Source organism: Archocentrus centrarchus, chromosome 7 (genome assembly GCF_007364275.1).
Source record: "Archocentrus centrarchus isolate MPI-CPG fArcCen1 chromosome 7, fArcCen1, whole genome shotgun sequence".
In the NCBI taxonomy this organism is placed as follows: domain Eukaryota; kingdom Metazoa; phylum Chordata; class Actinopteri; order Cichliformes; family Cichlidae; genus Archocentrus; species Archocentrus centrarchus.
Window position 1 is genome coordinate 23,472,317 of NC_044352.1, and position 121,896 is coordinate 23,594,212.

Sequence of the window (121,896 nt, forward strand, 5' to 3'; positions counted from 1 at the left end):
ACAGAGGGAAATGAGTTTCTTCAAGTATGGCATCAGGATTGTTTGCTTCTGTCCTGCGCACTTTACCTGTAAACATCAACGAAAGATTCCAGCGTCAACGCTGGGATCTGATGTCCGTTCTGCTCACACGCATGGGAATATGAGACTGACCAGAACTTCTGTTTCAGTGAAGAACTGTAACATCATCTCAAATATAATGTACATTTCTAGTTCCTTTTAAAAGAGTAGAAGAAGTATAATCTAATATGCAGGACTAAGGTATTCAGTTATCAAAAAGCAGATGTTTTAACAGTCTAGTAAATTGGAGCTAAGCATTACACACAGGGACGGCTTATGAGTAACAAGCCATCCCTGGCATAGGGTGTTTTTGACACCATCATGCAATACATTTTACAATGTGCAGTTTGCATGTGTCCATGAAGCATTATAAATTTAATGTAATAAATGCAGTTATACGTGACTCCTTTTTTTCCCCTGCTGTGACCCAGAAACTGCACTTTTTCCGGTAGTGTTTGAAAAGTGCAAAGAAACACTAATGCATTCACCTCTATTTAAATTGTGGTGTGTGTGCGCATATTTGTGTGTGTGTGTGTGTGTGTGCGCGTTAGGCTATAGCACACAATTACGGTACCTTTTGTGCTGGCCATACATTTTCCTGAGCTCATGCCTGTTTTAGTTGGCATCCTTTTGTTCTTCTGTATGATTGGATTGTGACAAACAATAGAAACAGCTTAGTCCACAATAACAAGTAAACAGCAAGTTAGTGTATCGCCCTTTTCCCACAACACCCTGCCCTGAAAACACTGAAAAGAGCTTTTTAAATGGTGTGCGTTATTTGATGAATTTTAAAGAGAATACATGAATATTTTTTAGGTAGAACCAAAAATAATGGTTATAAATATTAGTTATATAACCCCCCCCCCCTTTTTTTTTTTTTACATTTTTCTTTTTCTTTCTTGGAAAATGTGACCAGTTTTCACATTAAATATACAGTATAGGCTGTTTAATCACAGCTAAATGCATTAGTCACTGTGTTGGCCTGAGGCATTTGGGGTGCATTCACAGCACATCATTTGCTGTGATATCTAAAGCTTCAATATCCCTTTAAGCTAGTTTAACTGTCTGTACTTCTTGTTGCTGTTAAATGCATATTTAACAGACTTTCTAGTATCTTCTACATAGTTATTCATATCAAGCTTTTTCAGAGATAAGCCAGTCTCAGAGCACGGTTTGAAAAACTCACCCCCCCCCCCCCCCCCCCCCCCCCCCCACACACACACACACACACACACACACACCATCACCACCACCACCACCACCATCCCCCAGACAAGAGTTAAAAAGTAGAACAAAAAAGAAGAAGCTCCAATCTTGTCAAAACTATACCCATCCTGTATCAGCATGACAATCAGGCTATATTGCAAACCTTGGTGTGACTTCAGCTCACCACATGAGTCATCTGGGATTGTGAGTCATATTCCACCTTAGTACAAGAAGAACCTGAGCTTTACCACACACCTACAGACAGGAAAACTTTTCACAGTAGTTACCACAGCAGCATGCCTGTGACTGTTGACGACACTAAAACTGGGGCAATAGCTTTTTTATGTGGCACGGCCTAAATTTTCAACAGAAATGATTAGATCCAGTTGAAACTGATGTTAGAAGGTAAACATCCCCTTAGCTATGAAAACAATGATGACTGATGTGTAGCATTTGACCTTTCAAATCTCATTCTGAATATATATATATATATATATATATATATATATATATATATATATATATATATATATATATTAAATGCCAGATGTGCAAAATCCTAAAAGTTGATAGGCTTTTGAGATAGTCGCAGACATACTTAGAAATAGAGTGAATGACCTAAATTTAATCATTGTTACAAGTTGCATGAAAATTCATAAAACCAAAATAGTTGCGTGTGAAATCTCAAACAGTCAAATGTAAACATGCAGGAACAAAAGCCCTCCACTCGGGCTTAATCAGGCAAACTTCATCAGAAGTTGCAACCTCTCTTTGAAATGGATGCATCTGTGCCATTATATGGATATAATTGTGGCCACTTTCATCCTGAGCGCAATTAGTATCTCTTCTGTGAAGTTATCAGTCAGATAAAGCACAAGAGCAGACAGAACCTTTATCACTTTAATCATTCCTCTGTCCCCCCCCCCCCCCCCCCCACCACCAATCCCACCCCTCCCATGCTGGAGTGGACTGAATTTCCTGCAGCTGAATGTCAACAACTCAACATGTCCTTCAGGCCTATTTCACATCATTAGTGCTCTTCTTTCAGTTGAGACTGCGACGCTATCAACCTGTGCTGTATGTTAGTGCATTTAGAAGAAGGATGTAGTATGTCTGTTTTATTTCCCCAAACAGCAGTTGCATAAAATGCTTTAAGATCATTGTGCAGTGTCTGATCACCATAAAAACACACCGTTTCTGAAGTAATCTTTGTACAGTTACCAGGATCAGAATTAGTGATGCATGGAATGATAGGATAATATACAGCGCTGTGTAAAAGTCTTGAGCCACCCCTCAGTTCTTTACTGTACATTTTGCTAGGAAATGAGGAATAGGTGGAGTGATTTATTGAAACCTGCAAACATCCAGGTATATGGCAGTGTGTCAGATGCTTTCCAGATGGTATTGCAACACCACCGGCTGAAATGCAGCCCCAAACCATGACAGAGCCGCCACCGTGTTTTACAGATGGCTGCAGACACACACGGTTGTACCTCTCTCCTGTCCTCCTCAGTACATATTGATGATGATTTGAACCAAGTAATTCCTCATTTGGATTCATCACTCCTTAAGACCTGCTGCTACTGATTTTCAGTCATGTGTATTTTGGCATTACTCAGTCTTTTCTCCCTGTTTCCCTTCCTTTAGAGTTACTTCTTGACAGCCACCATTTCATTGAGACCATTTCTGATGAGGCTTTGGCAAACAGGCCTGCCACTTCTTCTTTTGTCCTCCACTTGTCTAGTTTTCTCAGATTTTTTTAAAGACACACTGCACACCATGCTGAGATATTCCAACTTTTCAGCTAGTAGCTCTTTGGGGATCACCTTGTTACTTGAATGATTCATTCGTCAAAATGGCCAGGTGGACTGAAAATGAGTGAAAAAGCAGCCATTATCCAAAGAGACACTTTGAAAGACCTTCAGAAAGCCCAGAGAACTATTGCTCAAAACCACTTGAGAAAAAAGAAAGAGAGAGAGAGATTCTGGATTCTTGGAAGAAAAATATGGATTAATGAGGGGTGGCTCAAGACTTTTGCATGCTACTTCAGAAAGTATTTTGAAAAGTGTCTTATAATAATAACATAACTTTACTCACTGATAAAACTCTTATGTAAATATAAATGTCATGCATATACTGTATTTAATGACCACTAAACATCAGTTGTATTTTAATTTTAATTTCCTTTTCTTGTTCTTGCTCATTACCAATTCATGCTCTAATACCCCAAATGTTCAAGGTAGCTACATTAATTGATTCGTTTAAAAAAAAAAAAATCCAGACCAGCAGCAACACTAAATGCTGCTTTATTGTTAAGGCATCAGTAACAATAATAGAATGTAATATGCAGAAAGAGTATGCTCAACATTAAGAGTACTTTTGCTTTTAAAAACATTGTGCAAATAGTACTGTGATGCTGGAATAAAAATTACACATAATCATAGTTCTGCCTTTTAAGCAGTTCATATGAATATTTCCAACACCGCTCACTCATTTCGCAGTCTTTGCCCTGCTGCAATCACGCATAAAGCAACTTTTTGTGCTGCTGCGGAGCAGCTGGAGCTGCACTGAAGCTGAGTGAATTAAAGCTACAGTTTGACTCCCCACCCCCGTATACCTCTTAATAAAACTGATTTGCTTTGGCATGTATTGTTTTGAAAAATAAATCAGTCGACTCTTTCCACTTCATGCGCTCGTGACATCATTTGTTTCCCCTCTTAACTCAATTATTGTCACTTAGTTCATCTGTAGGCCAACAATGACCTGTAGCTACAGTACACAGGGCCCTTTCTGCTCTCTGTAGCATGACACAGACAACTAGGTAATAGTTAATGCCTTGAGCCTGTAAGTTTGTCAAAGTTAAACACAACAGGGAGTATTACTCGCCTTATTTTTCTGTCACCCAATCCTCTTTTGCCCGCCTTGAAAATAAGCTTTAAGGTAATTGTGTCATTGTGTCATAAGGCACAGGAAAAATGGTAATCCATTAAATTGTGTTCTGTGTTCTTTGCTCCTTTTGTAGTGCAGAGCGACACCACCGGATTTTGGAAAGGTGAATTATGAATAATTACCTTTGATCTACAAAGCCTGACGAGTAATAACATTTAATACTATAGCCAATCAATGAAACTAAGGCTTTGAGCTTTTCTTTTTCTTTTTGTCAGTTTTGCAGAAGGTGCCAGTATGCTTCTTATCACGTTTATTTATCGCATTTAAAACATCAGCTATGCTGCTACAGTGTTCACTCTGGTTTACTTCAGTTTAACCTTTTAACCTCTGCTGCCTGACACTTCCATCAGTAGCTGAAATGTTGAGTTGTTACTAGTTTGGATGCCAAACACTGAATGCTAAGGCTGGTAAATAATTCAGCCGTAAACATGAGAAGGACCAGATGTTATTGAACACACACATTTGAAAAGGTCTTTGTTGTTTCAATTAGTTGATTAAGTATCATCTATTCCCCTGCAGTGGGGAAACTTGATCTGTTTTTAAATGGATTCATATTACAGGGGCAGTAGAGAGCAAGAGAAAGGCAGCATTTTCAATTACATGTCACCTTATTTGACTGACAGTGAGCCACCATTTGATCAGGCTTTTACTTTAATTGCTTGCATTTCACTGAGCAAAAGCATTTATAGTAGAATTTAATCAGTGAGGATTCAGCTGCACGCTCAGAAAAAAGTCAAAAAGAAAAAATTAAAGTGGCAAGCAGCTATAGTCGGGCCCTTTTACCTTCGTATGTGTCAAGGTGCTAGGCTGGAGGGGGGGGGGGGGGGGGGGTGTTAATTATGAGCACGTAGATGTCTTCAGGTCTGGGCTTTTATCAGATATTACACAGAGTATATATATATATTTTTTTTTTGGGGGGGGGGGGGGGGGGGGGTGCCTAGTAGCTCAACTGATGCGGATCAGGGCTGAGGCCTTACTTGGCCAAGATTCAACTGTGGGCTGGTCCTTTCAGGCATGTCATCCACACTCTCTCACCTGCCTTTCCTGTCTCTACCTGCTCTGTATCCAATAGGAGCAGAAATCGGATGGCTTCCTGTTGACTGTAGGCCACGCCATGACAGTGACTCAGTAATGATGTGTGTAGGCTGAAACTCATCAAGCGCGGGCAATCTGAGCAATGTACTCTATATTGCAACCATATGATGTTTAATGGTGCATGTTCCTGGTTTTGAGACTTTGTAGACCCTAAACATAATTTTCCTGTTTCATGGTTAAAAACTCTGAATCTTCCTCGAGAGCTCGAAAAGAAGACCAAGAGACTTCTTCAGTTCTAGAACAACTGTTGGAGAGTCCCAGGTAATAAACCACTAGTAGGGGAAGTGGGGGATGTCCCCTTGGAGGTGGTCCTGAGGGTCGTCAAACCACTGTTGATCATGTGAGTTGTCCCATGAGCCAAGATGTGAAAAAAAGCGTGGGTCATTCCTGTCACCGGGGCCGACAGGTGAAACCTCTGTGAGACGTTGCTCCGCCCCACCATCATGTGAGCTACTGAGGTCACCTAGGCCAGGTGTGAATGGGAGTTAAAACGCCTGGGAAGGTTTTTCAGGACTGCGTTGTAGACGGTTAGTAAGTGGTGTTGTAAGCCACCGCCTCTGTTCAGTGATGGTCGTTCACAGTGGGCGTGGATGGTCTCCCTTTTTTTCTCTGTTTCACATGGATGCAGTGAACAGTCGCTCAGGCAACATCAGAGTTTACATCAAGTATTTTCCTGTAACCAGTGGGCGACACTATGGCTGTAACTGAATATTAGCATTACAAGAGAAATATCGTAACCATGCAGCTAGGGACACATGGCTTAACAAGAACTGAGAAGCGTCACAATTTAGCATCAGAAAGGTCTTTACATTTGAATCACTGCATTTGATTTTGATGGTGCTGATTAAACTGTTGGAGTTTGTTAGAGTGCAACGCTTGTGAATGGCGATATCTGTGGCAGACTGCACAGTACATTAAAAGCGACCACGTGCTTCCTGTTTAGGGTAAGGTTCCTCAGAGGATATTTTTGTAGGTCAAGAGGAGGTTACGAATGCCTACTGAATTTTACACGTGGAGCAGAAAGAGTGCGAGGGATAATTTGTTGAAACTTGGAGGGGGAAGCTAATTAATCATTTTCCCACACTTGTACAAGACATAAAACATGTAAACATTTGAGGATGAATACTTAAAAGAATGTATTTTTTTTTCTTCAAGTAACAGCAACTATCGCTGCTTCAACATGGGCTGAAAAACAAACAGCAGAATATGTTCAGTTTAGCTATGTGAAGTTTTAGCTAGCCTCATGAGCAGGATTGATTTTGGTTTAGAGCTCTTAATTTAACATTTTAAAATTTCTGTATACATGCCAAAGCCATCAGCCAAAGAAGTAGGCAAATTATGAAATAAATATTCTTCAGCACCAAAATACTAAATTATCCTGTTAATATCATTTATTAACAATGAAAACTTAAGCACTGAAAATGATCAACATGGTTCATACCAATCACATTTAAACATTCAAAGAAAACTCAAAGTCCTCTCAGAGAACTGAAACCCTTTGTGTTTTGTTTGTTTTTTGTTTTTTTTTTGTTTTTTTTAATGTTCCTTCCCACACAAAATCCTGACTTCCCACACAAAATCTCTTGGATGCCTACAGTAGATGTGATCATATGCAGAACAGAAGACAACACTGGTACAGAACAAGGACACACACAAGTGAGCTGTATGTGGAGGGTGAGTGAAAAACAGAGATGGAAAAGAAGCCCTGATCCAAGCCTTATGATGGTTGCCTCAGCCCAGCAGGAAGTCTTTATCCTCCTAAATATTTTGTAAGCACCTGATTCTCAGCTGATAGTCCAGACCTGGCCATATTAGGTCAGGAGCATCACAAGACTGATGCTCCACCAGCTGCCAGAAGGACACACTTCAACAGCTCGTCTCGTTTTCTGTCAGCTTCTCAGTTTCACCTGCAAGGAGGAGATTTTATTTTTAATTTTTTTCTGCAGACATCCAGCTTATCCCCGAAACTGATGGAACATGTGTCACCTGTAGATTTGTTTAAAAAAAAGATTCCTTGGTTTGCTGATCAAGCATTTTTTTTTTTAATCCAAAATAGTACCGATGATAACTGCTCCGCAGAAGTTCTGTCACTCTGACATAACAGTGAGCACGCAGTGGCTAAAAAGGGGCAGTTATGTGACAGATGTTAATTGGATTTTCAAAGGTCAGGTCTCCAGAGTTGCATGAAAAACACTTACTTCAAGTGGTAATCAGGTTTTGAGATTTTTGACTGAGATTCAAGCAACATGTGGTGCAGTTTTGATATGAGCCTCTTTTTTTCCCCCAAAGAAGCAGTACGTGCTGAGTGCACTCTGTGAATTATTCAACATTGCCGTGACAGGTCCTTTGCTGTTGAATTTTTACAATGCAATGTTTTAAAGACACTGGAAACATCAATTCAATTAGCCCACCTCTACACTGGAAACTGGGGCTCTTTCCTGAATGCGGCTAATCAGGCCGAGTAACTGCAGATGTGCACTGTGATAGAGTCGTGTCTCTTCCCGAGAAGGAAAATCAAATGACCAAAAACAGAAAGAAGAGAGAAAGAAAAACAATAAACTAATGGAAAACAAAAAGGTGATAAATACAAACATAGTTTAACAATGGAGTGAGCTGGGCAGCCAGCCAGAAATGCAGCGTGATAGCTAGATTCATTATATCTGGCAGCAAAGCAAAGCTTAACATCACAAAACACAAGGCCATGAGTTTCAGAAACAGCCACCAAGAATGTTACCAAGCATGCAGTCAAAGTGAGCTCATGAAACGACAACTAAAAGTTATTAACCAACTGCCTGAGGTGCAGCCGACCTTGATAGAAACTCTTCAGCTTTGAAGTAACGCATCTAACTTTTTATCACTTCTACCTGTAAGTTAGCCAGTTTGGTATCAATTGATTTTTTTTAAGATAACTTTCTACCATATGACTGGGTTAGAGGCTTATATCTGAAAATTTCATAATCATTCACTGCTTATTTTTGTTTTCAAACATTGTCTGGTTACGTTTGTGCAATAAAACATCATAGGTTTAGGGAAGCATCAAGTAAAGGCAGTTTTGGTTAAAATGCAGCTTTTTACAGTGTTAAACACATGTTAGAAATCTCAGTTTTCTAGGTTACCAGAGTAAAAATTGCATTTTAAATGCAGTGATTCACACAACCACTACAGGCCATTTAATTTTGAAATACAAATCCTTTATGTATCAAGGTAAAAGTCTCATTGAGATCTCTTTTCAAGAGAGACCAGGCAAAAAGAGAATTTATTAAAGTAACAATATGTTTTAATAAGCTTGTTGGTCATATTAGCTTTTTTGTTTTGCTTTTTGAGGACCTTCATTTTCAAAGGGTTGAAAGCAGGCCAGAGGATTCAAGAACTGAGGAGGAGAATAATTCCAGTTTTAACCCAATTAAGACAGAAACATTTTTATTTTTCAAACAATTTAATTTTGGTAGCCCTGACAGTAGGCTGCCAGTTCATTTTTGGACTATTAAAGCAGAACAATTGTACTTAAAAGATATAGACTGCAAATAAAACGTGAATCTGGGGAAGTCTTGTTAAGTCTATTAAGTACTATGGGAAGCAATTCCCCAATGTAAGTGTTACAAAACTAAGATGGATCTTGTTTTTAACATTATTTTTATATCTTGGGCTTGACAAATACTTAAATAAAATTTAAGACTTTTTTTTCTCTTGAGCACGATGCTGCAAGTTTACTAATATGGAAGGTAAGGTAAGAAAAAAATAACTATTTACACATTAAACTTAACTACTACTAATAATAATAATAATACACTCACACTGACACCATAATGCAGTGAATAATTACCTTTTCAAAATTTCTTTTCTTCTTCAGTTACACAGATATCATGATGTGACTGCCTTTGAGTGTATCGAGTCTCACAGCATAGCAGAATCTCTGTATTGTGATACCATCATTGTGGCGTGCTGTGTATAGTAACAGTACTGCCTTGTGAGTTACTGTGTGATTCCCACTGCCACTGATATCATGGGCTGTTCTTGTTTATGTGGTGTGGCCAGTTAGTTACATTTGTGGCTACTACTACGTTATTTTTAATATCTTTTCAAAAATGTGTGAGAGCTGTTGATCATAAGAGGAAGGGTGCCCACAGAAACTAGTTATAAATAGGGTCCAGAGTGTTGTGGTATACCTCTGCTCAGCCTCATAAGGCCATTAGTAGACACTGGTCAGACTAGTGGCAGCCCTCTCATTTATTAGGCACCTGTGTTCTCATCTCATGGGGGGACTCCACTAAAACAAGGTAAGGTCATCATCAACAAATTTCTGGTAGATTTCTTTTCAGTGTCAAAACAATCGTTCTACTCTGCCTTGCAGAGTGACTATATTAACAATATATCTCAGCTGACTTGTATTCATCACCACAAAATCCACTACGAAGTGTTGGTTTCACTATCAGGATCATGCTGAAGTTTGCTCACTTTTAGACACTGCGTCATCTCAGTGTAAATCTATCCAGCTATCACCAAAATGCCACAAATGAATAGAAATAGATGGTTTAAAAAAAATGCAGGAGGCAGGTGTAAACAAAACCTTCTTTCTGCCTGCCTCCTCGGACTTTGTTTTTAAGGAAGAAATTGGGGGGAAATGCATTGGTTTCATTCATCCTATATGCATGAGGCCTTGCGTGGGTGTTCACTTAGCAGATGTACATCATGATCTAAATCATAATCAGTTTATCCAGTGAGAAGAGGAGCTGTTCATCACTGATGGACATGCAATTTGCATAAAAAGTGCATACTACCTTCAAAAACCCCCCATCGCCCGTGACATATGCTTTCAGTTCATGTTTTTGGAAAGCACAACACCAAAGGGACACAAGACAAGACAACAGGCAGCTAAAAAAAAAAAAAAAAAAAAAAGGAGAAAATAATTCACAAGTGTTGTAAGGAAGCAGTTCACTTCTCTTGTGCCATTTGCTTTTTCATAAATACCACATCTCTGAGTGCTGTTAATACTTTGTGAATCACTTTGTTCTTGTTTGCCAGACAGTGTTCAGAAACAGCCTCTGGGGCTTGTCTACAGTCAAACAGGCTTTTCTTCCTCTTTCTCTGTTTTCTGTCATTTTTAAGTGATTGTAGACAAGGGTGAAAAATGTCAGCAACAAGCAGCCGTACAGAAGTGTGTCATGTGTTGATGCTGGTCTGTTCTGGCACATGTGAGAACTGTCACTTTTCTTTTCAATCACAACATCTTAAAAGTCTCAAAACATGCAAGCGGGAGCAAAAAATTTTTCATCTTTGACCAGAGTATTCAGAAATCTCTGCAAAATATTATTTCAAAACTGAACAAAAGAAATTACAAAGTTGATGCCAGCGCCTGTTATTATTCATTAAAAACAGGCATCGCAAAATGAAAATGAAAAGAAGAAATCATGTTGTTTTTATTTTCTTAGTTTCCCGTGCTTGCTCTTTTGTATCATAATGGTGGTATTTTCACAATGTTCCCCACCATCTGTGGGAATGTGATACCTTTCTATAGCTGAGTGAAAGAAGGGTGGGGGGAGGAAGTGGTGTTCTCTAATCCCAGAATCCCTCACATCGAATCATGCAAATTTGGTGCACTTTGAAGCGAATCCAGCTCCTACCATATGCAGAGTGAAAACAACAATCTATTATGCATGCATTGCACCAAGCTTATGGTAATGTTATTTCACTGCTATTCCTATAAAGTCAAATTTGCAGATGCACCACATATCTAAAGTTTCTTTTAAAATAATATTTGTCTCATTGTGGTGTGTATTTGTGAATAACAAGTGTTTGGAGGTAGCTGCTGAGATCTGCTCGCGTCTTGCTATAGAAGTGATGTTGGAAATTGGATGGGTGATACTTTCTTCTTCCAGCCGGTGTGTGAGAGATGGTGTGTTTTTCCTATGTTCACGCAGGAGTGTATTCAAGTTCTGCTCTTCAGATACAATAGCTCAATTAAAAACTTCTTGCAATACAATGCTATTTGTTTTTCAAGGTTGTTGTTTCTTCCGAGCACCAGGGAGCTCAGCATTCATTATATCTTTGTCATGCTGATCATCAGACCATGTTACCCTATCAGAAAAAAATAAAGTTAGAAATCTGCATCAACCACATATACAATTTTAATGACAAGGTATGTATTTAAGCTCTCAGGCTGCTCATCACAACATGCTGCTCTCGGCACTCTTACATTTTTATTCTGCAAGCCAAAAAGCTGTCAGAGTGCTTTGTTGCTCTCTGTCTACGGTTGGATTGAGAACACAACATCAGTGATATTTCCATTTGTTCAATGGATAATTAGGGCCCACGACATGCCAAAAATCATTTTCCATCTTGGCTCATCCTAATTTGGGGGAGGAATCATGCAAAGTGTAATTGGCAAGACGAGATGTGACTGGTGTCTCCCATGCGGATCCATGCTTTGTTACAACATGCAGTTCCTAATGAAGAGACCATCAACTTTCTTAATTATGTTGTGTTGTAGAAAATCATATGCATTTGCTTTCTTGTGCATCTACACTACATTAAACCTTTTTCTTTCTATCTATCTATCTATCTATCTATCTATCTATCTATCTATCTATCTATCTATCTATCTATCTATCTATCTATCTATCTATCTATCTATCTATCTATCTATCTATCTATCTATCTATCTATCTATCTATCTATCTATCTATCTATCTATCTATCTATCTATCTATCTATCTGGATTTAGGTCGCATTTCATCTTTCTCTCTCTCTGAGCTTATCTAACTTTACTAAAAGCACCGTCAGCAGGTTTGAGACTGCCTGGGTCAGTGTGGGTGGTTGCTTAAGAAAGGATTGCATACCATTGAAAGGACACACACACATATAGGCAGACAAGCGCACTTTGCGGTGTACCTGTGGCAGTGCTGTTATGAAAAATGACAGGGTGTCAAACAGTTTCTTGTTGATTATGAAACCTTTTCAAAAACTGAAACAATACTATCCTGCAGTGCTGCATGTGCCCAAACTTTGTACATACACAGTGAGTGTTGAATGTCAGTGTCTACATGTTGCTCTGCTAAAATGATTCATACTGATTTGGTTCGAAATGTTTTTTCTCCCAGTTTTGGGGATATTTTTTTTTTTAAATCAGTTTTTTTCTTTTTATTATGTTTTGCATAAGAGTGGAAGATTCCTTCATATTTGAAACTGTCTGCATCGGCACTGGCTTGTTTCAGCTCTTTATTCAGAATATTTGAACTTTAGAGTAAAAAATACTGTTAAGCAAAAAAATCTTAAAGTTTTTTTTTTTTTTTAATGGCTGCATTGTTTCACCAGATTAAACTTTTTGTGCATCATTTGTACAATTTTCTTTTAATCAGCATGACTTATTTGGCATGCTAATGAAAGCAATAACATATTTTTGCATTATGATAAAACATTTTTTTAATCTATAGTAGAATTAAAAAAAAAAACAACTCTCTGGCTTTGAACAAAGTACAGCTGCACAGCATGGCTTTGTAATGACTGGGCCACCAACAGGTCAAAGTGATTTACATGTTAGAGGTTGCATACGGCTCGGGTGTGTTGAAAGCACATAAGAAAACACTGATATACACAAACAGCCACACTCACACACCCATTATGCACTCAAAGCCTCATGGCGTAAGCGTACACCTTATAAATCCACAGGATTTGGGGAATAAAATTGTTAACCTACTGTTGAGAGTGAGTGTAGCTCTGCAGGGGCAGCTGCATATCATGCAGGATGAGAGACGGGACGTGGGGTGGCTTTATCACTCAAACTGGCCTCATGGAGCCCAGTACTCTCTGCCAGCCAGGCTCCAAGTTATTCTATGCCAGTGGAGCATTGATTTTCCACACTGTTAGCTCACATTATTCCCCCTTTCCTCAGAGGAAAATTGCTGGGAAGAAAAAAAAAAAAGGACTCCCTGTGATCGATTGGTCCACTGCACTACTGTATTCAGGTTACAAACTGAGGGAGATGAGGGAGGAGGGAGAGCAGGGTGGAAGGGATGAAGGGAGGATAAAGATGGTGTGAGGAGGGAGGTTTGCATATTAGTCTTACTGAAGTAAATATGGGCTATAAAACTAGGACTTAAGAAAGATTAAAATACCACAGTGTATAAGATATATACTGATTTTACACCCCTTTGACATTTATTATTATGTATTTTTATAAATAGTATTACATATTATTACTGAATAAAAATCACATCTGTTCTGCACATTTGTATGGAAAGATCAATGTGTTATTAAGTCTTCGCCATAAACCTTACAATGGCTGTTTGAATATTGCCACCCTCTTAAACTAATGGCCTCAGTCATTTTTTTAACAAAATTTTTTATTTTTGCCTAAATCATCATGTTTTCAATATTTGGTTCAGTTTTTTGTGTTTTCTGAAAAACCTGAAAAGAAAAAGACTTTTATTTTAAGAGGGTGGTGATAAGCATACAGTTACAGTTGGAGCCTCCTGTATCTGGTCTCTTTTAAATACCATTACATTTAAAAAAAAAAAAATGTTTCAACTTGAATTTGTCTAACAAATTCATGTAGGCTTGATACTCACTGATCTTAAAATATCTGTTGGTGTAATCTTCATTGAAAAGACCTCATTTTTGGCCACAGACATGTTACATGAATTATCCAAAAATACTGGCTATTGAGCTGACAACTCCAACAAGCAATAGAGCTGAAGAAAAACATGGCAACAAAGACCATCAGCTATGCAGGCATGGTATTAAAATAGCTCATGCCATCAACAGCCAGTCATTCAGGCATTTATTAATAATAAATAATGCTCTGTCTTCCACTTAGCCATTGCCTCCACTAGTTTTAAATGGTATACATTTTCATTAATGTCAGTGGCTCCTTCTTTATTGTGCCATCTTGCATGTTAGGTGAGCCATTCTCCCAGCCTTTTAAGAACATTATGTTAGCAGCAATGCACATGAACTCATTTTCTCATGATGGATGTGAAGGATGAGGAGAGGTACAACGGCCCGTGCAGCAGTTCAGCTCTGAGTGTCACAACAGGAGCTTCTTGTGGTTTTACCATTAAACATAACGTCGTGTTTGACAGTCGGCCATTTGGTGCATCACTTTGGTTGAGACTGAGTCTCAGAGAGGCTGCATCTCAATATCTGCTAGATACAAATGTGGATATGCTGGAATGTCTTTTTACAGGCATTCATGATCTCCACAGGACAAACTTGCAGCGTGTGTCTCCTTCTTTTTATCTTTTGCATTTTTTTTTTTTCGGGGGGGTATATTCATCTGTCTCACATTTCAACCATGCAACTGATGTGAGTGGACTCTAGCTTGTGGTGGTCTCAGCTTAAAAATGTAAAACCAAGTACTACACTGTGAGCAGGTTAAAAAAATGCATTTTCAAAAAATACACATTAAAGGACGTCATTTAACCAGCCCAGGACAACAGGAGTAAATATTCTGCAAAGAGATGCTATTGCTGTGGCGGCAGAACTGTGAATGAATCTTCTGACAAAGATAGGTATATCCACAAGGGGTCTTGAGTAGGTCAGCCGGCAGACGGTAGCCTTGCTCCCACAAGGGAAACCCATATCTAAAGTTTACACTTTCATACAAGATAAAATGTATTTTAATAAAAATGTTTCCACCATATTTCTTACTTGGATACAGTCTTCAGTTGCATGCGCACAGAAATTCTGGCCATAGTGTTGTGCTCAGGGTGTTGCATGGGTTATAACCAAGCACCAATCTCAAGGGGTGAATAATATCCATCCATCCATCCATCCATCCATCCATCCATCCATCCACAGCTTATTCTTTTCAGGGTCACAGGGGGTGCTGGAGTCTATCCCAGCTGCCATAGGGCGAGAGGCAGGGTACACCCTATACAGGTCACCTGTCACAGGGCCAAAAGTGCCAAAATATGAGATTCCTTGAATGGGCACTTAAGACTGGCTCCAAAAAACAGTCTAAAAAGATGGACTACCCTGACATCACCCGCTGGTTTCTGAAGTCCCATTTGAAGCCTTGACACGAGCATTTACACTGTCTCCATCTTGGTTGCAAAAAAATAGATGCGATGAGCAGTTTTGGATGTGACGCATTCAGTAACATAGTAACATAGTAAAGTAATGCATTACTGTACCAAATACTTTACAAATGTTCTTCAGCTATCTGCATACCAGGTGATGAGTAATATGTAATACATTACTTTTTTTGAGTAACCCCAACACTTCTGATGGGGAGGAGTGGTTCTGATTGTGGGTTTCACATCACAGATAATTCTCCATTATGAAACATGGCGTGAACAAGACTTACAAAATAGACTTAATTTTTTTATTCAGTATTTCTGGGGACCATCAGATAGAATGCAGGTTTTTAGGCACTTCCACATTGCCCTCGTTTTTCTGACCCGGGAGCTACGTCCATGTCTTGTACTGTCTGTGCTCCAGAAGCAAGTAATTATCCATTTTGAAATGCCCAGCTTTACTATATTACTTATCACTAAAGAGCAGGTATCTCTGTGTGTGTGTTGCACCCATACTTTCTACGTATGAGCTTGTTAACCAACCCTTTTAACCAAGTCAGCCCTAGCTAATAACTTAGCAGGCCATACTCTGGTCCAAATATGGTCACACCTGCTGCCGATGACCAAGAAGCTAAACGTGAAGCCTTAGAAGAGGACTCAGACTAACAGAAAAGTCACTGAGTCTACAGCCACCTTTTACATTCAGCCCATGGTTCAGAATTAATAAACATTTGATGTTTTTTGATTGAAATTTCCTGTTGCAATGAATAAATCAAATCACACAATTTCTGTCAGTGATGAGGAGGCACCTTAATATTTGACTGAGCAAGATGTCATAATGGTTACACTTTAAACATTAAATATTGCTTGCATTGAGTTCCTGGCAGAAAATACACATAGTTTTCTAAAAGCCACAAGATAAAGGCCCAAGGAAATTTGTAAAATTTGGTCCAAGATCACAACCAAAGTGTAATATTTAGCAGTGCTGAAGATCCCCAGAAGGTATTAATATTTCAGGTCTGAATGTTAAAGTCAACTAGAACAGCTGTCAATCATGTGCAAGTGACAGCAGCAGCTCCAATGTGGTGTTGTCTTTAAACTGCAAAATGTACCTTTGAGAATAAGATTGTTATGGTCCACATAAAGTTAAACTTAGTTTCTTATAATTAGTTGATCCAAATAAGTTATCTTTATGGTTCATAAGAACATTGCTAGCTTTATCTCTAAGTAACCTTGTTAAAACGCAGATTGTTAGTGTATGCAAATATTCATTAACGTTCACACTATTCCAGTTATCTTCAGACATAACAAAAGTTAAGTTTAATCTCAACTTGATCTAAAAGGCCAACAATGATTGTTTTTATATTTATCTAAACAGGGCAGTTAGTGCTGTTTGGGGGCCAGGATGGGTGATAAGCATTGTCACTTTAATTACATCAAAGTAAATATTTCATATTGGCCAAATCAGATCTTGTGGCTGAAACATTCTTGTAAATGGAATTTTATCTGTAGCTCGGGACCATTAGTGGCACTGAGTTCTGAGGCAGCCTAGAGGATGGTAATTAAGTCCACTCAGCCGTGACTAAACATTTTTGACATTTTTCCTAGTCTGGAATGAACTGTCAGTGTGCAGAGAGAGTAACCATCTTGTCACTTTGTGTTTGTATAAGAATAGCAGAAAGCTGGGTGCTGTGCTGCGAGTCCAGAGCTTCATATCCGACATTTTTCATTATCCGAAAAAAAAAAAGGAATGAAATGCAGAAAAAGGAAAAATTGCAGTGCCTTAAACATGGAGGCTTTTTCTGTCTTTTTCTGTGTGTGTGTGTATGCACGTGTATGTGCACGCATACATGTGTGCGTGCATGCGTACGTGTGTGTGTGTGTGTGTGTGTGTGTGTGTGTGTGTGTGTGTGTGTGTGTGTGTGTGTGTGTGTGTGTGTGACTGAGATAGAGTGAGAAGAAGAGAGGCAGACTGTAACCCATTTCTAATTCTAACTTACTTCATTTCAAAACAGTACTGAGGGAGGAGCAGCCTAAAATACTGTATGTGTAAAAAATCTGGAAAAAAATGTTTTGAGCTCAGTCAATGCAAAGAAAAGTAGGGCACATTTGACTTTGCTTTGCATCATGGTTTGCTGATGGATCAAAGCTGTCAGTATAGCCCAGTTTCTCATGGGTGCTTTTGTTAGATTTTCTCTGTATTCATTTGGACCTTCAAGGTGTGAGTAAGTCTGTGTATATATGTCTGTGTGTGTTTATGCCTGAGTACATTCATTAACTGAAACTAAGGTTGATTTGAACAAAGTTATTGCATATTGTGGCACATTTTGCATCTCATTTCAGAAAGGTACCGGGGTACTAATACATTTCTCTTCTTGTGCGTGCAGATATAATGAGTTACAGTGGTATCGAAGACAAAATCCAGAGATAACAAGGTGACTTTGAACTTGCCTCTGAAGATATTCCACTGGCATCCTTAAGAAGAAGAAGAAAACAAGCAATGCCTTAATAGCCAATACAAGCATTCCATCAACTTTGGTATGCTTGAGTAAATTGAATACCCCTGCTTTGCCTTTTGTTCTAGAAAATGCATCAAATTGATTGAAAGAAGCAATTACGGTTCCAGGGAGCAGTATTGATTTTATAAAAGTGTGCAATTACTTTAATTGGAATAACCGTGTCTCGATTAGATGTTTGTAGTAGACTATGTTAAAAAAAATGTCTGCATTGTATATAGTTGTTTTGATTTTGAGCAAATTTCATTTCCAGTGCAACCCAACCTTTGTACCTGATTAGCCCGCTCATTTTTATGTGTATGCATTTTCCTTGAGATTCACAAGACATTCAGTCAACACGAGTTCAATGTAATGAAAGACAGTGGGAACATTAGTGAAAATTATTTTCACTGTCATATATGCACAATCCTGGATATGATTTTTTGCATCACAGCAGAAGCACACAGTGTCGTGAAAGTCCCGTATGAGCAAATGAGAACTGTGTTTTATCCCTCAGTGTGTTGGTTGCCAGGTACGATTGCAATGCATCTTCTGTTCCAGCAATGCTAAGTTAGAAGCAGTAAAAAACGGGGGAAATGAACAGTGAAGTCAAGCCTTAAATCTGGCTGCATACCATGTGACCTGACATGGAGGAACTAAATGAAAGAGAGAGAGTGAGAGAAAGAGAAAGAAAAGTGAGGGAGGGAGAGAGAGAGAGAGAGAGAGGAGGGAGAGAGCAGAACCCCCATAAAACCATCACTGCTTTCAGTTCAAATAGGTCCTATCATCTCCATGACAACAGTCGTAATGGTAACATGGAAATATATTAATGTAAAACCATGGCAACGTTCTCCAATTGAATTAAGCAGCACCTGTGCACATTACAGAAGAAGATAAAAGACAAAAGGAGCCAGTTCCTGCTTGCCAAGCAGCTGTGGCTTTCAGACCTTAAAAACCCATCTACATTTCCTGAACACATTTGTTTTCCAGTGTTTCTCTGCAGCAAATTACCGTAGCGTTGAGCAGTTTTTAAAGCTTTTCTGCCCTATTTGTGCAAACAGATGAGAAACTGGATAATTGTGTTTCTTTCTTTTTCTTTTTTTTTTTTAACCATAGAGTATAAGCCCAGCTCCTCTGTCAGAGTGCTGTAGCGGGATTAAGAGTATATGTTTGGGTTTTTTTTTTTTTTTTCCACCATTAAATCACATAATAGTGGGGCAATCATTCGGATAGGTACGAGGGCACAGTGTTTGTTCACAAAGAGACATGTTAGATGCACAAACTCGGTACACTGTGCTCCCTTTCATTCAAAACACAGAGTGTGAGAGAGTGAAAGTGCTTGTGTTCTGCCTTCTTTTCTGTGAGCTGAGCTAAAAAGAGAAAACATTATCTACATCACCATGCCATCAAATCTGATGGATTTTATCCCATCCCATCCCACCCCCCACCCCACCCTCCCTCCCTCTTTCTTCCCCCTCCTCCTAGCCTCTCTGTTCACTGATAATGGCCATGTAGCATTCTCTCACCCTTGAAAATATGAGTCTCTGTGTTTGTTTGTGTCTGTAAAAAAGGAATAAAGAAGGGGGTGAGGCTGGTGAGGGTACACAGCCTAAGTGAAATTACTCTTAAAAGGATATTGTTGTTCCCTGAGTGTTGAACAGCGTGTTCAATGGCCATATTTTATTCATGCGAGCAGTCATGTCCAACAGAGAGACCCATACAGGACATGTACTTTGACTCAACTCTGTCTGTGTGTGGAAGAAAATCTTTATCCTGTAGCGTTGATAAAACTCTAATCTCCCATCTCTCAAGGGATCCACCGACAAACTATGTTCTCCATTCTGCTTTCTACTGTGCAGCAATGCCACTCCTACCAGGCTGACAGAGCTCCATACTGTCATTACTAAGTGTGCTTAGACATGATAAGGCACTCAGGCCTCCCTGCAGGCACCTTCACTACAATAGGTCAAAATTGCATAACAGATTCTTTCAAATCACCCAGGTGTTTAATGCCAGCCAAAAGGTACGGTAGGGTTTAATAAGACATCAGCACTGAGAGAGAACACCCAGTCTTGATTGGCTTGCTAGCATGCACAAAGCACATCATTGTGTGTCTGTTGTAATAGAACCTTGGTTTGACTTAAAGCATTGTAAAATGATGCTGATGTGTACTTCATGCATAATTGAAATTTTTTATTTTGATACATTAGAGGCATGAGTTTGAGCAGTAGCCTTTTAGGACTTGACCATGAGGCACTTTTTTTTACTGCACATCTTTTAATCACAGTTATTTCTCTCCACGTGGATCCACTTGTAGTGCGGGATTAAAATATTATTGTCCCTTTATAAAGCTGATGTCAGAAGGCATTAGGAACACAGCCTTGAACTGTGAGCTAAATTGACAAACAATTTTGCCTGTTGGGTAGAATATTAATTTTAGCGGCTTTCATTCATTTTTCTGGTAAAATATAGCTGTGGATTTTAATGTTTACTTTTGACCAAAACAAACAAACAAAAACAGAAACATTCAGGATGTTGAGTTTTTGATAGTGAAGGAAAGTTTTACCTGAAAATTACAGGTTCTGTATCAATTACTAACCATCAAGAGCCATGGTCCAAGCAATTTTGTAGTGAGATTGTTTTATGGGCACTTGTAGCATTGTTTTAATCACTAGAAACACTTTAACTCCTGCTAAAAAAAAAAAAAAAAAAATTATTCCACTTGTACACCTTGATCTATGCTAATGCAATCCTCCCACTCTAGTCTTTAAGTCTGCAGAACCAACAAAGACATAATGTACTTGGTTTACCAATAAATTTATAATGGCTACCATATTTAGAAAGCTCTATTCAGGGTTATATATTTTATATACCCCCCCCCCCCCCTTTTTTTTTTTAATCATTTGCAATAAATGCATGAAATATTTCCTCATCAGCATGTTGGCATGGTGGTTAGCTGCCTCAGAGCAAGAAGGTCCTGGGTTCGAATCCAGCATGCCTCATTCACCCGTTCACACACGCACTTTCTACATCTAACTGCTTTCTATCTAACATTCACATACACACACATTCACACTCTGATGAATGCAAGGGGAGCAATTCAGAGTTCAGTATCTTGCCCAAGGATACTTTGGCATGAAGACTGGAGAAGCCAGGGATGGAACCACCAACCTTCTGATTAGCAGCTGACCTGTTCTACTTCCTGAGCCACAGCCACCCTTGGGTGGCTCAAAGCTCATTAATTTAAAATATATTTTGGTCAAAATTGTCATTTTTATTTTTGTTTTTATTGTAAGCACTTCAGTTTTAAATGTGCCATATAACTACAATTTGCTGACTTGCTTACAATAAATAAACAAATGAATGAATTCAATTAAAAACTGGAACCATTTCAGTGTGTCCTATAAATTTATGGTGTTCTTCTTATTTCAAAGCCTACAGGACCTGGATAAGGCCAGTGCAGGCATCATACTTCAAGCCAGATAAAGATCAAGTATGCTTCATTTAATCAGTGGCTGGAACATGAAAACAAAAGAACTCTTTCACTAACGTGCATGACAGCGATTACCTAGAATCTGGATTAAAAAATGATTTCGTTATTTATTCCTTTACTTACTTGTACAGAAACTGATGCTTGCATGATATTTACTGATCTGAATAAATAAAGGATTTTAGTGTCTGTTTACAATATTAACAGCTCCTGAAAAAAACTATGATACAAATGTAACATGTTAACACACTCTGTGACCAAATAAATTCCAAAAAGTGCATTCACTGAAAAATACAATGTATTTATCAGTTATTATTGCTGCATGAAAAGATGCATGAATTCAAATTAGCCTATTTTTTCCCCTCATTTTTTTTCTCTCCCACTTGATAAAAACATATGTAATTTGAGCTGCTCAAAAAGAGTCCTAATTGCTCATCTGAAAGGGACCATGATTGGATGCTTGAATTTCTTTATATAGGAATGACTCACAATATCTCTGCCTGAACGACAAACAATTTTCACTGGCAAATGATCCCATGTACCACAGTGATTAGAAATAAGAATAGGTCCTGTTTTCCTGCATGTGCCCAAAACATGCACTCAGCCAGATGTATGAGATACAATATGTCCATAAGGAAAAAAAAAAAAAAAAAGAAGAAAATCTTGAGCAAATGTTACTGACTTGTTGCGGCCATGCATACCAAACACAGGCAAAAAATAACACACTCTTTGTTTTTATTCACACATCATTGGCACTTTAAATGATATGAGAAAACAGTGAAGTAAGCTCGTGCAGACTACAGTATGTTCTTACCCCAAATGAGAGCTGAAATGCTATAGGCAATTAGAAAACTCTTGAATTTCCTTGAAATTAAGTGCTAAATGAAACGTGGTCAGACTGACAAGTCTGCTCTCCTTCTCACTGAGCTGCTCTGTCTTCCTGCAGCCATTCATGCAGAGGGGAAAAAGGTATACATGTCTCTTTTACCAAATCAAGAGTCAATGCATGTGAGCCCTTTGGTGATTTTCCTTAATTATGCTTCAGGCTGATTTGCAAGGTGGATGACACAATGAGGACATGATGTCAGTCAAGTAATATCTCAGCATTTTCCTCGCTGCTAGTTTAGATTTACAGAAGTACTGCACTGTGTCTGTTATTGAGTGAGCATTTTCCTTGTATGAACTAAGTCAAGAAAAACCACACATGGACATAATCTTTTAGTGGTTCAGATTTTAAAGGCTTAAAGTCCAGCAACAGAGTGTGGGAGCTGACCGCTGGGAAACTAGGTCATGACCCTTTTGTGTGCAGAGCTGCACCGAGGACAATATACCACTGCATCTAACCCAATAGAAATCTGGATCTGTTCAGTTTCATAATGCATGGCTGAAGTTATATTCAAGACAGATGGAAAATTACTCATCATTCTTCTGTAAATGAATTATTAACATATTACCGTAACTAATGTTTGTGCCCTTGGATCAGGTTGTTGACACACTCGGGACACTGCTGGTTCCCATGCCCTACTATAATAATCCAGGTCAGTGAAACCTGGCAAAGGGGTCAAAGGTCAGCACCCTTGGACAGTCTGCTTCCCCTTAGTTTTCCTCAGGTGACTGAGAGATGCAAATAATATTTTAGCTTCCGGCACCAGCAGTAAGTTATGGTTTATATTCCTACTGCTTCCTCTTAAAAGAACAGTAATGAAATGGGTCCATTAACATTTTATGAAATGATTTTCAATAAATTAATATAGATTCTTAGTAAACTAACAACCTTTCAAAAAGTATCCCTTAGCCCTGCAATGAATTAAACTGGACATGTCCTGCAGGCAGTCATAAATTTGCTGTTATTTATTATGGAGTGATGGCAAAGCAAGTATAGGAATAAGTGATGTGTGGATTGGCAGGTTAATCCTTCCCGGTTAATGTGGAGGAAACTGTTTTAAGAATAAAAGAAAGATACATATCTTAACAAATATGCCACTGAGCATATAGTTTTCATGAGCAGAACATGGTAATTAGTAAAAGTAAAACATGCCCTGCACTTCTCTGGAAGTGTCAAATCTACACCAGTTGATATGACAGCACAAGCAGAATTTTAGACAATTTTTCTTAACAAAAATGGTACGCAATTTGTTCCTTGTTATTTAAATCTAGCAACACAACTCAAAATTACATTTAAATTTTTTTAATAACAAATCTGAAATAATTGTGTCATGGGCTATAATTCATTCAGCTGCATGCAAATGAATATTTACTGTTCATATGCTAATAAAATATGCTAATAATTTAGACTCCACTGTAAAATATGTGTAATCGCACGTCCAAAATGCTAATGTGCTACTTTATATAAAATGAGGTGAATTGTTACCTACTAAGACTGATGTGAGTTTATATCATGTGAGATTTGTTTTCAATTCATTGCAAAATTGTCACTGGAAAAAAACACACAATTCTTTTACAGCACCTTCATTTACCCACGCAAAACATTCTGTTAGATATAAATATTATGCAATTTTCTTCTTTAGTGCAGTGCCTTATGTAGCAAGTCTCAATGTGAAAAAAAAATAATAATTTGAGATTATAGCATCTCATACTAGAGGTTTGGTTAAAAGTCAGTTTGTTTGTTTGTTTGTTTGGTTTTTTTGCACCTTCACCTCTGACTCAGTTACAGTACTTACTAACTACTGTACTGTCTGTTTCTTTACATATTGTTATTTAGTGTTCAGTACATATCGGAAGTATTTATGGTGCTCCTGACATATAGCTTCAAGCCACAGTATGTAGCAGACTAATTTTGAAACTCATTTATGATGCATGAACCCTGAAAGATGTTTCAAACGGATATGATACCTTCAAAACTGTGAAACGTCTGCAGCTGATACAGAAGTAAGTGTGTGTGTGTGTGTGTGTGTGGGGGGGGGGGGGGTCAGCAACTCCTCAAACTGAGCCGAATGCAGGAGAGCAGAATCTCACATTTGAAGTTATCTTGTCCCAAGTTCAAAACTTGCCATAGTCTCCTTGAGAATAAACTGATATTGGGCATAGCAACATATACTGTCACAGCCACTATAAATATTACACAGGTTCACTTTCCCCCTGCCCATCCTGCCCAAGTCTGCAGTTTGTTCTTTAGTAAAGAAGAAACTCAGAAAGGTGTAACACAGCCACAGAGTGACTTTGCAAAGACACTGTTCTTTTTTCATAATGGCAAATTTGTAAGTCATATTTTAATGTCTTTAAGTATTGGAGGCTTGCCTGAATATTTTCTACAGTAACTTGGAAACAGGTTTTCAGCATCCACATTTTTTGGCTATTTAGCTGTCCAAGGTCACTGAAATATCACACGCTGAATCTGTTTTGAGATGATTTTTCGGTTTAAATTAGCACGGTCCTCAGCAGTTCTTTTGTTGTTTCACGCTTTACCCAAATCAGGCATCATTTCTGCAGAACGAACCGAAAGCCAAATTATCTTATCTACCTTTCATCTTCCAAATTTTTTCATCTGCATCACATTTTATTTGAGATTAAAGTAGGGCTGTGTCTTTGTGCAACACTAATTGCCATAGAGCTTCGGTAATTAAAGGACAATAAAGCCTTAGTAGTAATTAGTTTCTCTTGTTTGGTTGCTAGCCCATCAATTGTGCTTCAATAATACTGATCATTAGCATGCGCCTGGGCAGTGAGGGATGCTGGGAAAGGAGCCCTGCACACACAGCACTCCACATTCCATTCCCATGAAGCCATGGCACAGAGCCACGCGGTTAACCCTTTGTGAGCCGGGCCGTGGCAGGACGTACCTACCAGCGCAGGGCGCGCACTGTTAAATAAAGAGGTTTCACTGCAACATAATAGACCTGCTGAAATAACGACCAGCTTTTTTGAATTTCAGAAGGTTGGGAACACAAGAACTGCAGCAGTGGGCAGATGCTGCTGTCACGGTTTGTGTGAAAACAATTACACCCTTCCTCTGTGTTACATGCGCCCTTATTCACATGCAGGTTCACCTAATGAAAGCCTGTCTGCAACACTATAAAGAGTGATGAAGAGTCCAGATTAGTACTGTTTTAATGCAGATGCATCCCAAAACGGATCAAATTAGGTATCTTTAAAGTGAACAGCATCAGGAGCACTGAAGAACATTTCTGTGCAGGCTCGGTGTATGGATTGTGCTGTAAACTGTGGCATAGTAATAACGCCAGGCAGCAGAAAATGTGCTCTGTTCTGTACTTTGCCTTGACATGATTGAAAGACAATGGTCCCATGGATAGGCCATTTCAACATCAAATGTGCATGCACATCACAGGGCAAGGGTGTGCTATCCATCACATTCAGTGAGCTGTCAGATACAGCTCTCACAAGCCTAGCTAGTCTCCATACACATTTGCAACTGTGTGGCAATACAAGATTAAACCTCCCTGTACAAATTCCACTCTCAGCACACCGTATTGTATCCACTTACAAGCCAGCATCTTTGCATTGCTCTTTACTATTAAATGTTTGAGAATATTTTTGCACTTCTTTTAATAACAGTAAAAAAAAAAATTATATAGATACTTTAAAGTCACATCTTAAACCTAACACTAACAACTCTATAAAACTTTGGGCTTAATAAAACTTAAAATAGTCACTTTCTCTGATTTACTGGGTAACATGGGGAATCAGGGGAGGTCCATCCAGGTACATTAGTGCTGCATTGGACGGTGAAGTGTTTTCTATAGGCTGTAATCGGGTGATCTCGACACAAACACACACACAACACATTTTTCTTTCAATATATAGCCCAATATCACAAATTACAAAGTTGCTCAGGGAGCTTTACAATGTCTAAAGCAAATGAAAAATAAAAAATACACAGAAAACATGATCGAACTACAGAAAGACTGTGCAATCTCCTCCCATCCGCCTTGGCACAATAACCCAAATGGAAGCCTTTATGAAGCTCTGATGGAAGCAGAGTGCGCTTTATAATGCACGTTCGTGCACACTACTACATTTCCAGCTAATCAGAAGCGCGCAGTTGCAGAAAGGAGAGCGGTTGCCAAGGCAGCCACCAATCTCCCCTCCCCCTTCTCCCTCCGTTCCTCTTTCCCGTTTATTATCGGCAGAGGTCGCATGGCAGAGGGAAGTCCGACCACTTCTGTACTGGAACCAATGCAAGAATATGCACCTCCATAACAAAGCCTGTATGGAGTCCTGAGAGCAGTGGGACAACACGGGCTGCAGGTTTATGGGCTGCTGTTCAGCTTTTTAAAAAATATCCAGTGAGACAGGATCTGAGTTGGATGTTTGCATTGTTTTGCCAGCACGTGCGTTACCAGTGAATTTGTACTGTCGCTTTTGAGTGAGTGAGTGTTTCGCATCCCGGCGCGGGCTCTGAGGAGGACTGCGCATCACTTAGAGTTGGTGCCGAAGTTCGGCCGCGAACGGATGTGAGGGAAGAGTGTGCCGAGTAAAACTCCCTCACTTGTTTTCGTCTCTCCCGCTTTGGCGTTTGTCTTTGCCAGGACACTAGTGAGTCAAAGACGCTGAAAGTGATTTCATGCCTTCAGTCTCGCACAGTCTGAGATGGACGTGAGATTTTATCCTGCGCCCCCGGCAAATGTGGGTTCATGCTCCCTACCGACTGATCCAAGTTGCCTGAGCTCGTTGGACTATTATCACACGAACAAGGTAAAGAACAATTTGTGTAGCCTCGTGCACTGAAATGATGTCTCACCTGTTTGTCTATACGACCACAACCTGCACGTTCACACAATACAAACGCGTGTTTTGGAGGCGTTTTATACAGAGGCGCCCACTTGCTCCAAAACGCACCTGGGTTAGGGTGCGCTGGTTTTAATCTAGTCCGGAGCAAGACTGTCTGTTTATATTACTTTAGAGTGAAACCTGTAATGTTGTTGTTTCTCTGCTTTAAAACAAAAAACAAAGTGCAGTACAACTTTTTCTTTTGCAAGCATGCTTATTATGTTGTTTTTCCCGGTGAAACTGTGCAGTTGAATTATGCGCAAAGCTAACATTAAGTGTCCCACCCGATGTGGAATACCAGAGGCTGTATAGAATCCATACTGCCCCGCTCTGCTCTCTGAATCCAACATTATCTTCCCTCTCAATCATTTCTTATGGCTTACATGGTTTTCCGCTGGGAGTTCAGCGATTAAATGGATCCGTGCCAGTAATGTACTGTTAATTACTTTGCAACGAGAAACCACAGTCTGGCGTGTACAAGTATCACTCTTCTTTCCTTCAGTTTTGACACCAGCGCCTTTTGGCTTGTGAAGGCGCAGGTGGCATTTAAAACAACATGATGAATATTTTGTAGTTTGACATTTTCCAAAAACAAATAAGCAGATAAATAAATCAGCCCATGAAAGGAAAATCGAGCAGTGCTCAGTCTGTTGTAAAAAACAAAACAAAACAAAACAAAAAAGCGGAAGATGGAGAAACACTAGAAGTCCAAATGTATTCAACTGAAAAGCTGCCACAAAAGATAAAGACACCACAAAGGAAGATGAGATCACAGGTGAAGTACTAATAAGCACCGCAAAGTGAACATATGGCCTGTGGAAATACTAGGAAAACAAATTTTAAACTACCTAATTTACAGCTTTCGCTAGTGTTAACAGCATCTCAGCCATCTGCAATCCCTGAATAAGAGTTTGTTGTTTTCACTCACCTTGCTTGGAATATTACAAATCATCAGGCTCAGGATGCTGACCTGCTGCTCTATACTTCTTATAAGACAAAGGTGCTTTGGAGCGCTTTGGCTTTCTCAAATTAAAAAAAAAAACAGCTTCCAGGTATGACAATGAGGGGAATAATAGAAAAGACAGTTGGGGATGTTTTACTTTCACTGTGTGGGCAATGGAAAATCTTTGTAACTGACAGGGACATTCCAGTAATCAAATGAAAACACATCAAGTTTAGATATACGGCTATATATATGTGTGTGTGTGTGTGTATCTATGAAACTACCACAGTGATCGGTGTTAAGGTTTGGTCGCGCAAAGCTCAAGACAGATAAAACAGTCTGGTCACAGTTTTCTTTAGCGCCTTCGGTTTGATCACAAATAAGGTCCATATAAAGCATTTACCGATGAGGCAGGCTTACACCTGTGACACACAAATGGGCCCATATAACTGTCTCCTCTGCACAGGCTATCTTTTTTGTAGGTCAAATGAATTGGGATCATCCACCATGCGGATAATCCTAAGAATATGCTGATATCCAGGCACTGCATGAATCCCGGAAACAAAGCCACTAGATATTAAACGATATAAAGAGCTTTCACAGAGGAGAAACCAACTACTGTCACTGATACAAAAGTGTGGCGGCCCTCAAAATTACAAGTGTTCATTTGAATCATTGAAATCCCCCTACTGCCTTTACTTAGGTTTCCTTTCCACCAGGGGAGGAATAATTTGCTATCATCACATGTGTAACACTAACTACCTTCACTAGCAATGCAAATGATGCAGGCCCCAGCAGGGATCATTTGGTGTCCCGTTGACAAAGTGCACAAGGTCAAGTTCCTTTTCTGAAGCACTTGTCAAAGTGACTGCGGCATAAAACAGACATCTGACTTGTTATATAGGTACTTTATCTACAGATCACATCTGCCTGCTGCTAATCATCTCTGACAAGCCTTGGTTGGCCAATTTTAAAATCCCATCCCATGTCTCTTTCTTAAGCTACACACAGAGCCAAAAAAGGCTAATCATAGCATTGAGGTCAATTGTTTCGAAGGGCTTACTTTGCATATTAATGCGGGTATTTTGGTTTGTAGTTGAGTTTGTTGGTGGATTTGCTGGCTTCCAGTTTAGCTCAAGTATATTCAGTTGGGATAATATTATTGGAAAAGACTCAAAATAATTTGAATAAAAAGAAACACCAGATGCGATTTAGCATCATTATTCTTCTACGGCTGCTTTAAAAAAAAAGCAATTTACAGTCTGAGAAAACATTTCTCCTTTTATCGCTGTGAAATTAATGGTGTTAATCCGAGTCACACACAAGTTTAATTGGATAAAAATGAGCATGTGTTTGTATTTTAGCTTTAGTCTGTTTATTTGCAAACCTTTTTGTGCGTGTGTGTGTGTGTGTGAGTGTGTGTGTGCTGCTGCTGCTGCTGCTGACTTAATTTGGATATTGTGTACGGACACAAGCTGAGTTTGAGTAATTAGCAAGTTTGTGTGACTTCCAGGGCACACGTGCGCCTGTCAAGCTTTCAGCCTTGGTGATGCTGCTCATTTGGAGCCGTGGCTTTTTTCGTTTATAACTCTTCCTGTGCTTGTTCGATGTCTAGTGCTTCTGAGTTGAGTCTTTCTGTAACCTCCTTCAATGTGACACTGCACAAATATGTTTGGCAGTGTTGTCACTGACCAGCAAAAGCATCTTGCAGGCACGGAATGTAAAAGTTTTTCTGAGGTCTTGAAGTGGTTGTTTTTCATTACTTTATCCATTAAATACCACGAATCATCTGCTGGTCATATCAGTTTGCGGTAAGGCTGTATTTACTGATCCATTTTTCACTGGAAAAAAGGTATAAATGCAAGAAAAAGAAATCTGCAGAGAAGGTACTTGAAGTGCAGATTGAGGTGATTCAGAAAGATCTATAAATAACCTTGAAGATGTCTACTTCAGTACTTTCAATAGTCCCTTTATTTCACCGTGAGAATCTGTGTTATTACTGCGGTGAACTCCCACAGCCAGGGAGAAATCACACAAAATAATACCATTACAACAGCTTTGTGCTCTGACGGGGATATGAAACTGTACCATGTTTTAATGCCGTCTGCCACCTGACAGACTACATGGCACAGACATTACTCATATATGCTGTGCAAATGCTGCACAAATTTGCAGTGTAGTAAGCACCGAAAGTAAACAGATACATCTTGTTGTATACAGCATGTCCAACTGTAATTGTACTGTGGCCATTCGTTTGTCCAGCACTTTCGGTTTACTCTGTGAAATGGGAACACAGTGTCTGCGCCTTTATTTGAATACCTTAATCAAACATTGCTGACTGCTGCTGCTGCTGCTGCTGCTGCTGATGGGGTGAGGTGCTGCCTACAGTATAGCAATTGCATGGAGTGCAGAGAGAGTAAGGCCTGTGTTTATACACTCAGGCCCCACCCAGCTCATATATCCTCCCAACAACTGATATCTGGTTAGATAGAGCATAACTGAAGAACAGGCTTTGTTAGTTGGTGGTCTCCCCTGCCTCAGATAAGCTGGGGAATGATGTGCTCCATTTGAATTCCTTATCTCAGTTTTATTTTTTTATTATAGGGCTGCCTTTTCTATGCTGTGCAAAGGTTTGATTGCTTTGCATTAACATATTCAGTGAGTTTCCATCAATAGATCATCCTCAATTGAAATAAGCTCTCGAATAAAGACTCTTCATGATTTTACTATTCCTTTTACCTAAATCTACAGGGGTACTTTTTATTAACTTAAGTACTTAAACATGGCTGACAAATTAGTCAGTGCCAGTAACGCTGGCTGCAGTGTATGCTCATGTTGAGCAGTATTTTCACTGTTATAATAAACTCTGTGGTATGTGACAGAGAGGCAGAAAGGGAGAATCAAAGGATGAGTGTGAGTCTAATGGGTTGAAGTAATCAGTGGCCCAGTGTGGGGACACTGTGAGTGTGTGCGTGTGTGTGCCTGTGCATGCTAACTCGGGGCCATTCAAGCGTTTTGCTGACTACGGAATCACAATCACAATTGCTTTCATAGCCCTGTGCAGAGGAAGGCCATGCATACCACAGTAAGGGCCGGTGACACACAGCGAACAGGGCCAGAGCGAAAACAGCTACTAAATCATATTCTCCCTGCCCCGACACACAGAGGAGTTTTTAATAGGGATTCCAACCATCTGAAATCATTTCAATAAAACTGGAATTGGCTCTGACAGTGGCTGAGTCACAGGGCCAGTGCATGGCACAGATATTTCTTGCCATATGATCTTTTTTGTTTCGCAAGTGACTTTTACTGGACAAGTCCTCTTCCCAAACAAATGCAAGATGCCTGCATGAGTTGTGTCATTCTTGTGTCAGTTATGTTTTAGATGGATTTTGACAGATTAAGGAAATGAGACGCTTGATGCTATATGGCTTTATCACCATTTAAATACCCTGTGTTTCTTGGTTTGGCTCTTAAAATTTTGTCATTGTGTTTGGTGCAAGTTATGGGTGGGGGGGTGGGGGTGGGGTTCCCATGTGCTAATTATTGGCAATGGCAGTACTAAGCTACTTTCTCGTTGGTGGGTACCAGTGCATCCCCCTCAGCGTCTGTTACAATAATTAAGACCAGCCGCCCTGCTGCAGTGTGCTTACATTTGTCTGCCCGAGCCTTCCCATGGGGCAATGCGATGGCATTCTTATTCTTATGGCAGAAGAAGGAGAAAGAAAAAGAAACAGAGCCAGCACCTGCTCCAGAGTAGGCCCTTGGGTGTTTAGTTAAATGTTGATTATGTTTGTTAATGGTTGAAAACACATTTAGAAGATGTGTAGGGTGGTCCATACATCTATGTGTTTTTGGGCAAGACATTTAAACCTTTATTGCTCCTGATGGTCTCGCCAATTACGATAGATTTTATATAGATATAAAATCTATCGTAATTGGCTGAAATAATGAAATAATATCCTGATTAATCATGATTGTGTGTTTTTATTTAGTCACTTTATGTATGCGCACATGTATATACTCTGCACATGTACTGTGCGTATGTAATGTACAGATCTAGAGTCTGTATCCACATACAGTTAATATGTATGATCATATAAACAAAATGTACATTATGTGATTTATGTATGCTCTGTGCTATATGTGCTGCGTGTATGTGCTCTGTGTATGTATGCATAGAGGAGGCTGAAAGCTGGACAAACACTCTCAGTTGTCTCAGCTTCCTGAGGTATGTCCTGTGCAAACAGCATGGGCCATGATATAAGTGCCTTGCCAGGGGTTTAAGACTCTTTCCCTCCCTTGTTTTGACTCAGTATCCTTTACAAATATTACCAGCCTGGTGTCAGTACCATGATTAAATTGTGGTCTGAAGGGAGAGTCCCCAAACTCAGATTAACACGATCATTGTAAATGCAGACTGAAATGATCAGAAACCTTCGAAAGTAAAGCTTGAATTTTGAGATATTTTGACCTCTCTGCAGGGCTCATCTGTGTGGATTAATCTCATTCATGGGAAGAAAAACCATCTGTAGGAGTGTTTGTTCTTCCAGGGTCGCAGATCTTTGGCTTACATAATTTGAGTGTGAATTAGAGGTTTCCACTCGAGGAAGACTCGAGTAAACCCATATGATCATGATTTTACTTTCTTTCCTCTTTTCCCAAGCTGTGACTACTTCTCCTTGTCCCTTGTCTGTCAGGAGCATGTGTTTATTATGTGTGACATATTTAGCAGGCAGATATAATTGACTGTGCAAGGCTGTAATCGTCTGTGTCCAATTCAGTAAGCAGGCTGCGGGAGCCCACAGAGCCACCGAGGTAATCAAACTGTGGCTCGTTCTTCCTCTTTGAGAGCTAATGATGAGCCCCATGATTGTTTACAATGGACAGAAAGTGAAGTGTAACAGAAAGTACAGAGCTAATAGAATTTTTAGTTAGTTTTTTTTTTTTCAGTGCTTTGCCTTAAGTAATGGGATTTTCCTAAAACAGAGGAAAGGGGAAAAGTTGCTATAGAGTTATGGAAAAAGAAATGGCTAGAGATAGATGTTTAAGAAATAAGAGGGTAGGCAGATCAGAGGAGGCTTGTGGATTGTGAAAAGGGAGGGAAGGCTAAAGAAAGAGGCCCTGTCTTTGTGTTGTCGACCTATTTAGTCTCAAGCTGGCCGTGAGCCATGCCAATGAGTGATGTCGCTAAGAAAAACAAACAGGGGATAGAAAAGTAGGATTTTGGAAATTATGACATACGATCAGTGGTATTACACTATTAAGAACTGTCTGCATGTTGACTAGGCTTTAGCAACCTCATAGCAGCTCAGCAAAGTTGTTAACACACAGGAAAGGGAAATTTGAGCAGATCTTTTTATAGAATTGTTAATAACACAGTAGACAGTAGTGAAAAACCATAGCCTAAAGCAGCACTTACTGGCACAACCCACGTGAACCACGCAAGAATATGTGCATGCATATGCTTGCATGCTTTTATGTGTATATTGCTGGTACCTTGGAAGATGCATTCAAGTTTTTCACATAAATAAAGAATTCAGCATTTTACAGTAGTAATAAACCTTCTAAACTTAAGCTCATTATTTATTGAATACGGGTCTGTCATTATCATTGTTATCAGATTGTCACTAATGACATGTTAGCAGGGGCAGCACAGTGGTAAAGTGGTTAGCACTGTTGCATCTAAGCATGAAGGCGCTGGGTTTGAATGCGCTGACCTGCTGCGGCCTTTCTGTTTGCATGTGCTCCTTGTACCTGCACGGGTTCTCTCCAGGTGCTCCGGCCTCCTCCCACAGTCCAAAGACATGCACGTTTGGTTAATTATTCTAAATTGGCCGTAGGTGTGAATGCGAGTGGGAATGGTTGGCTTTCTGTGTTAGCCCTGCAATAGACTGGTGACCTGTCCAGGGTGAACCCCGCCTCTCACCCTATGACAGCTGGGATAGGGATTTAAGTGTTGCTGGCTGAAGGGGTGCTAATTTTAACTCCTTTATATATTCTTGGCCAGTTTGATGCTGAACAGTGTATAATTTTTTTTAACTCATAAAGCCACTTCCTGTAAAGTTTAAAAAAAAAAAAAGCCAGTTCACTTCTTTGAAACTGAGTGGAAAGGTCTATAAGGCATGGTGTAATAGCTTTACAAAAGAACAGACAGAGTCTTAATAATAGTTTAGTCTTAATGAAATGTTTTTCCTAATTATTTTTAATATAATTTTTTGTAAGTACTATATTTTTTTTATGTTTCCTCTGACACAGTAATTAAATCTTTTTATTTGGAAGAGCGAACCCTTTAATTCTATTCTCTAGTTTTGTCACCCTGGGCTATCACGTGCCTGGTTGGGCTTTTGAACTGTATTATATATTTGTTGCTGCACTTAAACAGCAACAAGTGCAGTGCGGTCAGTAACTTAGCAAATGTCACAACCAGAAACAAGTGTTTGCGGCAGCAGGGCAGAGAAAGCAAGTGAAACTGAGAGATGGTCATGTTTTATTAAGCCTGATAATGCAGCCTAATCTGTGGCTTGGGTTACACATTGCTTTGTGGGTAATTAGAGATCATGTCGAATGCCTGGCCTACTGAATAATTGCACTCCGCCCTAATCCCCTCCTATCCACCTCGCCGCTTCTCTCCCTTCATTCTCTCCCTCACTCTCTAAAATCCTACATGCTTCCAAAAGAGCTGCCGTCCCGCCGAGGAAATGCACAAACAAGCAAGCATAGCACCCACATTTCAGGTAGCTAGTCATCTAAAAGTTACCTTGCTGTAACAGACTTGAAAATGTGTTTATGTGCCTCGAATTCAATAGGTGGAAGTCAACAGTCGAGCACTTTGTGGTTTACTTTGTGGAACTTGTTAGATGAATGACTAATGCCTCCTGGCAAGTGCCCCAGGTTTACTATTACCAAAACAATGGCACTTGATACTGAGCACCGTAGCCTTGGTTTTAATGCAGACAGGAGCTGCTGTTTTCTTTTGAACCCTAAATGCTGAATGCCCATTCATGCAGCATCCCTTGAACACAGAGATGCACACCAAGGAAAGGTGACTTGCCCACAAGTTTCTTTTCCCACATTGTGCCCAGTTTTCCTATTGTTAAAAAACTCAAAAGTGTTTCTTTTTACCAGTTTCTAGATTTATTTATAGTCATTTGTAGAAGTGTAACGATGTTTTGACATGTGCACAGTTAAATAATTACTGGTCTTACACAGAGCTTGACAGACGCGTCGTTAAATGCTGCACATACTTCAGGTAGAAGGTGGTGCATTCTGTTATTGTTATAGATCAAAAGCATCTGCTGCCCCCACTATAGACGCAACAAACTGTACTGGGGTAAGGACAGGAAGAAAAGCAGCTTTAAACTGTAAACTCTGAGCTGAATTCATGCAGTGTTTCCCCTGCAATTTTTTTTTCACCCCTTGTGGTTTGAGCCCAAAATCCCCATTACATGTAAGAGTACATGAAAGTAAAAAAATAAAACCCACTGTATAGAAACTACATGCATTTATCACCTCTGTATCTCTGACACTTCATAAAACCTCATCCTACAGTATGCACTCAATGAATCACTCAAGAAAGTGTGTTAAAGACTTGTTGAATCTTTTCACCATGAGTTGACATAACAGTATCGTCAGTATCCTCACCCTCAAATAATGTACAGTACTTAGTAATGTGTGGTTATCCACACATATTGCACTCAAGTTATTAATATGCACAGCCACAATAAGAGGTCTCACTAATAATTATTTATCCAGGTCATGCCAGTCCATTCGCACACACACACACACACACACGCACACGCACACACACACACACACACACACACCAGGGTGTCAAATACTGCTTTCTGCATCTCACAGATATGCACAAAGTGTTCTTTGTTTTAGTGCTGTGATGCACCAGGTTATTTCCAACTTTTAAGGAACCCGGGCATTACATTTAAGGTACTCAAGGCACTGTTTAGGCTTAAGCTTAAATTTTCAAAGTGCAGGGTTAACATTGTGAAGGAGCATATTTGAACTGAAACCACAGTCTTTTCGCAAAATCCAAATAAGTAGTTTTAGTGCCTAAACCTAACCAGGGAGTGAAAGCAAAAGAAGAAGAAAAAAAAAAAACTGATGGAAAAAAAAAAAATCAAAACACAAACGTTGGTCTCCTGGCTGAAAAGCTAGCAGCTTGCACCACCACTATTCCTCCTGCTGCCTTGCACAGACTTTGTCACACTTTAAAACAGGACCATAATCTCTCTGCAATCTCATATGGCCACAGCCGGCGTGTGAAGGCATCAGCACCAAAGAACACCTCATGTATCTCTGCAGCAGCATCTGGCAGAACAGCGGTATTTGGCGCCCTGTGATGAGAAGAGTTTCCATGTGAGGGTGATGGGTGATGAATTTAACTGTGAAGTTGTTGAGCATGAGATAATCTAGAATCTAGACTTTTGAAGCCAAAGGTCAACCCGAATCACGTTCGGGACTGAGGAGACTTTTGACTTTATGCTCAGTGGTAGGATCATTTAAATATTCTTATTACTGCGCAAAGGCATCAGTTTTAATTTGATTTAATTTTGAAACCTGCGCTACAGGTTGTATTAGTTCTCGCTCTCGCTGGACTTTTAACATCAATATACCCCGTGTTACTGGTAATTCTGCATTTAATAAGGTTTGGGTGAAACTGTTCACAAAGGTTGCCAATATGGGCAGTGATTAGAAATAGACAACAAAAGAAAAAGAACATTCCTCAAGTTCCTCAATTAAGACACTTAAGGCAAAGTTTACACCAGGACCACACACATAGATGCAGAGGGTCAGATAGACCCATAAATGCTCACTTTTACACTTCTGAAGCCGCACCATTTACACACACATGCCCACGTGCATGAGGATGTGTGTGTGCGTGCACACACACACGCACACATTTCCCACATAGCTTCAAGGCATTTCATTTCCTTTCCTCCTGAGACAACATCACAATATAATGGGACATGGTGTCACATGACAAGAGCAAGTACATGTAGCGATCAAATCGCTCTTTCAGTCCCACTCTAGCTTGAAGGGCAGAACGGTCAGTCGTTACATAAACTAGGTTGGTTCAATTACAGAAAAATGTGCTTTGTGTCCTTGTCATACGCAGAGTGATGAAGCACATAAAAAAGTTTATTGTCCATGTTCCTTCATGGTTTTGGTAAAATACCTCACTTTCTTGTACTCACATCCATAAAATCATATAGTAGCGAGGCATATGCACTTCATTCAGGTTTGATTGCAGTACTGCAGAGTCTATGTAGAAATGCACCTGTGCTCGTACCTTAAAGAGTCTGACCAGTTGACATTCAGTATATATGGAATATGTGGACAAATGGTAACTCCCCTTAGTGAGTACAGCTCTCCATCTAGAGGAAACGACAAACTAATATTCAAGAGTGAAATACCAAATGTCCTATATAAGGAAATGAGTGCCTTGAGAAATATAAACTCACTGACATTTGACCTTTTTCCTCTCTTATGAGGCATCCTAAGAAATAATCAGACTATCAGGGTTGCACATATTTCACATAGTTTGTAATTTTTCGGTGCTAAACTTACGTCATATTAAAATAAAAGTTTCAAGTTATACCAAAAACAAAAAAGCACAGTGTCTCTATCACTTACACCTCTCTTGGATGATTTAAATTTTTTTCCCTTCTTTATTCTCAGGTGTATATAACTATTTCCAAAAGTTAATTTGTCACGTGTTGAACCTTGTTGTGGCTGACAGTTGCTCCAGGTATTCACTGTGTGCTACCATCACACCGTTTTCAGATGTACCGGTAATTAAGTCATCTCCAAGCCTTGAGAGTGCGACTATGGCGTACTGAGCTGAGACCAATCTGCCACTAATTGTCCCGAGTTTTAATTTCTAATGGAATAAAGGCCAGAGGGAATGACGCTTAACGAGATGCAGTTAACTGGGCTGTGTGTGTGTGCGTGCGCGTGTGCACTCTGTTTACTGTAACTGCTATTGCTCCAGTAAATAGATGAACAAGAGTGAGAAAAGCAAGATGTTTCCTTATGATTTAGTTGCCTCATTTTTTTGTTTATTCTACATCGCCCTCAGGATATCTCTGCCAGTTTGTTTAGCTTACACGTGACGAGAACTACATGTAACATCATTGAGTGTACATTGACAGCAGAGGCTAAGATAGCTGCACAAATTGAGGAGTGCCCGTCTTAGTAAGCACCCCCCCCCCCCCCCCCCCCCCCCCCAAAAAAAAAAAGTGAGAAGTGAGAAGTGCTTTTGCCTTGGCATTTAAGTTTTTGCTCAGAAAGCATGGATGTACATTGGAACTGGAAAGGTTGTTTACATAGCCTTGGGAGTGTTTGTGTCATGATTTAGATTCCAGGCATTTCAACATCCAAATAAATCAGTTTAGCCTTCTTAGGACAAGTAAACCCTCAAAAGAAGAAGTGGGCCAGCTGTGTTTAAAACCTGTTAGATAGGTTTATCTCTACAGCTTGAGCCATTTTCCTTTCAGTTATTACAGGTGAAGGAAGAGCCAGTGCTCACAATGCATTTGGTCTAGTGCACTGATGATAAAGATTGTTTTTATCTTTTATTTAAAATATAAGACTGCTTTTACCACATTTGTATATTTGTTGTATTTTAAATATTCCTCATGTGGATGATTATCCATTAGATCCGTGATTCCGATGACAGCCCATGCATCCGAGCACAAATCGGCCATCGTGTCTTCAGAGGTCTCACACAAGTGAAACGTCTGTCACCAACAACATTAAAAAATATACATCAGCTCTCGTCTGACGATGCGTGGCTACATGATTATTTAGTTTTCACATACTTTGGTGACTTCACTGTAATTTTTCTACCTTATCGCTTTTTAGTGGAGTGCTTTTGCAACGGACTCAAGGCCCTTCCTCTTATTGTTTCAATATGTCTGAGCATTGTTTGAATGAGGTCAAGCATTACCGATCTGGCCCGGGGCCAGCTTGACTTCAGCTGATTTAATTGAATCTACGACATGAGTCAAACTCAAACAAGCAGAGACTGCTTTGCCATGACAGCCTCATTACTCCACATTAAGAAGTCATTTCACAATGCATTGTGACTTTGGGCTTGACAAATGGTGAAAAGGGATGAAATCAAATAAGTGAGTACATTTTGGAGGACTACTCTTGAAATGCTCTGGCTGGAAATGCGCCAGTACTGTACATATATTAGGAGAGAGCCCCCCCACCAAAAAAAAAAGTCTTTCTGCTGTTTTGTATAAGTTAATGTGAATGCCTTCTGGGTTAAAGTGTTCCCATGTTTGCCATCTGCAGTAATGGAATGACATTCAATGCCATTTTCCCTCTTAAATGGAATTTTTGTCAAAGCGTTATGAATTCAACCTGCCTTGTCACTCAAGCCACAGACATTGCTGAGAGGGGAGAAAATATGCGAATGAAACCTTTCACTGCAGATTTTACTGTTAGCTGTGAGCAGACCAAATAATGACGCCTTTATCACATCTACGGCACAACAAACAAAGAAAGCTTTCTTGTGACATACCAGAAGATATGATATCAGGCAGTATAATGACATACATTATGTATATAACACATATACAGCATTCATAGCCTCTCTGCAGTGTACTAGTTGCATTTCTGCATTTCATCAGCTCGAACCTCGACTGAATTTCTCAATTAATCACACATTCTTTGAGAGCAATTGGCAGCTTGGCCAAAGCTTGGGGGGGGGGGGGGGGGGGGGGGGGGGGGGGGGGGGTTGGGGGACACGAAGAGCAAGCTCAACATGCCAGGGCCTCCCTTCACAATAGGGAAGGAAATGTTGAGACTGCAAGGGCTGTGGAGTGGAGATATGGCAGTGTTTGCTTAGGGCTAGGTATCGGGCACAAAAACAAACATGGCTGCCCTTAATGAGTCTGTTTGCCTGCCAAAGGTAAAGACAGCTGTTGTCTCTTGCTACAATGGAACAGACCTCAGTCCCATGGAGCACAGAGGAACACGCCGCGTCCCCATAGTAACACTCACCTTATGTTTACTCAAAAGGGAACTTATTAAGTCTTCTTTACAGATAAATAGTGAGTAAAATGTAAATGATGAGTCCATACAGCACGTTCATGAGGTCTGGCTGTGAAATGAAATGGTCTATTAAGTCATTAGGGCGGTAAAAGTGAATTTGCTTGTGGGAGTGTGAAACGGCTGCGCGGAGAGTTTAGACTCATTACAGCGCACAGTAGTAACGAGTGAGAGTTGGGAAACTGTGACTTTCATTGTTTAAAAAAGAAGAGCACATGTTATTGGACTGTTGAAAAGAGCCCATACTTACTTTAAAATTTTTTTTTTTTTTTTTTTTTTTTTTTGGTGTCTGTCTTTCAGGACCAGAGAAAATCTCTCAAAAATCTCTTCTGGTGTCAAGTGGCTTCTCAAAAAGACACTAATGCACAGGGATATAGGCAAAGTGGGGCATACTGAAACCTCAAAAAGCACTTTTCTCCCTTGTGAAGAAAATTAATACATTCTCGCTGTACCTGTCTAACTAAATCAGCACCGACAGCTTGCTGTACTCCACCGCTAATTTTAGAGTTAAGAACATGAATGAGATGACTGCACAAGCGTTTTGTTGAGAGAAGAGAAGCCAGTAAGGAGCTGTGAACATTAAAGGTCCAACTGTCAATTGCATCACAGCTTCTGTTGAACCAAAGCCCTTCCAGCCCCCACCACCACTTTCCTGGTATTGTTCGCAGTGGATTTTTTTGCTGCTGATTGGACGGCAGTTTTTTTTTTCCATTGTTACACTGCCCCCTGACAAAGCCAATGACTATGTCACAGATAAATGTAAAGTGTGTATGGGTGAGTGTGATAAAGGGACTTTTTTAAAAGTCAGCCGAGCTTGTTCGTTAACCTCAGGTACACATCATATTACAAGAACACAGGCAATAACTGAAACACCTAAAAACAGTCCAGCAAAGGGTTTTATATATATATATATATATATATATATAAAATCATGAGAAATTATATTGTGGCACATTTATTTATGTATGTATATTTAAATACTACACATTCTAAAATATGATAAAGACGGTTTAGATGAATTTCCTTCTTAAGCAAGAGTCAACTTTGATGACTGGAAATCATGTTCATGATTTACATGTTAATCATTTCCCAAAACTGTCGATTGCAGTTAATTGCTTTACAATTAGTGTGTGGTTGCCAGATAACTGTCAATGGCAGCTGAAAAGTACATTTCCTGTTTGAGTATTTCAAAGAAATGCAGCATAACTTAACCAAGGAAGCATTGTGACTAGGCTGAAAATGCACCTGACCACAAGTGGGTTGCTACAAGTCCTGAGTAGTGACTATAAGTGACTGGCACTTTCTGTCCTACATCTTTGCATGAATGCCACACATTGCATGTGGTCTTTGCTGTTCTCTGCTCTGCAAGACGGTGTTAATGTGAAGAATGTGCAGTTTCGTGAGAGTATGGTGCCAGACATACTGTTTAACAGCTACAGTTCTGTATCTGGTATTTGGTCACAAGGGAGAGAGTTTTACTTATACTAACATGTGGCAGTGCCAGAAATTATGCTTAAGTTTATTTAGTCTTCTTTTCAAGGGGACTAAGGAACCACTCAGAGCTGAGTAATGAATAACAACAAAAAAGAAATCCTACTGCTCTGCCTAAAAGTTACTGTCAGTATGAGTAAACCTAAGACTGTCTGTGATGAATATATATTTCTATATTTCTGGAACTTGTTTCATAGTTTAGATCAGGGACAGTTGGCTTTCTGCTTCTCTCCATGGCTGAAATCTCCCTCTATTTGTTTGCAGAAGTGTTGTTCAATTAAACTACACTTTCAAATGTTTTTTTTTTTAAGAGATGGTTTTCAAGTGACTCCCCAGAGAGACAGCAAAGGAAATGGCTGAACACATCAGACACATTCGTCTTCTCTGCCTAGTTACTTTCTAGGGGGAAGATGGTGATACCTATTTCCTCTGTCTAATGTGTTTGCTTTACACCATATGCCAAGTGTCAACATCTAGCTTCTTGACAGTCATTTTTCATTTACAGCAACTAGCCAGGTTGAATAACCTAAGGCATTGCACTGTTTTTGTATTTCCCTTTTATCAGCCGCTTGTTTTTAAGGTAGCAAACTTCTAACATGGTTAAGGTTAAATGTGCTCTAGTCAGAGATTATTACTTAATAGCCTTGGCTGGTTGTTGATTGAGAATAAAAAGCCAATTATCATAATAGGATATGGGACATAATGACAGAATTAAATGAGTGTGACAGACACACAATAGGCCTGCTCTGTCATCGCCTTAGCCCAGCACGCTTATTAAAATTAATCTGGCCTGATTAAAAATGCAAATGGCTCAAAGTCATTGATGGAGTTTACATGTTGTTTATAACATTTAGATGATTTAATTACATGGAAAATGAAATGGTGGGATGTGCGATTGATTTTTTTTTTGGTTGAATATTCTCTCATGCCAGGAAGAGAAGGTAATGAGATTAGTGCTCTCTGTTTCTCTGTTTCTTTCTCCAGCTCTGCTTTTCAGAAACTGCTGGTTTGGTTCATCGAACCAAGAAAAGCTGCTTTATTGTTATCACTGAAAACATTTTACTTACTGTGTCGTGTGGGCAGAGAGCTTCAAAAATTCAAAGTGTTTCCTCCTACAATGCATCATTTTAGAAGACCACTATATGATTTATAGCCAAGAAGTGACACGCATTCTTTTGTTTCCTGGTGTTATGTTTTAATAAACAGCCATGTGGATAAGAGATCTTAAAAGACAGGTTTAATTGTCTGAGGTGTAATGACATGCTGTACAGCCTGTGGCAAGTTGTCAATGTACATAGCATGCTTTGACATTTTAATTTTGATTCCAGGAATAGAATAATTTGTAACATAACATATGAAGACAGGTAACACATATTCTTGGGTTTCTCCAAAATATAGTTGTGCATTTATCCCAAACTTTAGGACTAAAACCTCTTTGTATACAATCATACAGCTCGCACTGACTGTACACTATGACCGACGGTCACACAATTAATTGAATTTTCATCTCGATCGTGATTTTGAGTTTGACAGACAATTAAATGAACATGATCGGGCCATATTCAAAAATTCATGCTCTGCCAAAAGAACACAAAAAAAAAAAACAAATCAAGCACTCCCTAAATCAGCACCTGACAACATGCCTGCATGAGTTAATCATAGCAGTCAGCTGCAACATGCAGCTTGAAGTTTCCTGGACTAATCTGGACAAGCAGCAGAAGACGAAGAGCTCGTGAGTCAAAGTGGATCATCAACCGCTGTTTGAAAAAACTCGATTTATCGCACGTGATGTCAACCAAGAGCAAATGACATCAGAGTGCTGTAGAGTTTTGTCTACAGTGCAAAGCAACACAACTAACTAATTTGACTGCCTGAAACCACACCACAAACAGTGTGATGAATGTGTGAAGGCCAAGATGCACAATGCAGTGGTTGCCAAGGTGAATTATCAAGCGTAAGCTCAGATGCTCATAAAAGCGAGGTTGCACAGCGCGTTAGCGTAGCCACCCATCTCTTAATTTTCTGTTAACTCCTGGTGCAATTTTTTTAAATTTATATATCTATTTTTTTAATTTTTCTTCTAAAAGATGCATTGAATTTAGCTGAATAAGGATTTGCACAGATGTGACGATGTAAAAGCAGTGTTCTGTTTACATGATGGTGATTTCTGGTCACTAGAAATCAATGAACAATTGCGACAAATGATTGTGATCTCAGTATTGATCAGAATAATCATAATTATCATTATGGCTATAATCGTGCAGTCCTGCTGAGACCTGTTGGAGTGGGAACAGCAAGCCTGATGTCTGCCTTCATATCAGTAAAGGTTTCAGAATTACACTATATTCAGACTGTGTGCTCTTTGCATATGCACACTACCGGTACAGGTTAATAGTTTAGCTTACTTGAAATATGCTTTGTGTTTTTGCACCTTTCACTTGTGGTTAAAAAAAAAACCCTGCTAGCATGGGTTGGACGTCCTATAGGGGAAGGAAATTGACTTTCTTGCTGGTTTGTTTTTCTTGTTTTCGATAGAGAGGTGATTTGCAATTGAGATTTTTTGTTGTTGATGTTGCTGGGTTTTTTAATATATACACCAATCAGCCACAACATCAAAACCACCAGCAGATGAAGTAAATTAGTTTGATCATCCTTCTGCAGTGCAATGTTTTGTTGTAAAACATTGGGCCCTGGCATTCACGTGGATGATACTTTTGGCACGCACCACCCACCTAAAATCGGGATTACGTGGAACTGGCTCCAAGGTGTCGACCTGGTATTCAGATCCCTCTTCCGATGGATCAAGCCGGAGAACCAGGAAAAAAAAAAATTGCATCCACCCTCCAACCACCATACCCAGATGGGTTAGAGCTGCTTTGGTGGCATGAGAGGGGATCTGCACAAAGCAACACCTTTTTTTTCTGTTTGGATGCAAATCACCTAAACCACTAAAAAGGCACATGGTTTTAATGTTGTGGCTGATTGGTGTATACGCCTTAACTGAGTGTTTTATTAGTGTATTTATAGTCATATCACTTCATGGCTGTCATGGAAAAGTTTTATTTAATTCAGTGGGCTTTTCTTCCAATCATAAAGTGCCTTTGAGAATTTTATTTTTTTTTTATTCATATGAGGGAGCCACACGTTCAGTTTTGATGTTGATGGGTAGTGTTGTTTCCACAGCTCTGTTTCCCTTCGACCTTGCCAAACATCATCAGCAGTGTAGTTATTGAATGTCTAATGTAGATGTCAACATTAAGCTGCAAACAGATGTGAAACTGTGGCTATTTTTTTTTATGTAAAGACTTTCCACAAGAAGACATACAGACCTAAAACTTTGTGTTGACAGAATAGGATCAATTCCAACTGTGTGTCCGAACATCAGCTCAGCGTGTTGAAATGGAAAGTATTCTATCGATCTGTGTGCATTAGAGCTCTACTGTAACACGAGCAGTGAGTGGCAGAACAAAAGAGGCACTGTGTGTGTCACACAAGAGGAGACCTGAAGTACAAAGAAGACCGCCAACTTCAGGCTGTCTATTGGCATTTCATTGTTTATCATCTTGACCCTGACCGTTATATAATGTATATTTGTATTTCGCAGAGGAATTTTAGTCACTCACGTGCATCTGGATCAGATTTTGGATGGTTTGAAATGTAATTGCCTTGCAGCGAGAAATGTTGTTGGGGTGGGTGCTTAAAAAAAAACATGACATGATATGGGCGGACTTAAAAAAAAAAATACAGAAGAAAGCCAAAAAAGCCTCCTGTAATAAAGGTCGAGTAGCACAGTTTACATCCTGAAAATCATGGTGCTTATTAACAAACACCTCCTGTATTTCCACAGTTAGAAAAACTGCCCATTTAAACTCATTGCAGCTTAAATGTTATTCACAGCATCGGTTATAGTCTTTCAAAATGTTATTCCAGGGCACATTTGTTGTTGGTGTCAAGGTCATCACTGCAGCCTGACTGTTTGTCTTCACTGCTTGTGTGATTCTGTCTAACAGCACACTGAAACCACCTGTCCATATGGACACAATTTATAGAAAATACAAATACGCTATATTAGCTGGAGATCCCAATAACGGCTGAGGAATAACATAAATGGGCCTTATGTGTTGCACCATAAATTTCAGAATGCCCATCATGATAGTAAATTTTCCAGCTTTGCTCCTGTGATCCAAGCTGCTGCAAAGTTTATGCCTGACTTTCTGGTGAACTTTTTTGCAACAACTATTTTCTCGACATGGTGTCAATTAGTTTAAAACTGATTTTTTTTTTTAATTTATTAAAGAAACAGTTTCTCACAGCCTCACTTACAGCCAAAAACAATAAATCAGTCCTGAAAGGTTATTGACGTAGTGCTTTTCTCCTTATGAAAGTCACACTGACAGCTGACCGACCACTGCTTATTCGGATGAGATCATATCGACCAGCCAACTGACTGGTCAGCTCTGACACTGCAACTTCGAAAAGTCACGACACTTTGTACAATGTAAATTTCTGCAAATCGTGGATTTTGTGCATGCAGTTTACACTGTTTTCCAGTTGCTCTCATTCATAACTGGATTGTCTTATGCGGTTGGAAGCCATACACTCTGCACTGATATTTCTCCTCTTGCAACTCTAGGACCAGAACACAATTATTCCATTGTGCCACACAGTACAGAATATCACATGCTGCACATTTCTGCTAGAGGAAAGACACAGTTTTATGTTGTTGAATATGGCAATATGATAAATAGGCCTGTGCTGTAGACTATGACGATAGAAGGTCCTCATAGTCTGAGCACAAGTGATTGGATTACATTGTAAACAAACAAACATTTTTATCCTAATCCAAGAACCAAAGGATTAGGTCCTCCAGTACCTCCAAGTCTGAGACTGTGGTCCTAAGCTGGAAAAGGGGAGTGCTGACAGGGTGTCAATCTACATCTACATCCCTATGGTTACCTATGGCCACTAGCTCTGGGTAGTGATCGAAAGAATGAGATTGGAGATACAAGTGGTGGTCATTCAGGAGGGGTCTTAGAGTAGAGCTGCTACTCCTCCACACCGAAAGGGGGTTTGATGGTTCAAACATGTCCTACTGGGAGGATGCCCCAGGGCAGATCCAGGACACGTTGGAGAGATTATATCTCTTGGGTGGCTTGGCAAAACCTTGGTGCCTCTCCAGATGAGCTGGAGGAGGTGGTCAGGGAGAGTGAGGTCTGCAACCCAAACCCAGATAAAAATGGATGGATGGATCGATGGATGGCAAACAGAAGATAAAAACCAATATTCCTGCTTTATCTGATCACTCTAGCATAACATAGAGACAGTTTATTTAAGTTAATAAAATATAGAGTGTGAAAGACAAAAAAGGCATCAGCGCACTGGATATGAAGACAAAGATCTGCGACCACATCTAAGAAAACAGAGAAACAGTCAGTGTCAGGGCCTTTTCAGCAACTGCACTGTTCAACTGTACCTACACATGATGACAGGAAACGTGGCGGTGACAAGGAAAACCCTGAGATGCCACATGGAGGGGTAAAAATAGGCCACTTGGCACGAGAGACGGTAAAAGAGGAGGAGGAGAAGAATCAGAAAGAGAGGAAAATTGGTGCACATTCTTCTTGTAGGGACTTTCTTCTGCAAGCCCGAGATAAGAAACTTCACTCTTGGCAAGTTGTTAGATCAATGTCATTTTTCGCTTGTTCGGTTTCTGAGAGAGAGAGAGGCAGAAAGAAAAAAATGAGTTTGTTTCCTCTAGTTAAACAACAAAGGAACATTGAACACTGCTCTGCTCTGACTTTACAGTCTGCACCTCCCACACCTTCACAGTTCAAGAAGCTGCCCACTTAAACACATTGCAGCCTCAAATATGTCAGACATCTCACTTCTTAAGTAATAGTCAGTAATAGTCTTACTAAATATTGACACAAGGAAAACCCACATTTTACATTTCATGTTGGGTTCAACGCTGCTTTTCCCACTCGGGTCGATGACAGGTTAGTCTGCAGAGATTCAGATGTTGTAGATATAATTGCAAACTGTGGTAGGGCTTGATACTGGAAGAAAATCGGGGTGCTTCATGAATTTAAAGATGCTTTAAGGGGAAAGTGACTATAAAGTGTAAGGTTTTTATATGAGTTTTTATTAAGGTCATCCAACAGCCACTTTTAATGTGTTGAATTGGCCCATTCAGAACTCTGTTTTGCTAGATGTTCCTGGCGCCTCACAGAGACACACAAGATGTCCTTTGGCTTCAGAGCCATGAATCCTTGGGTTATGGGAGTACTGAGATGGCCGTGCTTATAAAAGAGCCCTTGGCATAACATTTACATAGTCACTTTTCAATGCAGAAGGTTGATGTTGTGAAAGTGCATAATTCTGCCTGCCTGAATCTAACCTAGTAGTTTTTAGTGCCTAAACTTAACCAAGCAACAGGTGGAAACAGAAACAAAAAGAAAGCAAATCAAGTGAAAATAAAATGCTAAAAGCAAATCTTCCAAATGGGACACAAATCACAATCTTTTGCTTGACAAACTTGTGCCTCTAACATCCTTGTACAGATTCTACCACTTTTAAAGAGGACCTTTATCTCTCAGTTTCTAATATTTCCACGCCAAGGACACCTTGTGTCTATCTCTGTGGTATCTGACAGCATTATTTGGTGCTCTGGGATAAGAACTATTATAAAATAAACTTAGCGTAAGCATGTACCCTGGTACTGAAATGGAAGCACAGCAGTCCTTTAAATTTTGTATTATATTCAACAGTAGATTGAGGATTGGAGCCTGACACTCACTTCAGATAAACCTGTAGGAAAACATTTTAACCACTTTCAGGAAGTATATGGACAGACTGAAACACAGACTGGAAAACAAAAAATTATTCAAATTAAGTCTAGCAGACATTGCCACGTGCAGGTACATTTCTGGGAGTGGTTGTAGTCTGTACATTTGTAAACTTAGCCGGTACTAACGAGGCCTCTGGATCTGATGGAGGCTGTAACACCCAGTCAGTCAGAGTCCGCTCTTGGCCTAGAGGAATGAAAAAGGATGTGTCCTCAAGCCTGCCCCTCCTCTGGATATCTGCTCATTCATCTGGACTGTTCATTAAAGGGTAATTACCTGTAATTAGTGAATTATGTCGCTTTAATGAAGATGTTGAAAGCTGTTGGAGCCAGAAGGGTTGGCCTTAATTCTGAGTGATGTTCAAGATTAGCAGCAGACAGGAATTCAATAGAGGCACAGAGATTAATGAAATACCAGCATTTTCTTGCCTGTGCCTTAGGTGGCTTGTAGTATGTTTATATTTCACATTAATTTTCAATTCCAGTGGCATCCACACCTGGCTCTAGAGGGCAAGTACATGTTGCAGACTAATAGGAACAATGATGATGAAGCTGTGTATCTAAGTACATCTGTGTGTGGTGTCTATGAGAGCAAGTGTAATGCCTGCTCTAATGTGTGCTATGCTGTGTGTGTGTGTGTGTGTGTGTGTGTGTGTGTGTGTGTGTGTGTGTGTGTGTGTGTGTGTGTGTGTGTGTGTGTGTGTGTTCCCTGGCGGCGTGGTGAGTGTTTAATCTGGCCCGGTGGCGTGCCGTTGGCCCGGCTAATCACAGTGTGTCTGTAGGAGTGCACTGAGCCAGGGGAGCACGCCGTCGCTAACAGCGCCTGACAGACTCATTAGAGAGACCTGGCACTGAGCTCGCAAGGCACACACACACACGCACACACATACACATTGAAACACTTTGAAACACACACAGTGGGAAAGGCACTCAGGCTCAACAGCACACACATCGGGCTAAATTCACACACTTACACACTTTCTTTTCCTTTTTTTTTTTTGATGTTCTTACACGTTCATTCATATAATTATCCATAGACAAGTGTGTGCTGTCTCTGTCTTTCTTACACACACACACACACACACACACACACACACACACACACACACACACACACACACACACACACACACACACTCTCTCAGTGCTCCACGTGTGAGACAAGGCAGGCAGTGACCCCTTGCAGTTGCAGCCCAAACACAAGCAAGAGCTGAGAGGGCATTTGGGAAAAGAGGAGGGGTGGGGGAGGGGGGTGGAGGGGTGGAGGGTGGGAAAAAACAAGAGGAGGTGGAGTGGAGGAGTGAAGAGCAGATAAGGGAAGGGTTGGATGCAGCAGCGTTTTCTGTCATTCAAATGGTTTAGAAAAGCAAATAACATTTTCAGAGGCTAATTATCTGCAATCAGATTATGTGCATTAAGGAAAAAGAATTTAGCGTTCTGTGAATATAGACCGCGTTCACAGGTACTGTAAATCTGAGAAGGGTTAACAGTCTCACCTCTCTTCTCTTCTGAGTGGAAAAGTTAAAGTAAAAAACATTAATTTAAGACAGTAGACAGAATGACATTTAGGGAAGTTTGACAAACTACTTTGAAAAAATTACTCAAGTCTTCCTTCCCTTGCACTCACAGTGAGGTTAATTGCAGCTCAGCTGCAGCAGAGCCAAGTGGAAACATTAGGTTGAATAACAGGTGAATGCAAAGCAGGTCAATACGTAGTTAAGTGTGGGCCTGCCAGCTGTTCACTCCCTCTGCACTGCCACCACACATTGTGACACACATGCTTGTACATGTTCATGGTTTGCACACAAGAAACAATAGGGAAGACAGTAAACATGTAAACAAACAAAGCACCAATCGATGTTCTTGTATTTATCTTTTAAATTAAATCAAGAGAAGCAAACGCAGTAAAGTAAATAATGCAAATGAGCTGCATGAAAAAGTAATGGAACTGAAATTTTTTTGCTAGCAAATACCAAAAACAGACTAAAACCAACATGAATTGATCCCTCTGCCAGGTATTTATTCAGATTCAACTAAAACTTCATCTGTACAACTTGAACTCCGAGCCACTGTCAGCATGCTGTCATTTTCCACCGGTGGACCATTTGATAAATGTAGCTTTACTCCAATGTGTGCTCTCCTTATTGCTCTGTGTTCCTCTCCACTAAGTTCAGGAACCAAAAGTTGCTCTAAGTCAAATAAAATGCTGCAATCTGACCCTCATGCCCTTCAGTATAAACGCAGGAATTTAATCCGTAATATCAACATATTAATGAGCTGTGAGGAATGTGCTTACATTTGGAGAAATACTAAATCATGCTTTTGACACTTGATAACGCTCTAAAGGTAATGTCCTTCATGAAAGCAGACCTTACTGTTTAACAAAAAGCAAAACTCTCTCTCTCTTGCTCTCTTTATGTGTCAGTTCCTCTCACTTTCTCAGTAGCTGTTATCCTTCGCTTTCATACACTAACATCCTTGTCTGGATTTTTAATCTGGCCTAGTAACAGGAACAAGTTTTGCTGACAGTCTTGTTTCACCTAAAAGCCGAATAAAACTGTCTTTAATTTTCTCTACCACTGTACCATATAACAGAGTAGATCTTCTCTCTCTCTCTCTCTCCCTCTCCCTCACACACACACACACACACACACACACACACACACACACACACACACACACACACACACACACACACACACACACACACAGACACACACTCTTCTTCAGCACAAGGCTATGACATTGAGGGAATGTGATGTGATGTATTGTAGTGAATAATGTATTCTGCAAGGATTGTACAGAGCGCTTGGAGCAGATGGCAGCAGGTTCATCTCGATGTGTGTGTGAGTGTGTTTAATGATGACAGTGTGTATATGTGTGACGTGCATGTGTGTGTGCGTGTGTGCACATGCGTGTGTGTGTGTGTGTGTGCTCAAACAGAATGGGGGAGGAGAAGACGGGAGGGAGGGAGAGTGGGGGTTGGTGTATATGTGTGTCTATGTGAGCCTCCTTTGTGAGATAAAACATGCAAATGGTGGATTATTTTAATGCAGTTTTTTTCTAGAGCCTCGAGCGTTAATCCCTAAAGCAGTTGAAATGAAAATTGTATATGTTTTCTTTCAAACTCTCTCCCCTCCCTCCCTTTTTTTTCTTAATTCCCTGATAGGAATTTACAACTACCAGCTGTCTAGGAACGGGATCCTTTGCGCATTAATTTTGCTGGTGTAGTTACAGCCAAAGACTTGCAGCTGGATAGTATGGAATTTACTAAAGGTAGTCAGGCCTGAACTGATCTGTTACACAGTGGAAATAACATGGGTGTGATTTTTTTATTTTTTTCCTGATTGAGTGGTGATAAAAATGTTGAATGCAGTAATAGAGGAGAATGCTCAGTTTGTTGCGCTGTGTGAAGCACGTGCATTTATAAACACACTCACATATATGAATGTAGAGACCAGAAAAAAGGCATAGCGTTGCAACTGGTGTCTTATAGATGCCTGCTAGCCTGCGATTCTGATATGTTACTGCTAACCGCTAACATGCTTTTATAGTACCAGCCACACCACAGATGCAAAAACAGAGAAAAAGCCATGAACCTGGTTATTGCATTTTCAGTGAAAATGTTTTAATCAATTAATCATTGTTTTCCAAGGGAAGATTTTGGTGAAATATCAAGGCTGAAGTGGAGTATATGAAGCAGCGAGCAGAAGACAGCTTGACATTCTTGGCTCTGTAATTGCAGGGACAGTGAGCATAATTGAGTAAATGTATTTAAGTATTTGAGTGAGCTGATTCAGCCTCTCTGGGATGGTTGAGATTGTACTTAGGAAGAATGTTGCCCAAGGCAATTCATTAGTGGTAAATAATTGAGAGGCTCGGATAGTGCTAAGGTGAAATGCCTGTTATTATTTCATGGAGTTTGTGTTCTTAGGGCTCTTCAGTTTAAGACTATTAAAAATGCACAAGCCTTCCCACAAATTACTCACTCGAAAGCTTCACAATGGGTGCTAATGACTAACCATCCATCTTCCATTGTTTTCAAGCTCGGTGGAAGTGTTTCGCCGCGTCATTATCAATTCCGTTTCTACTTTTGGTAAAGTTCTCTCATTTCTTCGATGCTGTTTTCTTACCCTCATGCTTTTCACTCATTTATTTCAAGGTAATTAAGAAGTATCAACTGCAGCAGGATACGTACAGTGACATTTTGTTTAAAAAAAATAATAATTTTGACTCCAGTTTTGAAAGTCTAAATGGTAGCATCCTATCTTCAGTGAATAGATGGATGAAATGGAGCTGTCAGACATCAGGCTAGTATGAAGATGATTAGCAAGAGCTTAAGCTATATACAAATTAAGCAACTGCAGTCTATGGATTCGCCACTGACAAATAAACAAAGTCTGCATAGTTTCAGTGTTTTAGTACACATGCACCTAGTTATTTATCCTCAGATCTGGTCATGTGAATTTCACTTGTTTGTATGAACTCTGCTGAAAGTTTTTCTAAAACTTTCCTTTCACTCTTTGTACCTCTCTGTGTTATTTGTGTCTGTGCATACTTCAACTCAGCTGGACTCTTATCTAGTAAAAATTGTCACCTTTACATGTTGGTTTTCTGGTGATGCAACTTAAAGGCCACTGAGGTTTTTTTTTTAACATGTTATACACCCACGCGCCACCACGTGACAACCAAGAAATGGTTGAGAATCTGGAGGTCTAATCAGTTATTCACAGAACTCTGTGCTCTTTGCAGTAAGAGTATGATACATATATAACCTGTGGTTTGTGGTCTGGACACAAAATACAATTGGCCCTTAATAAAAATTAGCTGTTTTATCTATTTGTGTTCTATAGTGTTTAGCAAGTTGCTAAAAATTGTGGTCGACTGTTTCTTTTAGCCACATGAGCAGCATAGCTTTTTTTGGGTCAGGATTAAAGAAGTTAATGGTCTCCACACATTGGTAGATGGGTTCACAGTCAGCAGTGGATGAATCCTCATTATACCAGATATACAGTATCAGTCAAAAGTTTGGACACACTTATCCATTGATATGAATGTCCAAACTTTTGACTGGTACTGTATGAGAGTGCCGATGCAACTAAATTTCTCCACTTCTTGCAAATGAGCATTGCATTTCTAAAGTTTGCACTGTGTGCTTGATTGCATTAGCTGGTGTTTGCAGGCCATATTGATGATGTAAATTACATTAGATCATGATCACAGTTGTTTATAAACCAACTATAGCTGTGAGCTGTATGCACTGTATATGGAGAGAGTATAAACTCCGCTCTTGCCACATGGTTTCCCAAACCTTGTCTCGCTGCCAGCTTTCACTCTTCACTGTCTTGCTGGGGTTTTGTGTACATGTGTGTCAGTGTGTGAAAGAGAGCAGGGAGGTTGGCATGGGGAGGAGGCGTGTTCGAGGTGGAGGGTATGTCAGCTCATTAACCTCCATTCTTCTCCTAGCACAGCGCTGCATGTCACTGTGTAATTCTCATGTTGTTACTCCTCCCCCACCACGCGTGTGCTGTGTACGGGAGGAAGAGCAGGGCAACCAGAGAAAGGAAGAAGGAGAGAAAGGTTTATGACAGAGGGCGGGGGCCTTGACATGTTCCCTTTACAAATGCCCTGCTTGTACCTCGCAATCTAAAGCCTTGCCGTCTCCTTTCCTTCTCTACTTTTGTCTTCTCTTCCTCTTCTCTTTTCCTATTCGCTGTCTCGCTCTCTCTTTCTCTCTCGCTCTCTCTAACCACAGGCCCGGTACAGTGTGGGTGAGCGAGGGGTTAGGCTCCACACTGCCCCCCCTCCAGCCATCAATCCACCTAGGAAAAGACTACCCACTGCTGTGGTGAGATAGCCAAGCCCCCAGTTTATGAAACCTCTTCTTTTTTTTTTTTTTTCTTTCTGTCTATAGCCGGTCGATTTGGAAACGTGTACCTCAAGGTACTCACCTGGGCCCTGAGAAATTCTGGAGGCTTCAGAATGAACATGTCTACAGTTGTGATGAAATTTTTCTTCATTAGGACACATATTTATGTTAAGAACCTTCATATAGATTTAATTGCCATGTATTATACACAAGTGTGTGAACGCATACACAGCCTTCAGTGTATTTGCATTCAAAGTCAAGCATTTTACTGGAATTTGCAGATCAGGTCAGGAGTTTCTTAGGGGCCGTTTACACGAAGCCGTTTTCACTGGAAACGGTGTCGTTTTGATGCGTTTCAGCCTTTCGTTTACACGATGGCGTTTCAGAAACGATCCGCGTTTACACGAGGACATGTGAAACGATGGAAACGATGAAAACGATGTAGTTCCCATGCCAGGCCACAAGTTAGCATTGGTTTTCTCTTTGCAAAGTTTGTTTATGCAAGACGCGCACGCGTGGAGTGACACAGTAGGTAGTGCGGCAAATTGTTCATTACTTACAAAACGGCCAATGTGAGAGGTTTTGTGTGGACTGACGATGAGGTTGTTTATCAATTTGCGCGTGCACGAAAAACTGTGGCCGTCGCAACCATAGTGCGCATGTGCGAGTCGAGCGTTTTCAAATCACCCTGGTTTCAAGTGTTTACACGAAATTGCAAGCCGGTGCGTTTCTGAAACGCTCCACTCTGGACCCCGTTTCTGAAACACATCATTTTCACTCTGTTATCGTGTAAACAGAAGGGCGAAACGCATCAAAACGACACCGTTGTCGTGTAAACGCAAGGCCGAAACACATCAAAACGACACCGTTTCAAAATGAAAACGGTCTCGTGTAAACGGCACCTTAATTGCAGCTACGTGACACTGTGTGAAAACACAAAGAAGGTGCGAAATACGCCTCTATAGTTGTTATAGTCAGGTCACATGGTGTTGGCATCCATAAAAACAAATTAACTCTGAATCTGAAAGTACCTTTGACATCTTTAGAGTTTAACTTTACTTTTTAATTAACTAGTTTATAAGGTTCTTTATATACACAGAATATACTAACAAAGCACCTTTTTTTTTAATAAACGTAGATGCGTCTTCAGTCAGTCTGGCAACGAAATAAAATGTAATTTTATTTTTTTATGAAATGTTATACGTTTAGTTAAGTCTGCACTAATGATTGATATCAATTAGTTATATCTGTTAGATTTCATTGGTAATAATGTTATTATATTGTATTGATTGTCTTGATTATATCTATGTCATTACCAGTGCTATAATAATAGGCAAATTGAAAAGTGAAAACAATACACCGTGGTTATCAGGTGTTCTCTTCTGTGCTGAATGTTTTTATCTGTGGCAACAACCATGAAAATAGATAGATGCCTCTCCTATTCTCGTAATGATTTATTTAATCACCAGCTGAAAAGTGAAACTTAAGACTTTTTTTCTCCCTTTGCTCTTTTATACTTCATTCTGTGCAGAGGCAAGAGAACAGTAGATCACAATGAGATAACCAATTATATGCTAGAGGAAACCAGACTTTTTTTTTTTTTTTTCCTGCAGCAGCTATCTGATGTTGTGGTGAGCAGAAGCAAAAGGCTGGGGTAATGTGACATTCACTCTGCCCTTTATCTTCTCTCATCACTGTTTACCCCAGTCAGTTAAAAGTGGCTTGTGCTCTGCATCCTCTCCTGCTGCCAGAAAAACCTCACTGACAAAGACTCACCTAGTGACACGCACATACTGTACGGACACACATATTGTACACACACATATGCACAAACGTGCAAATACATGTTCACACCACTACAGACAGCGAATGTCAGGTAGTCTGGTGGGATAACTACTTTCCTCTTAGTAGCGCCCATGTTGTTAAGTATAGCACTACAGTACTACAGCACCTGGTAGCTGCTAGTTGCATGGGATGCTATTGTGCTTGATGCTCGGAAGGTGTTTCCCAGGACTGGTTAGCCGGCAGGCCGTTGGAGGCTACCACAGCAGATTGAGGGAGGTCATGTGGGTGGCACCTTGGTCTGACATTTTAATTCTTCTCTTATACCTCTGCACATGCACTCGCACGTGGCTCGCTGGGCTGTGACCTCATTTGCACTCTGATCTATAGACTGATACGAATCAGGGTTCATACAAGGGATGGAAATCCTAGAAAATGATAGCCGTGTAACGGGATGTCTTTAGGTTGTTTTCGATAATTCTTGAGACTGGAACCGCAATTGAATTAATTTCATATTAAATGTCTGAATACTGAGCGTGCACTTTTATAGATAGAGATTTTTAAATAACTTGGTAAGAGCCTAAATAGTTTTGTCTTAGCTGGAGCTGCCACTCGGAGTCTGAGCATGTTGTTATAGTTTGATCTGCCAGTCTTTTTCATGTTTACCCTCTGATGGAGCATTTAGTGGGACATGATAACATGCTGGAAGTTTTCTCTTTTAATGAGCCTTGGGTTGAAAACAACAAATACACATCATGGTTGAAATAGGGACCAAATTTTTGAGTAGTTCCTGTAAAGTCTGCTAGAAGAGCATGTTTTTTTTTTAGCTTCTCCTGCAACCAAGAAGGATACAAAGCAATAGGGAGCTGATTGATTAGCCAGGTAGTTACAAAAATCCAGGACAAAGCATCTGAGTTTAGGTAATAAATTGAGTAATGTATATATGGACGTATATGTATATAAATATGGAACTTAATGTAGCTCTAAGGTGCAGTAAAGTCTTGAAAAATGCTTGAATTTGACTTGATGTAGCAACCCTGACTGGTCAAAAGTTTGCATCCACTCATCATAGGCATGAATTTCATGGAAATTTGGGGCTTTTAATGATTTCTTTGAACTGTTCTTTTCCCAGGATGGAATAGTTGCACAGCCTACATCTTTAATTAATTTAAAAAACAAGAACTGAATGCACAAGTTTGAATTTATTTCAGTCCAACTTGAAGGTGTTAATTTTGGAGAAGCGTTTTCCTTCTTGGTCAGCACCCTCTCAGTCCATTGCAATATAAAACTACCTTCACTGTTGTGTTCCAGGAGTTTCAAGTTCATGGCAGGCTTGAACCTTTGTGGTTCTTGGGTTGTTCCTGAACATGTTTAAGCCCATTACATTTCTAGAACGGCCTTTCCAAAGCCCCAGCCTCAACCCTATTGAAGATTTGTGGACTGTCCTTAAAAGCTGGGGCTTTTCCAACAAACCAACTAATTTTAACGCTACCATTTCTGCCAATAAGAGTGGTCAAATATCCAGCCAGAGTTATGCCAGAACCTTGTTGGTGGCTGCCAAAGCATCTGGTTGAGGTACAACTTGATTTGAATGTTTCTGTACGTTTGGATTAGAGAAAATCCAAAATAAATTCAAACTTGTGCACCCAATTCTTGTTTTTTAAAGTCAAGATGTGTGCTGTACAATCATTCCATCCTGGAAAAAGAACATTTCAAAGAAATCATTAAAACCCCAAGTTACCACAACATTAATGCCATGATGGGTTTATGTAAACCTTTGACCAAAATTGCACACAATCGAACCACGCTTCCTCTAACAAGGTAATGCTTTGACCTAAAGCTGCTCCTTGGTATGTTTATATAGAAAAGCATTTGACTGTTAAACTAGAAATCTGCAATTACCAATAAAGGGATGTACATAGTGAACAACAATACTCAGTATGCTCAGTTGGTACCTGAGACCCCCAAATGTGCCCAGATAATATCCCCCACACTATTATACTGTACCAGCAGCAGCAACTTGAACAGCTGATACAAGGCAGGATGAGTCCATGCTTGTATGTTGTTCACACCATATTCTGATCCTACCATCCAAATGTCACAGCAGAAATCAAGACTTATTAAACCAGGCAACATTTTTCCAGCCTTCTGTTGTTCAATGGTTTGTGCAAATTGTAGCCTCAGTTTCCCGTTCTTAGCTGGCAGGAGCAGCACCTGGTGTGAGCTACCGCTGCTTCAAGGTTCAACATGTTGTCCATTCAGAGATGCTCTTCTGCATACCTTGGTTGTAATGAGTTGTAATTTTAGTTACCTTCCTGTCAAAGCAGTCTGGCCATTGTCCTCTGACTCCTGACATCAACAAAGCATTCACACCCAGAGCACTGCCGCTCGCTGTATATTTTCTCTTTTTTGGAACATTCTCTGCAAATCATAGCCATGTGTGATAATTCACTCTATGCATGTACGCACAGACCTATAGGTACCATGCAAATGTTAATAATAGCAACTTAACATGGAAAAGTTCAGATATAGTGATATAAACTTAAAACTGTATTTAAAACTGTGTCACTGCTTTTTACACTTAAAACCAGTGACACAGTCATGGTGGACACTGTGTGGCCAAGACGTGTCAGCTGCATAGATGTAGATCTCCCTATTTACATGACACTGAAGCAGTGCAGTTAGCAAAGAAAGTGAGTGAGACTCAGACTGGGGTGCTAGCATGAACAGTTAGAAATATAGGCTATACTGATGATAAAGCTGAATCATGGTTCGTAACAGCATAAACTGAGTAGATGTCAGCTGCATAACTGAATGTAAAATGGTAATTATGCATAACATTTACTTGGTTTCTTTTTTTAACTTAAAAAAATCCTCTTTTATAGTTCTACTAAGCCTTTGAAGCATTAAAAAAGTGATTCACAATGACCCTAATTAGATTAATTAAGCTTACTCTGTGTCTAAAATAACTAAAACATATTAAAAATACAAAATTCCACAGTGCTTACGCTCAGCTCAACTTGAATTTGTGACACATTAGTGGAAACCTTTGATTTCACACTGTTAGACAAATACTTTATTATTACTGTCTTATGTTTGGTTTTGCCTTGTGTACCTGTATTTGGAACAAAAAAAAAAATCATGTCTGACTTTTTTGTGACACAAAAACGGAAAAAGACACAAAACACAAAATTTCATTACATTCTCAAAATCTCTCGACTTGATATTTCCATTAAAAGGTGCGAAATACATTATCATCACCGTTGAGATTTTTATCATGCTGTGAACTCACTAAGTCACAGCGAAGTTCAGGGTGGAAACAAAACCTTATTTAGCACCAACCGACCTGCCCCCACCCCATCCTCACCCCACAATCTCAATCTCCCTTCCCACCTCTCACCACCTTTGCTGCTAACTGTTATTTCTGTTTTGTGGTTGCTCCAGTACAACTGCAAAGTAGATGAATGGGAGCTTTGTGTGTGTGTGTGTGTGTGTGTGTGTGTGTGTGTGTGTGTGTGTGTGTGTGTGTGTGTGTGTGTGTGTGTGTGTGTGTGCGCGCGCGCGCACATTTAAGCTGTTTCTGATGGGAAGAATTCATTGTGTTTGACTAGCATCTATTTTTTCACTAGTTATGAGTTGATATATTGTTTAATCATTGACAATAAAACAAAATATTTCTTTAACAATATCAACAGGAGAGTTGAGCAAATATGTTTTCTAAGCGATCCTGTGAGGAATGCAACACTAGAACAATTCATGTTCTCAAATCCTATAACCAAATACTATGTAGATGGCACTAAGCCAAATATAACTCCAACCAGAATTCCATCAAAATCAACTGAGATACACAAGAAGCTGCTCCGTGTGTTGTATCAATACCTGACCATGCTCTATGTGGTCTAGGGTTTAATATTTTTCCCGAAAATGACATGAATCAAATCCCGGGAAATGACGAGCCATTTCCCGGGAATCCCGGGAAAAAGTTTATTTATTTTTTTATTTTAATTAGGCCTTCTGTAGCCTGTGTCGGCCTTAACCTATTGTGATATTGTAGAGGTAGCTTTCCAGCTATGTCCTGTTATGCCCAGTAGGGGACAACGTCGGCTTGATTAACGCAATAAAACCTACATCTGGACATTTGAGTGCTCGAGCTATGCGGTGTTGTATCGTTCCTCAACACTCCCTTAACAAATATAATTCGAATATTCCTCCATTGTACATGGAATTATAACAAGCTATTTTACAACTGCTGGTGCAAAACAATACGGTTCATCTCCACAGCACTGATAAAGGCTCAGCCACGCTGTCGTGGCGACATCTGTTGCACTATATCTCCACCAGTGGAACGCTGTAACAGTCATTGAAAAGTTAACTACCGTACTACACTATAATATGACATAACACAGGGCCTTGAGTAATGCACTACGACTTGGTCATTGCCATTCTGGCAACAGCAAATTTATAACACCGTGTCTGAGGGTTAAAGTAGGTTCGCTGTGAATCGTCTATTGAAAAACTGGCCAAGCAATCTATTTCATGATAATTTCTTCACCCATTAGGCCCGTATCCTAATTCATGATTGTTAGTAAGCGGCTGCAAACGAGGAAAAGAAACACTCGAAGTTAAACAGATATTTCTTTATTGTTCAGGGCAGGCATATTTTATAGGCTATATAATGCAATATAACAATATATAATAATATAAAATTATATAATACAAAATACCTTAGGGTAAACACATTGCCTACGATTTCAACAAATTAAAGAGGAAAAAAGTACAACTGTTTAATACCTCTATTAAAACGCTTGAGATGAAGGCTGAAGCCTTAAACGGAGGCTGAACGTGCCTGAAATGAAGAGTAATGCTTTTCGCATTAAACGAACCCTTCTCTCAATATTTCCTTAAATTTAACTTTCTGAAGCTTTCTTTTCTTTCTGAAAGTCAAATTGACGCGCGCGACTTTTTTCCCGGTTTCCCGTCTAACGTTTCCCGGGAAACGGGAAATGGTTCTGATCGCATTTCCCGGGAATCCCGGATCCCGGGATTAAACCCTAATGTGGTCCACTGACCAGAGCACTGTGTGTTCAGATAAACACAGCCTTGGCTTTGCATATGAAAATGAACCATGCAGGTGATAAAGGTACATACGATGCAGGGTGTTGTGGATGTGACCCTAGTGCTGCATCTCACTCTGCACATGCACGTGTGGGTGTAGTGTGTTTAGTGTGTGTGTGTGTGTGTGTGTGTGTGTGTGTGTGTGTAGGATCAAACTCTCACACCCAGGAAGAGGCCCTGTTTCCCTTATCTAACGACAACAGAGCATGTGTCGCCATGGCCACAGGCTGTGCTTTTTATGGGCTTTGTGTGTGTGTGTTTGTGTGCATGTGTGTGCCATGTTCATTGTTTGCTTGGGGCGTGGCACAACACCAGAATTGTTACTATAGTCTCTTTTCTCTCGCTGTTTCTCTCTCCTCCTCCTATGTAACTCTGAAAATCTACTGCAGACTCTTTCTTTCTTTCTTTCTTTCTTTCTTTCTTTCTTTCTTTCTTCTGCATCTGTTTCCCTCTACTTTTTTAGTGCTTCAGTCTGTCATCCTTTGTGGCTTTGAACCAGCACTGACAAGTCAGGCAACATGAAAATCCAGAGCCACACTGTCTCAGGTTCAGGTTCCTACGACTTAATTGAACAGAGAACTAGAGAGAGAGAGAAATAAAGAGAAGAGGGGGAAGATGAGGAAGAAGGGTGCTCAAACAGGCATACATATTGCATGAGCCCTCACCACCACCACCACCACCACACCCCTTTCTTCACAGAATAGCTGTGTACTGTTCTGGGCTTATTAATTCCGCTCGGTGAGAGAATTATTTTTAGAGACTTGGTGTACTGGCAAAGGCTTTTAAAGTCACAAATATTACATATTCTGCTTATAGATTCTCTTTTATTAACTGAAAAAGTTAAAAAAAAAAAAAAAAAGTCTGCTCTGGTTGTTCTTTAACATGATCATGTATGGAGGGGATATTTTATCATTTTTTTTGTAATACTTTTATATATGTTCCAAAAGTCTATAGAGTGTTAACTGCATAAAAGCACAAAGTTGCAGCTGATATCTGATTGTATCTTCAGCTACTCTATTGTATTTAATAAGTCAGTAAACCCGTGTGGGTGGTGTGCTAAGATAATATAGTCCTACTGTCATAATGAAAGAAATAATAAGAAAATCTCTCATGTCAGAGTGTGTCTCAATTGTATAATTGAATTTTTATATATATATATACATTAGCAGCATTAAACCCTCACAGCTAAGCTAGATTGTTATGCTGTAACCAGATAGTAATGTATATTTTTAATATTGTATATGAAATCTTGGTAAGTTAAATGCAGGTAGCTGCAAACTTTCCCTTTAAAATGTTGCTGAAAAAAGAGGCAAGTAGACGGAGATTCACAAGATACTTCAAACTTTTACGTAGGCCCAATAAGGCTGCACGATACGATGCACCAATCCTGTCCCAGTATTTATTTATTTATTACTTTGGCTGAACGGTGACACATGACCTGTACATCTTGGTTATTTCTACAAAGTGGGCTAAATGTTGTTGTATGTCACAGCACTGTGACCAAAATAAAAAGCAAAGACTGGGCTTCCTACCCTGTTTGAGAAATGTACTGCCTCACCCTGCGTTAGAAGTGTCATTAACTTTCAGCAGAAAGCCAGTTCAGATAATGCCATATGCTAATTAGCATATCTGTGACATCATTGCAGCGTATTTGCATCCTAGCTAGTTTAGCCAGCTGTTTGCTTCTCTCCTACTCTCTGTGCTCACATATACTGTATTTTAATACAGGCAAATTTCTAATAAAACTGTTCTCATTTACATATTTCTGTTTATAAGGCAATGGAACAAGAGTGAAATAATGACTGGAATGTGACCAATTAAGAATACTTCATCAGCCAGAAATCATTCCCAAGATGCACCTCTGTACTGCTAAAATCCTGAGTTTTATAACCTTGAAATCCTCTGATAAAATTACCATACATCTATGCTACAGATAGTGTAAATTTGGGCATATTTACATGTGAAGTGATCATTTGAAAGAAAGTAAGTTCACATGTGATGGCTCAGCTGCTGTGCGGCCAGCTGAATGTGCTACTGACACTCAGTGAGCGCAAAGAGTTGTGCCTGCGGCAGGAAAACAAGAATTTGTGCTCATGGGGCAGCCCTGCAGCCCAGCAGTAACATGAATGTACTTATGTACTTTTCTCAATTCCTGTAGCCCTCAGAGACAGGGTTGTGATAAAATGCTTTATGAATAAACCGGAATTAAATGTGGCTATTAATATTAGCCGACACGTGTTTGTGTACTTGAGCTAATTAGGTCCAGTTATGTAAATTAGGGCAAATTGTTATGATGCTTTGCAGCGTTCAAAATTTTTCATTATTACAAGGTAATTTGTCTTTCTAATGACGGAGCCGTTTGGGCATTACACAGACACCCAAGCAGTTGAACTTCACCCCGCCCTCTTCACAAACAGATGTTTCCTAGAAGGCTCGTGCTGTCCGTCAATCAAACGCAATCCTCAGTGGAGTCTGTAATTCTGCCTCCAATCCTGCCATCAACTGTCTCAAAAATATACTCCAAGACGAAAAGATCCCAGCATTGTATTGCCCCATTACCACTGTGTAAATATTACATGTTTTCCCTGGATATGCTAGTTAGCATTACTTCCACCTTGTGGCTTCATTATTTTTGAAACGCTCGATGATTGCACGGCATGACCTAGTTCTGGGACTCTATCGCTCTGTCTCCCTCTGTCACTGTCTTTACTTTCTCACTTCTCTACCTAATTTACTCGTTCTCTGTCTTTTTTTTAATGCCCCCTCTACAGCTCCACCTCATTTTCTTTTCACACTGAATCTGTCTACTTCCTTTTTTTTGCCATTTATTCATTGTCTTTCTCCATTTACTGCCTCAGCATTGCCTTCATCCTTTTAGGCTGTCTCTGTTCTGCCTCTGTGTTACTCGTCCTCGTTCTCTCCCATGTATGCATTCTTTATTTCTCAATTTGTCTCTCTTCCACAGCCTATTATTATTTTTCTCTGTTCTCAAACCCCCCCCCCCCGCTCTCTCTCTCTCTCTCTCTCTCTCTCTCTCTCTCTCTACCCCTCCCTTCTTCTCCATGTTTTTATTCCTCTCTACCAGCACCACGTGTGTCACGGAGGGAAACATCGCGAGCAGTGGTCCCTGCTGAACAATTACCATGCAAAGCAATCCAAATAGAGATGTTTGCCGAAAACAACATGTGTGTAATTACTGCTTAATGAGGCCCTTGTCTCAGGCAGAATGCCCAATTAGACTGCCGATGAGAAAGTGATGCCAGGGCCTGGTGAAGAAAGAGAGAGGAGATGGGGGAAAGAGGAGTAGGCAGGGAGACAGAGAAGTGGAAGTAAGGAGGTTGTAACATGGAGAAAGGTGGGAATGATGAGAAACAAGGGGAAAAGAGGGAAGAGAGAGAGAAAGGACCAAGGAGAATGCGAGACACCATGAAAAAGAAAGGAGGTGGAAAAAGAGTGAGGGAAAAGAGAAAGGGAATAAGAGAATTTCTGCAGTATATGTGGAGTAATGGCAGAGCTGATAGCATTGAGCCGAGGATAAATTGGCATATTAAGTGGGAGAGTGAGGAACTGCAAAGGAGAGCTATCAAAAGGAGCAAGAGGAAAGAGCTTTACATTGCAGTCTGTGGGCAGCCATGTTGAAGCACAAAATGGTTGACCTTTCTGGGCTGTTATGGCCTCTTTTTTTTGGGTGAATATTACATTACAGATGTAATTGGTGAAAATGAACATTATCTCACTTCATTTATTCCTTCAGAGCAGAAGCAAACACTATCAAGGCTTTGCTCTGGAAGAATTCACTTTGCAAAATTAGTTGTAACAAGAGCCCTGGCGGTGTTTGTGAGGTCGGAAATGCCATTGTTCGGTGACTACAGTCAATTTTTACCCGAGAGAATCTTATTCTAAAGAAGCTCTCAAAATGGCTTTATGTCACCAATGATATCAAAGTGGATTTCAATGGAATGAAATTGCTCAGTTAGGCGATGACAAGAGGCTTTCATGTGCGGAGTGAAGAGTTTATTGCAGATATGTCACCAAGGTCAACATTAGTTTGGCCCACTCAGCGAGCTACAGTCACTTCTCGCCGCAGTTCAGTCAGATGATAGACACTGCCATGCTTGATTAAGCAAATTAGCAGCTTTAGCACATAGCATTGAACAATTATTATTCAGTGAAGTAGAGATGTCGTTTATTTTTTATTTTTTCTGCTGCTGCAGTGATGTTGGATTAATCATGTGAGGTGTGAACGAGGCTTAAATGCACCTCTTGTGTCAGTTTCATGTTTTCGTGTGAATGTAATCATTAGAATAACTAAGTGAATCCTCACCAGGGCTTCTGCAATATGCATCGTTAGCCAAGCATTGCCCTGAGGCAGGAACTCATTCCCTCGTCCTTTCTCCTACAATAATGTACAGTAATTTCTCTTTCTCACCACTCACATGCTCATTTACTTCGGCTTTTTCCTGTCTTCCATAGTAGATATTAGATTTCCCCCTCAGGAATTCTGCCCATTTCCGTCCATTAGTCTACTGATTTGGTCACTGTTTTGAGCAGGTATATGTTATGATCCAGCCGTGTCCACTCACATGCAGCGCGTGTCTATTTTTCAAGGATTTGGTCGCTTTCGTTGTCGACACAAAGCAGACCACCCCAAATGAAAAGGGCCTCCCGTATCGTCACATCTGAGGAATTTGACATGGAGTGCTGTCTAGTCTGATCGTGTTTTTTCTGCTGTCTGTTCCCAAGTTGACTGTGCATTCATATTACGAAGAATGACCTCCATCAACAAACAAAAAGGGAGCTTTATTTGACACATCCTGCTTCTATGTGTATATGTGCTCATGTGCAACATTACCCACTCCAGTCAAGGTTTGTTCCATTTGCCGCAAGTGCGCTATGACAAACCTTGATGCCTTTGGAAGCCAAGGGTATTTCACAGTACTGCTCTTCTTAACGTGGCCACAGTTTCTCAGTCACCTTGGCACCGCACGGGTTTGGTTACTGAGCCGTTTGTGGGGCTGAATCTCATTTTTGCTTTGAGCTAAAAACAGAATCTGTGTGTTTTTTGTTTTTTTTTTCTTAATTTGGAGCACACTCAAGAGTTGATCTCGCTGGGGAATTCTCAAGGGATCTAGCTCAGTAACATGCTAGATGCCAGAGCTAGCATGTTGCATGTAACTCTCAACTGGTGACCCCAGTGTTGTTTCCCAGCACCCCTGTGGGTCAAAAGTAATTTGTTGTTACGTGAGTCCTAACCCCATGACAAGCAGTGTTTTGGCACCTGCAGCAAGTGATCCTTCATTGGCTGATTAGCTCAAATCTGAAGACACAGCATGCCCTAATTGTGCTGCACGTGCGCACACGCACGCACACACACACACACACACACACACACACACACATACACACACAAGCTTCTAATACAGGCACACTTTACTACTGCATGCACTCACAGATTCACACACACTCGTTCTCGTTCTCACACACACACACACACACAGCAGACCCCACAGGGAAAAGCCCATCTCTCGTCACTTTGCTCATGTAGCCTAATTACCGGCCCACTGACGAAACAGTAATTACCCACGCTGCCATGCCACCACGAGGTTTAACCAAAGTGACAAAGTCATTAGTCTCACACTTCAGGCCACCCGTAAAGAGCTTTTCCTCTTTAGTACCTCCTTCACAGATGCCCCCACCCCCTTTTTAAAAAAAAAAAATCTCCTCTTGCATACAATGTTTATTTCTTTTTTTCTTTTTCTGTTCACAGTTTGATGGTGACAACATGTACATGAATGACAATAACCAAGAGTTTCGGTCACCAAACCAGGTAAGATCGAACACGTCTTTTCCTATAAACCCTGAACCCTGAATAAATAAATGCCTGAGGAAGCTGATGTCAGCCTTTAACAAGAAGAGTTTATGGATTATTATGTTTGGGTGTAGACTGGAAAATGTGAAATGTACACATTTCTCGGTGAAGAAAACTGGAAAATGGTCAAACGAGCTACGTGGTTAGTATGAGTGGAAAAGACAAGTCAAAAGTGATGTGTCACCTTTCAGCACCACCACAATCTTTGGTCTCTATGGAAATTGAGAACAGTAATAAAAAGACGAGCATGTCCACCAGCTGACTGAAATATTAAATATATGAATGGAAAGTAGCCTTGAACTGTGCATCGCCTTAAAATAAGTATCTACCACTTTGATTTTCTTGATGCATTTAATGCTTAATAAGATAAAATTAATTACATGTATAAATTTATATATATCTTTAATATCAGATGGATTAATCCATCAGCCCTAACAGTTCTGGCAACATGTCAGCCCGCTGAGCTAGACCATTTGCTCACAGTTAAACCAGCAGTAATAGTTTACCATTGCAAGCTCACTGAATCTCTGGTCCCACTTTGGAGCATCGTGGTCCCAGTCGCACACAGAGTCAGTGAATAAGACAGGCTCAGTGCTGAGTGCTCCCAGCTGGTAAATGGGAACACATGGCTGGGCATATGGCAGAATTCGGAGCTCCAGGATTTGTTGATCCGGCAGCAGGGTCTTCATGTTCTGACAAAACACGATGAGGTAGAGGCTCCATGTCAATTAGCGCCTTTCCAAATAAGTCAGGCCAAGGACACCAGGATACACACACACACACACACACACGCACACACACACACGCACACACACAAGCGTGCATGTTCACACACACAGGCACACCCACACATACACACTCTCTTTCACATAAACACACTCATTTACTGTAAACGGAAGTGGCACGTTCTCTGAAACAAAGTAATTCACAAGTTATAAGCTCATGTGCAAGCAGCCATGTGAAAATCGTGTGCTTTCTAATATGGTCATACCTCTGTACTTGTGAAAACGCACTGACATAAGCGTCAACATAACCGTCATAACTACTGAACCACAATCCCAAGATAAAGGGTCAGTTTACCTGCTTTGCAAAATGTTTTCTTTTTTTTTTTAAACTTTTTTTTTTTTAAACTTTTTTTTTTTAAACTTTTTTTTTTAACGCTGCACAGGGTTGTTTCCAGGATTTTAAAAATGGGGTGGCACAGGGGGTGTCCAACAACTGGGGCCCATGGGAAATCAGAAAATTCAGAATTAAAACCCAAACAAAAGCACTTGAAATCTAGATAAAAATCGAATGCATTGTAATGATTTTATAATGCCTGGCAGGAGGTCTGTGCAGGCATTAGGAGACATAACTGCAATATAGCAGCCCCATTGGAGCACAATATTTAACAGTGATGTAATGGAGCTAATAAAATACAGGCAGACATACAACAGTAATTTTTTTTTATTTTACAGGCTTATAGAAGTAAATAACAGTGTCTCACACATCGTTTGTTTACAGTTTGCAAAGTACAGGAGTTAGGTTTTGGTCACACAGGCCAGTCAGTGACCGCCTAGGTGACTGTCAGCAACCTCTAAAGCCCTAATTACACAGACCTAGAGAGTAGTCATGACCACCTGGCAACAAGAAGTTGCTAGGGGAAAAATATGTATTCCTCAACTGGTTTGCAAATGGTAACTGGAGGTTGCCAGCAGTGAAAGTGGTTACAAGGAGGTGTATGCAGCAAAAATCTCCTTGCGATTGCTTTGGCCTCTAGCAGATTGTTGTGTTCACCTGTAGTTTGCATGGGAGAAGCCAACTTGTTTGCAAATACTTGCCAACTACTCGCAAGCAGCAGTGAAACTGTAAAAAGTACAATGCAACATGGGGCACCAGTCAAATTTCAGTATATATATATATATATATATATATATATATATATATATATATATATATATATATATATATATATATATAAAACCTTTAGCCTGGCTATTCTTGATCATCTAAGTTTGGTGCTTTCTACTATTTTGCTGAGGCTGCTTTATTTATTTATTTATTTATTTTTATCATGTTTTTAATTTGTGTAACGGATGCTTTAATGTGAATCTAATTATAACACCAGCCCCCCCTCCAAAAACATGCCTCTACTCTAACAGCCCTTTGAAAAAGTGAAGACCAGCCAAAATGTCCTCGCTTTCTAAAAATGTGCTTACTCTCATGGTGTAACACTTAAATTGGGCCTTTTGATGAACAGGAACATATGTACGTGCTCTTAAACACACCCACATATATACCCATAAACCCATACACACATGCTCTCATAAACCCCTCACAAACCCGCGCACATGCATGCACACACCATCATCCTGTAGCCATAAGACTGTCTTTCCTTTGATGTCGGGATCGAGTAACTATAACGAGAGGTCGAGTAGGAGCTTTAGCAGCTTATTGTCTACTTATAGCAGACATCAGAGACTATGAGGTCCATCGTTGTTAGCTGCATTTCCAGGTCTGCCCTAATTATGTCACCGATACACATTTGTGTGTGCTAATTGGGATAAATGTCCAACTTTGTAGTTTCCCAGCTGCAGCGGTCATGTGTCAATCACCAACACCCACTCCAGGTCTGCAGTGTTGTGTCAACAAATACCTTCTTAGTGGATAAGGCAATTTGGGCTTTTCAAAACATGTCAGTTGCAGCTCTGTCGGTGCTGTCAAATAGACGCTTACACACCAGTTCTGAATAGCACTCTGAACACAGAGTTCACTGTTTGGTGCCTGATCCTTTAATAGAGAACATTTCATGTGAGATTTCAAAGAGGATGTGCACCTTTGCTCAGAAGCTAATGGTTCCAAAGGGTTTTTAGCACATTTAATATATTATATTATCCTTATGAAATAAAACAATAAAGGCGTTACAAAAGTGTGGATATTTGTCTCATGTTTTTTAAACAACCGTCCACTGGTTAACTCCTTTGTCAGTGTTGAATATGTGCTGCTTTTCTCACCTAATACTTAATATCTTCAGGTTTTGGACTGCTGATCAGGCAAAACAAGCAATAAAAAGATACATTGAGCTTTTTTTTTGGGCTATTTTCTGACTAATAACTAGAATAATCATAAAAAATTAGCCCCTACTGAGAAATCTCTTACTGGCATCTTTCAAAAGGAAACATTTTCTTTAGTCTAACAACATGAAAGCTTCCCTTAAATTTTAAATCATTATGTTTTAGCTGAACTGTGTATTATTTCTGTATATATGCAGAAGTTTCTGAAGAGGTTAACCCATAAATTTCTTCAAAGCCATAACATCCAGGGAATGTTTGCATTTTCTCATTTGCAAAATTCATTCTGACCGCTTGCTGTGTATACAAGTCAATCATTTCCCAATTGATACTTATGCATTAGCTGTGCAGCGGTTTGTTACATGTGGTTTTCTTTTGAAGTGAAATTCAACAAATTAGAGGTTCAAATATGCGTGATAAATATATATGATTTTCTGCATCAGTTTGTAGCCGTGATTACTGTGTAATAAAAGACAGCAGAATAAATATGTTCAGTACATTCAGAAGGAGTATATAACTTTTTTAATGCAATCACCAGCTGGGATGTAAAAGACACTTTTCCTGCTATTTCTTTTCTATTTTATTCTGTGTGAATAACTCAGTAGAGACTGACATTCTTTGGTCCTGTGGACAATGCTCAGAAATACTCTAACCTCACAACTGGTAAAGCATTTCGTGAAAGAAGCCCATACGCTTTAATGCAGGTTTTAACACTGCTGTAAGATACCCAGCCAATCCTTTACATGATGTGTGCCTGAGAAAAAGGTGCATGTAGCCAGAACAGAGACTCCTTTGTTTGCATGTCTGGGGTCTTCCACAGCATACGCACTGAGGTAGCAGTCTAACATGGCCAGAAGATTGCATTACACATAACATCTCTGTGCTTTTTAAAAGTGAAGCCTGCAAATCAGAAACAGTTTTGATGGGGCACTTCGCTGTATGGCTGGACACAGTCCACTCAGGCAAGATGTTTTCAAGGCTTTAAATACTGTATGGCTCCTGTACAAAATATGCATGGATACTGCACACATGGACAGTTTGATGATATTAATATTTTCCATGTGGTTTGTCCTGTTGAGATTTCAGCTTATAAGCAAAAGTGTGGGTGGGTTATTTTGTTTACTGGCTTTGCTTGTATCTGCCCACACGCAAAGCTAAGATGATAGTTTGTTGAATTAAAGATTATGAAATATCTCAGTCATCCCAATTAACGGAAACATGTTTGTGTAAGCAGTAAGTTTTAAATCACCTTAATGGCTCCAGGACTCCAGCGGGCCATATGTCACATTACATTTTTTTTTTTTTTTTTTAAACGTGCACGTCTAGTGTGCGATTATTGACTGCAGACTCAATTTTCTGATTGAGATTAAATTCTTAAATCAGCCCAAGCCCCCCCACCCCCACCCCCACCCTGAAATGTGAAAGCTTTTTAAACAGTAATTACTGCAGCATCTGCATTAACTGAAAGTGACAAAATTGTGGCATTCTGTAGTGGAGGTAAAATAAACCCCAACTCAAAAAGGGAAACATCATTTCAGTCTTAGTAATATAATGAAAATGGCAGTGCACTAATATCAGCCTATCAGCCATGTATATGTGAAATAATGCTGGTTGCACTGTATATTTTTTCAGCACTCTTAACAGCAGCATGAGAACGATCACAGCCAAATCAAAATGGCTTCCTTCACCTACGCCAACACAAATTCTAATTTTGTATTAAAAAAAAAGTGCTCTTGATTTGGATTCATATCAGCCTGATCAGTCTGCAGGATTTCACAGACTTTTACCTTCACCAGGTTTTGGCGCGCCATATATGTGCATGCTGAAGATAAAGGAAAACTCGAAGACAAAGAAGGGAAGATTTTAGAGGAATATTAGAGAAGGAAAAATGAGCCGGTAGCATAGAGAGGGCGAACCATACTTGTTGCATTGTATCCCTTTGGAGAACAGGAAGCTTGGGGGCCACTGGTCCCTGGAGAAGCAGCAAGTTTCGGCCTGTTTATGCCACTGTGTTTTCAGCTTCAAGGTGTCTCGCTGAGCCATGCGTCTCTATTGATTTGGCTGGCTTTAAGAGAACAGTGGCTGATAGTCGAGATCAGAATAGAAATCTAACTTGTTGGAGACAGACTCTCCTTCTCTTCATCTTTCTGTTTCAGGCTACAGTTCAGTCTGTTTATTTTTGTACATTTCTTAACTCGTCCACTCCACCCAGTCCCTTTCTACTGAAACTGTATTTCTTTCACACATGTTGACTTGACTAAACTTCATATACAAACTGCAGACATTTTTAATTTACTTCAGTTTACTTCAGGGAGGATTTGTTAACATTATGGTTTGGTCAAAAAAGATTATGTTAAAGCATATGGGCACAGTAACCACCGCATTTTAAAGAAAATTAATTTTCTTAAAAAACAAGTGTTTTGTCTACCTTAAAATTTTAGTTAAATGTTATATTTTATCAGGGCTCAGTATGAATTTTCCTCTGGCATCAGTAAAGTTATTCTTATTTTTACATTTATTTATTACTTTTTCTAATGCAAAAGTCAATCAAGTGAGTACACTTAACCAAGCCTAACCAAATAAAGTGCAGTTCAGGCATGGATAACTTCAACAGTCACTTGAAAAAGAAAGTTTTCACAGGACTTTATGCAGTCCTCTTAAAAACTAAGTACACCCTTTCTGCTTCCATAGGAATTAAGAGAGAAAGCAGCAGCCAGGTGCTTTATGTGACCACCTCTATGAAAGCAGATTTGATGGCACTTTGCTGCTCTGGAGCATTCAAAAGTGTTAACACAATGTTACAATCTTCCCAGGAGTGGAAAGAGTGGATGTCCCAGCAAATTCGCCCCAAGGTCAGATCATGCAATGCTCCAAGGAACTGTAAAAAAACAAAGAGCTACATCTCACACTCAGGACCTTAAGAGAGCTGTGCATGAAGTAGTACATGTAAACCTCAATGAACCTAAGGAGTGCTGTAAAGACGAGCGGGCCAAAATTCCTTCACGAAGATGTGAGACGCTGATAAAATCATACAGAAAATGATTACTTCAAGCTATTGCTGCTAAAGGTGGTTCTACAAGCTGCTGTATCATGGGGTGTACTTAGATTTTCACAGTAATGCAGGGAGTCCTGTTGAAAACTGTTTTTCACATGGCTGTATATGAGGTTTGGTGTCTGTTATGTTTTATTCTTGCAGATGAGTTTTAGTGCGATCGCTCGTAAAATGCTTACTGCAGCTTTTGCTGCATTGCCAGCAGCTGCATTCATATCAGAATCAGTGCTGACCAATGAAAGAAATAGTTGGAGTACCTTAAAAGAACAGAGTGTGGTGAATGGTTAAAGTGGACATTTCTTCATTTTGAACAGGAAGAACATGTAATTTATGTGAGGCAAATGTATAAAAGATGAATAGCAAAACTTCATCAAGTAAAAATGAAGGCTTTCTAAGTGAAATTAGTCCAAATGCATATAACTTCTCTGTGAGAGCTTAAAGGATTAACATTTTAGCAAATGTTCTCATTCACTTTCTTGGCTAGAGTCAGATGAGAAGATTGATACCATTATAACTTTGGCTGAGTAAATGTGAAGCCAGACAGTAAGTCTAGCTTTCCCAAATGAAATCAAAAACAGTCTGGCACATAACCCCTGTAAAACTACAGGTTGCATTTTTTTTATATAACTTTAATTAAGCCATTAACTAAATGAACTATATCTTAACAATTAGTTAATTGAGCTTTGAGCCTGAGGTGCTGACAGGTTTTGTTTCCAATATTCTGGCAGAAAAAGGGGGATAGCACTCTTAAAAGCATTTAACATGATGATGTTTTGTCAATCAGTCGAGCTCCAGATGTTGTTTGCTCTGTATAGAACCAGCACACCCTCCCTCTCGTTTCTCTACCTCTCTCTCTCTCTCCTTCTTTCTCTCTGAGTCAGAGATACCTCAGTACACCCTGGCACCGAACACCCAATGTGGGCGATGCTGATGTGAAAAGGCACCGTTACTTAATAGTGACTCACAGTGCACCATTATACCCCCACCACCATGACTGCAAACTCTTCTCACTTCACAACACTCACTCTCCCCACCAAGCATCCCCTTATACTTTCAGTCTTCCTATCCTCTATCCTTGCCTTCGTTCCCAGCAAGAAACTGGAAAAAAAAAAGGGGGGGGGGGGGGGGGGGGGGGGGGGGGCATTTGACACAAAGGATGAAAAAATAAAAATTGAGGGTCTGGAAACGCCAACACACATCTCACTTCTTCTTTAAAGGCTGTGCAGAGCCGCTGGCAAGGTCGGCAGAACGAAGTAGAGATACGTATTGCATGGCGTGTATTTAAATTTCAAGAGAGCGTGCAATTTCAGTATCATGAATTCAGGCGGAAAACAGCTATAAACCAGCACTAAGGCGTCGATATCTGAAAACAATGCTGGAGAAACATCAGAGGAACATCCTCACACCATCCACGCCCGTGCTAGGAGCCATTGTACGTTACAGTTGGAACCAGGAATTGTTAGTTCTTTATGTAGGTCAGTCCATGTCAGCCAATAAGTCCAATTACCATCGCTCTCTGAAATAGAATGGGCAGTGACCTCTACTCTGCCTTCATAGGCCTGAAATGGATGGAAAGATGCCACAGAGTATTTGATAGAAATGATAAATATTTTCACTTAGAATAAAAAGATAAAGAGAGTCTACAGTACATGACAGGATGAAAAATGGTTGCAGAGAAGGGTCTAAGATGACGTGAGAAAGTCAACGTTATCCCTGTTAGAATATGAAGAGTTTAATCTATCGTCTTTTGATATCGGAGGCTTTAAAGCACATCTAAACGATCCACTGTCACACTCTTTTTAGTGTATTCCCTCAAATAGTACAGTACATACCCCGCAGAAAGGCAGCACTCCCCGAAAACAGCAACTTATCAGCAGCAAGAGTGCACTCAATGATTCATGCACTCTTTTAAGAGAACTTGAAACCTTGGCTCTATTTTGGTCCCGGCCTCTCTCTGTATATGCAGCACAACGGAGCACAGGGATTTAGTGGGACTAAGTAGTTTGATATTTCTATTGGTTTTCTGCATGTATTTCCACTCTCTCTTCCCTTTTCTCCTAGTGATCTTTCTCATCATATGGAGACCAAGGTCATGGCTGATTGAAATATAATAGAAGTGTAGACATCTGGCCTAATACTGTGGGAAGTTAAATCTATTTTAATGGCCCCTGCCGCAGTGGATTCTCTCTGATGCACTCTTGCGCTTCACTGACAGTAAATCACAATGTTCTCTTATTGCCCTGACTGGAATGAGGGCATAGAGAAAGAACAATGAGGGATCCACATCATTTGTTTTCACCCCTCCCTTGCTTTTTCCTCTCCTCTGTGCTCCTCCTCTTCTCCCCTCTCCACTCCGTTTGCGACTCATAAAGCAAGGGGCTTAAAGAGAGTGACATCATGAAAATAAAAATAAAGGGGATTATGGGCAAGCTATTGTGCCATATGTGATTACTGGGGCTTCCATGTTCCCTAGGGGGAGATGAGTGACTACGAGACAACATATTTTATTTATTTATACAATTCTCTCTAATGAATAAGAATAGGAAATGTGGCTGAGACCACGGTATTGTGCCCTTTGTCAGAAAAAAAAAAGAAGAAAAAAAAGAACTGCAGCTCTGGTCCAAACATTAAAGAATTTTCTGCTTCTCTCTGTTGCGGTACAAAGATCACCCTTCATCTTTAACTGAGTTGGGTTTTTTTTTTTTCCTTAAATCGAACTGACATAAATGTGTAGCACATGGCCCCTTTTCACACCTTTTCAAAATACTTCCTTTGCAGCCGTGTTTTTAGAGTTCACATACAATCTAGTACAGGTCCACCCACATCTGCAATGGAGAGTCAGGTCCTTTTTACCCACCTAAATGAGATCCATTTTGATGTGACATTTGAGAGAATTACCAGTGCATAGGGGAGCAGGGAGGAGGTTAGCTCAGTCTTTAGCGATTGGTTGAAGCTCACCACAGCCCACCTGTCCTTTAGTGACGGACGCTACCTATGACCCTGAGCTACTATTGGACGTGGTGAAATAGCCCCCCACACACATACACACACTTCACTTATCCCAGTTCTTTCTTTCTGTCAGTCAACCCTGGTGGGTCTGCTATTCCATTCTCCTTCTATTGTACTTCGCTGTCTGCTTTTCTTGATACATCACCCAAATGGAGTTCCTAGTCGTTTAAAAAGCCAGGTCAGATCGCCTCTGTAGACCCTGCAGACTATCGCTGTAATGGTCACTTGTGCGGCACGCTTCAGCTCAAACACACATTGATGATGAGTTTGATTTCTGCCCTTTCTCAGTGCTGCAAGTTTCATCTCTGAAGGTGAATTTTAAAATTCCCCATAAGATGTTTTAAAGATTTACCATTGCCACCCGTCTATCTCAATACACAGGGTGGACGTGAACGCCGTTATATATGCATGGCCAGCTGTTGTTTGTCACCAAAACCATGCTGCTCTGTCATTTTTAACAAAGAAGCATATGGCTGAATGACTTTCCATAGGACGTTTTATGCACATTCAAAGTTATGTGGTTTTGTGATGTATGTATTGCTAAAAAAAAAAGAAATAAATAAATGAGGCAACTCTTGTACAATTTAAACTTTTATTTTTGGTTTAATTTTGAATCCAAGCCCCAAAGTGTTGATGGTTATGGTTTCCACTGACCACTGTCAGTAAAGATTTTAAACTTGAATATTTTATTCATAAAGATCTCAAGGGCTTCCATAATAGTTGAAAGTGCATCATATATAGGGAAAGCTGAAACCCTAATAACAGTCCATCCAAGACCGGCCGCTCTTCTCTTCAGACAGGTCGCCTCCTGTCAGCCACAACAGGCTCTCTGTGGACACTGTGCAACATTCTCATTTTCCTGTCTTTGATGCTTTGTCTTCCACTAAACACCTCACAGGCTACAAATGACTCCATCACCAAGCTAATGATTTCATCTCTCCTTCTCAGCCATTTGGGTAAAGAAAACTTTTAGTTAAGCTAATTAACACGTTTCCATTTAAAGATAACTTAATGACTCAAGGTTGCCCCACAAACTGGCGCTGTTTTTTTTTTGCCATGTGTGCCAGTCCACTGGGAGGTTAAGAGCCTCAGCTGTGTGCATACAGTAAGCAAAATCAAGGTTAACATGTTTTCGGATACCTAATAAACAATGCATAATGCACTGAGTGTTTTCCTGAAAAATTATTGTTCAAATTAACGTCTTGAAAGTTTCATTAATTGACGTTTTCTCTCAGAAAAGTGTTTCACTATTATTACTGGGCCTAACCTGGAACTTTGGGTGTTAAATTATTTCAGCTATACATTTTTATATAACAATAAATACAGCTTTTCTAAGAATGTAACTGAGTACATATTTTCTGCTGATAACTACTAAAACAATAAAAATGCAGTGTTATCAATAGCAATAAGTAGCAGTCAGGGATGAATCCTAGTTTAAACACACACAAACACATTTACTTATTTAGTTTCAGTGAATATAAAGAATGGTTGAATATAAAGGTAGTTTTTGTAGCACTACCAGTAGTTGAAATTTTCTGCTAACTCTATATTTATTTTTTTTTATCAAGTGCCAGCAAATTGTTTTGTATTTTAAGAAAAGGTTTGAATAAATTCCAGTTGAACGTTGCAGAGCAGGATCTTGTTAACAATCCATTCAAATTTGGCTTACATCCACCAAGGTCTTCAAGGTCAACTTCAGAGGTCAAACTATCATGTGATATTTGACCTCTGGCCTCTCCTTCAAGGTCAATAGATTGATTTGAAGGTCAAAGTGATAATAATGCTATATATATATCACATAGGGAATGATAGCTGGAGATTCTAAACATCATGTTGCTTTGGACCTCTGACCTTTGTAACCATTTAAATACATAATTTATTTAACACAAGATACATAACAATTTAATTTATTTACTTTTTCATAAATCACACTCTTTTTGTAAATGTATGTGTTGTGTGACTGCTCTATTCCTAGTGAGTTTCTGCATTTGTACCCGTAACCACAGCAAACCTTTTAAAACACAGACCATAAAATCTACCATCAGTTAAGTTTGGTCAGTTTTCTTGTGTTTTGTATCCTTCCTTGAATGTAGAGGCCAAATTTATAACTAGTCGGTACCCGTTACATCAACAAGATAGGGCTAGCCTACAACATTAGCGGTCTGGTGGTTTGTGTGAACAGAGTGGCCTCGGATAGAGTCACATGGCTGGCCTGAATTATTGTTTTATTCTTCCTCTGTTCACTGCATGTATTATAAGAGTTTGGACAGGCATGAATGGAAACAGCAGCTCAACTGGTTGGAGAAGTCATACAACCACAAGGCAGTAATTCTAGTTTTGTTTTTGTTTTGTTTTGTTTTTTTCCCCCAAAAAAACCAAGGAGTGGTTTAAGCCTGATGATGGGTACTTCAGAGCCACAACTCACATCTGTGAACTGTGTTATAGAGTGAAAAAGTGGTGTTTTGATGTCAAGTCACAAGTGATCTACAAAAGAGGTTTGGTGCTATCATGTTTAACTGAAAGAATAAAGATAGATTAGAAAAAGAACCAGTAGAATCCAAAGTAGTGTCCTTGTCTTGAAAAATGACGGATTTGCTTAAATTTCACCTCTATAGAGGAGGGTGAAGGTTAGAGAGAGAGAGAGAGAGATGGCTGAATCAACATTTGGCGTTTCTTTTTGACCCGTCTCTCTTTTATCCACTCCTCTCCTTGTCCTGAAAGACAGTATATTTATGAATTATTTATCCATGTTAGAAAATGTTAAACTTGTGATGTCCTTGTCCTGTGTCTTATCTCCAAGGGCATCATAAGAAGCTGTAAAGAAAAGAAAAAAAAAACATTAAAAAAGCAATGGAAGTCACAGTCATAAAATAGCCTTGACAGAATTTAAATCTTGGTACATGCATACATATGACAACAACTATGATTCTTGGGAGAAGAAATATTCCAAATGCAAGATGTGCTTTTCACTGTAAAAGTTTATCACTTTACCTAAATTGCTTAAATCCCATAAACATTTGATCACAGTTTTAGAGACAGTATATTAACACTGCATTTCTATTTGGCATCATTGCAGCTATTCAGCGTTATTATGGTGTCTGACACATTACTCATCCTGACATGAACAAACAGATATTTTCATTAGTCACAGTAAAGTAGGGTGAATTTATTCCCGAGAGTTAATTAAAGTTAATTAATTGGGGATTATTTAACCTCTCTTCCCCTTACATACTTTTTGGGGGGCTTCAAGATGTTTTAACTACTCATTAATGCCAAACAAGCCTCAAGTTTGTACCATGCATTAGTGCACCCAACATTTTGAGTTCTAAAACTTTGTACTTAATAACCCATTATAATAAAGCAGTGAATGTATACATGCATAAATCTATAAAATGTGTGAAGGAGGCAGGCTGGTGGCAATCTCAGCTATCATAGGGTGCAAGGAGGGGTACACCCTGGACAGTCTGTCACAGGGCTAACACACATGACCAAGTTAGAATCACCAATTGGCCTAACCAATGTTTTTGGCTGTGGGAGGAAGCCAGAAACTCCATACAGAAAGGCCTCCTGGATTTGAACCCAGGACACTCTTGCTGTAAGGCAGCAATGGTAATGGCGACAACACCATGTTGCCTTTTTCCCTTTGATGCCAGATGTTGTCAGAACACATTCCCTAATGACCTCTCCAGCCTTAGTTTTGTGCTTAGATGCTCAGACCGATGCCATGCTGCTGTATATTCACCGATCAGCAACATTATAACCCTAATACATGCAAAATAGAGCCCGACTGAATTATCAGTGGACCGTTATTAGCTCTTTACCAATCTGTCAGAATCTACATTATAACAGCTGAAAAATGACAGATTAAAATTAAAAAGAACAGACGGGAGAAACACCCTTCACCCATGTCATGAGTGTTGATAGTTGATAGATAGTTGTTACATAGTTTGTCCATCAGAGGACATCCTGCAGCTTTCCTGTTGGCGTCATACATGTTTGGAATACCACAAACACAAGAAACAGCTGATCTGAGTAAATGGTAAATGAACTGGTATTTATACAGTGCCGTTCTACTCAGTGGAGCACTCAAAGCACTTTCTACTGCAGGTCTAATTCACCCAGTCACAAGTACATTCATATGAGGCTTTTATCTATGCCTAAGACTTTTCTAACATTTGCGCATACACTCCAATGGATGCAGGATCAGGATCAACTTGGGGTTCAGTATCTTGCCCAAGGATACTTCAGCATGTGGACTGAAGGAAGGATCGATCCACCAACCTTCCGACTGGGAGACTACTGTATATACAGCTGCCCCGAGTAGAGTTGTCCAGAGCATAAACAAGTAAATAAATAATTACACATAACAAATGTTGGGGAAATCTGTTTATGCTTCATGTGTCAGAAAGAAAAAAATATTGGCCAATGTATTGGATATCGGATCACCAAATATCAGTGTCAGTCTTAAAAATCCTGTCAGTCGGGCTCTAGTGTAAAGGTGCTTTATTCATTTCAGAAGTGGGGGCTGCACTGGCAGTCTGACCCTGGGAATCGAATTCATAGTGCTCAACCTCATGAATGTTGAAAAAACAACAAGAACGCTCCTGGTCACGCCCTTGGCCTGATGGACCACCGTAGGGTTCGGAAACTTCAGGCTCTTCCACTAAAAACTGCTGTTTGATCTCTCAGTGTGGTCCTGTGGTTCTCAACTTTTTCTTGAGTGCTGAACTTCAAAAAGCCCAGAAAAGAAAAAAAAAAAAGGTTTACTCTACAGTTTTTAACTAATCAAGAACAATTAACAAAAGATTCTGGAATTAAAATGAAATAAAGCTCAGCAGTTGTGACAGAGGGGGTCTTATGGATCGGGCTTGGTTTGACACATCCTCAGAATGCTCAGTGGCATTGGGATCTGAGCAGGATGGAGCCTGGATCAACACCTGCAGTTCTTTGTGGCACTCCTTCAGGGGAGCGCTTTTCCCTCGGGGGGGGGGGGGGGGGGGGGTCTTTTGTTTTTTTAGGTGTGTGATATGTGACATAGTAAAATCCACACAAATGCCAAGACTCATGGTTACTTGGCAGAACGTTCCATTCTAACAAACTGATCAGTGCCATTCACTTTACCTGTCAGTGGGTTTTAATGTTGTGGCTCATCTGTGTGTAGTCAAATGAGATTTGTTTGTATTGTTGCTAAATTCAATCTGCAGCATTTTGTCTTTTAACCATAATAAAAAATGATAACAATAATAAATGTTAGACAACAAAGAAACAGACATTTGCACAACTTTTATCACGGGGAAAAAGAAATTGTCAGTGATAATATTTCTAAGCAAGCACCAAACAATGTGAATGAGTGTTGTGAGAAAGAGAAAATAGCACATCATCCCCTGATGGTAAACATACTCCCTTTTATTATGATTATTTTCTCCCTAATGATAGTTCACATTATGAGACTTTTATCCTATCTTCAAGCACCAGTTCTGCTTGTGGGGACATTGTAGCTATTCCTCAACATTTCTTGCCATTTGTTTGCTAAAAGTATTTGTTTGCAAGATGAATTGCTGCACTGGCAGGCGAGATGACAGCCTACACGAAGATGATATTGAATTGATTTCTGAAATGTTGCAGAACGGACTAGTTGATGTGTACCACGAGACATGAATAATAAAAATTCTATTAAAAAGCTCTTGAATGGCTGACAGTGGAATATTATTTGTGATGATTAATTTTCTTCAGTCATTATAAAGGGGAGTTGGCATCAGATTGCCTCTGACAAAATTGCTTTTCACTCCCTGGTGAATACCCTCTGTATGCTTTTTGAGAGCACAAAGCCATATTTCTCAGCGCAATATTACGTCAAGATAGGCCCTGGAAAAGACATTTCTCATGTATCACCTTATTAGCGCCGTAAAAATTGGTGCTGTTTTAACTGCTGGGGTCACTGGTATATTCTGCGTACATTTCATAATGACTCTGAGGTTTGTTTAGTCCAGTTTTTTTTTTCTATTTCTAAAAATATGATTGGCATTATAATTACAAGCTTATAAAATAGCTTCTAAGTGACTGTCTGTCAGTGGTGTTTTTCAACGTAATGAATTTGATTAACTGTATCTTAAAGGCGTGCAGGCTGACAGTTTGTTTCTTCAAAGCTGTCAAGATTTCTGAGTTATTCTATGCAACATCTGTTGCCTAACTCTAATTAATTTGCGGCATACATTTGCGTTGAATGAATTCTTTAACTTTTGTGAGTGCGACAAAAATTTGCATTTCTAATTAATTTTATTTTCAGCAAAACACACCGAATTGACTGCTACAGTTCAGCGGTGTCTGGAAGTGTCTGCGCAAACACAGTTAAACAACAGAAATCAGCAGGTGCATTTAAAAGCTAATTATGAAGCTTTTTATTTACTCAGGAGCATCTTTTGTTAGCGGTTTCTTTCCTACATGATTACTCAAGTTTACTTTGCCATTCAAATTCATTCTAATAGTGTTGAAAGTGCTTTATTGATATCGTAACTAAATATGGCACTGCTTTGACATGCAGGTACATAAGTGCTCCGCACAGAAGGATCGCCCATAGATATGAATGTGTCTGACTATCTGTGACCTGTCCTTGCATTTTTCTTTGTGTTTGTTGTTAGACTACATTCTGGTGAGAGAGAGAGAAAAAAATTGTCTTCTTGCAACTTTAAAAATGTACCAAAAATAAGTAAACGATGCCGTCATGGCCTTTCCTCTTCATCCTCTTCTAAAAAATAGATTGCTTTTCTCTGCTTTTTCAGAGCTACTCCAGTCAGGGCAGAGGCAGCGGCGGTGGCGGAGGAGGAGGAGGGGGAGGAGGAGCTGGGGATGAAGACTATGAGATCCCCCCCATCACACCCCCGAACCACCCTGACCCTTCTTTGCTCCATCTCATGGAGCATGAGTCAGGTTACCCCTTTCACTCCCTGCCGCACAATGGCTTGCTCAACACCTACCCCTACCCCGAGCTGCCCGCGCTCATGATGTCCAACATGCTGGGTCAGGACACTCACCTCCTCTCTGGGCCTATGCACTCGGTGAGTACATCTTTTTTTTTTTTTTTTGTCCACCTCTTTTTAGCTGTGACCCTTTCTGCTCATGCAAGTCAAGCGTTGTGCTAGGCTATTAATCTTTTTGGTCAGAGGGTTGGAAGTTAGCCAGCAAGTGAGCATGGAGAATATTTTTTCTGAAGGTTTTACATGTTCTTGTCATGAAAGGTTCGGTCCTTTTAAGATCTTACGTGCGGCATTGAAGAACATGAACTTATATAAAATAACCAACTCTTATGTGTGATGCTTTTTTTTTTCATAATAGGAAGGCATTCTTCTATTAGAATTATAATTACCTTGGTTCGAGGCCAAGGAAGTAGCGCTGAGTCTGAGCAAGGCCAACGTCTAAGCATAAATACAGAGAGCTGCTGCCTCCTTAACACCCAGGCCAGTGCAGCAGAACTTCTTTAATATCTACACAGTTGCAGAAGTCAAAGATTTCACTGCCTTAAAATGAGCCAAGAAAGGAGCAAGAAACTCACTGTTGTGCATTTTCATTCGTTACAATCAGCAGAGCAAAGAAAAGGCACGGGGTAAGGACGAGTGGGTGGGGAGGGAGGGTATCCCCTTACAGCTACTTTTTCATTCCAAAAGGATGCTGAGGACCTCCATTCGTCCCTTCAGTTAAAGGGACTTTCTCTTGTGTTAAACATGCTTCAGACTGAACATGTAAACACCCCCGGCGAACACATTCAAATGCTTTAATCATAGGATCGAATCAAATGAATTATAGATGGCCCGTGTGGTGAATTATTCAGTGTTATATACTTTCATCTGACATAAATATTACTTCTTTTTTTTTTTTTCTGTGGCCTCCATCATGAATATTTATGCTTTAATGTGAGCATCCGTGGCATTTATCCCCCGTTAATCAGGTCTTATGTGATTTTCAGAATCAAACTGCATAAGATGCAGACTCTATTTTTTTCCGTGGGTGGTAGCTAAGGCCTCCATTAAAGCCGGTCTTCAGGATTAGGTCACAATCCACTGGCTACTTTGCTGAATGCGCCTGGTGCAGGAGGACGATGCCGATGACTGCAACATCTGTCTGCTTTTTAGTGTCAGCGAATGGTCCAACTAGACAAAGTGTTGATTAAGCTTTTGATATGCGAGCGTATGCATGTGTACAGCGTGTTTAAAGTTTACGCTTGTGTGACGTCCATGCACAAGTGTGTACCATAAAGCACCCCCCCCCCCCACACACACACACCTTTTTTTTTTTGGCCAGTAACATTTTAGAAGCAAACAAAGAGGTAGTACCTGCCTCTTAAACAGCTTTTGTTTCACCTTTGCAATTATTTATTTTCAAATAGCCCTTCAGGGTAATGTTCCATTTTCTTATTTCACACCCCCTTTTCTCATAAATGAACCGTCATTGTAATAAATCACTGCACAAACAGAGACTTGCACACACTGTGAAAGGTCCAGAGATTTATGTAACACATTCATGTTTCCCACTTCCACATTTTAGTACTACTCTAGCAGAGGCTGGCTAATAATAGCTGCTATTAATATTTCTTGTTGCCTAGCAACCCCAGCAAGTAATAGCTTACTCTGGAAAAATAGATGACCGATAAGGAAGAAGGAGGAGGGGAGGGGTGGTGGTGGTGGGGTTGGAATGGGGGGGTGGGGGGGGGGGGGTGAGAGGGGGGATTCAATTCATTTATTATCTCCTGGGACAAGAGGAGCTTATTTCTGAGGCTGAGGAATAGGAAAGTAGGCTGTATATGAGAAATATTTTAACGCAATTGGAGATGACGTTATTTTCATTTTGCTTCCATTAGGGATGTTTCATTTGATGTTTCCCCAGCAAAGTCAATTAACCTTAATTTCATACTGATAAAGGTATAATAAGGAAGATTGAATTTATGTCTGCTGCATGCTTAAAGAATAATAAGGGTGGATGGAAATAAGCTCTCGGTGTAACTAGGGGCAGCAATGAAGAGACAAGCCTTTACCTTTGTTGCATTATATTGACAAAAGCCTTACAATAAACTCACAAAATTGGAGGAGATAACTGGAAAACCAAAACGCTAATCATTCAAGGGTCTTCTTTCACCGCCGCCAAAGAAGCAAATAAAAAGTCGACAGCATTACCTTAAGGATACGCTTCTCTTCAATAACAGCTATCCTTCACTGCACATTTAAAACCTCCTACAAGTACAAGCTCAGCTGGAGCAACAGATACGCTTCATCTCGAGGGATGTTGTTGCTGTTTTTTGTACAACATTTAGCCTAAGGCTAAAGCTCTGTAAACTTCTCACTGCTTTGGGATTCTCTTTTTCAGCTCACATCGATCCTACAGCAAACAGAGTTAAATCATTACAGGATTGAGAGCAGTGGATTGACCATCACCGTGCTGCATGGGCACATACAGTAATTTTGCATCAGTTTGTGTCCTTGTAGCTGTAGCCTGTATTAATAATCTTGAGATTTCTGACCTGGTGGAAGTCATTTCTCTTCAAAAGCCTTTTTTTTTTTTCTTCTTTCCGCTAAATTTAGTCTGACAAATTTTTCTTTTCCATCTAATTGTGATTCTATAGGCAGCTGAAGTGTTAGCTGGTGAATCAAAGAGATGTGTAGAGGATGGGGGGGGAAAAATGTGTCAAATACATGCATTGAATGTTAGGCAGATTTCAGAGCTTGCGTGTGTGATACATTGATGTGTTTTTTTTTTCTATTTTTATTTTCATCTGTCAAATCCACCATTTAGTTCAGATACAGAAGTTGATCCTTTCTGCTGCGGTTGTGTGTTGTTCATCATAGCAGTTCTCAACTGCCAGTTTTGATCCATTTCTTAGACTTAAAATTACACCTTTTACAGGAACCCTAACAAGCAGAAGCATCAACACTGCTGTTCTAAAAGACAGAGCTGTCTATCAGTAAAGCTCCTACATTCTCAAAACTCCTCCTCACACCGCTGACCTAGTCTGTCAGCTTCTCTGAACCGAGCCACGTCTTGGATGACTGGATACTGTGAAATGTAACATGCTGTCGTGTGAATGCTCATTGCTGAGGGAGAATCCCTGTCTCATCCTCGGCTGCCAGCATTTCTGCCATCCCTGGTAGTTGGGGAAGAGGTGGCACCCAGGGGTCTCATGTTCAACAAGCGCCCCGATCATTCAGGTCTGGCTGATGGCACAGTGGTAGTGGGGGGGGGTTTGCAAGTAAGGTCAGTCTCTTTGAAAAAAATAAAGGAGGATGAACCCTCACTGGGAGGCAGTAATGAGAGGTCGAGGATGAGTTTGTACAGCGGCCCCAACTTGGAGCCTTGAGGGGGGCCGCTGTGTTTAAATATTCAAACAGAGCATGAGGCCCTGTCTCATTACCAGTGTAATGAGGCTGGTTAGAGAGGAGGAAAACCCCTGCCACCAAAGCCCAGCTGCCAATTCTGCAAGTTTATGTCACATATCCAATCAGATGACAGTATTTACTCTCCTTTGACCTCTTGTTCAAATGTAAATATCAATTTGTAGAGCCGTAATTTAAAACAAAAAAAAGGCTTTCACTTGAATGCAGTAGTAGGTGTTTGTACATGTACACCAGTCCCCACATAAGTACAATGTGTTTGCACCCTGGTGCTATTTATGCAGCATGTGGGTGCTTAGTATAAGTGTGTTGACCATACAATCTGTATATATAGGTGTGTGTGTGTGTGTGTGTCTTGGCCTTTGTTTTCAGAAACAGTAGAAGAGTAAGCTACAAGGTTTTGTTGGCTTGACTTCATTTGACTTTCTTTAATCTTGAAAAGTACATTTGCATCGCTTGGCATTTGGGACATAGATGGCCACGAAAAACAGAACCACTGTTTTAAAGCAGTGACATAAAAACTGTATTGACAGCTGTGGTTGGTGGCAGCGCACAGATGCAAGATAGACTGATCGAGCTATCAAAGAGACCTGAGTAAGTTCATCAACAATATATGTAATCCTGTTAGGGATATTTATGTTGAGAAATGAAACGGCAGAGCTGGTGAGTATACAGAAAGTGTTCATATTATAACGTGTTTGTTGAGCACTTTTATTAATTTAGTGACCCAACATGCCAATGTTTTCTTTGCTTGTTATTTAAGCAGATTAATTTATCTGAAACATTTGCTGAAAATTGTAGTTGGATTTGACATCACACACTCGGTGAAGCTGGATTTTTTTTTTCTTTTTAAATTGAAACAGCCATCTTTTTCCCAGTGTAGGTTTTTAAGACATATCTCATATGACCTGCCTGCTCTGCTGCCTTTCACTGGGATAGATATGACATCTTGGTGACGTTCCCAGATAAATCACTTTGTAACAGTAGAAATATTTTCTGTTGTGGCTTTCTATTTCACAAAAAAAAAAAAAGACAGATGCCCTTCAGTGCTAAACTCCACAACAGGGGTGAACAATGTGTCTTGTAGCTGTCAAATGAAATGACGGCAAGATAATTGCTGGGGCATTCCCGTTTCGTTTAAAGTGAGACAAATGGGCTTCAAAATAGAATCGTGCTTTTAAAAAGTAAAGCTTTGTTTTGTGCAGCTTATTATGCGGGGTTCAAAAATGAAGTAATGAAGACGGGCATTAAGGGATTGAGCTTTAAAAACAAATGCACATTCATTGTGGCTCATGAATATTCATGCCGCTAATTCAAATAACCTTAGGCAACTGTTACAACTAATGAATATTTAAAACAGCTTGGTCACAGAGATTTGAACACTGCATTATATCTGACTTTCTAGGATCATCGTGTACAAGAGTAAACAATTAGTAATGGCAAAAACAGATTTCTGTGGTGATCTAAATACATCTGGAAAACATTCCTGCGCTGTCACATTAGTTACAGGCCACTGGCGTGCCGAAGGAGAGTGCGATGCCACGCGACGGTGTGAGAAATTGTAAATAATCATAATAATTGCTGAAATGATTAGTTGATTAATCAAAGAGTGTAATAAGCAAATTATTAACTGGAGCAATTATAAAAATTTCAAATCATTTAGCATGAGCAAAAAAAGGCTACAAATGTGAGAATTTGTTGATTATCCCTGTTTGTGTGTGTGAATAGGGTTGAACTATAAGTCTGTCCTGAAAAAAAAAAAAGAGTAGCCATTTATATTGATATTTAGACATATGTCATAAAGAGAGAAAATTCTGTGTAGTTGGGCATCTAATCATAACAGAAACAAAACCAAGCAGAGACCATTCAAGCTGGCTCAGTCAGGAAGGTGGGGTAGCAGAACAGAAAAAAAACCGCAGCACCTGGCAAAGCGGGGCCCTCGAGCAACCCGAGGGTTGACTAAACATGTTTATGTTTACCGCTCTGCTAATAAAAAAACAAAAAACAAAAAAACCCCCAGCCTGGCACACTTACATGTTGCAAGTCAGAGAATCCCATACTGGCCACTTAAAAGAGGGCCTCGGCTGCTTCCTATGCGGGATCAGTGTGGTGACTCGTCCTCTTTGCCACCACCGCAACGCTAATTAGGCCCACCACAAAGCCAGCCTGTGGGGATAATGTCCCATTATTAGAGTCATTTGTTTCAATTAACCGCTCTGTGATTCTACAATAGCACTGTGCAGCCCAGCGCAAAGAAGCCATTACTCTCGCCCAGGGAACCAATGAGGTCTGGGACGGGAGTGTTTGTAAGAAGGTTACGGATACCTGCTACTGCCAGCAGTTGTGCTGTTGTGCTCCACCATTTAGCCCGGTCTCTGATGAGTTGTTTTAGCCCTGGGAGAGTGGAAGAACTCCTTATTCATATCTTTTCTAGAGCTTTTGAAGACTGTTACTGACTGTGTTGCTTCTGAAAACGTGATTTTTTTGTTTCTGTGCATTTGACTGAGAACTGATTGAAGATTTGTTGAAGGATTGTTGACTTAAGCATAAACCGCTGAAAACTATAGGCTGTTCACGTACCCTTTTACAAACTGAGAGCTTTGTGGTTGACTGAATTACTATTCTGCTACTGTATACTTATGGCCCACAAGTCATTTTTAGACTGCAATCAAGTTACTTTCTGAGCACGAGGCTCCCTTTTCTTTCCAGTTCATGCATTACACTTGTTAGTCTTGTTACTTTTGTAAATTCAAAGATTGCACTCGTGCATTTTAATTCCATCAGTGGACAAAGAAGGCAGATTGCTTTGATAATTCCCTACTGCTCTAAATGGAAATTGTGAAATGACAATTAGTCTGGTGCCTTTGCGGCCACTGAAAAGCAATCCTTGATAAAAGCTGCTCCATGCACTTGTATAGTGCCTGTTTGTTGGTCACAGCTGGAGGCTACCACTTGCAGGTTGCATCGAGAGATTATGACAGAGATTATGATTGTGATTTCTGGCTCATGTAAGAAGCATAACTCTGAGAAACTGTTTGTGCAAATGGCTTTGATAACCGTTTTAGAGTGATTCTTCAAGCAGCTAAACCAAGTGAATTATGTCTACAGAAATTAACTCATTCCTTGCAACAACAACACTCTTGTCATTTGCACTGTATATATATATATATATATATATACACACTTTATTTTTTTGATCAGCCAGATGCTTTTCTGAAAAACACCTCAGTGTTTTTGTGCATTAAACAGCAGAAGTACAAAGACGCTTATCAACTCCAAATGCTTACAAATACAATGTTTTAGAGCACTTTTCAGTCCTTTCAGCGCTAGATAATGGAAACTTCGATTGATACCAAGAGGTTGCTGCCCTGTGATGCCTCTGTTGCCAGGCTCTCTCATTGGCTTTCTCCCCCCGCTGCGCAGATGTTTACAAAGAGACATCACCAGCTCACATTAAAGGGTTCAAGTTGTCCCCTCAGGCTGTTGCTATGGAAATAACCCTGCTATGGTCGCTCATTCATGTTTGATTAATTGTTTTTTCCTTTCTGTGCTGTTGCCTCTACAAAGACCTCATCATGGGAACATATCATCTTGAAAACAAACAATAGGAAAAGATGAATATGTTCAAATCTGCTCTGTTTGGATTTTCAGATACGCTCTCTTCCTGCTTTGACATTTTGCGGATGTTATGTGGTGATAAAAGTCAAGAAACTGCATTAACGTTGTATTAATATTGATAAAGCCTCGCTTGTGAAGCCATACAGTCATAAAGATGTGTTTTTTATTTTGTTCCCCAGACTTACCTGGACAGAAGATAAGCTTCTTTTTTTTTTTTTGCCTTTTTCTCCTCTTAAATTGCGCTGTGTAGCGCTGAGCTACAGCAACCCACTGGGGCCAATTAGGATGCCAGCAGAGCCAGGAAGTGCATAGCAGATGCTTTTGCCACTATTTATTAAAATCCAATCTGCGGGGGCCCCTCCAACAGCTCGTTAAACTACCGTTAATCTAATTAGCTCTCACTTGCCACTGTTTTCACCACATTACCAAATACAAGGGCCTCAACTTTGCAATTTAGGCTGATTAAGTAGGTCCAGTGCTGTTAGGCAAAGCTTGCAGGGAGGAGCTCCTCAGAGCTGTCAGTCATTTTCCAGAGTTAGATAAATCATGCAGCTTAGTTCAGCAATGGCTTTGGATTTAAAGTATCAGCAATAAGAATGTTAGTTGAAATCAAATCCACATTGCTGCTCAAAACTATGGAAGTACTCTCATCATAATGACCCTGTATATTTGTAATGGCACGGTACCAAAACTGGATACAAATTCCATAATGGCCTCTTTATGGATCAGGCCTGTATGATTCTGCTTACATCCTTTCATGTCTTTTAGATCATGATCATGAAGCTGCACTTCCGGTTCATTATTGTTTAGGCCGGGCTGTATTTTTATTTGATGAGTGCTGCTCTCTGGACGAGTGCCTGGTTCCACTCAGAGATCTGTGCAGCGGCTTTGACATGCAGTCCTGCTCATTGCTTACAGATGGGCAGTTTGACATGGAGCTGTAATTGCTTCCAGACGAAGAGGGCACTGCATATATTTTAAGACATATTTTAACCTATCAAGGCTTCATCGTGATGTAGATGTGGGGAATACGCAAAGACTAGCGCAGCGTTAGTAACAAGAAGCATTTGTGTTAACTTGTGTTCACAGTTGACGATGACATGGTGTGTATTATTCAACCTATCAAAATACCAACAGCAAAAAAAAAAAAAATACTAGGTTAACAATCATCTTTTAATTTTGGATTCTGTTCCTGGTATTTACAGGCAGTTTTCATTTAGAGAGAACTGAACCATTCAGATGTGTTTACGTTCTCAACTTGCCTGCCAACATTTTGTAAGGCAGCGGTCCTGACCGCATCACATACAGGTGCACTTTCAAGTGCTAGTTGAAAATCAAATCTAAATAAGTGCATGTTATAAAAAAAGAACATGTAAGCACATGCGATCCCTGCTAAATAACAAAAAACTTAACAAAGACTTGCTCACTTTTTATCAAACCCTCCCCCAAATTTAGAGTCAAGAAAAGAGGACCTACATATGTTATGCATTTCTCTGCTACCTGCAAGCTTTACGCACTTAATGAGTTAGTTGACAAATTGAGTGCTGTTACAGATGTTTGGCACAATAGATGTTTGTACTTCTACACAACTTAGAAGAGTCCACTTTTGCCTTATTGCCCTGAGTTCCAGCTTGTGGTGAAGATTACAGAAAAAAAAATTATATATAGCATCTTGAAATCACATTATTCTCACTGCTGCTGCTGCTTTAACTGTGACAATTTATCTATTTATTAACCCAGAAAGGCTTAGAGTCTGCAGCAGCCACACTAAGCTGTGCTTCTCTCCACTGTGCGTGTTTGTTTTGTTGAAAGATGTATCGCACCATAGTCCATTTTTTACTATTAAATTTCTTTTAGTGTTTATTAAATTTAAAGCAGTAGTTATTAACTGTTTGGTCCAATGAGTGCTTGTGTGTAAAAGTGGCTGGTCATGGTAATGAACCCACAAAGAGAATTAGCTACACATTCTCCTTCCATCAGGTCTAAGATCCATATTTCTTTCAAATCTATTCTGGCCCCAGATGTTTGTGTTTTGGTTCAGTCTCGCTGCTCTCATTCTTTTGAGCCACAACAGGCAAAACAAATGAGCAAAATATATATATATATATATATATATATATATCATTTCCTACAAATAAACCAAAAGCCACACATTCAAGAGCAGCCAATAAAGAGGCTGAGAGCAGCTGGCGAGGAGCCGGACTGAGAGAAAAGCGAGGAAATATTGGATTCAAATTCATCAGGTGGACATTAAAGCTGCACCAATAATGAATAATGTTGCTGCACCGCATTTCCTGTATGAGTGAAGAACAAAGTGTTTGTTTGCTTCAGACTCGCTGTGTTTACAGTTTGTGTCCGCTGCCCCCATGTGATCAAAAAAAAAAAAAAATCAGTTAGTGTGGGTCGAAGAATGAACAGTTCTGTTTAATCTGCTATTACTCTGCAATCACCACTTTGAACAAGAGTTGCCAACAGGTTACATAAATTGCATCTGCAATCACTTCATCATTTGCTCCCTCCCTGTGTGAGAAAAACTCAGCAGTTGATTGTAAAGTGAAAAGAGAATTGGGATTGCACACATTTATATATCACCATTTTGTATCATGAGTGGCAAGTGTAGAGTATTAAGTGTTGGAGAAGTGTAAAAAAAAAAAAAAATGCAAGAGAAAGTAGTGCACGTATCAGGTATGTTGCATCTCTTCCCATTGTGGGAATTTTTGATGCAAATGAAGATGCAGTTCACATTCAGATTTCCATTAAACAGCCACATCCACAGTTTTTTCTTCTTCCGGCACTTCTTGTCTCTTTAAAAGTATACTTTAAAGGGTTCATTCTTAAGATAACATTAAGGCACTGAACAGTATTGGGAAACAATGTTAGATGGTTTGTTATTGAGAAGTTAACTTGTTAAATCAGCTTTCTCAGTCCTTGGCCAAAGCTTATTTCACTACCAGCTTTTGGTTGAGGTTCTTAAACTGCAGATTTAAGAGCCCTCTCGTAGTCTGTTGCTCATTCTCCAGGCCACTGCACACTCAGGCAGAATTTGCCTGCAAAAAAAAAAAAGAAAGAAAAGCATGTAAAAATAGGGTTTAATCTTTTTTTTTTTTTTTTTTTTGGTGCTTTCACAAAACTGTGTAGCTCAAACTGTGTAACACACTCTCTGTGTGTGCTAAACAATGCGTGAAGTGGATGGCATTCATTTTGATAGTCATTTTGATATAGCGTTGTGCGCAGTATTTGCTTTTGTGTAACAGTCATCACTGTAAAGAGAAAGGATATGCATCACCTTAGAGTAGTTCCTGTTTGTTTTTATGGCCTTTCAAAGCCGATACATTATGCAGCACTCTCCACTTTGCTATTCACTGTATATGATAATGACTATGATAAGAAGACTGTGATTGGTGAAAGACTTTTATACTCTCTCATACTATTATCGGGTTTTATTGTCTAATTTTCATGTCTCTTAAGCTCTGTCAGTCACTGCATGCGCAGTCCTTGTTGTGAGTCCTCTTCTTTCTATATCTTTCCACTCCTTCTGCTTTTATCTGTTTTCTTTAGATCAACTCTCTTTTTTCTTTGCATCTTGCTTTCTTCACTCTTCTCCAACTCCACCCCACCTCTCTCTCCTCTCTCCTCTCTCTTTTCTCTATCTTCTCTCTCTCTCTTTTCTCTCTCTCTCTGCTGTTTTGATAGTGACGCACTTACCAGGCTGTCAATTCTAATCTTGTCTTGCCAGTGCAGTGCTGTCCATTCAGAATTACAGCTACCCCTCCTTTTCCTTATCTCTCTCTCTTCACCTACCACCCCTTCCATCTCTCTCTCTCTCTCGCTATCTCACTCACTCTCAGACAACAGAAATGCTGATGGGACGAGCAAGCTAAGGCTGACTCTATAGTTCAATCTTTTGCTGGTAAACTAGAAAGCTGTGTTGAAAATAAATTTAGACTCTGCTGCTCTGTACAGGACACGATGGTCTTACCTAGTGACAGCTGTGTGCTGTTTCTGGCAGACCCCCTAATTGCAGCCTTTAAAAGCTTTTTGGTTAATATCAGTGTAAGTCTGCTCTGTAAATGGGTATTGTGTCCTATTGTGTGGAGAAAACTGGCAGGCAATTACTTCACTTTAGAAAATATTATCAATAAATGCACTCATTGGCCACTCTTTTAGGTACACCCTGTGGGTTGGACCTCCATTTAAGAACTACCTTTAATCTTTATTCCAAAGGTGCTCTATTGGATTGAGATCTGGTGGCTGTGGGGGCCATTTGAGTACAGTGAACTCATTTGTTATGTCCAAGAAACTTATTTAAATGATGCTCAGTTGGTACTAAGGAGCCCAAAGCTTGCTGAGAAAATATCCCCCACACCGCTGCACCACTACCAGCCTGAACTGTTGATACGAAGCAGGATGGATCCATGCTTTCATGTTGTTTACACCACATTGTGACCATGTCATCTGAATGCTGCAGCAGAAAGGGAGACTCATCAGACCCGGTGATGTTTTCCAAACCTGTTGTCCAGACTCGGTCTTCTGCCGCTGCAGCCAATCTGCTTCAAGGTTTGCTGCGTTGTAGACACAGAGATGCTCTTCTGTATGCCTCGGTTGTAACGAGTGGTTATTTGAGCTATTGTTGCTTTCCTATCAGCTTGAAGCAATCTGGCCGTTCTTCTCTGACATCAATAAACCATTTTCGCCCACTGGATATTTTCTGTTTTTTGGACCATTCTCTGTAAACCATAGAGATAGTTGTGTGGGAAAATCTCAGCAGAGCAGATCAGCAGTTTCTGAAATACTCAGACCAGCCTTCCCTGTTCTGATGCTCAGTTTGTACTGCAACAGGTTGCCTTGACCATGTCCAAATACCTAAATGTGTTGAATGGCTGCCATGTGATTACCTGACTAGATACTATTGAACTGACATACCTAACATGTTGAAAAGGTTTACCTCACACAGTGGTCATTGACTGTATTTGTTATTGATGTATTATTCTTTCCATAGTTTATGTAGTTTTGAAATTTGTCCCTTTTTTTTTTTTTACAGACTCTTTTTTAAGCACTAATCTCATCAGGCGCCATAATCCTCAACCATTCATCTTATTTTCTACATTTTTATGTAAAACATGTCAGTGATTTACTTTGAAAGCTACAATTAGAAAATAACCCAAAGGAGACCTTTGCGCTGCCGCAGTGAATTTTACCATTGTGGCTGCACAAAATTATCCCACCCTCATCATCCAGCACTATAAATGTGAATACTAATTAGGCAAGGTGCCCTGTTTCTTAGTCAGTTGGAAGCTGAAGGTACATCTTTAGATCATGAGGGGTTGAGTTCTGTGGAGTGACAGCTTAAACCTCCCTCTGTGTTTCGAAATGTTAAAAAAATAATCTATAAGCAGTGTAGCCTACATATTGTGATTCTGTCTGTTTGCTGTGCAAATAATTTTTATTCCTGTTACATAATTCAATCCATCCATTTTCTTCCGCTTATCCATTTCGGGGGGGGGGGCAGCTGCCAATAAATTCATAAATTATATAATATCTTATGATATCTTTAGCACAATAACATTGGTGCAAGACAAGAATCAAATACCAGTCAGCTTAAAGTATGTACCAGCGGATCTGTTGAGATCTAGTGTATGCATATAAGAAAAAGAATTTCAGGTCTTGCCATTTTGCATGGAGAGAAGTCCATCTCACAAGAGCACAAGATACCGATCTTCTCAGTGACAGTATCAGAAAATAGACCAGAATGCAATGGAGCCACAAGATGTTGCATTATGAATCAGGGATGTGACTGTCTCTTTTTCTCAACTGACAACAACAGCTGTCATAATCAGTACTGTTCTCTGCACCTGCACGAGAGAACCCGGGAAAATAAACTTGATATTGTGTAGTGGCTGTGTGGTGTGTGAGTGTTTATCTACCATCAATAATTTGTAAGGCCAGCAAGTAAAACTGCTGTGAACAATATGGCTGTGATCGCTTTTTTCATACATAGTTCTACACAAGACTGTACCTCCTGATGCTCTACTAAAGATCGGTCCTCTTGAAATAAAGTAAAAGCTATGGAGTTTTCTATTAATAGAAGTTTGGGGCACAATTGTGACGACCAGGCAGTACGCATTAAAAAAATGTTTATTTAGCAGGCAAAATCACAGGCCAGTGGGGCGAGTTTAATATTCTAATGCAAAGTGTTTCTCAGCAGTATTTTGTTAAAGAAGAAAAAAGATCCCATCTTAAATTGGCTTTTTTTGCAGAGGGGTTTACACATAGTTTTGTTTTTTAAAAGGTAATCTCAGAAAAGAAGGAAACCGCTTTCAGAATTAGATTTAAATGAAACATGCTGAAAGAAGATGAGAACAAATTAATCATCTGGGGGGGGGGGGGTTCTGTTTATTTTTCTGAAAGAAAATTATTAATACTGTGCAGAGTGAGCAGTTTTCACTTACTGTTGTCCTTTTAGAAGTATGTGAGCCATCTTTATTAATCTTTCAGATTCACTGTCAGCGTTCTACTGTACATGCTTGAGCTGAGAACATGAATCTCATATTATAAGATGTGGAAATAAAGAAAGAAATGAAAGACTACGCCCTTTATTCTCCCAGTTGATTGCATTCTGCTGTGAGCTGTTGTGTGTCATCACTCTTTCCTCCGTATGAATACATGTGAATTTTCCTGGCGATTATTTAGCCCTCTTTCTTCTTCTTTTTTTTCCTATTTTGTCATTCCATTAGCTCTACCTTCAGTTTATTCTATTTTCACTTCAAAGGCTTGGGTGGAACAGATGTCGTTCCAAATGCCTGTCTTCTGCCTCATTGCCTAAAAGTGAGGGATGATTATTTTTTAATGAAACCACACACACTCACACAAAAAATGAATATTACCTGTAAGCTGTGAAATAGACAAGCAATACTTTCACATCATCCTGAACAGGAACAGTCATTCATTTCACACCAGAAAGGCCATTTTGAAGTTTTCTTTAGCTGCCAAATGTGCTCCTGGACCTTGAATTTTGATTAGTTAATTTCATGCTGTGTGGAATACAGTGTGTTGTTTGGCAAGTGCCTTGTTAAAACAATGCAATTTTCAAAGGCGGCCGTCTCTTGTTTTCCAATCGACGGTGAAAGAGGAAAACATGGTCGTCGCTTAATCTTGTGATAAGTATGCATTAGATGGAAATGAACATCTTTAAATGTCCTCAAGTTGCTGTTTGATACTCATGCAGGGACAAATCTTTTTTCATGGTGTGCGCGCCCCTCTGCTGAGTTTTACCACTGAAACCCCTGGATCAGTGGATTATGAGAGCAAACATTCAAAGATGGTTAGAATTTTGAAAATGCAACATGATGAAACAGGAACTTGGCCTTGGAGATGATGTATGTTTGCCAAAATAGAGAAGAATTCACTGTCACTTCCCTCAGAGCTCTTAACAACATTTGAGTAACTCTCCGTAACCCCATAACCATGAAGAGTGCACATAAACATCCTTCATTTGACTTAATACCAATGTATATCATCTTATATTCTACAAGTCATTATTTCTATGATATGGATGGAAATTAGATTGTTTTTTTTTCTGCCTTTATAGCAACCAGGAAATCAGGTTAACTGATGTTCCACTGGTACTAATGGCAACATCAAGCCATCACTTTTTCTTCACCATCTCTCTCTCTCTCTCCCTTCTCTGTTCATCTCCGTAAAGAAGGCAATTTCCATATAGAATCACATCCAGCATCAGGTGACCTGGATTTGACTCCCAGTCAAAGCCCTGCATGGAAAATGAAAATGTATTCATGTGTATTGGATCAAGTACATCACACAGATGTGAACAGTTTTGCCTCCTGAAAATGTAGAGAGATTGCAGTATTATTGTTGACAAATTGAGTATGTGGAAATTTCTCCCTCTACTGGTTTCCTCAGAACATGCTCTTATTTCTGGTGTACTTGAAGGAAGCAAAAAAAAAAGACAGGAAAAATATGTAAACATTAAATATCCATTAATTCAGCATCCATTAATTTTAGCAGTTAGTAACATTTTGCCAACTTGACCAAATTTGCTTACTAGAAATCTCCCTGTAACCCAGTCAGACCTGCTCACCAAACCTGGAACCTAATCCTAATTCATCCTAAAGGCACCACAAAAGTCAAGAGGTCAAGTTCAGTGACTCAGATTTAGCAGAGGTGAAGCTGTCTGTGCCTAACCTTAAAGTTTACAAGGGTGCATGGAACTGTAAACAATCCCCCCCCCCCCCCCCCACATGCTTTTGCATGTGAGAACATGCAAAAGCCCCAGCTGGCCAGTGGATCCAATCCCTGGACCTTCTTGCTGTGAGGTGACGGTGCTAATCACCTGACCGTGCTGCCCCACTGGAATCTATGTTTGCTGTTGGAGACCGCCTCAAGTGGCCACTAAAAGAACTGCAGTTTTTGAGACATGTTTTGGTTTCTGCTGAAATTCAATGCAATGTTCTCTAAAATTTTACAAAATTCTGTGTTTGTGCATAACCTACATATATGGTACATAATGCCTTAGAAAAACTAGAGCATCATGCACATAAAACTTCTTTCTGTAGTAGCTGCAGCAAAAATGTTATTATGAAGTGATTTATGACCAACGGTTTCTTTGTCTCCCTTTCTCCCCATGCATTTTTCTGTCCTCAGATAAGCAGTGAGAAGCGACCCTCAGCAGAAATGATGAAGCCCAAACCCAAACCACAAAAGAAGAAGAAGAAGAAGGATCCCAATGAGCCACAGAAACCCGTGTCCGCATATGCGCTCTTCTTCAGAGACACCCAAGCAGCCATCAAGGGCCAAAACCCGAATGCTACCTTCGGGGACGTGTCTAAGATTGTGGCCTCTATGTGGGACAGCCTAGGCGAAGAACAGAAGCAGGTAAAAACTGTAATGTGTAGGTGTGGAAGGTCTGTGTGTAGGAACCAAAATGTATTTTCCAAATGGCAACATGCACAATGTGCAGCGATATAAATGCACATGCACATTTTGATTGCAGTTGCACCAGTAGATGGCGCGTGTGCTGCAGCAGGCGGGCAGCCTTTCGTTGGCATTATCTGCCGTGTAATTACCAGAACATTGCTGTGAGATACAGCTCACCTTAATGAGCTAGTTCTTCTCTTTCCAAAGATAATCCATCCGTTTATCCCCACTCCCCTGGCTCTCATTAAAATGATTTTCTTTCTAAATTTAATTCTACCAAAGGGAAAGAAATGGAGGGAGGGGGAGTATTCTCTGCAACAATAGCCATAAAACAGTCTGAGACTAACAAAGTGGGACATTTTATAGGCAGGAAATGGTCAGTATGGGAAAAATATAAACATGCCTGGGGAGATTTAAAGACTCTAGGACTGATATGTTATGCAGGAGGTAAATACACACATACTCACATGGTAGTGCACCTCTGAAAAAGCAAACAATCACATATGAATGCAGTTCTACTGTTAACTATCAAAGGCATCTTAGCAATGTAGTGTCCATCAAAAGTAAAAAAGGGATTTCCAGAAATAAAACTCATCTTTGCCAAAGCAAAACTCCCACAAAGCTCTAGGCCAAGGTAGTGTCCCGTTTCCTCTGTCCCACTAGCTTCCTCAGTATGCATCTTTATTGGCCCTCTGACAAGCTGGAATGTGTGAAGTTCTCATTTCCACTCTCTTTATTTATATCTCTCGCCTGCTATTTTGATCCTGCCTAGAATACAGAATTAGTGATCCCCCTCCACTATTGACTCATCCTTGGATTGAGCTGAAGGGCATCTTGGCTATCCAGGAGGAACAATCTATTGTTTGTTTGTTTTTTTCTATTTACCATGATCTCCAGTTCCAGTTCAGCAGTAATAGGTAGTAAATTATAATGATGACAGACTTATAGGCAGGCATCACTTTACTTTTCATGGGTTTTCACCTGCAAGAGAAATCAGAGTTGTTAATTAATTAGGATGTTTTCTTGGATGACCAAGGTGTAATTTTAAAAAAGGATGTAAAAGAGTGTCCCTTAATGCTCCTGTATAGTTTCTAGAAAGCTTAGTGCTGCAATAGTGCACATCAATCACACAAAAAGATTTTAAGGTCTTGCAGAGTGGCTTGTTTTCAGAAAACTTTTAAGATTGTTAAAGTTTCAGGCCCTTTGCTAAATGAACAAAGATTTTGTGGGCAAACATTTAGAAAAGTATCATTTTGATATCAGTAAATGTGTTCATTTCAGCCCTAGTATTAAAAAAAAGCAGTACAGTATATAAATGCATTTTTTTCCTACTAAGGATATTTTTTCTGTCTTTCCTTTTTGTTTTGCATAATAGACATAATTTTGCTTCATGGCCCTTATAGTTAATAGCCCCATTTTCCATCATTGTGTTACATCCTACACAGACACTTAGCATTTTATATATATATATATATATATGGTGGCAGAAAAAAAATACCTGTGCAAAAGCATACATGCGGAAGTCCATATGCACTCATAACCTCAGATTCTTCATGCAAACACACTTCAGTCCATTGAAAACACAGCAGCAGGGAGTTGTATGACATCAGAGGTTTGTACATCCCTCTGACAATATGAAAGGCAGTTTCAAACAAAACTCACATCATAATGTGCCAAATGACAACAACCATTCTGGTTTATCACTAATGTACTGATAGTGTTATTGTGGAGCTAAAGGGACAGAGAAAGAGAAGTTCCAGTTCATTTCTCTAGGTGGATTGGAATGGAAATGATGTGTCGCTACAATAGAGAGAGACACATTGAGATGAGGGAGTATTAGTGCTGTGATGAGGAAATAGAGGTGTTCTGTGCCATTGGCTCTGATGGAAAGGGAAACATTAAGCATCTTTTTATGTGTGTGTGTGTGTGTGTGTGTGTGTGTGCGTGCATGTTCATGTGTGAAGGATGTGTTTAAGAGAGTGTTAGAGTAGCCTAAAAAAAATCTTGTGTGTGTTTACTGACAGATGTGTGCCTGCACGTTTATAAGAGAGTCAAACTCTGCACTCACCTGAAGCCTCTTGTTTTGATTTTATTTCTTCACAGGGGTACAAGAGGAAAACCGAGGCGGCTAAGAAAGAGTACCTGAAAGCCTTGGCCGCGTACCGAGCCAGTCTGGTTTCCAAGGTAACACTTATGACACATAGGCCCTGGCTAAGGCTGATGATGGATTGGATGTAAAATACTTGCTAATGGGCTGGGAGGACCTTCTTTGGGATGAGCTAGTGGTGCTGGAAAAGGTGTGTGTGTAGGTGTGTGTGTGTGTGTATTGGGGGGGGGGGGGGGGGGGGGGGGGGGGCAATAGAGCAGGCCATATTTGGAACAATACCTGATTTCCATAGAGTGCAGATTGGGGGGTAGGGGTGTGTAGTTGGTATGGTGATATAGGGTGAAGGGTTGGGGGAGGGGTCAGTCAGTCGGAGCACACTAATGGCCATAATGTGTACAAGGTTTAGAGAAGATAATATAATCACTCTCTTATGTGCTATGTGTGCTATCACATGTAAATATGGGCTGCACTGTATGTATCTTTGGAAATTAGCAATCCTTAATTTTTCTGTGTCGTGCATTAGTTCTTCCTCTCATCATCTAGAGTGGGAAGTACAACAAAATCAACACAGGCAATCATTGGATTTGCCGCTATTCCCACCTCTGACACTTTGCCTTTAATTCAGATCTATGACATCCTTTTTTGCCCAGTGAATGATGCTGGTTTGTATAAACCAGCAAAGCAGCAGAGGGAATAAAGAAAGGCAAGGAGGAGGGCTGTGAATTGTATTGTTTAGTGCCGTCTTGTATTAACAACACACAATGTAGTGTGGTGAAGATTCCTTTTGTCATTCCATTTGTTCTGCAGGCAAACAGTCTCATTTCTCTGCCTGGGGTCCTGCATATATGTATGTGTGTGCACACTTGCGCGCATGTGTGTGTGTGTGTGTGTGTGGTGTGTGTGTGTGTGTGTGTGTGTGTGTGTGTGTGGTGTGTGTGTGTGTGTGTGTGTGTGTGTGTGTCCCTCTCCTTTTCCCATCTATCTGTCAAGGTGTCTATTGATCATTACCTTGGCCCCTTGCTCTATTCATACAAATGGGCTCCATTACCTTCTAATCAACACTGATGGCTGGAGATGAGCAATCTGACAGCTCATCACAGGAGCCTGGAAAGGGAGGGGTGGAGATAGAGGTGGGGTGTTTTACGGGTGTTGCACCTGCTCAGAGTGATACTGTCCAGCCTGAGAAAGGTCAAGTTTGGGGGGGATTTTGGTGAAGTTTAGGGGTTTTTTTGTCTTCAGTCTGAACCCTGTCTGCCCATCTGCTCCTCCACACTATCTGTGTGAAGTGCTACAAAATAAATACGAGGCCCAGAACAGACTGAAACAAATGAGACTAAAAAAATAAAATGTATCTCTATGCATCATTGTGCTTAAAACAGTTTCTTCCCCAGGTAAACAGAAGAAATGTTTACATAATAAAGCTGCCAACAAGAATTTGGACCAGTAGCTCAAGTGACAACTGTCACATGTTTCAAGGAAAAATCCAGCTGGGTTTTATTCTCATATTTTGCACATTATGAATATTGATATAGATGCTATTTTACTCACAGCTTGCAGCCTTGTAGAGATTTAGTAAACAAAGACTCGTGAGTACAGAAAGTAATTTGTGCAGAGTGCAAGCTTTCCAAAAAATCCTACAGTAAATGTAACACTTTTGGGGGATAGCCTGTTTACTTTCTAATTAGATGAAAAAACCCTTATTGCATACCTAGATACTTAATATGGAAGCTAGCTCAGCTTTGCATAAATACTACATCGGGGAAACAGCTGCATGGATCTGTTGATTTTTCTCATCTGAAACTTAACAAGAAAGCAAAGAAGCAAATTTCTCAAACTATTGCTTTTAAAAAATTCTGAGTCCAACAAAAATTTATGACAGAAAATAAACCCCAGGGCTGCAGGAAATCCCTGTAGCTGTTATAGGAAACAGACACCGCCTGGTTTGCTTGCTGACGAGAAGATGTGTTGCCATCAGACGAATATTGGCTGATGAGTTAGTGCACCATCATTAATAGGGGCCTTTCTTGTCTTTTAACATGATGTATTTTTACCCACAGACATACAATGACCCTGAACCAAAAAGTGCCCAGCAGACCAGCCAGCCCTCCCACATGCTGCCCCCCAAGCAGTCCCTGTACAGCGTGCCCCCTCAGCCCTCCTCACCATACCTGGGCCCACCAGGCTCCTTCCCCCTGTCAGACCTCCAGAGCTATGGCGGGCCACCCCGCCACACACTGGCACAGACCCTCGGCCAGTCTCAGATGCTCCCACCCAGCATGAGTGCCTCTCCCCCAGCACCCTTCCAAATCAGCCCACCTCTGCATCCGCACGCTCAGCTCTCCCTGCATCAGAGCTCCCTGCTCAACCAGCCAATCCGAATGCAGCAGTCACAACCAATCATCTCACACCAAATGGGGCTCCAGGCATCTCTGCATTCCCCTCCTCTCAGCCAACAGGTTGGTCTAGCCATTGTTAAGATGCGCTATGTGTGCTTCTACAACAAACAATGAACAACATACATGTTAGCAGATATCATAAGCTACTTTCAGCTACTCGCATATTCAGAAGGGGTCGCCACAGCAGGTAGCGCCACGTGTTTGATTTGGCAGATACCCTTCCTTATGCAACCCCAAAAGGATCTGGGTCTGCTCTAGACTCACTTTAATTGTACATTTTGTACCAGGAATGCAAATATTATCACCTTTATTTACTTCCTAATTATCTTCCATACATATTCAGTGTCTAATGCTTTTCCTGTTGTGATTTAATATTAAATCAACAACAGTTACTCATCAGTTACCGCTGTTTTCTAAAGAGGAAAACTTCCAGTAAACCCTCACTCTATAATAAAGACTTCTCAATTTCTCTTTTAAAGCATAAAAGACCCATTTAGTTGCAATCAAACTGTTTTCTCCTTTCCCTCTGAGTCCATAATGTTTCCATTCCAGCAGCAGGGTGTCTTGTCAAACTAAGAAGGGTGATTTTGTCAATGCAATGAGGCCAAATGTAAGAGAGAAAAAAAAAATGTCCACACTGCGGAGCAGCTTATATAAACCATTGACAACATTTATTTTTATGCAGCATCATGGCTCAGCAAACTCTGATGGCTGGCCATCATAAAGCTAAGATCATATAATATCTTCTGCTCATCTCTCCTCTCTGCCTATCTGCAGGGTTTCTCCCATATTCAGGCTGATTACCAGAACAGTGTTGGGGGCTCACAGTCTCCAGGGGCCCCCAATCCAGTGCACGGCCAGAACCCTGACTGGGATAGCGAGTACTGCAACAGGGACTGTGGGCCCAACCATTGCAGGTGAGTTCTTCACACCACTTATAATATTGTGTTATTAGTGGTATTTTTTTCTCTTATGGGAATTGTAGCATTAGACACGGGGGAAAAAAAAAAAGCTCTGTCCCTCTATGAGTGCAATCCAAGACATTTGATTGTTGAGAATACTAAGCAGCTGTCTGACAGTTACTCATTTTCCAAATGAGTTACTCTAAACCACTTCACTTTCACACTCAGAGACTCAGACAGTATTAATCATAAACTGCAATTTCCCTGCTAAAGCAAAGCATCTCCTTGAAATTGAAATGAGTAATGCAGCAGTAGAACAATGCTATTACCAAGCTTGGAAAAAGTGTGACATCCAATTAAGTTTCCTCGTGTTTCGCTCAGCACACGTTGCCTTATTGAATCAAGATATCCTAGCAGGCACGAGAAGAATGTTTTGTCTCGCACCTGAAACACTGTGCTGCTACTTTGAGAGGCAGCTGAGCTGGAAGTCAGCGTCTCCTGTATTTAGAGCTGATTCATCTGGATGTCAAACGGGATCATGCCTAGGTCAAATCATGTTTGACAGTCTTTGAAGTATATTGGGTGTTTGCTTAAACCTTTACTCTCAGTGTCAAATCATTGTAGTTTGTAGTTTTGGAGGGTGCTAAGTTGTCTCCAGAATGTCAGTAAAGATAACTGGAGAACAGACTTTGTGTTTGACATTTCAAGTAACAAGTGATCTTCAAATTTTGGCTTCACGCTTATTGATGTCTGTGCTTCATCGTCAGCTTTTATGTTTGTTTTGAAGCCGCTCTCTAATGCCAGTCCCTCCTTGACAAATATTTAATAATCCTGCAGTGTTTTCCCAGTGAAATGTAGGATAAACATCACTGTATTCACACGTATATCCATATATCCAGCCATACATTAATACTGTTTTTCTTTCCTTCCTCAGCAGCGGCATGGGAGCTCGAGACAAGCCTCTCTACCTCACTTGAAGTTGAAAGACCTCCAAATGTCAGACTCCAGGGAGCTTTCTAACATAACAACAACATCATCGATGTATCTGCTTCTACACCATTTTTTTTCTCTTTTTTTCTTTTTTTCTGATGGATTTCGAAAATCCCAAAGACTGCTACAGTAACTTCACCTATTTGCCAAGCACTTAGATCGGCCAGAAGCCTGAGGCACTTCTCTTGCTTTTTTTTTTCCTTATCAGTGAACTTTCCATTTTTTGAGGGGGCAGTGAGTTTTAAGCTCATGCCAAAAAAAAAAAGTCTCATTTTGTCTAGAATTTTTTTTTAATGATTCCTCTCCTCTTTGCTCCATTACTCCGTTTGCCATGGACTGCCCTTGTTGGGGAGTTAAAATGCTCAAAGCATACTCAAAGCGTAGGGTCTTGGATAGAAAAGCTAATGCAGGAAATAGAATATAGTCACCTTGTCAGGGTGGATGTACTTCAGGACAGACTGAAACACCCGAACTGGGTGAAAGCAAAGCGACATTTAAATGAAGGTATTGTCATAAACACATTTGTAAATCATCCTTGCCCTCAGTAAAGAATTTCATCCTTTCCTTTATTTATCACAGCGTGATTGTAAATATCACAAAAATGGATTCCTCTTATGTGTGTATTTAGCTGCAGTCCCTTGCCTTCCTTCTTCTTTTTTTTTTTGAACATCGTTTTCCTTTGGTTACGTGACTTTTTGTGCAGGCGGATTCAGTGAGGGAATACACACACTAAAACTTGTGTTGAAACTGTGTTCACCAGTCTTATATCTCTCCAAATACGAGGGAAATGCAAAGACTGCAAAATGCTCAATTTCCTCCACAGCTGGCAGAGCTCCGGTAGAGAGCGTCACTCTCTTCACATGGCCTCAGGACACTGCAGAACTGTAGAGGTCAAAGATTGAAACCTCTCCTTTTAGCTCCTCCTATTCTAGCCACCCCCTCCTCCCACACCTGTAACCCCCCCCCCGCCCCCCTGCCCAACACCCCTTAGTCCCAACACCACTTGTACAGGTGAATTAAAAAAAAAAAAAAAAAAGTTGCTAAATGTGAAATGTTACTAAAGAAAAAAAAAACATAACAGTGGGTTTTAAAGTTTTTGACTAGTTTTATTAGGTGTTTTAGAATTGTGTTGAACTCATCTTTATCTCTTTTTTTTGTGAAGAAAAACAATTCTTTACAATATTTTGTTTTTTCACTGTAGCAGGATTTTGCGTTTCAGAGGATCGGTCATCGGGATAGATATTTTAATTTTGTGTATAAACCTGCCAAACATACTTTTAATTTTTAAAGACAGTGATGAGAAGAACCCATTATGTTTTGTTAAATATCATATGGTCATTCTATTTAATTTGGTTGCAGGTTCCACATCTATTTATGAATGAAATGAAGTAACATTTTGGCTTATTTTCATCAGGGTGCATTATTATTATTATTATTATTATTATTATTATTATTATTGATCAAACTACATGATTAGTAGAATAATTAATATTTTTTCAAAAACTGTTGTTGGTGCTAATGCACCAGCATTAGATTCTTTTTTTTTTTTTTTTTTTTTTTGTGTCACGATTACTTCTTTTTGTTTTCTTTTGTCTGTAATAAAATGTTTAAAGTGAAAAACGTGGCTGTGTGTCTGCTTATTTTTGACTGTGTGGCCCTCTCACAGTATTAAGTCCTAACAGATTCATTAGTGTTTTGACGAACAGAGCCTGATAGCTGCAGGAACCTATAAACATAACTTTGCATCCCCCCCTGCATGTGTCTGGGGTTAATTAGGAGAATTACCTTTGATGCTGCTGAAGTTGATGTGGCTGCTGTCACATTCCTCATTAGGTGAAAAGTTAAGGCTTGATAGTGTAACTTCATTTAACGTGCTTTTAACCTTTTTTCCCCCCTAAATCCAGACTTGATCAATATAATATAAAAGCAGCATTTTTTTTCTGCCCCATGGCCATGTTTTTTACTAAAGGTGCCATGATGAAACTCAGAGTTGATGCAGCAGTACATAGCTTTTCAGAGAACTACCTGAGAAGAAGAAAAAAAATCTGCCTTTTAGTTATGAATTTCACAGTTGGATTAAAGATAAAATAGAAATGGAATCTATCATCCCTCCGCATCAGCGCTTTCCCTCTACCCTCTCTCTCTCTCTTGCTTTCTTTTCCTCTTGCTCTCTCTTTCCATCATGGTGATGGCGCAGTGCCCCCTAGAGCCGATTCACAAACCTAAACTCAGTTTTTCAGTTCCCCTGAACCTTCAAAACACAAAGATATAATTATAATCCAGTAAATTAGAAAAGTGTAATGCTGATATGTTTTAACGATGGCAAAGGACATCAAAGGCTTCACTATCATTCACTCTTGGGCAAGGCACTGAAACCCTCAACCGTGGCTCATCTTCAGCTGAACTTCCAGACCTGAATATGTAGACAGGGCATGTTTTTCATAGCAAAACAAACAAACAAACAAACTGCTTGAATACAGGTAAACTGGCAATTGTTAAACTAATTCATTTAATGGCCTTGCATTTGTGAGCGGAATATTCTATAATATACAGATTAGTGAGATTAAAACTAAATTTTGCATATTGTTTCAAATGCATATGTTATAATATATATATATATATACATATATATATATATTTTTTTTTTTTTTTTTTTTTTGTGTGTGTGTGTGTGTGTGTGTGGCTGACTACAACTGTTCGGCAGTGATTAGTGATTAGTTCGCTCTCCGATTCACCATCATCTATTTATGATCCTCTATCTCCATCTGGTGGTGATATCTAGTGTTGGCCGTGCAGCTCTAATTTTGATGCCAAAAGCAGTTGAAACTTTTTTAGCAACATCAAAACAATGGTCATATGTTATAAGGAAAACATATACAATACCCTGCTTTGTATAATCTAATCTAATTGTAACATCTTATCTAATCTATGAAAAAATCCTTTAAACTATCCATTCATCCACCCATTTCTTCAAGAAAAAAAGTCTTGACTTCCCCTCATGTTCTCGTTGTTAAAGAACTGCTTTAGAGCCTTTTTCACAGCCACCGTCTTCACTAAAGGTATAAAAATACTCTGTATTTGTACACATCGCTTGTGCATTCATTGGCTCCTTGCCTGTCCAATCTCCCATCACTAATATTGTGTCCAGCAGCTCCATCAGCAACCATCAGACCCTCTCATTTCCTCTGCAGACGGATATGAACTCCCCTGACAGTGCAGGCGTCAGCAGCGTCATTGTCTAACAGCCAACAAACAAGACAAGACAAACAAGAAGCAATGTGCATGTCACACAGAGCGCTGCCCAAACATTTGATGGCTGAAATGATAACGCTATTTTGAGAAGATTGTGCTGGTTAAAACATCCTCATTTGGATGTTAGGATCTTGTGTTTAGAGAGTCCTTGTTTTATCTGAAGCTGGTGCCTGAAGGGGGGCCTTTTGCTAGCTGGCTGCTGCATTGATGCAGGAGTAAGCAATCAGATTTTAATCTTCTGACTCCTTTCGGTGGTTTACAACAACACAAACAATCAAACTTTGAACAAAATAGTTTTATTTTTACATGTACAGTACCTGCCATGGTCAAGCACAAACAAGAGTTACAATAGGTACTCTCAATTATAGAATCAAAAATATGAGTTTTCTTTCTTCTCCATTACATTTATTGATTTTTACATATAGCAATACGTCATACATACACACACATATGCAGCATGTTGTGCATAACATAAAATATATGAGGCCCACAGAGACCATTTATCTTCATAGCTGGAATCAATGTGTTTTTAGACACACAGTATGTTCGGTGTTTTCATTTAATCAGATCCATTAAGTAAAGGGCACATTTATAATTCTTCCTTCAAGAACTGTGTTGTTCACCTGCTTTTAGCTGTCTCACTTTTAAAGATGAATAAATCACAGTGTGGAAAAGTTTATCTGTAGTAAACTTTGCAAACATTTACATTTAATTTCTCTCTTTTTAGGTCTGCAGTCGATATTAAATACCTTAAGGGGAGGAAATACTGTTGAACTGATTACAAATGTGCTTTCATGTGTAAATTTAAACTTCACCTTTTCCAGCAAATAAGGTGACGGGTGAAGAGAGTTCCTCAAAGACGAATCATGGTTCATGGCTCACCATAAAAAGGATGATGTTACTGTGAGAATATTAGAGGTCCTTTTTCTAACAGGTTTTCCTTTGTTCTTGTCTCAAAGCTTCAGCTGTATTAATGTTAGAAGGATAGCAACCAATATGTGTTATTCTGCTGTTTCAGCACTTTCAGGTGATTGGACAGTGGTCTGTGAAACCAGGACTATCAGCACAACAAGTAAGCTGACAATACATAGATCAGTGGTTGATTTTAAGAGGCTGTCTCCCCATTGTGTGTAAAAGTAATAAATCTTTCCCATTCCATACAACTTCAACCCTGCACTGTTTACTGCAGGTACAGTAAGTAAACTTTATGAGTTTATTTAATAGGAAAAAAAATGTACTCATAAATTTACATTAATTGTGTAATTACTTCTTCCAATGAATTAATGTCTTCTCATAAACTTAACCATTAAGAATACATAGGAGTGGGCACCGGCTTGTGGAAGCCGCCATGTTACCACGCCATCTTGAATACAGTGGCCGAGATGAGGACGACCGCTGTTCTGCCTAATTGTGTTGCGTGGCTACATACAGACCGGCCACATATATTGTACTCCTTTTAGTTAGTTTTAATTTAAAGATCACAAATAGTTTTTCAAACTATATATAACCATTTAACATTTATACATGTATATTTTCATCATCTCTTTCTCATTATGTTTTTTTCCTCCACCACCACTGCTCTCTCTTCTCTCTCATTTCCACCTCATCCTCTTCCTCCTCACTTCAAGCTTCATCAGTGGCTGCGCCAGGGGGAGGGGGGGCGCTAGGGGGTGCTATAGCTCCCCCTGGAAAAGTCATAGCACCCCCATAGCACCCCCAAGAAAATAGCTTGTGTCTGTCTGTGTGTTGAGAACTGAAAGAACAAATGATCATCATAGCACCCTCAGTAAAATGCTTAGCCCCCCCCCCCCCCCCCCCCCTCGAAAAATATTGCCACCATTACTTATTGTCATAAGATTAGACATGAGCCCCTCCCTCTCTGGCCAGCTGACATTGAGCTGGCTAAATAACAACAGCTAACACAGATTATAAGCTAACATTATGCCAGCTAATGTTAGGGTCGAGTGTCCTAAAAATTACACTTCCCCTCTGATAAACAGTTTGCACATCGTATGAGCCTTTATTCACCAAGTGTCCGAGTCCAGCAATGTTAGAGCCACATCAAAGAAAGTTTCACTAACACTTGCTAACAGCAGCTAACAGAGGCTAACAGTGACAAAAACAGCAGTGTTTCCCAACAGAAAAGTTCAGGACATCCTCAACAACTCACCTCAGTATTACTGTCATCGAACAGAAGTGAGCTTCTCTGATTCATCGACCGGTACTGAACTCCTTTCACAAGGTTTTACAGCCTCCTTCAGAGTAAAAAGACGTGGACACCCCGGCATATTATCACTGCAGTCACAATGGACTAAGCCTACATTCACTACGATGAATGTTGGCAAGAGGTGTTAGCGGCCACCATATGAATATTGTTCATATGAATCAGGTTGGGTAAGAAAATAGAATTCAGTTGACTGCAAACTACTGTCATCTAGCAGTGAGATTTTACACACTGTACCTTTAACTTTCCTCAGAAACTTCTCCCTTCTCAGGTAGACTGGGAAAATACTTTGGGAAAACCTCAGATATTCAAAGACATATCTCCAGGTCCATTTCCTACAAAATTAAAAGCAAAGCCAGCATCTCTAAAGTTGCAACATTCATTTTGGTCATACAGTGACAAAAGAAACATAAAAATAGAATATCAGCACTGGCACAACAGGCACAGACATTAAATACATTCAGTACAAACACTAACCCTTGTTACAAGCACTACAGCAATATCTGCAGATCTACATCGTCTCACGACAGCGCCACACAAACAGAGATGCTGGTATCCGTCATTTCATCAAGTATCGTCACACATGGAGCCGATGAGGTTTAATATCAGAATGAAATGATACAAGAAACAGACTTGCTTCACAGCACAGCTTGAGAAGACATTACAGACACTGTTTCATCTCACTTCAGCTTGTGCTTTACAACTACAAGTTCATCTGACAAATAAATACAAAAAAATGTGGGAATGAATAACTATTTTACACAAACATTAGTACCATATGAGTACACTGTAATCAGGACTGTGCTAGTTAACCATTTCCTCTTCCAAACCTGACCTTATTTATAAACTCTAAAAATGTGATCTGATCACAGTAACTATAGGAAAGTCCTTCCTTTTAACACAATATAAACTATAAATATAAACTGTAAACTATAATATACTATATTTGGTTTGGTGTTAGTGGTATTAAATGTACAGAAAGTAAAAACATGTTACTTTTTTCTCTAAGCTATTAATTTGTATACTTCAGGTGAAAAATACACCTCTATGTTATAGGCCACTACAGTACTCTGTGTGCAGCTGCTGATTGTGTTTGCAGTATACAACTAATCATATGCCTGCAGCAGTTATACAGGTGGCCAAAGCACTATTTTCCATTAACTAACATGCAACATTAGAGCATGTTTAATCATTTAAGGGGATACAGTGGAATCCAAAGATCAATTTATAATAAAGAGTGTAAAATGTCTAGATAAAACCTGGTGACCTTCTTTGCAGACAAGTTGCAGTATTCATAAAATATGCCTTCATACATTGGACACAAGAGCATGAATTTAAAAAAATCCTCCATTTGTCAGGCCACTCTAGAAAATGTGACTTTGTTCACAGTTACCTGCGTGGTTAGATAAAGAAGAAGTCCAATCACGTGTGAATGAATGTAAACATTACAGGAATGTCCAGACAAAAAAATGTTGACTCAGTCTTTCATCTTGTTCAGTTTGTCCAGCATTACTCAGCCGCCTCATGTTGCTCCTTCTCTTCAGGAACAGACATGAAGATCTTCTGACAGAACATCGTGAAGATTTCTGAGGAGAAACAACTCGTCACATTAGCTGCGTGTGTTTTCTTTTGCTAGGCTACTACAGGTCAGATGTTGGAACATTTTTATTAAACACTGCACCGACTCTTGCCTGAGTCCTTCAGACCAACTATGTAAACAAACTAAGTGTATCAGTGCACACAGCTGAACTTGAGCAGATGGTCTCACAGGAATTTCACAACAAACCACCCTTGCCTTGCTCTAAAATAAAAAATATCACCGACTCACCCAGCATCTTCTTGACCACACGGGGTTTCTTCCACTTGTAGCCCAGTAGGTACGCTGGGACGCCTGTGAGAATAATGCCGCTGCCCACCAGACACTCAAACGGAGCCGCCCAAAAGGACACGATGATCATGAAGACACAGCTCAACACAAAAGTGATGGGGATGATGAGAGAAATCTGCAGCGAAAAAATATCAAATAATAATCGCTGAAGGTGCTTTTCTATTTATATTACAAGAGAGCAGTTACAATATTGTTAGTAATTGTTGAGTGAAGATGTGTCACACACTGAATAAGAAGAAAACACACTGGGACATCATGTTTTCAGAATTATGACACTGTAGCTAATGACAATAATAAAATTATAGTAACTATTCATAATATTGTTGATACTAAATATATTTTAGGGTTTTCACACTATTCTAACATATTGTTATAATTCAGTTATTAGTTAAACCTTTTAAACCAACAGTTTGTTTTTCTTCTCTTTTTTTTTGTGGTGAAACTGGCAGTGATTGTTTCATGAATGGTTTACATATGAGTAGAATAGCTCTGTTTTATGTTGTTTTTTTTTTTCCTTTGTTTTTTCTGTGTTCATAGATGATTTTATAAAATAACTGGGCTGAGAGTGCTCTGTTCCAAAGGACAGATGAAAGACTCCAACCACGGCAATTTTCCCACAATCAAACAGAAACAAAGGCTCATGTATTTATCCAAATACCCCTCCCTCCTGTCTTAGAAACACAGTATGATTCCAATTCCATCTAAAAACAAGAGTAGTGATACAATCGCGCTTTCATTTTTTTTTTTAAATAAATAAATAAAAAAGCAGATGCTTTATGAAACTAGAAGACATGTTGATATTTTGCCAGACAAAGGAACTGGTTGAGATTCAGGTAGAGTCGGGTTCACCTTTCAGTGAGACTCATATCCTGCAAAACTGACTTTTAGCAAACAGATCCTCTCTGAGGCAAGCACTGAGCAGCCGTGATAACCTCTAAGACATTTACCTTAATGGGCCTTCTGAGGTCGGGTTTGGTAAAGCGCAGCCAGACCATGCCAGCAATGGCCATCCCAACACACATCCAGGTGAAGAAGCTGAAGAGATTGATGACAGAGAAGATGTCCTGGGAGATGGCATACATCATCGACAGGAAACACTAATACAGTGGAAAAGGAAGTCAAGATCGTATTAGTCTGTTGGAAGAATGTAGATTATAAATACACACAAGGATTCTGAATCCTATTTAAAGTGATTTTGTAGAATACAGCAGTTATTTATATGCGGTAGGTTCATAATTTGTTGGACAGATACACAGTTTCTATAGTTTTGCCTCTGCACACCACCACAGTGAATTTTACATCAATTAAGATGTGATTGTCGTGCAGACTTTAATTCGAGGGTTTAACAAAAAACATGTTGCATTAACTGTTTTGTAGCCATTTTAAAACATAGTCCCCATTTTCAGGGACTCAAAAGTAACTGGGCAATGACTGCCTGAAGCCCAGAACCCATGGACATCACCAAACGCTGTGCATCTGGCCTTTGACCTTTACTGCCTTTACTGCGGCCACCTTCAGTCGCTGCTTGTTTCTGGGTCTGTCTGCATTCACTAAATAAAAAAATTTAGTAACTGAAAACATGCCCTATTAGGTTGAGATCAGGTGACTGATGTGGCCTTTGAACAGTATCCTGTCTCTTTGCTTTAAGAAACTCTTGGGTCATTATCCATTTGCACTGTGAAGCGCTGTCTGATCAGTTTTACAGCTTTTACCGGAATCTGAGCAGAGAGTATAACCCTGTAAACTTATCCTGCTTCTTCTAGCAGCAATCACATCATCAATAAGCACTAGTGACCCGGTTCCACTGGCATACTATCACCTCCACCATGTTTGACAGATAAGGCGGTATGATTTGGACCATGACATGTTTCTCTCCATCTTCACACTTTTTTCTCTCCCCATCATTTAAGATTTTTTCTTCAGAACTGTGCGGGCTCTTTTAGATGTTTTCAGGCAAAGTCTAATCTGACCTTGCTGTTCTTGAGTGTAAACTGGTTTGCACCTTGATGTATTTCCATTCAGTGTCTCTTAGTTGTAGACTTTGGCCCCTCTTTGAGACTGTTCTTGACTTGGTTAGATGTTGTGAAGCTCTTTTCTTAATAATGGAAAGAATTCTGTTATCAGGCACTTTAGTTGTCTTCTTTGGTCTTTCAAGGCCTTTTGGTGTTGCTGAGCTGGTCAGTGCATTCACTTCATATATTAGTGTTTCATTTGTCATGAAATAATAAGGGAACGGGCCTCACCAGGCCATGAAAGTGCAGTCAGTCAGTTAGGTTTAAGCCTCTGAAAATGGTGGACTGTTTAAAAAAAATAGTTGTAATTACAAACAATGTTTGCAATATTTTGAATTAAAGCTGAAAGTCTGCAGTTCAAGCACATCTTGATTGTTTGATTTAAAATCTACTGTGATGGTGCACAGAGGAAAATTTACAAAAAATGTGTCTTTGTCCAAAAAATTATGGATCTTACTAACTCTCACTCACTCTTTATTTTAAAAAAAATTTATAAAACTAACTCTACAAAAGCTTTACAAATGCTCAGAAATTCTGTCATCAGAACAGTTTTATAGCTTACACATTATTTAGCTAAAAACCATGTACAGTGCTTAACACATTTATTAGACATGAAAACAAGAAATTTTAGAAATCTTTCAAAAAAAAAAAAAAAAAACTTATTTAAAACTGAAAATGACTGAATTCATGTTTTTATACCCAAATTTGAGCCGGCACACTGGACTTCTCTGAGAAGTCAGAAACATTCAACCACTAAAACAATTTTTGTTGTTGTTCAGGAATAAAGGTAAACAACAGTAATTTGTCATCCTAATCACAAAAAAAAATAATGTGCTTTACTAGTTTTGGAAATTAATGGATAACAACAATAATTATATTTTAGTGTTAAAGATATAATTTTGATTTAAGAGCTTGTGGATACTGGTGGATTAATCATTACAGAAACACAAAAAAATATTTTGGTAATTTAGAGCAGCTGTGGCATAAACCTTACACTGGCTGGTGGGATAATAAACTTGTTAAGTGCTGTTTAATACCTCAAAAATGGGGCACACTTGGCAGATATTAGTAAAGGTCATACATGATTTAATCTACCTTTATCTACCCTAACTGGGTTCCAGCTGGTAAAATGTCGCTGTAAGTATCAGGTGTCTTACTGTGAATATGAGGGATGGCACCGGTGTGAACAGGTCTGTGTGGACCAATCCCAGAGCAGCAGGGAGCTGACCCTCTCGAGCTCCAGCATAGAACAAGCTAGAAGAGAAAAATTTTCTTAAATGGTTATTTATTTAAATTTTAAAACATTTCCAACCATTAATACCAAATTTACCTCGCTCCTTCCTTTTTAACATAAAACGCTATGTTAGGTTTCACTCTACACATGCAAACACACACCGTGCTGAAGTGAAGAGAGATCCATTGACTGCTCCAAAGCAGGACAGTCCCACAAAGACGGGAATGAGCCAGGACATCATTCCAAGATGGTACTCTCCAAAACTCTGCAGAACAGAGCAATAAAAAAACATGAGCACAGTTCACACTTTGCAACAAAAAAAACCCCCAGAACAAAACAAAAAGCAGTAACAAGCATGTCCCAGTTAAAGATGAAACACAGGGCTGTAAACTGAACTTCATCAACAAATAAAATAAAAGATAAAGCATAATACTCACCACAGCAACAGCCTCGGACTCAACCATGACTTGAGGAGAGATGGTGGTGAAGTAAGCCAGGTTGGTTAGAACGTACACCACCGTCACTATAGGCATGGATATGATGATGGACAAGGGCAGGTTCCTGTGGGGTGAAAGAACAAAGGTCATTTGAAGAAAAAAAACTACACTGTGTAACATTATATTTTCCAGTAATATTGAGACTGATTTATGAGATCTGACTGAGATGTGATTGAATTTACAGTCCAGTGAGAACATGACTGCATAATTTCATATTAGCTGAGTGTGATCAGTCAGGCAGGGTTTTTTTTATATAATGCATCGTTTAAATGGATCATTGTCACATGCTTTTTTTTGTAACATGTAAAATTTTCGTTCATTATACACGGGGTGGATTCAATTCAGTTCAACTGTCAATTTATGTGAGTGTCACTTTGTATATTTTATCTCCGTGGGATCATCTGATGATAGACAGGCTTGGTCATGGATGAGAGTAGCCATGCTCTTAGCAGATATTTACAAGAGAGTCTGTACTATCACCAAAAAAAATAAATAAATAAATAACATTTAAGTCACCTCTCTGGATTGATCATCTCCTCCGTTACATAATTCAGGTAATTCCTGGGGGGGGGGGGGGGGGGGGGGGGGGGGGGGGGGGGCAAAGAGTACAGCATTATATTAGAAATCAGATGACGACTAGAGTTAGCAAACAGCAAACAGAAGCAATGAATAATTCAATTCTGCTGTAATTGCATTTAAAATAAGCCACAAGTGCCTCACCAGCCTCCAAAAGCGAAGAGACCACTGTAGAGAGCCAAGACAATGTTTCCAACTCCCAGGTTGCTGCCTTCAAACGCCTTCTCTGGTGTCAGATATGGCACATCACCTGTTTATATACAGAGAGAAGAAGAAACCAGCTGAAAGAGAAGCAAGTTTCCCACTACCAGGTGCAGTGCCTCAAGGAGTTATGGAGTTAGACTCTTTTTGTGCTGCTGCCACATTTTGTTTCTTGTACCAGGCTGGTCTGTTGATGCCTGCCCTTTGACATGCTCGACATTTTCAACAAGCTGGCCAGCTGAGCATCTCCTCTGAAGTACAGAAACACAATCAGTTCTGGCACAGCCGACATTTAAATATGAGCAGAAAATGCTTTTGATGAGCAAACGTCAATCCACTCATGCAATGCACTGCAGCTAACAAACCCTGTGTGCGTGTGTGTGTGTGTGTGTGTGTGTGTGTGTGTGTGTGTGTGTGTGTGTGTGTGTGAGAGAGAGAGAGAGAGAGAGAAGTCTTGGTTCTGCGTGACTCTCTCCTCTACCTGTCGCTTTCAGATGGTAATGACTCTCATTATTTTCTCACTCTGTCCTCTCTTCTGAAAGACCACAGTGTGACAACAGCCGGCAAGCTTCGCTGCCTAGTTTCCATGGTAACACAGTCTGGCACACAAAGGTGGTAGGCGTGGCCTTGTATGAGGAGGGGAGCAGCAGATGCAGCGTGGAGCAGGTGACGGCCACGCTGTCTTCCCGCGCTCTTTTATTGTGAATGGCATAACTTGGTCTGATTTGCTTGCTTTGTTTTTACAGTTTTGGAGGGCGCACACATATCTCTGCACTTGCTGATCAGCCAGCAGACTGTATCCTTCCTCATGTTTAGGGTTATCATATAGAAAAAATTTTGATTATAATGCCATTATTTTAGGCAGTAAATAACCATCTGTAGAGTTACATTATTTTCTATACATTTCCCACAATTTCATTTACATGACAAACTATTCTAGCACGTTCTGATGCACATGTACATGTCCGCTCAGACTCAATCACACGGCTCTAGACAGACAAGCTTTGTGTTCAGACTCAGCAAGTGTGCTAACAAGCTGAAAGGAAAGCAATCTGCTTCGTTAGGCTCATTAGTGCTAGTAAACAACTTGTTTATCATCAGAGACAAAAGAAGAAACCTCACATAGATGTCATATAAAGATGAAAATCATAGCTGAATAATAATTGGTGCAACTATATACTGTAGTTTGAAAAAAAACAACAACATAATGCAATGGCATTTACTTGACAAGCATAGTATTATTGGTGGTAATTACACTAATTAAAAATATTGAAAACAAGGGAGCTGTGTTTTCAACACAATGAACGCAGCTGCATGCTGAGGGACAGATTTACAACACAAAACTGGTGTCACGACTTTTTGAGGATTTTTACTGATCATTAAAGTATATTGAATATGTTGAGGATGCAGATTTTGTTGCAGTAACTGTAAGGATATGAATTATCATATATCAAACAATACCCACTGGAGGGATGACAAACCAGCATGTTCACAAATTGTCTTGTCTGTTGATGTTAACGCATCTTGTGGTAAAGGCATAAGATCTAGTTTCAACAGCATGCCAAGCTGGAAGTCATGCAGCTGACTCGTTTTTTTGCTTTGTTTTTTTAAATAAAAATTTCAAACAAATGCTCAAAAGTCAAAATATGAAAACCTTGGAGTTATAGAAAAATAAACTTGCTCTGTCATTCTGTGAATAAGTGCTACTCACCAGTGAAAATCTGAAGGAAGCCGAAGAAGATGATGATGATCAAGGCTACCAGTTTGGAAGCTGTGAACAAGTCCTGGACCTTTGTGGCTGCTTTCACACTGATACAGTTTACAAATGTCAGGGAGGCTGCAAGCAGTGGGGACATACAAAACAGACTACAATCAGTAATTTGGTGAGTAATCAACCGCAATGAGATGTTTCAAATATGTATTTTAAAAATGAATTTCTGTTGGGAACCCAAACAAAGTAAGCCCAGCCGGCATCTACTCACTAAGACACAGGCAGGCAATGAGCTTGGCTGCGCTGTCGGGTACAATGCAGTTGGGGTAGAGGGGTTTCAGAAGGTAGGTAGCAAACACCAGCGATACCACATACTGCGACGACGGTCGGATGATGAGCATCTCCACCCACAGCTTCAGGAAGGCCGCCAGTTCACCATACACCTCAAGGATGTAAGTGTAGTCTCCTCCTGACTTAGCGATAGTTGTGCCCAGCTCTGCGTAGCACAGGGCCCCCATGGTGGATATCACCCCACAGGCAGCCCAAACTATCAGGGAGAGTCCAGCAGAGCCGGTCTCTTTAACAACACCTGTTGGAGTGACGAAAATGCCCGAGCCGATGATGGTGCCTATAATCATTCCAACACCATTGAAGAGGGTGATGCTACGTTTGAGCTCAATCTTTTCCCCCTTGCCTGGCAGGCTGTTAGTGGGAGTTGTGGCAGCAGGAGCGGAGCCGATGGGGTCAGATGGAGATGCTGGTTGCTCCACAATAAGACCATCTTGCTCTGGCCCTGCTCCAGTTGCTGGTGCTGAGAGGACAGCAGAAAGGGAGACAATCAGATGACAGAGTTTCACTCATTTTCAGACAAATTAAAAAGAATTTAAAAAGCTTTCTTGCTGAGTTGTTTTAGGTGCTGGTTACTTTGAAAAATTATGATTAAAAACAATTTTGTATAACTATTAGAAAAATACATATTGTGAAAAAAAAAAGAAATTTTGTAAATCAGTGGTTGCGCAGTTTTCATTCTGAATCAAATCAATGAACTCTTTCTGTCAGTGTAAACACACACTGCATCAGACGGCTGTGTTTCCATACCCACTTTCTTTTGCCTGATATGTGCCACATTTCCACACCTGTCACCTGCTGCCGTGAAAGCATCTCTCCAGCATCAACTCTACAAGTCTACTCTCGCATCAGGCAATGTTGCATCAGAGCGCATGGTGGAATAATGCAGCGCTGCACCATGTGGCATTTACACGAGTGTGAGCATGCACTGTACCTACCCCCCATCTTCTCCTTGGCAACGCTCTCCCGACTGCCTCTCAATTTCAGCTCCAGCTCAGCCATCTTCTAGTCTGAGTCCCCTTGTCTTGTCTGTTTCCTTCTGCCGCCCTTTTCCTTCCTCTCTTTATGTCCTCTTCCTCGTCCTTCGGATTTACACTCTCTTTCACACACACACACACTCACACTCACACACACACTCAGCTCTCTCTCTACTTCCTGATTCGTCCTCTCTCACCCACATGCACCCATATGCACACACTGCTTCCGTCACTCAGACTAGAATTCATCTGACCCTGATCCTCTCTGTCTCTCTCTCTCTCTCTCCCCTCCTATCGTGTAGCCAGCACACAGCAGGGAGGAGCTGAACCTTTGTGATGCTGCGTGAGCCTACGCCCATTCCGAGTGAACGATGGGATAGCTAAGAGGGGGAAGCAGGTTGGAAGGCACCATTTGGAAGGGCTACCATGTGACACTGTAATCTTTTTGTGTACTGCCTAATCCTGTGGTATACAGTATGCCTATGTGTGTCACTGTGGGCTTTCATGTCAGGGGTTATTAGAATGAATGCTGTAGAGCTGGTGCTCGCCCTAGTGGTAACAAAATGGAAAAACAACTGTCTTTATTCAGCCAGAAAGGTGAAATCACAGAGAAAATGGAGATCCATTGGCCATTTTGAGCATAGACAGTATATAATAACAATGATGAAGGTCATCTGTGTTCATTTATGGGTTATGAGGTGTTCAAACTGGACCATACCCACCCAAAATTACAATATCAAATGTACTTGTAGGTGATAAACCTTGAGTATAAAGTATGAGGCAAAAATGATTTGGCTGGAAGTTACTACTGCTTGTAGGGAATTTGTGCTTCATCAGAAAGAAAAAGAAGAATGTAAAGAAAATTTGAGTGCAATGATTTGAATAATATTTAAACTGTATCTTTAATTGAAATGACACCATATCAAATATTTACGTTCAAAAATGTAAAAACATGTCAAAACAGTTCACTGCCATACCAACCTGAGCGCACCTGATCTTGTTTGAGCTCCGCAGGTCAGCAGGGGTGGGCCTGGTTAGTACTTGTATCGGGTGATGTTTGCGATGGCTGTAGCTCAGGAGGTAGCGCATATCTTCTGCTACTCAGAAAGTCGGTGGTTCAGTCGGTGGAAACCTGAGGCAACAGTTCAGTCATGAGGATCAGAATTTTCCAAAAATACGTTAACTGTGAGTTATCAAACAATTTGTGGCAAAGCAGATAAGAGGAGAAATTTTGTTTCAGCCTCTTAACCAGGCTGAGCCAGTCCACCAAATCATTACGCATTATTCAGTACAGATAATGGATAAACAGACTGATCGTCAATACACTTGGACAAGAAGCATCTGAAGAATCTGCTCACCTGGTTCTTCCTGCTCTTTTACAGTCTGTCAGTCCTCTGTGCCTCCATGCTCATCACTTCATCTTCATACTGACAATCCCACACAAACAAACTGTATTCAACTAGACAATAACAAATGATCACATCTAAATAAGACATAT

The 121,896-nt window shown here is 39.9% G+C and overlaps 2 protein-coding genes across 3 annotated transcripts; one reads left to right on the plus strand and one right to left on the minus strand.

Moving 5' to 3' along the window:
- Window positions 1–26,438: 26,438 nt before the first annotated feature.
- Window positions 26,439–106,939, plus strand: LOC115783486 (TOX high mobility group box family member 2-like). 2 transcript variants are annotated; one of them, XM_030734321.1, is made up of 9 exons: window positions 26,439–26,978; window positions 54,165–54,257; window positions 66,943–67,002; window positions 82,935–83,210; window positions 98,811–99,041; window positions 101,187–101,267; window positions 103,248–103,646; window positions 104,364–104,503; window positions 105,423–106,939. In XM_030734321.1, the coding sequence occupies exons 1-9, from the start codon at window positions 26,874–26,876 to the stop codon at window positions 105,463–105,465; spliced, it is 1,428 nt and encodes a 475-aa protein (XP_030590181.1). In that variant the 5' UTR covers window positions 26,439–26,873; the 3' UTR covers window positions 105,466–106,939. The 2 variants fall into 2 exon arrangements, with proteins under 2 accessions (XP_030590181.1, XP_030590183.1); XM_030734323.1 differs by lacking the exon at window positions 54,165–54,257 and having other exon boundaries at window positions 105,423–106,938.
- Window positions 106,940–110,725: 3,786 nt separating this feature from the next.
- Window positions 110,726–120,917, minus strand: LOC115783485 (large neutral amino acids transporter small subunit 1-like). Its single transcript, XM_030734320.1, has 11 exons — window positions 120,360–120,917; window positions 119,345–119,884; window positions 119,074–119,199; window positions 117,306–117,411; window positions 117,102–117,146; window positions 116,526–116,649; window positions 116,250–116,353; window positions 116,012–116,108; window positions 113,790–113,939; window positions 112,783–112,957; window positions 110,726–112,540 (listed from the first exon to the last, which is right to left on the minus strand). The coding sequence occupies exons 1-11, from the start codon at window positions 120,421–120,423 to the stop codon at window positions 112,464–112,466; spliced, it is 1,608 nt and encodes a 535-aa protein (XP_030590180.1). The 5' UTR covers window positions 120,424–120,917; the 3' UTR covers window positions 110,726–112,463.
- Between the last annotated feature and the right edge of the window lie 979 nt (window positions 120,918–121,896).

Bases quoted from the DNA above. Each gene is read 5' to 3' on its own strand.
- LOC115783486 (XM_030734321.1), top strand. From the start codon at position 26,874: ATGGACGTGAGATTTTATCCTGCGCCCCCGGCAAATGTGGGTTCATGC. The intron at 83,211-98,810 runs GTGAGTACATCT...TTCTGTCCTCAG, and splicing joins TCTCTGGGCCTATGCACTCG to ATAAGCAGTGAGAAGCGACC. The intron at 104,504-105,422 runs GTGAGTTCTTCA...TTCCTTCCTCAG, and splicing joins TGTGGGCCCAACCATTGCAG to CAGCGGCATGGGAGCTCGAG.
- LOC115783485 (XM_030734320.1), bottom strand. From the start codon at position 120,423: ATGGCTGAGCTGGAGCTGAAATTGAGAGGCAGTCGGGAGAGCGTTGCC. The intron at 112,958-113,789 runs GTAAATGTCTTA...TTTTCGCTGCAG, and splicing joins ACCTCAGAAGGCCCATTAAG to ATTTCTCTCATCATCCCCAT. The intron at 112,541-112,782 runs GTGAGTCGGTGA...GTTTCTCCTCAG, and splicing joins TGTGGTCAAGAAGATGCTGG to AAATCTTCACGATGTTCTGT.